This window comes from Larimichthys crocea, chromosome VIII (assembly GCF_000972845.2).
Source record: "Larimichthys crocea isolate SSNF chromosome VIII, L_crocea_2.0, whole genome shotgun sequence".
In the NCBI taxonomy this organism is placed as follows: Eukaryota; Metazoa; Chordata; class Actinopteri; family Sciaenidae; genus Larimichthys; species Larimichthys crocea.
This window is the reverse complement of record NC_040018.1, coordinates 19,895,132-20,017,027: the sequence shown is the minus strand read 5'-3', so window position 1 is coordinate 20,017,027 and position 121,896 is coordinate 19,895,132. Positions and strand designations below refer to the sequence as shown.

The window sequence follows — 121,896 nt, the reverse complement described above, 5'->3', positions numbered from 1 at the left end:
TGTGGTGTTATCTTTGAGGTTTAAAGTCTATCCACCAGGATGAGTTGGACAGAATGTGAGACCGACTCAGGCACTTCAGATGAACTTTGAGTGTCTCTCTAATTCTCCTTGATCAAGCGTCAATAAATAATACAGCAGAAGACATCAGAGGCTCCTGAACACTTTGTTCCTTCCTGACCTCACCACTGACCTTTGCAATAAACAGTTTATATTTCGACTTCTGCCTCCACTACATTTTCTGACAGCTACTTTAAAGATGAAGATATTTCATACAAAACATATGCTCAGCTATATGTGATGCACATATAGTGTATAGTTAATATTAGGTTTACTTTGACCAGCTACAATGTTAAAGTGCTTTTACAGTAATGCAGAGTCTGTCAACATAATTCTACTAACGGATCATAAATTAATAGCTATTTAAATCATAATAACAGCAGCTAACAGACTGACTTGTAGATTTGTATCCAAGAGTTTAGCAAACCTGATTTTAACACAAATAAATAACATGCATTTAAAGTGTTACAAATGAGGTGAGGTAGTTTAACACAACCTCTGCCATGTCAACACAATCACAACATAATAGTGCAGTTCACATTGTTTGACAGACAGAGGAACTCAAACTGCTTGTGATGTGGGCAACTGTGTTTCCTGTTGTCGTGTTTTACTCTACCAGTGAAACACAAACGGCAGACGAATGTCTTGTTATTATCACGATCTGTTTATTTTATGGATTATATGGAACAGAGATAACATGGACAGCAATCCTCTGCGACTGATTTAAAACCTAATCTAAAGGGCTTAAAGAGACAAAGTTTAGAGCCACAGTAGGTTATATGTGCTTTTCATTGTTTCATTCAATAAGCTGGTATCTGTCCATTTAAAAGCTACATCTGGTGAGAGTTTCTTTATTGTCAACAAACCCAATGACTCAATTGACACTATAAGTATTGTGCGTGTGTATCAAGCTAAAGCCAAACGTACACCAAAACAATGTTCTCCTGTCACAAATACAAGACATACACCATACAACAAATACACCATTTACTCCTGTTTGAGTTTTATTTGCTAAAAACTACAGTGTACAGCTGCTTCAGCCTTTTTAAATCCTGAAACTATACAGTATATCCAGTATCTGTAAGACTGGGAAATGTGAATTTTCAGATGGATTTCATGTCACATCCTCGTTATCTAATGCATTTCTGCATTAGCATTTTTAAGGTACCTCAGTGCCATTTTATATTACTCCTTCCACATTTCAGAGGGAAATCTTGTACTTTGAAATTGTTTTAAATGCATTAACCTAACCAACATTATTAGTATAGTTGAAACAGGAAGCTCTGTGCATGCATCCCAGTGTGGTTTCTCTGATATATTTCAATTTTATCTGGGGAGAACAGAGGGACAAGTGAGCAGGAACAGTTCAGGAAGTCTGGCTGATCTCTGTTGAGGTGGACGATCATATCAGGCTCTGTCAGGGCAGAGAAATTTGACTACAGTCTTTCCTACATAACCTTTTTTCCCCAGAACACCTCAGCACTGTTAAAGGACCAGTGTGTTTTAAGTTGATTTATTGGCAGAATATGTCAGAGATGAAATATAATATCCATAAGAATGTTTTCATTTGTGTATAAAAAACTGAAAATATGAAATATTTTTTGTTTTTGTTATGTTGGAGTGAGCCTTTCATATGTACCTTTATATGTCTCAGTGGAGATCACCATGTTGGACTACCTTGTTTCTACTGTAACCCAGAATGGACAAACCCTGGGCCCTTCGTGTTTAAGTGAGCACCTACCATGGTTTCTCCTACATGCTTGGAAGCTTTAGGTGAGAGGTATTCATTTGTTTGCTATTTACAACCACACCACTAAATGCTACTAAATCCTACACACTGGACCTTTAAAACAGTAATGTGAAAATAATCTGAAAAGAGCAGACCATTGATTATGTAGTGATATTTTATTGTAGGTTTATTGTTGGAATTGATTACAGCTTATGTTTCAACAGTATAACAATACAGCAAAATGTTATCTTTACGAAAGTGTTTTTTTTTTTAACGACTGAATAATGACAGAGACACAATAATGTCATACAGAACACTAGGTAATAGGTTCAGGTATATATTTGGAGACAATATGTCAGGTGTGAATTTAAAATAGACCTGATATGTTGTATAAATATTTATATATATATCAGAGTATACAGACATCCAGAGCTGAACAGGGTTGTTAGTCATATATCACACATACAGGGATTGCACATCTTAAAGCTGATGTAAGATTCACTTATTCTCTTTCTTTCTGAGAGTTAGATGAGAAGATCCCACCGTTAAATGGCCAGTCAGCTTAGCATAAAGACAGCATACAGGGAGGAAACAGCCTGATTCTGTCCAAAAGTAACAAACCTGCCTATGTTATATGTTTGTTTGATACAAAAACCAAAGCGTAAAAATGACAATTTGGCATCTTACAGGAAAGTTGTGTGCCGGGCTACTTCTTGGCCTAGACCAGTAGCAGAAACTCCAGGAAGTTACTGGTCCCAGCCAAGAAACAGTCTGGCACATAACCTCCTTTGAAATAGAATATTGACTTACTGACAGAACCGAGCCAGGCTAGCTGTTCCTCCCTGTATCCAGTCTTTATGGCTGAAGACAAGAAGAGTGGTGTCTATCTTCTCATGTGGGTCGCTCTTGACAAAAAAGTAAAAAAATAAATAAAAAAAAGAATTCTTAGAAATGTATGCCCAATCATTTTTTTATGTAAACCGAGAAAAGCTGAAATGTACAGTGGTGATGACGTGATGAGATCAGTTCCTCAGGCTCCAGTCGGCTGAAAAGCTTCTAGACTTGCATCGTGCACACACCTCATGATTTTTAATGTGTACATTCATGAACAGAAGCGCAGATCAGTGGCCGGCTCCTCAGATTTACTATCATCACCATCTTGTCCTTGTCTGTATTCACAGTGAAGACAATATATATTGGTCAATTTTTTTTGACATTTTAATGTTTGGATTCATTTTTATATATCTGTGAGGGGATGTAGCCACAGAAAACAGCTGTTATTTTACCCTCCTAATGTTGAGTGCATTTCTGTTTCCACGACTTTGAAGGTTTCGCCATTTTTTCCTCAGGGACTTCCTCCTTCACCATCTCCATCACCTGGTCACATGAAATTCAACATAATTTTGTAGTTCTGTGTGGGATGCTTTATATAATTATTTAATTTCATGACTTCTTTATTTCCTTATCCTGTGAATTAACCATATCTGTGACTAAAAAGACTCCTGGTATTTCCCCTTTTTAGTCTTTACAGGAAATTCAGTTGCAAAACAGTAACTATGTGATACCAAAACAGAAACTACGGGTGTCAAGTATGGGGGTGTGGGAGTTCAAGCCACAGCACTTGACTCACTGCTGTGAAAAACGCAGTCAGGTATAAGATGTCTTACGGTAAGTATTGGATGACTGCTTCACAGTTTTTGTTCCAAAGAGGTTTCTATATATAAAGAATTGTATTGTGAGATGTAAATGTTATGAGCTGTTTAACTTTTCAGCAATTATCACGTAAAGGGAAAATGTCATTAGCTGTTTTTTGTTATTAAAGAAAAAAATAAGATTTTTTTAATGCCATAATGAAAAAAATAGATATCTATCTACCTTTTCAGGAATAGGAAATGTTCCTGTCTCAAGCTTGGAGTAGATCAGCTGACCATTCATTGTCACCTCAAAGCTGTCTGTGGGGTGAAAAATGAGACAAATTACATCCAAATCAATTCCACATAAAGAAGTTCATGATGTGTTTTTTCCACAACTGATGAGTAATTCTTTAAATACAATTTAAAGGACACAATGAACTCCTGCAACGCCAAGGAAACAACAACACAAAGAGATATTTTTTTTTTAGTAATGATTTCATTTGTATTCTTTTAAAGGTGCTGTAATCTGGGTTAATTTATGACATTTTCAGAAGCTAACATTTGGTGTTTTACAACCACAAACTGAACTGAGAATCATACATTTTGTCACATTTTTACTCTTTAAAACACAGTTTAAGATCATAAACATACAAAGAATACTGCGTTTATAAACAAGAAAAAAGATTGCAGATTCCCGTGAACAGAATTACTTTTTACAAAACACGTGTAAAGTTAAAAATACACATGGCTTATGTTCATCTCATACAACTGCTGTATATTATGCAACTGCGTGTAGCATCTGTTGAAACTGATGCTGATACCATAGAAGCAGAAGACGTAAACTGACACTGTGTGATTCGAATATGAAAGACCATTTCTGCCAGGAAAACAAATGAAATGAAAAAAAGAAGGGATGAAACGTTAGAAGAGTTTAAAGAAAAGGTTTTACCACTTTCACTTTGATAAACTTTTATATTGTCGTGTAGTCCAGATTGAAAATTTAAAAGATAATGTACTGCACAGTATAAATTCATTCAGTCCTAATCAGCTCATACCTGTAGTTGTCAGCTGCAGGATATGTGTGTTGCATAATCTCTAATGTACGACACAGAATTTATGCAAGGCTGCTATAGCATGATTGAGTAAGGTAATGTTTTGTTTAATTTGCTGGCAGTAATGGGCCTCCATAGAAGACTGTATGAGTGGAGAGCCTTACTTGGTCTCCCTTTGACTCCCTTCACATCCACACCAGGAACCTGTCTGAGCAGAGCGGCTAGTTCCTGGTAGCGGTATGCATAACTTCATGTTTTACTGTGACAGAAAACAACACAAAAGAAAAACTTGTGAATGCTTATGGAGGCTGAACTCAAGTATGCTTATTGCTGAGAAATCCTGTGGGTGTGACAGTTTTTACACAAAGTACTTCTGCATTTGTAACCAACATGACTATGATGAAATAAAATTTGTAGGTCTACATACTGTAAGTGAGTCTACACAAGTTTATTTCTACTACTAGAAGAATCAGCAGAAGTTATTAACTTACCAGTATTCAACCATGATTGTCGTCATGGTTTCAGGCTGTAGTTGATGTAGAGCTGTATACCTTCACTCCAAAGATAAGGTGCATAATGCAGATTCATGTTGAGTGCGCTATTATAAAGGACCAAACCACACCCAGTGGGAGGATTAACCAGTCTGTCCAGTTGCCCAGCATCAGAAATTAATTACACAGTATTCAGTAGTTTAGATCTGCTTCCCTGTCAGTCACCTGCTGTAGCTAAGCAAACATGATCCATAAAGAGGGAATTTCACACCAAAATAACTAACTTTGGAAGAATATCAACTTGATTTAATGAACTCAGTCTGCTTCAGCTGAACATTATCAAACAGAAAGACATAAAAATGTGTAACAAAGTAAGAATTGTATAAAGATACAAACAGATAGAAAATGTGAACCTGTCCTTGAAGGTTAAAGAGGAAGTGACAAATGCAAATTCACACACTGATTCATCTTTCAGATAGCAACACAGGTGCACAGGTGAGCAGAGCACCTGAACAAGTTTTATTGTGTGTGGATTCAAACACGAGCAGCTGCCGGCCAACTGAAGAATCTGAGGCCTCAGTTCAAACAAGCAGACCATTGTTTCCTTCTGCAGGCAAACATTCAAGAATTTACCTTTCATCTGTTTGCGGGGCTGCACTTCTCTATGGATGATGGGCTCAGTGTGATGGCAACATTTTAGAATTATTCGCATGAACCAATGCAACTCATACTGAAGCTTACAATGTTTTGGTTTTTGTTGACACTGTCAGAGAGCTATTACTTTAACTACTGTGCTTAATATTGAGTTTGACAGCGGTGTTAAACTGGACTGCAAAATGTTGAGAGGTGTTTCTAATATTTTGACCATTTACATACACGAGAGGGCCTTAATATTAGAAACACCTTTAAATATAATGCAGTCCTGTACAACAACAGCACCTCTCTGACAGTGTCAATTAGAACATTATGAGCTTTGTAAAAGTAGAATTTATGTCAGGGTTGTTGTATTGGATCACATTACAAGTGTAATGAATGAAGTGGCTGGCCGGTGTATAAATTGCAAATTGATTCATTGGTGTCAACAAAAACAAAATTGTTTCCTATCATAAGAAAGAAAAAGTAGCAAGTTGCAATTTAAGAGGAGCTATTAGCAGAAATGGAATATAATAATCATAACTATATTTTCATTGGTGTACCTTAACCTGAAAATAGGACTCATTATGTTTTTGTTACCATAGAATGAACATTTAATATCTACAGAGGGAGCGGGTCCTCTTCCACAGAGTCCGCCACATTGAACCATCATGTTTTTACAAACCCAGAATGAAACATCGACTCTAGATAGGACCTTTTTTTTTTTTTTTTGCAGATTTTATGTAGTTTCTTTTTCATGTTTGGAACAGGAGGGTGAGGCAAGTGGTCTTCAGTTGTTTGACACCTGGAACTTCACCATTAGATGCCATTAAATCCTACAGACTACAGACTAGTTCTGGTGGGAAGAGGGGCATTTGAATTTGAAGTGTTTATTTATGTACATTTGTTTTGGGGTGTTTAATCGGGTTAGTAAATAATGTATGTAAATATGTGAGAAAACCTGTCAATTGGTATAACCTAATTAGTCATGTGACTAATAAGATGGGTATATAAGGAGGGCAGGAAGCATGTGTTAGCTGTTGAGAGTTGAAGATTTTTGGAGTCGGTTGTTGTTTAATAAACGGACCACAACACAATCTGGGAAAGTGTTTCTTCTGAATTTGCCTCCTGGCTGCTCAGGTGACTCACATACTTCATTTTTTGCCCATCAGTTAACAGCTCTATTTTTTTTTAACCATGCTAACTATCAAAACTTTTGAATAAAATCTTTCAGATATGAGTAACTAGAACTAACTAGAAGCTGCAGGGAGAATTGATTTTAATGTGAAGATGCATTGAAACACAGTCATTTTTGGGTGATGTTGCTAAAGCTTTTTAACATTTTATTTGTTTAAAATGATATCCAGTACAAAATGTATACAGTAATACCCTTACGTTTGTCAGTTCCCCTGAATAAAATATTTTAATCTGTTCAGCTCATGCCGGATAAGTATCTATAAGATACACTAGATTGTATTTTGCTCACACAATAGTTGATGACAAAGATATAGCAAATAGCAATAGTACCTTTATAACAATAAAAACTATCAGCAATGTTTTGGTGGACACACTTTCAATACAATAAAATGACATACATTGTTCTGTAAAAGTTGCATTGCAATTTGCCCATATTTTACAAGATTTTCAAATTCATGTATATCTTTTCATTAGCTAAGAGACAAAAAGTTGTGATACAAGTCTTTATACATGTATAAAAATGATCTGGTGGCAAACTGCAGTGTCACAGCGACTCAATCTCAGCAGGCCGTCCCCTCTGAAGCTGCTGTAACAGATGTACAATGCACTTAGATGTGTTCTTTTTTTTTTTGTTGTTAAAACAAGGCAACTTCTCAAACGTCAATAAATAATAAACCCTCTGCAATGATAATGTACCTGTACACAATTTTCTTTTTTATAGATATACAAGTTTATACACACACACACACACACACACACACTTATATATATATAAACTTGTATAAAATATGTTTAAAACTTTTCCCCCTGGTTTATGTACTAAAGAAATAAAAAGGTTAAGATGGTTGAATTGTGTCCGACACAGCGTTTTTGGCAGGACCAACACAAACATGACACAGCCTGCATGCACTGGTTTCCATGGAAACACAGGTGTGATTCTTCCAGTTGACTTGGTGCACCTCTCTTTTCCTTGGCTTTGACTGATCAGAGTAGTGTCGCCTTGTGATCGTTCACTCTCTCCCGTGCTCGCTCTCCCCCAGGTTTGAACCAATCACAGCATCAGCCTCATTGATTGGCGGGACTCTTTGACGCCACCCCCCGGGTTTGGAGGGTCTTCCTGTGGGAACGTCACCTTATCTGGCGTGTAGTCATTCCGCTTCAGATCTGATGAAGAAGAAACAACGGATTAGGTCTTAGATTTGTGATTGTAAACCTCGAGACTATCACTGGACAAACACGCTGAATTAAACTCCTCCAGGCAAAAATGTGTGCTATTGATCCTTTGCTTGACCTCTAGAAGGATGTATGTGTAGAGTTCAACACAGTAAGCGACTAGTGACAAATTTAGACCATCAGGGAAAAGGTGAGAAATACTGTACATCAAAATATTATATTGTAATTCATCCAACGCATGTTTCATGACTCTATGCCAAGAGCGTGATGTGTATGAACAAGATTTTTGTGACATCACAACTCCTTAAATCTTCCAGTGCACATTTACTATGGATGGACTTCAAGTAGGAGACATCTTGTGTGCCGTTTAAACTTTTCAAGTTATAGTTCAGTTATAAATTCTTCAAAAAGGAAGCAGTAGATGTTATTTAAAGACTATTATAGATTTCAAGCACAGCGATGTAATTTAGTAACTGAACAGCGGATGTGATGTGCAATAGTTCTCACCGGGAAGTTTGAGTTTCCGACAGCAGGAGTTGCAGTGGTGTTTTGCTCGGAAGTTTCTAATGGCATCATCCCCCAGGTTGGCAGGTCCAAATATCATATCGTAAGATCTGCAAGAGTCACACAGATGTTGTTTAATGCAAGACTACTGGAAAAGTAGCCGGTGAGGTGGTCAATGGTTAGTCAATGGTGTATTATTGCTCATCCTAAAGATTATGTTCATTGTTAATTAATCTGAAAATTATTTTGTCATGCAGTTGTTACAGTAGAAAACGTCAAGAGTGAAAAACATCATGTTTCTTAAAAGTCCAAGTTGACTTTGTCAGACCAAAACCCCTCGAAAAAAATCCAGCGCATGATTACTTCACGAAAACAAAACACAAAAAAAGAAATAGAAAAATTTGTTGCTGATTAATCAACTAATCTACGTAAGACGATAATGGCCGTGCTTGAAATTTCTTTTTCTAAAATAGTGTAAAATAGTGTCTTCAACACAACACCAGATAATGTCTCTCTTTCTGTGTGATTGTCATTGAACCATTCAGAAGGAGAGACATTTAGTGAATCGATTGTGGATGGCGACATTTGATTGTAAATCTGTTTTTTAATAACTTCTTTAATTTTAATACTACTGAATGTATAATTAATATAGATTGCATTGTTTTAAACACGTGGACAACATTAATCTTGAAATAAAAGCATTAAAAAAATACTGCAAGCACTGTCATGCTCCATTACTAATCAGTGAATTGTTTTTAGCTTTAAATTTTGAATTCAAGAAAGACTCACCCCTTCTCTCCACTTTTAATGACTGATGGATCTGTCAGAATCTCCCCGACGCCTACAGAGAGACAAACACATCAACTATAAAACTTTGTAAAGTGCAAAGAAAGTAAATGGAGGAAGGACATTAATTTAATTTGAAACAAACAGGAAAATGTTAATAGGTGTGGTGAGTTTTTACCCTGCAAGTCGAGCACCAGCAGCTCTCCGCGGGTGTACTCGTAGGTCCAGTGGCTGAAGGCCAGCATGGTTTCCTCCAGGAGATTAGTGGGGATGATCTCATCTCCGTTATTGTTGTTGAACTTCCTGAACTCCCCAGTAATGCACTCTTCTATAGCAAACCACTGTCCGGCAGAGTGACAGTAGAGCAGAAACACCTCCAGAAACCTGAACACACAGCGGCTGTTAGACAGACGTCACTGCATCTAAGGTAAATGTGATTAATAAGATTTGAAAACATAACGATCAAATTTGTTTATGAAATAATGTCACAGATTTACAAAAGTCTTCTTTAGAGTAACTTGTTGGCTCTGTCGAGGCTAAGGCTTCAAGCCAGCTGTCAGTTTGCAGGAAGCTTTCAGGGTTCACGGGGATATAGACTGTCTGTTGTACAGCCTGTGTGACACGACTTACAAATTCTGGTCTGGTTTTGCCAAACCACAATGTATGAAGCATATACCGGAAATTTCTTCACCATCTAGAAACATTCACAAAAACCAAACCAAAACGGTCCTTCTACGCCTGCATGTGTGTTACCTCGGTGAGTAAGGAATAGTCTTTGGCCTGATTTGGTTGAAGGCAAATGTCAGCTTCTGAGCAGCTCGCTGTTGTTGAATTTCCTGAATTTCACACACACACACACACACACACACACACACACACACACACAAAAACAAATATATATATATATAAAATAGACACAAGTTGAATATGCATTCACCTAGTTTGACAGTTTTTAACAAGACACTGGAATTATACCAGAATAAAGGCCACAGACAGAGACGCCTTAAGATTTTCGTGGTTCAAATGTTTTTGTCATTTGTTTTCTAGCTTTTATAGTAATCACTGTTTGACTTTATAGCAAGAAGCAAGGACATCTGTGCATTTTGAAATATGATAAGTTATCATCTTCAGTCAGATGCTAATTATTTGACATATGTTTTAGTGAGTCTGACAGCACAGTGAGGCGCACAGTAGGTGTGTCGTCTGTGCTCCTTACCCTGAGACAAAGGTGCAACACAGTGTCCTCCTTGTAGATGCTCTGCCAGGTTTGGACCACCTCAGGAAGGAAGGATTTGACTATATACAGATGTCCTGGTTTCAGGATGTCGTACTCTGACCAAGTGCAGAGCACCTTCAGGGCCCGTCTGAGTCCTCCGCCCATCTCCTCCTTGCTAAGAAACTCTATTTTGGCACATAGGCCCCGCTGGGCCCAGGAAGACATGCTGTTGTTGATGGTGTTCGGGGAGCTCTCCTCCAGACGGTAAACAGTCACCGGTTCTCCTGAAGGAGCACAGAGCAGCAGGTGAGGATTACACACGCACACAGAAACACACTTATTATGTTGCTTTACAGATGTCGTACACTGGGAGGCAGACAAAGAGACACAGCAGCAGAACATTGATAAACTACCGTTTATCAAGAGACATATTAGCAAATATTGGCCTGCTGACGGGTCCTGTAGACACACATCAACATGAAGACTGTAACGGCTCTAATGTTCACCTGTGTTGTAATATTTGCTTGTGTTTTAGTAGTTACTTGATCCATTAACTCTTTGGCGAGAGTCTATTTGGCCTACTAGCAACAGTTTACCACTCCAACCTCAAAGCATTTCAGACGCACAATGCCAAACGCAAACAAAAAAACATGTCTGACTGTGACAAACTGATGTTTCTTTGCAAAGTGTACAGACAGAGGTGAACTCTCAGCAGTGCAGCCTTGCATTAATACTTTATAAATTATATTTTACAGGACATTTATACTTCCATTCATGGGCCTAACAGGAATATGGTAGTCTACAAATACATCCTATCCTCTCTTCTATTGATTCAAATCTGCAAGAGAAGTGTGTGCACCCGAGTTTACAAGCAGGAACGCTGTCTCTGAGTTGGAAATCTTCGAGATGTGTAATGCAGCATTAGTCACTGAGTTTGATTTATCACAATTAATAAGGCAGCAGCTAAACCTAATCATGAGGAATTTAAAAAAAGTAGGCTAACACCGGATAAAGTAGTCTGGCTAAAAGGTAACTCGTGTAGCTCAGCAGAGTTGCCGTAACGGTCTCCTCCGCAGCCTCTGATTCTTTTCCGCTGATCTACTTTTAAATAACGTCTTTAAATGTACTTAATCTAAGGCGAACAGTTTAATGTAACATCTGTGAAAGTATATTAAGTCAACCTAAAAAGGCACAAAACTGAGATCTGTTACAGTTTGGTGTTGTCTTTAGTTACTCCTCTCTTTCTTTGTATATACATACATTTCCTTCATGAGCTGTCTCAAACTTTGTTCAGTAAAAAAAGCTGAATGCTGCAGAAAAGCTACAGACTGTAGCAGTCACTGGTACCATTACGTGAATCTTTTGATTTAAATGATAATAATTAAAATATTGCTTCATGGCATTTTAAGATAATACTGGTGCCATGTTGCTGCCAGTTTCTTACCATAACTACATGATGCACTGGTTGCAGGTTCACAGTATAATCACCTCCTAACACCACCATGATGAAATGACTAGAAAACTGCCTGGATCACATGACTCATGTGCATTTACACTTCAAGACATTCACAGTATCAACAGCATGACAGTCACACAAAACAGTAAACATACCAAGCATACCCACAGAGACATACAGCAGCTATACTTTGCCCATCAATAGTTTGACAGTGAGGCAAACAGCTGCAGGTGTGGGAGGGTAAAAAAATGCAGAGAGACCACATCTCTTATCTGGCACCACACTTCCTCATTCTCCAACAACCAGTTGCTGTTTCGCAGCACCTGACCCAGCTTGTCTGGGAATGCACCCTGATCCAGACTTACCTCTGGGGGGCACGGGGGTGAAGGGGATACTCTGAGACAGCCTCATCAAGTTGTTGCGCTCCACGGCTGCAGGAGAAGATATAAGTGTGTAAGCACAAACACATACACACACACACACACACACACAAATACACAAACATGACTGCAGAAGAGGAGTGAACAGAGATAAAACTGCTGCTCTTCATCTAAGTTTCACTTACAGGCAGCACTTTAAATTAGATTTGATATTTAAATAGAGGAAAAAAAAATCTACAATCACTGATTCTGGAAACTAAAATAATGGATGAAAATATGATGATACAACTTAAACTCCATGTCTCACCTGAGTACTGGTAGCTTTCCATGGGCTTGAAAGGTGAGCCAATAGCTGCAGAGAAAAAGAAGAATACTGTTAATCCGTTTGGAAAACTATGATATAATTAAGGAACATGCCAGCACACAAATAATTTGTTAATATTAATTCAACAAAAATACCCTGTGCTGTTCCTGCACCCACCAGTAGATGTCTCTGTACTACTTCACAACAACAGAAGCACAAAAACAAACATTTATTTCCTTTAAGTGATTTCTAAAAGTAAAAAAAACAAAAAAAAAAAAAAAAAAAAAAAAAAAAAAAAAAAAAAAAAAAAAAAAAAATGAAAAAAAAAAAAAAAAAAAACCTCTCTGTGGTTTTGTTTTTGTAAGCTGGATAAAGAATTTATAATTCCCAATACAAGTTAAAGTCTTTATATGATTTTATATCCAAAATATTCTTGGATATTCCTGTTTTCTTTTAAATAATAAAACCAACTTTATCTGAAACGCAAGTAAAATCGATCATTCATATCTCTGCAAGTATCATTTTAAATCAGTTTGTCTTTTTGGCAAGTAACTTGGGAGCAGGGCTGCAGTTAGAGAACATTTTCATTACCGATTAGTCTGCCGATTACGGTCTTGATTATTTGTTTAATTGCCTAGTTCACTAAATTGTGAAGAAATAGTGAAAAACTGCCCATCACAAGTCCAAGAGGACACATTCAAAGGGTCCAGCCAACAATCCCAAATCCAGAGATTGTCAATTTACAGCAATATAAAAACAGAAAAGGAGCAACATGCGAGAAGCTGGAACTGGCGAAGGTTTTTATGAGGCTGCTTGTAAGCATTACTTAAATGTTTAATCAATTATCAAAATAGTTGTAGATTCATTTTCTGATGATTATTCAGCCGTCATGGTATTTAAAATCCATGATATTTTCCTCTGAGTCAGTGGTGCTGTTTGCTCAGTCAGTCTGGGTTACTCACAGTCCTTTCTGGCTCCAAGGTGGGTGTGCCGTGGCGTGTACAGAGAAACTGCGGCTGTAACCACAGAAGAAGAAAAGCACAGTGAAGCTTTCATCCAGAAACAAGAGCAAAACATACATTAAGTATTGTACACAGAGTTCACATGTGATGTGAAGTCACTTTGTGTGACTTTACCAACGTTAACAATGTGAAATGACTTGTAAACATGACAAAAATACTGGAATAATGAGGTATTTATGTGAGAAAAATAGTGATGCCTGTTGTCTCGTACATCAGCATGCGGTACATGCAAATGAAGAGAAGAGGTCAAATGTCATTTTGATAGCAGCGTTTGTGTAAAAGCTGCTGGGCCAGCAGAGCGAGTCTGACCCAACAGATGAAGGCTCGACGGTGAAACTACATCTTACCATTTAGTGTGTCTTCCCCAGGCGTTCGTCTGACAGAGACAACAGATAAACATTAGTTTAACAAAACAGATCACATGCTTATCAGGAGCTCACGTAGTGACGCATTTATGCAAGGCGGGTTGAATAAGTTTGCATCAGTGTGTGCTGACAAACAATCATCAGAGATCAACTTTAATTAGACAAACTGGTCAGACACTTACAAGCTGCTGGCTTGGGCTGATTTGACCTGAACTCTTTCCTGGTGGTGAAACGGGAAGTTGTTAAACAATGACAGAAACTGGTGTTAAATAAGTTAACAAGAGTTTAACTATGCAGGATTGTGGTTTTTTTTTTACCCACATGGACACACTTTCTTACCAGTACTGCAGTCCTGGGGTCCTCGTGGATGAGGATGTCTTCAGCTGACACTCTGCTCCTGTCCTTCTTCGTAAGACCTGCAGAAACACAATAAACAATCACCGACCACATTGTGTTAGAGAGAGTTAGATATACTGAAGATTTAAGAATAACACCGTGAACGGACGTGGCTGCTGGCAGGTTTTTGGGCTGCAGCGAACTGAGCTGATCACAGAAAATTTAAGGATATCGTTCTCAGCAGATATTTCCTTGGTATCATTTGTGTTGTTTTCGTGAGCTTACTGGAATCAGGATGGAGAAGAGCCGGGTTTCTGTCGAACTCTGTGAAGCCAGCGTAGGAGTTGACCGCTCTGATGTGACCGTGACTTTCAGGCTGAGCCTGTGGCCACAAAAACAGACACAGACACAGAGAGGTGGGAGAGGGTAAATATTATTCTGAAACACACAACGTCACGGTTTAGGGGCGCCTCGCCTCTTCTGAAATAATAAATAGATCATTACATTCTTATAAAACATAAATGTCAGAGAAAACAAATAGTGGTGCCGCATCACATAACAAAGACTGCACATTCAATGAGTGGATACAATTATGAGATGAGATTCATCAGGATTTAGCTCAGGTGAGTTTTTACAAGGTGGGAAAAGTAAAGACAGCCCAGTCAGTTACAAACAGACTCACTGTGTCACTGCAGGTCAAACACCAGTCTGAAGTTTGATAATCATCAGTTTGATACATTTTAGAAAACAGAGTCTGGCAAATGATGGTGAACACTGAAAAGGCTTGGGGTGTCACTTTAACAAGGAGGCACAGGTTGTTATGTGAACATCAGAAAATGTCCATGTAGGACCTTTAAAACAAGAGTTTGCCTGATCATCAATAAGCTATTAAGTGTTCACATAAGGACAAATATTACAGCAATGCACACGCACACACACACACACACACACACACACACACACCTGGGATCTGATCTGTATGGCCGGGCTTTGCTGTCTGCTGGAGGTGTAGGTGTCTTTGGGCGTCGAGTGCTGGAGGTCCATACTGTCCTTATGTCCTGAAACAAAGAAGATACTGTCAGCCCACATCAGGGTAATTTAAAATGCCCTGTCAGTATTTCATGTAATCAAAATAAAATCACAGAGCTGAAGTATTTGACAGATTTGTTTGAAATTATTACGGATTAAACATCTGATCCTCCCCTCACCTCCACCTGCAAAACAAACCTTTTATCAACCATAGACAGGACTTAAAACCTTAACCAGTCAACAAATCGTTCATGCTGCAGTCACATCATACATGAAAACCTCAACACCACCCAGGAACAGAGAATAAACCAGTGAAACAAGCGGTCCAGACAGAGCAAAGAAAAGAAAGGAAAAGGCACCAGTTAAAGGTCTTCTGGGACCCTGATCTGGATTTGGACAGGCCCGAGCACCAAGCAAACACAGCCCTCGACTTAAGCTCAAACCTCTCGCTGTGTTCGTTTCTTTTGTCGTGTTCCTCTTGTCAGGCGGGACTTCTGACTCACTTTGACCCTCGGAGCAGGACGCTATAGGGCAAGAAATATTCCATTCCCTGCTCCTTCGTCTGCGGGGTCTCCTCTGTGCCGCAACAGAGGCATGGGCACAACCAGGGAGGTCGCCGTTTCTGTGGGTGTCACCCGGTGATGACTTAGTCTCAGCCAGGGGGGCTTCAGGTCTTGTACTCTGTCCACTAACAGAGCCAGATCTGCCCTCGTCGTCACAGAACGCCTCGTTCACGTACCCCAAACCCACCTCCCTCCCTCCCTCACCTCTTCCTAACCCCTCTGTGTTCTTAGGCTTTGCAGTGCAAGCAGGCAAGCAGACAGGCTGAGCAGAGCCAGAAGTCTTAGAGACTATGACAACAGTGGGATACACACACACACAGTTCTCAACCTCCTCTTTTATCTCCTCATCAACACAAGCTTCACGCTCAGTATCATACTTACCCACAAACGCCCCAAACTCTACAGTGGTGCTGTCTGGCTCATGAGGCTGCTGGTAAAGCCCAGCTAGGGCGAGTTCTGGGTGGCTGGAGCCACTGGGCTGGGAGGGGGTGCTGCTGATGTGGAACTGAGCCCCGGCAGAGGGCACATTGGGCAGGCTGGATGGGGAGTCGGAAAGGCCCGGCTCTTGTGGACGGGTCAGCTTACTCTGAGTGAGAGAGTGCCCTCGGAGTCGCAGCTCCGGAGGGGAAATGGCCAAAGCACTTTGGACAAAGGCACTGGGGCCGGCACTGCCTGAGGAGCCAGCCTCTGCAGAAAGGTGCCCGAGCCCGATCACTCCCCTCCTCTCTGGACTCAGTGCTGGATTCAGGCTGGGGTCCAGCCCCAGTCCCACTCCAGGGCTGGGCCCGATTCTTCGGCTACTTTCCGTCCCAGCCCCTACACCAATCCCAAAGAGAGAATCTGCAATGTTGGCTCCTGCCTGGGGAAAAGAGGAGCCAAAGTAGGCCCCCACACTGCGTTTGCCTATCACGGATGATTTGGAGTGGGGGCCAGTGTCTGTTGCCACAGGGGCGATGCTGGGGACCACGTTCTTAGAGAGGCTGAGCTCCCGGGTGATCTGATTGTGGACCTTGCTGGCCTCGGATGCCCTCTGAGCAGTAAGCGTCTTCAGAGTGTCCACAGTCAGAGCTGAGAGGTCCTGCAGGTGTCCGATCTGAGAGTCCAATGTGTGCAAAGAGCGTTTTATAAAGTTGACCTTGTTCCCAACTTCTCTCAGCTGCAAACACATCGTCTCAACCCTAAAATGACAAACAGTAGCTTCGGTTAGGTCAGCTTATAGAAATGTTAATATCATCTAACTTTACACCGTAACATTTATAGGTAACTTGTGTAGCTTTTGACCTCTAATACTGTTACCAAGCAGGCTTTTAGAAGTGGGTCATTGTTTTGTGCACAAGGACAAACATTTACGTGGGGGTGACATGACACAGTCCAGCCAGTGGTTTAATATTATTCCTACGACTTAAATACATTCACCACGTTCAGATTCAAGGATACACACACCGCATTTTAGTCAGTAACACACTGTAAAGATAACAGGGCACCTTTAAGAAGGCAAATAACAGGCTCACCTTTCTGAGGTTAGACGTATGCGCTCCTCGCTCCCAGAGTGAAACTGATCATCCTTTTCATGAAAGTATGTCTCCACACACTGCTCCTCAAAATCATGAAGCTTCTTTTGGTCTTCCTCTGTGAGAAACAGCTCTGAAAGAAAGAAAGAAAACAAGAGATTTGTTACTGTTGGAAACGCTCCTTAACTCTTTCAGTTAAGCAGAAACACTTTCTACACATAAAACATTTAAATGTCAGAAAATGACAGCAGTGTGGTTGTACTTGGTCCGTAGGTGTTCTCCTTCTTCCTCTTTCTACACATGCAGAAGAGGGAGTAGATATGGCAGAGGAGGATGAATGGGGGTGGGAGGACAGGCTTCTCATGGTAGGCCATAATGAAGTGGTAACGCTGGTACTTCCACACCAGATTAGAAATGGACTTCACTTGCAGATACACATTGCTGGAAAACAGAGAGCACAGAAATGACGCTGAGGACAATGCTGATGATGTTGTGGAGAATGAGTAACCGCAGTATTCTGGGAACGCGGTGAAGTACTTGGCACTTACTTGAAGAAGGCGATGAGGAGGTTGACCATTAGTATATACTGTACAAAGAGGTAGACTGCTTGTAGGAGAGGGGTCAGCCACACTCCTGCTCTACACAGGTTCTTTACTGGTTGCTCAGTGTTATTGGCACACACTGTGAAGAGAAGGAGCCTTTTAGGATATGCACGCACATACAACCTCCAAATATATTGAAGATATATTTGCTCAACCCATCTGGGTTGGTCAATTTGTAACTAACTGCCTGTCCTATGTGGGTCTAAACTTGGCTCAATGCTACCTTGAAATGAAATACTTCATAAAATAATAAATAAAATACTAATTATTTTAATATAAAACCCTTCATATTTTTATTCAATGTATTAACTGTGATGAAACAAATAGATAGATTGCACTCTTGGCTACATCTACTGGTAACATAGTCTCTGTACATTAATATATATTACATTATATATGATATATTTGCTGTAATTATCTAAATACAACAAAAAGATGATTTACTGGAAACAGGTGCAAGAAATTTGCTTGTTTTTGGTGCCGCGTTGGTACAAACTTATGAGATATGACCAAAATTGTTCAGAGGTATAATTTGAATAAATTTTTATTCTTAGATTACTAGTGTTACTTTAATACCTACTACTACTACTACTACTACTACTACTACTACTACTACTACTACTACATTACGTATTTGACATCTGACTGTTCACTTCCTCCATTTCCACAACAAGGTGATGACAACAGTGATAAAACACGTGATAAATTTCAAAAAAGGTGTGTGAAACCTTGCCAAGCCAACTCAGGTCACAGAGCACAGCCAAGTGTTTTGTTCCACCTAAGCTTCAAATGCACCCGACTCAAGTGACGATCATTTAATCGTCTTTTATCCAGGACCCTTTTTTTTTTAGCAGAGTCGAGGCAGTCAATGCTGCGGTGAAGCAAAATGTCCTGCCCTCCTCAAAGTGTGAAAAGAGGATGTGAGGGGGAGCAACGATTAGGCCGTCGTGGGTTTGATTTCCAGTGTTTTGATTGACAGTCGTTTTGTGGCAAGAAGCTTTAAACAAAACTGTCCTTACCCTCGTAATCTCCCCTACCATCCTCATCGTCCTTACCATCGATTTCATAAGCATACACTTCCCCGTACATCATCCAGTATGGCTGGAAGACGACATCTTTGGCCAGCGTCCAGCTGGGCTCCTCTTCAGGGTACAGAATGGCTTTCCTGGGGACGCCATAGCTCAGCAGGACTATGGCCATTATTACCACAATATAAAACATGTTGGCCACCTGAAAAGAGATGTCACACAGTCACACACACTGAATACTGAATATTGATGGTACTCTCAGTATTTGAAATAATATCTGACAACAAGTAATACTCTGGGGATCCAAAATCAACACTATTTGATTGACTGTTCACTTTTTATATAGAAGGTTTGTTAAAGAAAAATAAAAACAATGTTCTGTTTGATTTGGTCTGGTGTTGCCTGTTTCAAACCAATTATCGATTATAGCTGTAAATAAATCCTCATAATGTTTGTATTGAAATCCCCAGAGCAGACAGTGATCATTAAGGGACTACGCAACAGCTATGAAGGTGTAAATGATAGAAACCCGTAAATGTTCTAATTAAATCTACTTTCTCTTAAAGGGAGGAGTTCAATATTGTGGGAAATACACTTATTTGCTTTCTTGTATCGATCAAACGATGCTACTCTCATATCTGTACACTTCATATGAAGCCACGGCTAGCAGCTTAGACTAGCATCAAGACGCAGGGGAAAACAGCTAACGTGGCTGTGTCTAAGGGTCAAACGCCCACTTAAAGAAGGTGAAGGTGGAATATCTATTAAAGTTTATATTAATACTAAACAGACTGGTCTGTTCTAATCTGAAGGGGCTGCTCGGGAAATTACCGTAGGTCACAATACCTGGTAACATCATGCAGATGATTAATGCTGTTTAAATACGAATGTTCAAAATGATGAAATAAAAACATGAATATTAATATGAGCAATTTGTGAATGCACAAAAACAGAGCAACAACTCTCTCACAGTATGTTCAGACTAGAACTTAAAAAGCTACAAAACAAATGAAGCCAACCATTTAAAGGACGACTAATCACTGGGTCAAACAGACCGTCTCACATTACCCCTATACTTAGATCTCCTCACTGGCTCCCTGTTGCGTGTGGGATCGAGTTTAAAATCCTCACTCTTACTTACAGACCATTGCACGGTCAGGCTCCTGCATTTGTAGCTGAACTATTTCACCCACACTCACAGCTCGCTCTCTAAGATCAAAAACACTCATTTCGCCGCTTTAAGACCTGCGGTGATTGAGCTTCTGAGGCCGGAGCACCTAAACTAAGGAATGCTCTGCCCGCACCCTCATGATCTGCTAATTATGTGGATTCTTTAGAGCAGCTAAAGACTTACCATACAAGAGTTTGGGTAACCTGTATGCAGGTCTGTGTTTTATGTATTTAATGTGCTATCATGTGTTTTACAATAATATAACTTGTATGCTGTATATTAGCCTTGTAAAGCACTTTGTGACTGTGTCTGTTGATTTTACCTAAAGTTGTCATGGCCTTATGTATCACACTATGATCATTAATCATTCTGACTATAAAGCAGAATTTAAATTGATTTTATGTTCTGTATAATGTAAATCTGTGAGCACCTTCAGAAAAAAAAGCATATATTAAAAAATAATGCTTTTATTCACGGTGTACGGAAACATTCACGTCTGCTTGCTCTTCATCATGCAAGGACTTACCATTTTAGCGATCATCATGACGTACGGCCCAGCTTGCTGGTTGACAGCCAGGATATCCAGGAGTCGCACGTACCAGAAGATGATATTGAGACAATACACTGTCCTCCCAGGGATGAAGGCTTCGCCTCCACCCAACCTCAGGCCAAAGCCGATAAAGAAAGTCATAATGGCCAGAAAGTCGGACACATTGAAATAGTCACTGAACCACACCTTTATCTTCTGGCTTATTTTGCCCGCTTCAGACATAAACATCTGGAAGAAAAGAAGACAGAGAACACGCACAAGCCAAAACACGGGTATTAAAAGCTTGTCCGTGTGCTGCTGCTACATGAATAAATTGAGCATGACAACATACGTCAAACACTTCTGTTCCACATACCTCTCGAATTTTCTCAATGGCAGATGTGAATATGTAGAGGATGACCACCCACTCTTGAGGAGAAGGCCATTCGGGCATTTTCACCAGGACCACATACGAGTAGAACATCAAGAAGCAGAGGTAGAAGAGCTGACAAAGGGAGATACAAAACAATCTTTCAAATGTAAAGGATGCATTTCTTTAAGTACGTCTGTCACAAACGTGGGAAACAGTAGAAATACTGTGTATAAGGTTTGTTGGCCGGAGATGATAACTGGCCTCTGTTGACAAAGAGCCTCTAAATTCAGACAGGGGGATTCCTCGCTCTCAAATATTTTGAGACGAGGTCAGCTGAGGCCCTCTGAAGGGGATGAACATCATCATGGCACTTTGAGTCGTGAGCAAATAGCCGTGACTGCCATTTCGACGGAGGCCTCTGAGGCCTCAGAGCTCAGCTGGCGGTTAGCTGTGTGGATAAGGACCCTGTGAGAGAAAACTTCAGCTTCTCTGTCTCAAGTGAAATTCACAGTTCCCGACTAAGTCTGCTCTCAGACGGGTGGGTGAGGGGGGCGGTTACATAACAGTGATGGGAATTTTTAAACCAACTCCTCATTTAAAGCTGCACACTGAAATAATCTATTGTATGTCACTGGACTGATTACTGATCAACCCTATGCTAGTTAGTCCAACTCTACTATTATTTGATGATATCCTATATAGTGCTGTGTGTCAGAGTTGGAGTACGTTGGCCCCCTGCTGGCCACAAATTAATTATTGCACCTTTAAAACAGGCATCATACTAGTCAACATCAAAAACTACAACTACCAACTACCTTTGCGTCAACTGAGCATATTTTCTCTGCCTCTGTGTCCTGTTTTAACAAATAACTGCAATGAAATAAGTAACAAATGAAGCCACTTTATATTAGTTTATTGCCCTAGTGTTATTTACAAGGGTTTTTAATGCCTAATAAATGGATCTTTTCTGATCTTCTTAACACCTGTACAGAAACAAGTACAAGCCACATGATTGTCTCCCAGTGTGCAGAAGAGCTCAGAGAGTCAAACAAACTGCAGCTCGTGGGAAAGTTTGAAAACCTTTACGTAGGCAGGTAAGTCACATGTACACACACGCCCAGTTTGTTGGTACAATTTGGATTAGGTCTACGGTTTCAAAAATCGCTGACCCTTGAACATGCCAGGTGTGAACTGATGGAAAATCAGCCATTAACACTCCTAACAGATGGGTAAGTCATTGCTGAGCGCTGCGCTGATGTGTTAATATCAGGATGGAAGCAGGTACAGCAGATGTAGATAAGCTTGGGCACAGGCTAGCGGTTTCAGTGATGGTATCAGCTCCTCTCAGTCTTGAACAGCCTGTAAAACAGCCCTGTCCATGCAAATAAAACCCTCAATGAGGACTCCCAGGCTCCTGAGAACCAGCCTCAGGCTTGTGTTTATAAATAAACATCAGAGCAGGTCAGAAAAGATGAATGATAATCCTGTGCACGAGTGTGTATTCATGTATTCGCGTTTAAAGTAAGCTTTAACTGGAACGTCTGCCCTTTCTTGACAGGTTTCCTTAACTTAGTGTTTAAAAGTTAAGTGAAAGGGTATAACGCTGCTGGGGTACTATGAAGGAAATCATTGGCCTTGTTTGCCTCGCACTTGTGAAAACTTCCAATTAGGTTTTATGGAGCGCAGTGTAAGTGTTGGCTTTAATTCTGCAAAGAAACAAGGGACATAATAGTGTTCAACTAGCCAAGAATCACACATCTATGTCACTCTGGGAAAGCCTCTACTAAGGAGCTTAAAAGGAGCGTGCAACTGAGCCACAGTCCTGGGCAAATAACTGAGAAGGCTTTATTGAATGTGTGCTGTAGATTAGGAAATGTCAGCTTGTGTTCCCTGAACTTTCCTGTGGGTAGTGCTGTGGGAATATCTGTCCACCTATTCAGTGCTAAAATCAATAGGGTGAGCGAGTTTTCCATTGTTCGTGTCTTGCCGTCTTGCTTTTTTCCGTGTGGGGGTCTGATAAGACAAGGTTGCACCTTGTCCCCTCTCCTATTTGTGGTACGAGTCTGCAGGGTTTTTGTCAAACCATGTTGGTGGAGAGACCCTTTATCATTCTTGTTTATCTTTATTCTAAACATGACAAATGGCACGTGTTCAATAGTTTTTGACCAAACTATCCTGGGTACTGAGGACTCAAAAAAGGTACAAAGCGAGGTAGTGAAGTCCCTTTTGTTTGTACTCTACCACATCTGAACAACCATGAAGATTAACCAAACTATAGTTCATATACGACAGCAGTGTTTGAGATTCAGTTTTAACCGAAAGAAACTCAGTCAGCCTGTTATTTTTATTTATTATTATTTGAATAGCATATAATGAAAGATGCAAGTGTGACAACCAGAGGTGAAAACTCAGAGAATTAACTTTCACCAAAATGCCTTCTCATCACTCTTCTTCACTCCTTTTTAGCTCTGCTTTTAAACTGGATAGGACAACATACATTTATTTTTTAACTTTTTAAGACGAAGTGTGGATTTTGTTTTGTGAATGAAGCTAAAACACATATTAAAGCAGCAGCCTGGCCTGAATTTGAGCAACGTTCAGCACTAGAACTTTTTCTTTTTTTTTTTTACAAGAACTAAATTTAATCCCTTAAAAAGGTTTTTGGTCCTCTGGGAAAGTTCCTGTGATGGAAACGCCCTAGAAGTAATAAAGTCAAAAACACATCTTTATCTCTGCATCTCCGCTGGGTGTAACTCTTTTTTAAGAGCAAAAACAAAAACAATGTGTTAAAGTGACTGCCACTGGATAACAACATCCTCTCTTTGTAGATGCTGTTACCCAGAACCCCACCGAGATAAACCACCATATAATAGATGGTTGGATGGATGGATGGATGGATGGGCAGATGACAGCATGCGTGTGTGTTTGCACTCTTCTGTAATCTACATACCGTGTTGGACCAGAACTTGACAATTGGAGCGTGGTAGAAGGCATAAATCTTCCTGGTTAAGGGCAGCTTCCTGGAGCGAATGTGTGTGTCCATGTCATTCTTAACCTCCACGTGGTCGTGGGATCTGGCCTCCTTGAACACATCCTGCAGAGATGTTTAAAAAGGCCCAGATTAGACAGCAGCAGATCACAGTGTGGAGAAACAGCGGAGCAAAGAAGAGAATGTGAGAGAAAGAAAGTAAGCAAATAAATGAACAAAGTAAAAACAAACGCATAAAGGAATTTTAGGCTAAAAATGCCAAAAAAAAAAGTATTTAAAAAACGTTATTTCTTACTCAACAAATATACAACATGATAAGTGCTCATTAACCCATGAACACCATGTGAACTATGAATGATTTTGATATTTAGGGCTCTTGTGATAAATTTGGATATGACACGTTCAATCGTTTATTTCATCATAAGACTATCAAACTGCTTTGAAGCTAAGACAATACCATATTTTCAAAAGAATTAAAATATAAAAAAAATAGTCCTAGTAAATCTAACCATCTGGATGTCTTCAGCTATGTTCTGGAAGTTGTGTTCGCTGTCCTCCATGGTCATCTGGTGGTCATCCTGACTCTGAGGGATGTGAGCCATCTCAGCCTTGGATTTGTACTCCAACAGTAGGATGGCAGGAGGCACCAACATACTCAGAATCACCTGGAGACAAATACACACTCATGTGGGTGGATGCTTCTATTTTTGTTGAAAGGTTTGTTGAATTACAGGCGCTAATGAAATCCCAAGTGTTTTACTGCCTAACTGCACGTACACAGCACACAGCGCTGTCAAGAGTTTTGTGGCTTTTCATTAATTTAACAGTACTGGTGACAAAAAGTGTGTAAGACAGAGTAGGCTCTTCTGTAAAAGTTCCCACACTGATGCAAAAACTTCATATTATTACCCCAAATAACAAAATGACAACATGTTCATTTCATGCAAATAGAGAATAGTATTCCCAAGATGAACTGTGTCCATGAATCATCCAACTAAGTAGCATTTTAACACCTCTGACTCAGACTTAGGAACACTGCAGCAAACACAAATATTAAACCATTACTGCATTGTCTAATATTTGTATTTATCTGTACCATAAACTAAATCAAGCACTTCTATTCACCCAGCATTTCGTTACCAAAAATAAAATCTAAATGGAACATGAACCTTGTACCAGGAGTTCTTGCGCATGTTCAGGCGTCCCATCCACATGTCTGACAGCAGCATCTGGGTGCAGGTATGAGCCACAAAGGGCCGCAGGTGGGAAGAGACAGCCAACTTCAAACAGGTGGAGTTGCTCCAGTTCTTCAGCTCGTAGGTGAGCAGCTTCATGGCCATGGTCTCATCCTGCCTGAACGACTGCTCCAGCAGGTCCACGGCTAACGTTCCAAACTCACTGAAATAAATCAGCACAATTGATTTAGTTTGTACCTTCACTTTTATGTTTAGTAATTTTACAGCTATGTGATGTATCAAAGCCACAGAAATACTTACTTTGAGTACTCCTTGAGCTCCTCTGAGGTGTCGTCCACCACGTCGCTCTTCTTGGCCTCATAGCCCATCGATCTGCAAAGCTTGCAGGCCACCAGTGCCTTTGCCATGTTTTCCTCGCCGTGCTGCCAGAAGAACAGTGACATTTTCTGTCTCTTCATCAGCACAGCCCACACCAGCAGCTCATTGAAGGGGTAAGGAAAACGCCGTGTCTCTGGATCGTCTATATCCACAATCTCTTCTTTGCTTCTCTTTTTGTTCTGTTCCGTGGTGGTCTCAAGCTGGAAGGAGACATTTATTTTTCCATATTTAGCAGTGATTTTTAAATCAGTGGAGGTTTTCATTTTTAGGCATGTAGGATGCTTCAGTGTAGAAGAAGCCTTGCTGGTTTTATTGAATCACAGTGTTTACCTTAGGTTTGTATGGCTGCGCAGTTTTGATGAAGTGATTGTGCCTCGTTTTCTCCTTCTTGTCAGCCTGCATGCTGAAAGACTCGTGATTTTTCCTCAAATGAGAACCAGGACCTGCTGTGTGGCGCCCAGACCTCTGTGGAGCACGTGAAAACATTTTCAGACATACATTTAATCACAGTGTATGGCCTGACATTATTAACACAACACATAAAATGTAGGGTTTAAAAATGTGTTTTTATTCTACATCCACACGACATGCCAGGTTTCAACGCCATGAACGACATTTTGTACATCACTACAGACACTCGAGGAATTTCCACAGTTCAAACTCACCCTATTGTTGCCATGGAGATTGTTGTAAATGATTCGGAAGCGTTTCCTGGTGTAGTTGCACCTGTAAGTCCCGCCCATCAGGTACTCAATAACCAGGCCGACATCAATCAAAGTGATCTTATAGTTTGGAGGCAGATGACTCTGCAAGAAGGCGCAAAAACAAAATGGTGAATGTGATTGAATGGACTCACGTTAAGAGATAAAAATGACATGAAGTGAACAGACTCTACCTGTTTAACATCTCTAACCAGGTGGAGCAAAGTTGGGTTGCTGGTAGGTTGTTTCTAAAGCAGAAGAAGATATAAAAGGCTTCATGACACTCAAACATTTATATATATTTCTTTACTAACAGACCATCTCTTATATTCATTGAATGGTGCATGTTTTATATCGTTACCGTGTTGTAGAGCTCCTCCAACCGGTTGATTGTCAGGAAACGGTGCATGCTCACACCGTTTTCTATGAGCAACTTGACAAAATCTACCCTGTCCATCACGAGTGCATCCAGCATTGCTTGCTCCAGAGAGCTCACCTATACACACAAACAGAGACGCTGTCATTAGACATTTTATAGCAAATCATTATTTATAAAACAAACACAATGAGGGAGAAGGAAAAACACAAGAAACATAAATAAATATTATCCATCCTCTCATTCACTCAAACAGGCAGGATTCCCCGAGTTTTAAAACAAACATGAGCACTGAGGGTAGCTTATGAAGACAACTGTAAGTGGGGTCATGTTACAGTCAAGATAAGCACTTCATGGCAGCCTGCCCGAGTTCAGTCCCTGACTCTTCAGACTGCAGATTGTGGTCAGCAGAGATTCTGGGTCATTCTGGGCAAGTCCAAAGGTTTGAAGCTAATGCTGAGCTAAGCAAACATCCCTGGAAGCTGTGACGCGCACACACACACACAGACACACACACACACACACACACAAAACAGACAAACAAACATTCAGACGTACCAGGAGCTGCTGTCCATACACAAACACATGATTCTTGGCAATGTCTACACGGTCCCAGGCCAGAGTCAGGACCAGCTGATCGAAGGCAGACGCGTTTGTGCCTGAAATACACAGGTAAAGCCGTGAGTATGCACGCACACACGTACATAAACAGATATGAATTTCCAGCCACGTAAAGCCTTATTAACTGTGTATTTCCTGTTAGCCAGCTAGCAGGATTAGAAGGGGTTAGTAGAGCAGAGCTAGGGCAGTAATACAGTCAATTACACACTAATACAGCAACAGAGCAGATTAGACTACAAAGTAAATCCCTCTTCAGTCTACAGCTCTCTTCCACAGTAATCTGCCGTATTGTCCTCTAGGAGCCATCCGAACGAAACGATCACAATCACTGTGCACAGAATCGATTGTCTGGATGTCAAATAAATAAATCAAATCGGACTTTTAGGGGATTAAAAATCACTAAATTGATTTCCAAATAACCTGAGCTTGCAGGTGGTTTGTCTGCTTAAAAAATCCACACACAGTCTGCCGTATATTTTCAGCTTTAAATCACAGTTATGGCATTTCCAGTGACTCATTCAAACTTCCCATTTAATATCCTGCTAAATGAATTGAAGCATAATGGAAGAGAGAACGAGCAGCACTCAATATTCTTCAAGAGGCTTGAGAGCTTTTGTAGCCCAGGGTCCTATTCCGGATGAGTTACTGTTTCACTAAGATGACAGAGTCTTACGCCGACAAATATTTGCCTATGTTGGCGGATTGTCTTTTGAGCATCTGAGCTTGTTTCTCCGGACTATTGATCAGCTCAAGATTCTTTGCTTTTGTCTAAATAAACTGGAATAAGGGTGAACCAGCACTGATGTGCTGCACCCTCCTACGCGTCAGTACAACACCCCCCTCCCTCTTTCAGGTAAAGTGTTTGTTTCATAGTTGAAATGAATGAATGCGTGTTCACACAAGTTAAAACAAGCATCAAGCGTGTATTTATCTTCTTTTTCTTTCCTCTGCAGCATAATGACAACAAAGTAAGAAATGCTCAGGTGAATGCTGAACTTTTCTAACAGACTGTAGAGGTGAAGAAGAATAAGACTGAGCAATGCAGCTCAGGGACTGACTGTGTTGGAATAAAGAGGCCCTGTGAATGTGAGCAACATGATCTCCTAAAGGAACACAAAGAAGAAGGGGACACAGGGGGGGAGCTCTGTTCTCAAAGCATATCTATATCAGAATGAAAACATTACCAAGTCTTGAAATTTTAATCTTACAATGCCAACAAGAACTGAATAGACCGAATCAACTTTATGTGACTTTTACTCTCTTATAGAAGTCGAGAGGAGGTGGGGGGGGCACAGTTCAGAGAGAAGTCATCCACTAACCTTGGAGTAAAGCCCTCAGAATGGCAACGTCAATGTCCTGGTGCTCCTCGGAGCTGATGTGAAACACAGTAATCTGTTTTCCAGGAAACAAGATAGCACTTATTAACATGTTCCCACAGACATTCTCCAGATGTTTCGAGAGCTTGTGATATGTGATATATCAATTTGTAAAAACAAACAGCGGGACCATCAGCTGATGTCACTGATGTGTCAGTAAAAGAGCAGAGAAATTCACAGTCGTCTTTGTGGTAAAACTGCAGCTCAAAAATACTGTTGTCTCTTCTGCTCAAGCTTTTGTGTTTGTTTTTTAAGGCACTTCATGAAAGGACCTTTGTAAGATCATTTTGCTTCTGCAATCACTACCATTGAAATGGAAATTTAAAAAAACGGTACATAAATGATAAGAAGTGCATGAAAGATACAACAATATGTGATGCGCAGGAATGTACCAGTTCTTTGCTCTTCATGCACTCCATCAGAGTCTGAAACAGGTGGATGGCATCGCTCTGGCTGAAGTTGAAGGTTTTCTTGATGGTCGCGATGATGTCAGTCTCCACTCCGTCAGGAAGACGACTGGAGAAGAATTACAGCACAACATGGTCACAGTCACGCTGCTCAAACCCACACGGCTATAAAACGCTTAAAGTATAGGTTTGATCGCTGCTCGTATCCTGTCTAAAGATACATCAACAACACAGTAAACTCCTGGCTGATCAGGCTTAATTTTGTCTTGATAAGAACATAGAAAGACTTTAAAATGTCAATATTCTGTCCACAACACAAAACAGCATGTTTTGTGTTGTGGTCCCTGTATACGTAAGACATTATCATCAATAAATTCTTTGTAAGTTTTGCCAAGACAAAAAGTAGTAAACACAAAGGAAAAAAGCAGCACAGACATCCAAGATTTACACTGCATAGATGAAGTGCTTCGACAAGGATGCTGATATCTGGCTTTACAGTTTGATCTCAAACTATTTGAGGAGTTTAAATTTAAAGTTTAATTAAGATTATATTTGCAAATATATTCTAGAGGTCTGACCTCAGCCTCCAGGAAGATCAGTAACACACTGAGTGACATTTAGGATAAACCACAGCTTTTTGTGTACTGACAGTAACTCATTTAGTATTTCACCATTGACATTTAGGCTGCACAGCTGACTCAGCAGCTGATCATCTTAAGGTCATCAGGTCCTAATGTAGAGTATAAAACTAAGCAGAAGAAAATGACATTATTCCTCCTATGATGATTCCTTTCGAAGTCCTTTTATTAATTTATTTTATTACCACGTCCTGACGGAGCAAATCTTCTCCTGCTACTCCAGCAAGTCACTGTATTTAAGTGTATTTAAATGTAATTCAGTGTATCTAAAAATGAAACCTTAATTTTAGCTTAGCACAACTGCTCTGGATCCGTGCATGTCTCCTGCTGTAACAAATAATATGAGCAGCACAGAAATAGGTAGAGAAACTGGATCACAGTCAAAGAAAAATACAGGAAAATTACTGGCTAAGGTGGCATTTAAAATATGATAAAGCCTCATTTCAGGTTTATGTATATATATATTTACGTTGAGTGACTGTCTCACATCATTCTGCAGCAGAACGAGCAAATTTCTTTGCCTGATTAAAACCTGTCAGCAGATTACTTTCAACCGCATGTTCACCACCAACGACAATCCCATCAAAGAAATCGGGGGCAGAAAAGAGGACCATCACTGTCACTGATTCATTCATGATTCAAACTGAAGATTATTTTTAAGCCACACCTTATATTTAATAAAACCTTACTGAACTTTCTTTATTTCTCTGTAGGATACCTCGTGTTTAATTCATTTCCTCCTTTCTGATTGTTTATCCATCGTTTTATTTGTGATTACACTAAAATTGGTATTTGTTTAGTATACCAACCACAGCATTCTATTTCCCCAGCCCACCCCTCTCAACCTCTGCATTTTTGTGTGTGTGTGTCTCATACCCTCCCTCCTCGGTCTGCTTGTGGACGTAGGCCAGTATGTCGGCAGCACGGCCCGTCCCCTCACACACCACCACTGGGACAGGGGGGCTCTCCTGAAGGTACTCGAGGACAGTCAGGATCACATTGGGACCCCCCTCAAAGATCAGGGCCACAACAGGAACACCCTGACCAATTCCTACAAGAAAGAAGAGAAACAGCGTGCTTAAAGTTTTCAGGCTCCATCATGCTACGATGTGATTCACATTATAGAGCGCCACCCAAGTTTGGTCGAGATGATAATGGCTAGCTCACCATTATCAGCTAGCTTTCACCAGGCAAAGACAAACTGACATCATAACGGCCACACCTTAGAGTTTCCTCTGAAGGGTATGTCATGACGACCCATTGTCTAACTCAGGAATTAATGATGTGAGCTGCTCGATAACTGCTTTTGTTTGTTTTATTGGTTGCACTTCCTGAGCTCCAACTTCCTAAAGTAAACAACCATAACCTAAATGATTATACAAGTGAAAGAACTATAGAAATCATTATTTAGATTTCTTTTAATCAATGTGAAAATATTTACAAAATGTGAGACATTTTAGGTTGTTTTATTACCTCATTAATCTGCTGTATTTAGTTACAAATTATAATAAACACAAAGATTATGTCATACAGTATCTTGTAAGAGCTGCTAATTAATTATTTTCCAAGCAACCTCATGTCTAAGATGTCTGAAATGTCTTAGACGGAGTTTAAGTTTTTTCCTGTCAGAAGGCGGCACTCTGTTCGCTTTGATTTGAGGCACTGTCACAAATTTTAAATCACATCAGTCAACACAGTGTGGAGTTAAATCTTTCAGATGTCCAACTTCAAATCCCCCAACAACAGAACAACAATTAAAGAATAATCCTGTGGATAAAAATAAACTCAGCTGGCCAATGGTTTTTTTTTTTAATGAGGTTATGGATTTCAGTAATTTTATGGGCCAAACGTGGTATTTTGACTAAGATGAGCTAAGTACATGAGCAGGGCGATTGGCTTTGTTTTTGACTTTCAAAAAGACACAAAAACAATGTCACTGCATTACCTCAGATGAACAACCCCAGACTGCTTTTGCAGATCTAAAGTGATCCCGTCTAATCTATTGTTTCTCAGAAATCTAAGCAAAGTAAGCTGAAGTTTAAGTTTCTGGTTTTACTCACGTGCATGTATTCTTTGGAGGTTGATGTGCTTCTCCAGGTCCCGCCGCAGCTGGACCTCAGCGCCGTATTTGCCCACCGTCCCATCGTCCACCAGGAGGAAATGGGAATGCAGATTGTTGAGAACGTTTAGTTTGCTGAGAGGGTTCAGAAGCGTCTGATACGGAGCGATAATCTGGAGTAAAAACAGGAAGAGGAGGAAGAAAAATTACTTCTGTACCTTCATAAAACAATCGAAACTGACACACAAGCACATCAATTATGGATGCGATGTTAAGAGTTGTGTCTTACGTCTCTACCGATGAGATCGTTCCTGTTTTCAATGACTCCCCAGGGTGCGATCCCGATAGTGCAAATTTTCTTTGATGATCTTGAACAGTGCTCTTTGAGAGCATCTCCCACATGCTTTGCCACACCTTTGGTAAAGATGCATTAAACAATCAATAAACTTTCATCATTTCTTGGACAGGAGTATAAAGTTTTATTGTTACTTGACTTTCGCCTTAGCTCACTTCAGTGTCTAACTACAATTAAATAATAAAACTGACCCCATTACAAAGTGTGACCAGGAAAAGGTGAACCCATTCATTATGCATGTGAAAAGAAAGAGCAAAGACAACTGAAGCTTCTGTGACCAAAATGCCACACAGTGGGGCAAGTCCGCATCAAGTACATTATTTCTGGGGTTGTTTGTGAACCACAATCCTCAGCTAATGGATCTCATGGATTCAGCAGTAATTTGTGAGCCAGGAGACCATCCCAACTGGCCAGGGTGCCAGAGAGGTATTAAAAGTAATCACTGGTCTGGGTAATTGACCCTGTGAGTAATGATTTAAACACTATGATCAGACCACACCATCTTAACGCCGTGCTGTGGCTGCAGACACACCTCGGCCACGACACACAGCCAAATGACACGCTTAGAGCCCGGTATTACAACTTCTGCTACATCAGCGCATCATACTGATGGTGGCTGTGTGTTTGTGTACAATGTAAGTGTGAGTGAGCGCTCATTTAGTGAATCTGTAAGAGACCAGGGGTGGAAGGTTATTGGTTATTTAGCCGCCAGATATTCAAGAACAAGAATACCAATTCTTGACTCAGAAAGCAGTTTAACAACGACAGGTTTGCTCTAATTTTCCCATGAAATAACATTTACTCATTAGTTTGTTTTTTTATTTGGCATCTTATTGTAAAAAAAACAAACAAACTGTAAAATCACCTGACTTTAAATAATAAATCTTATGACTCTACCTGTCGGGAATACACTGCAACCTCTATCAATTACACATCCTGCAGGGAGGCCCTTGAACATCCACAGGATGACTAAACTGACCACTCGCTGACTTCATACCTGTGTTGACCCCACCGGTGAGAATCCAGGCCCCGGTGGTGACGGCAGCTTTGATGAGGCCCTTGCCCACCACCTGCTTGATGCGTGGGTGCAGCTCAAAGTTCTGAACTCCACCATGGACAGAGATGAGGATTTTAGGAAGCTCCATTTGCCACTCCTTCAGCATCAGCCGCAGGATGCTCTCCGGCCGCGAGTCGTAGGACAAACGCACATACTGTCCAAGTAGAGAAATGCAGTATAACCTCACGTTTTAGAAGCAGAAACCATTTATATTTGGTGCTGGTTGTCAATTTACTTAATAATTGACTGAGTCATCAATTCAGCACTAGGAAACCACCTAAAAGTACCTTCTTTTTCTTGGCAATCCACATCACAGTGATCAAAAGTCACATGCTGTCAGTTTACACGAAAAACATGCCCTCCAACGGTGAAGAATTTGCCCTCCTACCTTGGCTCTGTACGAGTGAGACCCTCCCTGGAAGTTGATGACTCCATAGGCGTCGGAGGGGCTCGCCTCTGTGTGTTTTTCCACCGACCACTCCTCCACCGCGGGCAGCGGGTTTTCACCCAGCTTCACATCCGAGTACTTTGTGGCCAAGCTGGCTGTGAAGCCAACATGCTGCCGGACCAGCCGCCCACAGCAGCACCTTGACAGTGAACAGAATAACTCTTAATTGATGGCACAATAACAAACGTATTCAACCTATCTTGGCAGTAATGTTGCAGAGTTGCGTAACACAGCAGAATATAAAACAGAATATTAACACTCGTAAGTTTAAATGTCTTGTCTAATTCAAGACATTTTTAGAAATGCTGTAAGAAACATGTATTCAAAATACAGGGTAATAATTAAACAAGGCACAAGAACTGAGAATCCATGCCACTCCTTGTGAACATTAGCATCTTATATTCTTCAGGAAACACTTTAAAAATACATTTTCCATGTGGACTCATTAAAGTTGCCAACAACTGCAATCGTCCAATCACAGCTTAGCAACTGTAACGAGTCGCAGCAGGCCTGTTGAGCTTTTCTCCACATGCCGTAACAATGTTCACTAAGCTGTGGTAGCTACTGTATACTCAGGGCTCAGTTTGGAGGGCACTATCTCATTTCAGTATATTTTCTTTCCCAAAAAAAGCCAACACTGATCAAACATTGTGTTTATTTGCTCTCTGACATAAGATGCTAAATGTTAGCTACCTAACCAAAAAAAAAAATAGTTTACTAGCCAAGTCTAGTTTGTGGTTTTATGGGTTAGACATTAAAAAACAAATACATAAAAATACATTTTACAATGTTCATAATAGCAAAACCACTGGGTTGTATTTGCCCACGGTGTGGAAGAGTTTAGGCTTACGATAGCACACGTGTGTGTCTTGTTTGTCCAAGTATGTGAGCAAAGCAGGCAAACAGGGTCGTGTAAGAAACAACAGTCATATGTTACATTTCACCTTGTCATATTTAATAATATTTGTGCTAACTAGCCATACTATGTAATACAAGAAGAATGTCGTTTCTTAATTACATCAGCTGGTATCCATGCCAACCGTTTGCCGGGGACATGCGGCTCTCCTTTAGTCTGTTATCCCGTTAACATATCAAGTACATATTTAAGACCATTTCACAGGGTTTTCATTTTAAAATAACTCAACTGGTACACTGAGAAAAACTGGAGACGCCACTTTGAACCAACTGATGGAGCTAATGCTGACTTCACTACAGTAGCTAGCAACAGTTGTTTAGTTCAGCTGATCTCATCGACGATCACTGGCTTGAAATATGAAGCCTACTTTTGTTTCTGTCTGAAATAAAAGACAGAAATTTAAAAAAGGCACATTTTTTACACAAAAAACATTAATCGCAAAAAATTCTGTAATTAATCGCGATTAATCTATCAATAAACGTATCAATAAATGAAATGCATTTTTCTGAGACTGAAGCTTATAATGAATATTTATTTATGTAAAATGATCAAATTAATGTAGAATAAACACAGAGAAAGTATATTTAAATTCATTCATTTTATTGGCTTAAGGTGCACATATGCACAGTGCAAACGGAGAAAAGCCAGAATGAGGAAATATACTGACGAGTGCCACACTCTTGTAGTGTAGACTGGGTGTTTTGTTTTGAGGTGATATGTTAAAGTCGTGTTACTTCTGTGGAATTTAAATTCGGCTTTGCAAACTGTGCAAATTGCCTTGTTTTTGTCCAACGAGCCGTCAGGCAACTTTTTAAAATGAAATGTTCCCCCTAAAAGTCCGTCCTTATCCATCTTTCCGCCATAGACTCTCCTTTAGTTAGGATAGATCATAGACATATATACATAGACTCTCCTTTAGTTAGGATAGATCATAGACATATACATAGATGCCTCATTGAGCAGGTTGGTCCGTTGCTGCGATACGTTACGTCCGCCATATTGGATGTGGCAGATCTGCCCGTAAACTAATACAAGCAGGGCCGGTTTTAGCTGTGGGCAATGTGGGCGACCGCCCAGGGCGCAGTCTCCGTGAGGGCTTTAAGTTAATGCCTCTTATACACTCAACTGCTTATGTACGCAAGAATGTAAAAAACAAAAAAAAACAAACAAAAAGTAAATAAAACTTTCCCAATAACCAACCACAACGACAAGGTTTGACAAGGCGTGTGATATTGAGATTTACTTTTAACCTCATCAAATATTATTATTACAATTAGCGACCAACATAAGCTTCTTTCTTTCTTCACCTCCTTTAACCACCTTAAGGGATCGCATGCATCCTGACACACAAAGCCTGGAAGTTAATTGTTTCCTGAGAATTGTTGTTGTTCAGTGGGTTTGCATTGTAAAAGAATTTGCCTGCAGGCCTTCTCTGGTGTGAAGTGACCGGTTAGAGTGATTTCTCTGAGGCTAATCCTGTCAGGTAACCGAGAACTAGTGAAGCAAAGACTAAACAAAAACTTACCGGACTAGCTGTTGGCAAATCTGGCATCCTGGAAGGCATCTGGAAGGAGTTTCACAGCAACATAATTAATCATTGATTTATATTTAAATAAATCAGACATTTGCAAAGACACAAAGGCATTTTAATGTTCTGATTTCTCCCTGTGTGAAGGAAGTTCTCGGTAGACTTTGAGGACATTTAGGAAGGTTATCTGTCAGCTGGGCAGGCAGCCCGGTTAGATTGGCCTTTAACCAAGAGAGTGTTATGAAACCTGTTAAGGGGGACTCTCACTTTGATCACAGTCACATGCAGGCCTTCGGTCCCATTGTTAAATGGGCCCGTGTTCACCAACACCAACAACTGCGGCGCATACTGTAGTTAGTGAAGAAAAGCCAGTGGCAAATAATTGATGCAAAAGAAAACACAGGGAAAAGAGTAACCGGGTACCATCGTGAGTTTATGAGAAGAAAGGAAAGATTTCTTAAAAGTGTAACTAAAAACAACAAGTAAGGAGGTGGTTAGAGAGTAAATACATAACCAAGAACTTTACAGACAAAACGTAAGGATAACATAGCTTTTATACCAGCTGCTGTACCGTTAACTGAGTTATTTTGTGTGCACACATGACACATGGTGAATGAGCCAATAAGAAGCCTTGCATACAGTTTTAACACTGCTTTGTAAGATTCCAGTAAGTCTGCAGAAAAAAAAACAACTCTTCTACATTTGACATCTGCAGTTCTCCAGGTACACAGATACTGATTTTTTTTTCAATTAAAATAACAGTATCGGAGGAAATAAAAGATTTGGAGATGGGATTTGGATTTCACTCAGTCTAATAAGTCATGATGAAATCCAAACTCCTTAAGTGGCAGATTGATCATAAATAAGTACAAAATCCCATCCCTAAGACTCCAAGAAGATATGATACACAGGTTCTTCGCTGGTCTTCCCTCTCACTTAACACTGTAATCATAGTGACAGACATAAACATTAAAATTATGTAGAAACAGACTCATTTAGTCTTTGGAGAGTAGTGGTTAGGGTTTAGGCCTACTTTAACACACACCATGCAATTACACCGTTTCCATGGCAGTCTGTCTAAGCACATACCTGTGGGGGTCCTTTGACACTGGAAGTATGTACACACATTCCCTCTTGGTGAAAGTGCTTTCTATCCAGGGTTTCTGGGACTGTGAACAAAGAGAAACATATCGTGAGCAGTGAACAGCAGCGATAATCCTCCTGTTTGTGTTTAAGGCTTTATTATGTTTACATTTAATAATTTCAAGCTGCCGAGCAAATTGTTTCCTGAGGATGTTAAAAAAAAAAAACAAGGCTCCTCCGTGCAGTAAATGTAGTCTGTCTGTATGTCTGTGTATCTACTGCAGTTTCACAAAGAAACAAAGCAACTAGACACAGGGACAAGTCAAAAGAAAAGTTGTTTCACTTCTGTCAGAACGATTTTCTCTGAAAATAATAAACTCCAAACATCCTAAAAGGGAGCTTGTGGGCTAACTCTTAATCCAGGATTAAGTCTATGAAAATAAAAGGGATTAGAAGGTTTAATGAATAAAAAAATAAAAAAAGTTACTTATAAAATCAGGACCAAAACAGTTCACAAGGCACATTAGCTACAGTCTGCCAATGTTATGAACTGCAATAAAACAATCTCATCCCATGTCGTCGTTCTTTTAAAAACAAGGATTTATGCCAGAGGAATTTTCAATTAATGCCTTGTGCATTATTGTTCCTCCAGTACAGCTCAGAGGGACCCATGAGCGATTAGCACCATTAATCCCTCCCAGCACAAAGAGGGAAACCTGCAAACACCGTCACCTGCTATACACCAAAGCGTTTTAACTATTCCTGAAACTCAAACAATAGTATTACAACCAACTTGGATGGAAAATGTTGTGAACCAGGCAGTTACAAGCAAGTCATCGTCTGCCGGAGCAAGCAACAAATTATCCTCACTAGTCATTGTTTTTATGTAGTTAAATACAGACAGCACAGAAACAGAAGTGACTTAGCATCCGCAGTGCACGTGGTTCTACGCCGCACACAACAAATGGCGGTTTTATGGAAACATCTAAACAAACTTGACCGGTGACACCGAGCCACGGAGTGTGTACCTGGATGTCCTCCTCTTCATCTCTGTGTTTAAGGGCTTTGTACAGGAACATACCAAGGCTCCTTCATGCATCTCCTGAACAAACCACAGTCACCACAGCCTCCCCTGAGCACCGGATCATCAGCAGCAAATCACTTCTTGCACGCTCCGTCTCTCAGAAGATCTGAACCAAATTTCCACACAGGTCTCAAAGTCTACAACGATGCTGTTACCATACAGATCCGGCCTGAGTTAAAAGCTGAGTGATCAGTGAGAGGCTGCAGACTCTAAACTCCATCCACTGTTAATCTGTAAGAAGCCACTCAGGGGGCAGATGAATGTGTCTGAGACCAACTAGATATTATACTTAGGCTCGGGAGAAAGAGACGAGGGAGGCGGGGGTGTGGGAGAGGATTAGTGGATGGGCAGAGGCCTCAATGATATATACCTAGTTGTCTACTGAAGACACACCACTAACTGTGATTCATGCAATGCACACAAAACAACTCTCCCAACAACCCAGGCGTCCCCACACTTCAGGATCGGAAAAATCACAATTAGATACATTGTCAAGTAGGTGTTCACATACATAGAGTCTGCCTTGGTGTTTAGGTGCATAACAAACATAAAGCAGAAAGATTTAAAATCAAGAACTAATGAAAAGATAAAAACGTCACTTCCTTTCCTCTGACAATAATTTGAACAGTATTAAAAAAACTCAAGTCACAACATGGGTTCATGTATTTCCATAAGGCAGTGTGGCATTGACATCACATTAGATCTATTAGACACCTGACATGAGCGCTCCTGATAGATTCAGCCTTTTCTTTACACAATTGTGCAGAACACTTTTAAGTTGGCCTCAAATTGGGGATGAACAACACATTTAAATATTATGGAAATCACAGTTTAAATCAAGCACAACATCCAAATCGTAGAAGCTGCAATGTTTTGATAAAAGATAAATAAATCCCATTCTCCAGATGTGAGAAAACGTGTCACATCAACATGATTCAAATAGTTTTCTAAATTAAAAAAAATTAATATTGTGATGTAAATATGATCATTTACTACTCATGAGTCACATCACAATCGTAGTATCACAGTATTTTGCAGCCCTATCTAAAAGTTTTTAGCTATAATAAGCAGCTGAAATGCCTGAAAGTTTAAATTTATTGTGACCTGGCTGATAAACTGATAAGTATAGTGGGTTTTTTTTTTTTTAAATAGGTGTGAATTATTATCTTGGCTGAGGGAATTATTATTCCTTTCAATATGGATTTATGTTTGGGCTGAAAGATGAAAATGAGCTGAACATTTGGCTAACTGCAGTGTAGAGACAAACCTTCAGTTTAGTTATATCCACGACCTTAGCATAGAGAGTTTGTAACAAACTCTGACCTACCAGCACCTAGTAAAGCTCTGAAACCTTTCAACCCAGTGAGGCTAACGGATCTGTTTCCAGTCTTTATGCTTAGGTAAGCCATCGTTCTCTGGCTCCAGATTCAGATTTAACATCACATCAGGTGTATGATCATTTCCCATTACACATTACATTCATTTCTTGTAAACTACCGTTACAGTCAACAATAAAATATGAAGATTTGCACATAGTGTAAACTGTACAGTACTGGTACACAGTGTGTAATTACAAAGCAGCTGGTGCCACAGCAGGATAAACAAATATAGCTTCATCTAATAACAATTTGTGGGTTTGAGTCTGACGTGCCAATTAGCGAGTGCAGACTGCGTACTGTTGTCAATGATTTCTTCTTTCCTCAATCCAACTCAGAGCTGTGTTTATGTGTGTCGAACATTTGCAGAGTTATATCGTTGATGTAATGTTATTACCGTGTGCTTCCTTTTAATTGTATACTGCAGAGGTCATTGACTCCTCATTGACCCCTTGTTCACTGAATTACTGTCCTAATCAGTGTCTGAAATCTAATATACCGTACGGTGATTCGCAACCTGTTGAACTATTGACAGACGTGAGACACACCCTGCGACTTCAGGGAGGTTTCAGTGACGTGCTGTGGAAGAATGAACGCGTTCAGCAAAAAACGCCGACGTCGTCTCCATCCAACGTGGCGATCTAACAAAGTGTTAATGAGGCAGATAAAGCCGGGCTGTAACCCGGCTAACCTGTAACCATGGCACCTGAGAATGTCAGGCAACAAAAGACTTGAACACTTGAGAGCTCCTGCCAAAAACACACACACACGCTCTCCTACTTCCTCACTCCCTCCCTCTTCCTCTCTGGCTTCTTCGCTGTGCTACAGGTTTTATGATTACTCTGTTCCTGTAGGAAACATAACCCACCACCTTTCCATCTCTCTGGTTTCAACTATGAAGGATGCTGTCAGTTTTGTTTATGGGGCAAGCGTGCACTTGTGTGTGTGTGTGTGTGTGTGTCACGTTCATCTGCACCAACACACGTTTGTACAGAGGGACACAAATCTGATCACTTTATCTTCCTGCTGTCTACACACACACACACACAGTGAACCCAGAAACCTTGCCAACTGAGCTCTTCCTTCCCCCTCCTTTTTTCCCAACAATGTAACAAGGCTGGCTGGTTAACCCATCATTCCTCTGGCCATGCCTGACGTAATACGGGGAGAGATAACATCTGGCTTGGCAAAAGCTATTACCCATTAGAAAGAGTGGAGGATATGGGGTCAGCACTTTAGTGTGAGCAGCAGCCAAAGAGAAGAGCGGTTCTCAGAGAACCAACTCATTTTTGTGGTTTTATCCCCCCCCTCCTTTGGGGAAATCACTATCAGAGGCTGCTTTATGTCTTTAAAGGGTTTCCCCTTTCCTCTTAAAGGGGGACAGAAATTAGGTTTGGAGGTCAAAGAGATTTACCAGAAAAATCAAATGAAAAAGGAGCTGCATATTTGTCCAACCGCCTCACCTTTCTCATACAGACTATTTGATTATGATTATAGATTTTTATAACAAGAATTACAGTGGAGCCACTGGTATATATGACTGTAGTTATAAGCATGGATGTAGAAGTGGGGCATCCTCCATGGTACAGTGAGCTAAGGCTCCTGTCATGAGTTTTTTATTTATTTATTTTTATGACATAACCTTAATTCCTCAATGCTGTTTCTCTTTGCATGAAGCATGAAGTCACATCACAATAGAAAATACAGTTAAATAAAAATCTGGATATATACGTGGATATCATACATTTTGGAAAGATTAGTACATTTATTGAATCCTTTTTCAAGTAAATTTGTCTAAAAGTCTCCATCATGAATGATGCTTTCTTGTTTTATATGTAAGAAACATTAGAATTAAACTGAATTTTTCACCTTGGATTTTAGGAAATGTGTACCTCCCTTAGCAGGAATCCTTGTTAGGAAAGGTTTTCAAATGACAAAATATCCTTTATTTAAGAAATCAATGCTGTTCTGAAACATGAGTCAATCTGTGTTGTTGTCTGAGAGAATCTCAGATGTGAGAGAGTCCCTTTAAGAGCACAAGCTTGACCTGTTTGTCATTTTTTTCTGACATTTTACAGTCCAAAGGATGAATCGAGACCGTGATCTGATGATAACTGAAGGATAGTTGCAGCACTACAATCAATTACACGGAAACACAAAGAGTAGCAGCAAACATGCTGGTATCAGAGCTGTTTTCAAGTCTTTTGGAGGAGGATCAAGTTAAATCTAAAAGTAATCGAGACAGGTTCAGTCAAGATTTTTGTCTGCCAGAGCACGCCTGAAGTTTTCCTGGAAGTCACAACTTTATCGCGTCTCTGATCGATGACCATAACGACCACATTAACATGGCAGCTCTAGAAGATTTGAAATTTTTTTTCCTTTCACGGTTTAATAGTTCTTTGAATGGCTGAGGCCGTGTTTTAACAGACCTCTTATTTGATAAAAAAAGGCTGTGCTACTAACTCGTGCTCCAAAAAGGAATGAACGAGTGTTCCTAATTTCTCACACTTGTTCTTTGAACACAGGAAGGTCACAGGAGCTCAGCGCAAGATATTTCAAGATGATCCCATATGCCTAATCCTGTCTAAATCTGACTTTGACTTGCCTGCTGTGAGATGAGATGTCTTGGAAAGATTTTAAAGTCCAGACTTTAGTAACAGTGTGTGGCTGAAAGGGATGGGAATTGATAAGATTTTTACGATTCCGATTCCATTATCGATTCTACTTAATGATTCGATTCTTTATCGATTCTCATTTGGGGAAAAAAGGAGAACAAACAGTTTGATCAGCATCATCTAGAAGAGGTAGTGAACTGGAACGAGTACTAGTACAGCTGCCAGCCTCTGAGCCAGCCAGACTTCTCTCTCTCGTCATGGTCATCTTCTAAATGTAATGCAGAAGGCATTTGTTTAATGTAACTGTTAAAGCATTTCTTTTACAAAGAAGCACATCGTGCTAACATGGTAGATGTGTTACGTACCGGAGTTACCTTCCGTAGTAACCGCAGAGGTGCTCATAGCCTGGCTGCTGCCGCTGCTGCTAGGTTGAGTTTCATCTCCAGTCCGAAGCGTGTCAAAAACACGACATTCATTTAAAAATATTGCATGTTGTGTGCGCAAATGTTTCTGCATGTTCATCGCGTTCCCTCCCGACGCGGTTATCTCCACTTTGCAATGATTGCAAGTCGCCCTGTTGCCGTCTTTTTTGGTAAAATGCAGCCAAACTTTGGAGCGTTTGAACCGAGTGGGTGACATTGTTTACTACTGATTGCACTGCACATGAGAAACTTGCGTGAGTTATGTGCCGCAATTTGTCGTGCTTTCTGGAATCGATAAGACAATCGTTAGATAAACTGCCAAACGATTCCATGGAATTGAAACACACGGAACCGGTTCTCAACAAGAACCGGTTCTCGATTCACATCCCTAGTGGATCACATCCAGGTTTCGAGTTTACAGGTAAAGTGTTAACTTTCTGATGCTCAAATATTCCTATTCCTTTGAGGTTTAAAGCAGGGTAAAAATATGTCTTTATCTTGGCTTAATTAAAAGAGGTTAGCCCATATCACACTCTAAGAGACATTTAAACACAGACATGCCTTATCATTTGGCAATCCTTGCCACATCTTACATTAGTTTGTTCCCGGCTCCAGGCCTATAAAAAAGTTCACTTCAGCCTTCAGATAAGATTCCTGGAAGGCTGCTCACAGAAGAAAAGTCAGTTTATACAGTCATGAGACCAAAGCGTGACGGCTCTCCAACCCTCACACTTGTACCCCCTGGGCAGAGCTCTGAAAGACTACACAGCAGAGGCTGACACCATGCTGGCATGCCATCCCGAGTCCTACCTCCAAGCAGCTGTATAACCTAGTAATGTAAGACATGTGATGGCTTTTCTTCTTTGCATCTGGTGGTCTGAGTCATGTGAGCTGATGAAAGCGCAGGTTAAACCAGTTTTTGGGTTATCAGTAGAGACGCTGCTTAAATAACAAAGAGGAACACATTAATGACAGCATTAACATGCAGTTCTCCCTTTGCATATTTATACAACCAGTCCCTACAGTGATCTGTGTGGTTAACACACAGCGCACGCAACTCGGTTCGCCTGTGTTTGACCAGGAGCTGCAGCTCTGCACAGCGAGATGGAAGCAGTGGGGGGTGGAGGGGTCAGCTGGATAACAAATACAGGGTAGCCCTCCATTCATAAAATCAACAAACTGACACTGTGACCATTTTTTTTTGTGAAAACAAAGTCCAGGGCCAGTGGAAAAAAAACCTAATCTGTCATCTTCAAATGGTCTTGTGTATGTGGTGCAAATGGATTAAGGGCACGAGATAACGGAGCTCAGAGAGGCACGCCACAGTCACTCCACGGGGTGAAACATGCGAGTGCTAGAGTTCATTCTGGAGCACAACAAAGTGATGCAAGGCCATTTTCTACCAGCTCGCAGAGCTCTAAAGCCCGAGCTGATGAGCAGCTCTGCCAGCCAGCGTTACACAAGAGACTGTGACTTGCAATAATACAGCTATATTAATGACCGGTGATATCAAACCATGCTGACCGCTCATCACACAACTCAGAGGAGGAGCACAGGAGAGTGCCTCAGCCAGGGGGGTAAGCTGGAGCATGTGACCGGCTTTGGGTTGGCATCGGGAAGCAAGACACTAACGTTGCACTGAGGCAAAAGACAGGCAGCGGCTGCCCTCAGCAAGACACCGAGGAGGAGATGCACGTTACATTTACAGGCTGGCGCTTTTATCCAGAGCGACTCACGAAAAAGGAAGACAATCAAGTACAGTGCGACTAGGACATGTTGGTGTAGCAATAAGTGCTGTGACAGTACTGGAGCATGATAGATTTAGCAAACAATAAAGCGGATCTCATCTTATCTTATCACTGTGTGTCTGTCTGTTGACAGTGGCAACTTCAGTGCCCATAATCACAACTAATATGATGATATAAATGTGTCTTCATCCATCTAATATATCTCAAAGCATATGAGTGCACTGTTTGCACGACAGTACTAATATGATTTTTGCATCGATGCGACGTGCAGCATTTATTTAACAGATCTTTAATTCATACTCAACATAATGATATAAAACCACATATGTTGTGCTTGCTCACATTGTTAATATCAGAGCACTGGGTGTATTATGATGTTGTTAATCTGACCCAGCTCTCTCTCTCACACACACACACACACAGAGTACCAAAAACACTGTGTGGTCAGCTCTGACTCACAGTTTTGGCTACAAGTCATCCTCTCTTTCCACCCTGAGCTCATCAGCAGTCTCTCCTACAGCAGAAAAAAAAATAGAAGAAAAAAGGAGCAGACAGGAAATTCTTGGGGGGAGAGAAAAAAAAGAAGAGGAGGCCGAGCTTGACACGAAGAGGAAGAGGAAAAATTACAAACATGTTGAAACTTCAGCAATGTCTGCACTGACCTCCCATCAAAAAGCAAACAGACATGAGTGGGTTATCTGTGATAATACAAACATCTCTTAACTTTTTTCCCCCGGCGCTGAAGGGGAATAAAAAGCCCTCAGTGTAAACTGGACTTGGCAGCCATTCAAGGTGGCATTGACTTGTTACTGGCAATGACAGTGTGTCTTGTCCGACATCTGAGACAGCTGGCAGAAATGTGTCCTTATATAAAAAAAATAAAAAAAACAAGTGCCAGCTGCTCTGGAGCAGCACCGGTGTGCATGTTGAGGAGGGAGCCGTGTCTCCGCCGCGCTGTGCCCGCTAACATCACACACACAGCCGCTTTAGCCTGTTAGCACGCAGGTAGCTTAGCGCTAGCGAGCTAGCTGTGTAGCTTCAGCTAACGATACGCCCGTGCGTGATTTTAGGGTTTTTTTTTTTATCTCGCGTGTCACCGTGTACACTTAAAAAAAAAAACGTGTTTTAACAGCACAGTTAGCGAACATGAACAAATGCCAACAGAGGATCTGGACTAGGTGACAGGCAGCATGCATCTGGAGGTGGAGGTGGTGGAGGGGGGGACCTGCCACTCAAAGCCCCGATCAGTCACGACGCTTCTCAGCGCCAATTTGACCAGACTACGAAACCCGGAGGAAAGCAGCCGCCTCATCACCTACCATTCTCTTCACCGTTGAGACTCAGGAAGAGCTGCGTCGTGGCTTTTATCCATCTATCGGCGGTGCTCTCGGTTAGCCCTGGAAGGAAAGCCCGGTTGACGTTGGAGAGATCCGTTTCGGCTGCAGCTCCAACGGAAGGTTGCTTTTTCATAATTGTGCGACTCCGAACTGACGCTGCGTGACCAGCCGGCTGACTCAGCCTGCTGTGTCACATGGCCGAGGCGGAGCCAGCGGCCACATGTGCGCTTTGTTTTAGTCCCCGATACACACAAACCGCCCGCAAAAAGCTCAATTATTGTTATTAGTATTAACTTCACCTCCACATGACTCGTTTATTTAGACTGGCTGGCTGCTATAAAGCTGACAGACCCCGCCATGAGCTTAGGAGTTGTTCTAAAATGACACAGCGTGGGTCCACGTACTCACAAGGAGGAGTAGCTGATGTCTTTATTAAAGGTTAAATTATATATCCATCGTTTATAAACTATAGCATTTTGTCAGTCAGTTTGGATTCCTCTGCTAAATGCCCCTCAGTGTCTACACCTTCATTTAATTGTATATAGTTGTTTTTTTATATATCTTATTTGTATAGTAACTTTTTATAGTTTTCAATTTGCTTAGCACTTATCTATCTATCTATCTATCTATCTATCTATCTATCTATCTATCCGTCCGTCCGTCTGTCCAACAGTAGCACACCAGACTTGACTCATTTAATCAACTGATCTCAGTCTTCAGAGAGTTGGTTGGTCAAACTGTGTGCTCTTGGTTGGTTGGAACAAAAACCTGCAGCCACACGGGCCCTTTGTGGAACAGTTTGGACACCCCTATTCCCCTCCAATAGACCCTATCCCTCCAGTGATAGCAACCAAATCCCATTTACTATATAACAACTTTTATGAACAGACTGAATTAATGTAAACACCCAATTAATGATCAATTAACCAGAATCAGGTTTATTGCCAAGTAGGTTTTTCACACATAAGGAATTTGTCCTGGTGTTTCTGTTGCATAACAAACAAGTAAAAAGTAAAAAAAAAAATATATAAAGATGATAAGAAATCAAGTACTAAAAAATATAAATACATGTTTATGTTTTCAAATAAAAAGAGCTGTGCAGTTTGTGCAGGAATATACAAAGTATTTGCCAGGTAATGTGCAAAACTGCAGAATATTTTAAATGTGCAAGATATTTATCAAAACGTAGTCGTCTAAAAGACTTTAAATGAAAGATGTGCGTTAATGTAACATGTAACTACATATTTGCTAACGTTTATTGCTTACCAACATTTCTTTTAACACTTTTTATTTCAAAGAGTGTACAATAACCAGCACTAATGGGTAAACATCTAAACATAGCAGTACACTGAGCATCCCCCCAAAAATAACAAACAAAGGAGGACATACACACTTTCTTGCATCCATAAATATATCGGTATACAAGTGGTACAAAAATTACTACATGTAACAAGATTTTTTTAACCTGCCAACCAAGGTGTTATTTATAGCTTCTAACCGGTCAATAGAGCATTAGTAAATTATTCGTTTACCATCCATAAAGCCACATACCTTATTAAAAAGTTGTAATTGGGGTTGTTTTATTTGGGGGTTTTATAGGCACAAAGTCAACTGATGTTAGCAGTCATAAATGAGTCACACCAAAGAGATGCAAAAAATATATACAGTATATTTCATAGCTGCCAGTTTAGTCTTTCTTTCTCCATGTTTATCCTGGAGTACAATAAGTAAAATGATATTCAGAATGATGTATGCAGTTGTAACAACACAACAGCAAGTTGAGAAAATGATGAGATTGTGGATGTTTTTTACCAGTACCAGCTGGACTGTTTTCATATTTGGCTCCTCCTCAAATCATTAAAAGCTTTTTAATCATTTGACATTCAACATGACATTTCTATATATATATAAAAAAAAAAGTAGATCATAAGATCTTACCTCAAAACTTCAAGTGGAAAGACGATGATCTGATGCCCTTCATTTTTAGTGCACTTAGATTCATCCTTTTCTTTTAGAGATGGCACTGTACCATCTTCTTTTGTTGCAAGATTAATTTTAAGAGCTTATTGATTCATGCTTGGTGCTGTCTGGCCCCTGGCTACCTCAGAGAACATAAAATCAGCCCTTAAAGTCCTTTAAGAAATGTATTTGTTCTCAGATGATACACTCAATAAGAAGTCTTCTATAGAGATACATGGTTTATCTTCAAGAGGATTATGTTCACTGAAGTATCTGTGTGAGTTTCAGCTGGGCAAGAAATACAAGTGCAAGAACATTAAATAGAAGTTGTTCATTTTATTATAAGGCAATGAAAGAAATCACATCAAAAACAGGTTACACAGAAACCCCAAAACACTTATCAAAAATGTATCAATATTGTGGCTACAAGTAATTAAACCCCTGACCCCTGATGAAACAACCGTCAAGCTAAATATTATAAAGTGCGTTCTCATTTTGCTGAATGCAATCATCGCCAAAGCAAAGTCTTCTCAGTTTTCTGAACATGTATCCAACAGACCTCTCAGGCACTAAACAAGTCTTTCAGTCACTTCATGTCACTGTTTACCTACACAAAATCTATTAGCCTTCTAAATGTCATCTAACCACCATTCACAGCAGTTACATGAACCCCTGGTATTTTAAGGATCTGTTGATCAATAGCGTGTTCCCTTGTTTTGCAAATGTTATATTAAAATGTGAAATAAAAATAAAATAAAATAAAAAAAGCATCCAGCAGGTGGGTCCATTTTCAACACTTGTAAGTCAGCATTTTTCTCCTTCTACGCAGTTGTCAGTTCTTCCCTCTAAACAAAAAAAGGAAACAAAAAGTTAGTAGTTCCTTTTTTTAATGTTTTGGTTCACCAAATACCACCGACAGAAAGAGAAAGACTTGTAATGGATTCTACAAACACAAAAGATAACACATGCCACAGCTCTCACAGGTCAGCTGCAAGCAACGGCGTGCAGAGGGCAACACAAACATGTTGAAGTATGGAGTGATAGGAGTATTCCCCTTTGGTTGGAAAAGGCGGGTGAATGGAGAAAGAGAATGATAAACAAAACTGCAGAAATAAAGAGATGATGTTAATGCTATTCCAGGGCCATAGCTTAAACACAAGAGCACTTTGGAGTGTGGCAGAGACGCTCTTCTAACATATATAAAGGATTATTTTCAATCAACTAGAGACACCTAGTGGTCAGTTAATGCATCGTACTGCTCAGACCAGGGACCTCAAAGATCTTTGTATTTTAAAAAAAGGTTAACATCAGTTGTGTTAAATATCACACTGACCCTGGAAATCAGGAGTTAAAATGTCAAAAGAAAAAGGGGAGCAAAAAGAGGATAAGGCACTGCAGTAAGCAACACTGTCAAATGAAATGAGAGATGCAGTGCAGAGGTCTAAGTTGTAGGGAATCACACCTGGCAGCAAAGGTTCCCTGGATGAGTCCAAGACCTGGTAAGGATGAAGCCAGGTCAGAATTAAAGCTTTCATGCTCTTTTTTTTTTTGTCTCTCCCATGCACACTCACAGCATATTCACACATCAATACACATCCAACTTTATCTAGAACCTCTAGGTGACGTATTGTGACATATTTTTGCACTTTTTTCAACTACAAACTTCTTTTTTTTACATTAATACAGACCATTTTCAAATCATACTACAGATATGAAGTTAATTTCAGAACTTCCAGGCTGCCTTTCATCCAGTTCATGTCAGCTGGGCAGGTAAACACAGACTTTCATACCGTACAAGCAATACTTGTTATCTATGACTGTCAGGAAGATACATACGTTTGTAGTAAACAAGCTTAAAAACTGCTACTGTGGTTCTTTTAAGACTGCTAACTTACTGTTCAAGTTAAATCTGATCTACTTAGTTACTTCTGGTGAATTCATGGTCCTTGCTGTACCTCTACTCTGATGCTCCAACAAGAATGTAATTCAAAAGCAGACTCCAAACCTTTCCTGTTCTCCATGTATTTATGAAATGTCTTCTCATTGTTGTATGTTCAGTTATATAAAGAAAGCACAACATACTGGATTGGAGTCCATACACTACAAGTGGACTCAGCAGATTTCTGATGTTTGAGCATGAATTAAGAGCACTGATGTGTTGTGATGCTGTGGTGTTTACTTAGTACTGCAGAGCACTGACTGATGTGAAGTGACGGTTAGATTCAAAAGGGGTTTGAAACATAACTTAAGGCTTAGTAATTAAAGCCAGAAAATACACTTCACATCAAAGATTGGGAGCGACTGTATTCCACATTTGCTTAAGATCACTTGACACTTTAAAAATACCTGACTTGTGCTGCATGCAGTACATAAAAGCAAGAAAGCTTCAACAGATTCACTCAGTCACAACCGAGTTCACATCATTTTCACACATCAGGAACCAGGGCAATCATCTCTTGAGGATGAATTTACATCACAGATACAAAAGGTGCGTAGTGTCAAACACTAAATTATCTGGTCCTCTCACCTTGTTGAAATTTACAAGACTCCCCCCTGCCAAGAAGACCACACCTTCTGTCACCGCTACCTAAGGTTTTATAAGTCCGCCCCCAAACCTCATGCCCTCTCTCTCTTTTTCCCTCCACTGCAGAACAAAGGACACACTGGCTGCACCTTGCATCTCTCTTATTGTGGATGTATTAAGTTATATAAAACCATCCACCTCCTTATGTTCATCTTCTTTTGTTTACTGAAAATAAATTACATTGAACGGCTCACTGGATCCTGGGTGTTTGAATGTGCACTCCACATTGCATGTTCCTGAACCAACATCAGAGCATTTATAGATAGTTTTTTCACACCTCATAGGTGGTTCCTGCCCAGAATTGCCTCATCTCTCTCCTGCAACCAGCCACCACAGTGGACGTTATCAGGGTGAAAGGTACCAGGTAGAGGAGGGCAGGCTGGCCCATCCCTGACAGCAGCATCACAGCAAATGTCAGTATCATTCCCAGCAGATAGGCTGCAGGGAGAGAGAGAGAGAGAGAGAAAGATAAATACAAACACAGAGAGAGAGACTAGTTAAACCTGACACACAAACTACTTAAAGGTCTTGTGATGCACATGTGTAACTAAATATCTCCACACTGATGTATGCTATGTAAGGTATGGAGTTTAAAGTGTGTGCAGCAAATAGCAGCAAAGATAATATGGACACAGGGAATCTATCATATTTTAAAACATGAAAAAGAATGGCGACATACTTATTCTTACAGGATTAATACAATAAAACAAAAAAGGAACATTCCTTTTTATATTACAACACATGAATGAAGAAAACGTAGTGAGGTACCTATGCAGCAGCTGACGAAGTAGACCTTCTTTCTGCTGTTGACCAAAACATCAAACCTGCTGCAGTAGGCCACCAAGAGACCTGATTAAGTGAGGATGAAGAGGGTGAGAGAGAGAGAGATACATTACAAAAGCTTACCATTTCTGCTTTTTTTTTTTTTTTTTTTTTTTTTTTTTTTTTAAACACGGTCATCTGTAATCTAAATATTTTACCAAAGACAGTTCAGGTAAACACACTTCAACAACCTCACCTGGAACAATGATATCTCCATAACCCAGAATAGAGAACTGCATTGCACACAAGTTCTGAGCCCAGGCTGAGAACCGTGGGACACGCATGACCACTGGCAGCTGAGAAAATAAAACATTTTATAATGTCAAAGCCAAATAAAACTTTGTTACACTGATTCAATCTGATTTGTTGCTTCATATTAATTTCTCAAAGCTGCAGCAGACATGTAAGCGTATATTGCTTTAGAATCTGTAAAAGCTGTATTTTCTTATTGCCGTCTCAGCTCCTACTCCTCAACTTTCTGTCTGGTCCGTGTAGACAGTCAGGAGGTTGATGCACAGATTCAGTTCGTGACGCGACAAATCAGCAGACAGGAAACAATTCAGTCAAGAGAGACAACTCTCAGTTCTTTCTGTACACATCATGCATTTAGTTTTTCCTCTTTTTCATTTATGGGCTGATTTGTGGTGACAAACTGACAGGTGACCTCCGGTATATAATGCAGAAAACAATGCACAATGCACAGCAGCAAAGAGAGAGGTGTAGCAGCTCTCAGTAATGTAAAATATGTAGAATTGGTCTACAATGTTGAATTATTTAACATATTAAAGAATATTTAATATAGCCTCCCAATGTTTTTTTCACTGAGGGTGTCAGTCGACAATGAAGAAATACTGTTCTCAGAATTTTCAGTCTTGTGCTTACTGGCATTTCTTTGCCACAGAGGTTAAAAATAACTTTTACTTTCTTTCTGAATGTTATTTGATGCTGTAACAACATACAGCAAACTGCTGTTTCCACAAAATACTATGCAAACCTTCACACAGTAAGACACTTAAAGTAGTTAGCAGAATTTCCCAGAGAAAACTGAAAATCCAGGAAGATAAGCTCTGCTGCAGGAGGGATCATGGGAGAAACACTCCTTCAGTATCCTGCAGTGGCTTAACATTCCTGAATCATCTGGGCTCTCCGCTAACACCAGAGAAAAAAAAAACTTTTGGTATTTATGTTTGATTGAAATGCAACATAAATGCTAAGACCTTTCTTTAAACAAAACAAATCTGAAACTCCATGAAGGCCAAATCAATTAACAGCATGAAAACACTGTTCATAAACTGACTCTGCGTGAGTAGAACAAACACAAAGTGACTCATCAGCACGTACCACCCAACAATCATGTGAGTCTACATGTGCTTTCTTTCTAGGATATTACATTTAAGGAAAACAAAAGTACCTTGTCTTCATAAGGACACTTATAACCACAGAAAGACTATATCATATATCATTTTAGTTCAACAAATGCATTTTACTCAACACCAGACTAAGACATTTTTATGATTAACATTCGTATTATGAATTCTTTGTCACGTTTTATGTTTTTTATTTTTATTTTGAATGCATCTGTGCGTCTATGTGTGTATATAAAACAAAGAAAAGTCGAATATGAAACTTTTGTCTTTATATTTTTTATCACATTCATCTGAGAGATGCATAAAAGTTGTGATTCTGCTTATGAAAGTCTATCTGAGACCAAACATCTACAACCTCAATCCCTTCCCACACACCTCAAAATGTAGCATTGAAAAGGGCAGTGGATGGGTAACAAGTCAAGCCTTACTTTCTCAGAGGGAGGCTGGGGTTCAGCGGGGACCTCCACCATGTTACCTTGCGTCTACGACAAGAGCCCACCCAACCCCAGGGCACAGTTAGTCAATCTATCATTCCCTTCAGGACATCAACAACAAGCAGTGCAGATCAGCAAGGGTGTTAGAAAAGCCAGGACAAACTTGACTTGAGAATTCCACCAAGTTTGGATTTTAACTTTGTGTTCAACATTTCAGGATTGCTTAAACTTAAATTTAATGCACAAATGTGTTAATCACAGAATGAGTCTCCAGTCTCCTTAGAAACTAAATAATTTTCTTAAAATGCCTTGAGCTTCATGCATAGAGAGAAAAAGAGAGACTGTCCCATTCCCAATCTTAAAATTCAGAAAAACAATGAAAAGAATGAATCTGGAATTTGATATTTTAACAAATAAAACAAACAATTTGGTGGAATTCCCCTTCAAGGTAAGACGCAATGCAGAGGGACTTACCTTCTCTCCGGTTGCATCTGGGCCCAGCGCCACCTGCACCATGATGCTGACTCCATTCTGTTGACATACAGAGAGATGTAAAGCATTCATATCATGTTACTCCATTACCATTTGTAAAACCTCCATGCAGCACACTGCAACACGAGAGCTGCAAAAACATCTCCTATTACATGATATTACGTAGCTGTACGTAGCTGTGTTCCCTTTGAAAATCATTGCCAAAACACTTGAACATAAAAGCAGGAACTATTGAGGAACGGCAGAAAAATATTGCAATTCAGTATGTAGAAAAACCCTACTCATACCTTTGTGAAGAAAGGTGTGATGAAAACAAAGAAGACGTCGTACACAAGCAGGAGGCTCAGTAGAATTACACAGATCTACGAGATTACAGAGAAAAAAAATGAAAATACTCAAAATTAAGGAAAAATACTCATACTCAAAAAAAAAAATCAGTTTATCAGAATTGTATTAATTGCCAATGATAAAGAGGTCTGTCTTGACACATGATCTTGGACAAAGCAACAGTGTGTGACATACTAATAAAAACTATTATTATTAACAGTACAGTACTCATTATGTCCGAACTGGAGTAAGAAAGATATCCTGAGTGTGTGTGATTCTCAGAGGAGAGGGGCTGTTGAGAGGTACCTTGAAGTTAGACAATGAGATGGTCTTCATGAAGTTTAGGCAGAAAGCAATGCCAAGCAGGTCCTGCAAGATCCAGATCCATCTACAAGGATACAAAACACTTTTAGCATGTGTTTTTAACTTTAATTAGAGCTCTGCTTAAGAAAATAGCTCAAGTTAAAAATCAGAACAAAAAGCCTAAAGCAACACGAATGAATGCAGAGACATGTATTCAGTTACTTTACAGAAGTTTACAGATTAGTTTGCAATAATCAAGAACACGTTTTTTACTTCCACATTCAGAAACTCAGACAGAAAAAATGTCTGAAAATGTTTATAACAATAACACAAAGAAGTTTTAATGAGGATAAGTTTCAAGTGAAGTAAGAGCAACCTCTAACTGAGACACCTGAGCTGCAATACCCTTGGCAACATCACACTGAACATCACAAACTATGTGAGTGAGGGTATTAGAGAAGCTTATTAATATATCATTTAGATAATGCGTCAACTGAAACTAAAGTCGTATGTCTCACAAATTAAATTCATGTCACCATGCCACCATAAACAAATAATGTCTTTCATACCTGGTACCATGGTAACTGGAATAAAAATACTTAAAATCAACTTTCTGGAGTTCAGCTCACAGTTTACTAACGCAGAGAGCTGATGAGACTGATCTGGTTGTTGTTAAAAGCACCACTGCTGCTGTGTGGTTATTTAGCAGATCATTTCTCATTTCTCTGTGACAGTGATGAAGACATGCCATGAGTGTGAGAGTGAACCACACGGTGCATGGGTGCCCTCACAGTACCTGTCTTCATTCCTGTAGACTCCCCAGACCACAGCAATGCTAATGCACACAGCAGCCAGCACAAGAGACCGCACTGAGAAGTTCCAGTTCCGGATGGAGAAGCTAGAAAAAGACACAAACATGCAAATACAAAGACTTTCAGTGGTTGAGGCTGGTCTGCCAGACTGGGTGATTCAGAGACAGACAAGCTAAAAGAGGGAAACAACACACACAGCTCTGATTCACATGACCACAATGTCTGAAAAGAAGTAAAACATTCACCTATGCCAAGCTGTTCACCAGGTAATATAAATACACATCTGTCACGTTTATATTTTCCCAGTATAGTGAAATATATACATGTATGTGTGTATAATCTTTTTTGATGCTCATACCTGATTGTGCCACAACCAATTTTTTCCATCACTGCATCCAGACAGCTGAACAGTGCGGAGGCGGATGCGAGGCAGAATATAACAATAATGACATAGACTGGGTGGGAAAAGAAAAACACAGATCACATCAACAAGACACCAGATATTATTAGTAGTACCCAAGAGCTTTTTTTGAGTTGAGAGTTTATACTCCACTCACCGAGGACGTTGTAGAAGTAGTACATGAGTACGAGCATCCCACACATTAGAGCGACAAAGACGACCACTTTGAGAGGAGAGTACAGGAATAGCTCTCCGCTGTCTGCTTTGTTGTCTCCTGCTCCTCCCATGGCCACATTATTCAACCGGTCCCTGCCACAAAAACAGATGAGGCACGATTAGCTATACACAATACAATTTATTGCAATCTGATATTCATTCAAACTTAATTTACATCTAAAAAAAAAGTAAGTAATTGAGGGAACGCCTTTATTTTCGATGATATCAAGAGTATAACAGAATAAACACAAAAAAAATGTATAAAAAGACAATAATGAGCGGAGTAATCATGGTTTTAAATTGACCTATAGGTACAAGTGCCCTAAGTTTTAATGTGTGTTGTAAAATGTTACAAGTTTGTGCCCTAGAAGTTTTTTCAGCAGCAGTGCTGCTGTGTCCGCGTCCATGAAGATGACCCTCATGTCGACCCGTATTCATGCGAGTGACAATAGTTTCAAATTAAATGACCTTGGAATCCTTATAGACAGGATTATAAATGTTTGTATTTCTCAATTTACAGCTTTTGACATTTATCTGTAGAAAATATTTTTAAAAACAGCCTACATCCAGCCTATGAGCATTTGATTTTTCTGGGCTTGTTGTAGAAAAGCTCCAGAGCTCTTCTGTAGTGGAGCTCAGCAGCGACAACTGATGCTCTGCCTGTAACCTGTTCTCAGGTCAGTCTTATAGAAATACAAACAGTACCTGTGGAAATAATGAGGGTCAATTAATCAATTTTATTAAAATTACCATATTCAGTGTGGAAAATTATCTAGATCTTTTCCTGCTCCTTTCCTCTCACCTCACATTGCATCTCTCCCTGCCTCTCTCTTCACGTTTCCTTTCCTCGCTCCTCTTCCTGTCTCGACACACACAGGTAGTCATGACAAGCAGCTAAATAATGTGGCTAACGCTACTTAGCAGCTAAAAAACGTACTGTTAACGTTAGCTCGAGAAGCTGTAGCATTTATTAACTGACAAACTACATTTCCTGCAAACTTCCTGCTAATCTTTCATCCAGTACTATTGCTGCTCCGTTCGCCTTTACCACTTCACTGTCACTTTCTCTGCCCGCTCACTTGTTGCACACTGCCATAAGGAGCTACACTACTCTAACGCATTGTATAAACTTGAACATTAACTTTTACGTATCATTTGCGGCACTAGTTAATGACTAAAAACAAGTCCAAAATAACGTTGTGTGTTGTTGTGCATACACAGTGAGCAATAATATATTTACTATATAATATAATATTTGCACATTGATATAATTTGGTTAATCAGTTTCATTCCACTGCATGCTAATAAAACTATATATGCTCCTGATATCTGCTCTACCTTGTGTGTACAGCTTCAAAACCTCACCTCTCACACGCCCCGCTCCAGTAACCGCCCAAGGCGACTGTGACGACGGCAATCAGCAGCATAACTGCAATGCTTGGATCGATTTTTGAGTGAGGTGGGGCATAAAGCTTCACTTGCATATCTTCGCCCAACACCTGAGGACACACACAGGTCATCATTTAATGAGCAACTTTGTATCCAATTTGACTTTCTTCAACAAATCGACTATGATAAAGCGGGTGGTAGCAAGACAAAATTCAGTCTGACCTGCTGTGCTTCCAGGAAGTCCCTGTACCTCATGAGAGCAAGAGGAATGTGTACCTTTGCATACTCAGACTCATTGGCTGATGGAGTGACCTGAAGAGCCGAGTAGAACAAGAGAGATGTTTATAAATGCAGTTGATTAGCCTTTATTATTAGATAGACTTGGAAACATTTTTTATTTAACCTTTGGCAAATTCGATGCATGGTGTATTGTCAAATATGTAAAAAAAAAAAAAAATTTAAATGATGATGGGGGGGGGGGGGGGGGGACACACCGAAAATATAGACAAATTTCAATGGAAATACTCAACTTCCTACCACTAACATGTCACTTCCTTATTTCTCCCACAGACGAAGATAACAGTTCGTCTGTGGAAGTTAAATTAAAATTAAAAACAAGCTAAAGTCCTGGGGAAAATGTCAATTCACACCCCTCTGTGCTTAATCAACTAAAAAAAAAAAAAAAAAAAACTGATATAAATATCTCACCATTGTTTTGTTGCTGGCAATGAGCAAAGCCGTAGCTCCAAGGCTCTGAGCAACCAGAGCTTTCTGGCTGAAACTACAGTCCCCCCTCATCACCACCACTGCTTTGCCCGTTAACGCATCCGGACTGATCCCTGCTTTACTACACAGCAGTGTGGAGGTCAAATTCACCAGTGGATACTGCGTCTGGAAAAGAGAAGACAACAAATGATTTAACAAGTAGTGTAGAAAGAAACTTTTCCCGTCATAACTAAACAAAGCAGTCACACAGTATTAAAGTTCACCATCACTAACTGTAAATACAAATCCAAAAGTCACAACAGAGGATTTCCCTCAAAACATTAACACTTACAGCATTATCAAGTCTTTGTGGCAGTGGAGTCCAGGAGTGATTGTGGACAATGCAGTAATCCTTCTCTGTATTTCCATTTGAAATGTGCAATATCGCCTCTTGGCAGTTTATCTGTTGAGAAAAGAAATAATAGTCTTCATTCTTTTTTCAAATGACATCTTTAACATGCTATACTGGCCAAAGGTGTGAGCAAAAAGCAGCAGATTAGTAGCTCAGTCCATAGAGACTTGGCTTGGGAACCAGAGAGTGGCCGGTTCAAGTCCAGCATGGACCCAAAAAATATGGAAGGTGGATGGAGGCGATTAATAAAGTATATCATCATCTTCTTTTCCTAGTTGGCCTGACATACAGCTAATATATGCTGTATGTCAACATCTACATGGGTGTGTGTTTCATGCTTCGTTTATCAAAAAAAACAAAACAAACAAGGATATTGTGTGTGTCACAAACACGATGCAGCGGTTAACTGATTTCACTATTAAATCACGGTTGAAATTGTATTGCCTTTAAGCAGGGTTGGACATAAATGTTATGAGTATTATAGACATATTTTTGAGAAACAATAAAATAAAACAAACCTCTAACAAAGTACTAGTGCACAAGGCATATACAGTAAAAAATATGGACAGACAGTAAACTGCTGCAAACTACAGCTGATGTTAGTTAGCAGACTAATCATGGCTGTCGTCATGTCATAAACATGAAAATAGAAATGTGACTTCATACACCCATAAATAAATAAATATAGTGTTTTTTTTCCTGACACTGTGAGTCTAGAGTCTAGAACCGTCGCATCTCTAGTAACAAACAGATATTGCTTAATTTTAAAAAGGTGTCTGAAGCCAAACAGAAAGATTGTGGACGCACTAATAAGAGCAGCCTGAGGCTATCTCTCCCCACGATGTACGTCTAATCAAACTATGTCAGCCCAATGAGGTTATCAATATGAAAGTGTACCGTGACCATAAAATGCTCCAGTGACCCATAAATCTCTCTTCGTGCTTTAAATAAACGTGTGAATACTTCCTCGTTGGTGACGCGTTTAAGGGAAAGTCGGGGGATTCACCCTCGGCTAAAGCTGACACTTTTCTACAGGTTAGCTGACTAAATTAGATTTTAAACATCCCACAGGTTGGCTGTCAGTTTCATAAAGCGTTATCTAAATTCACGTCGAGCCCGTTTTGTGACAGAAAGGAAACACAAAACTCAATTTTCCCACAGTCCGCCGAGGCTAACGCGATGAGCTATGAGGCTAGCCTGCCCGACAGCAGTCGTTTGTCTCGCGATGAGCTATGAGGCTAGCCTGCCCGACAGCAGTCGTTTGTCTCGGCGTGTAGCGGACACACACACACACACACACACACACACACACACACACACACACACACACACACACAGTGTACTGACAACACGCTCACAACATGACTTAGACCGTGTGAAGTAACATTACGGTAACATTTTATCGACGGTACGCTCAGCTATCGGGCTCAACTGGTCGGTTTCAGTTGGTTTGTCCGTTAACTTACCTCCGATGCCAAGAAAATGACCGACAAAACGACGAGTCTGACAGCCGTGTCCATGCTGGTAACATCCGCTTTGTCACACAGTCTGGTGGCATCAACATTAATTAACTTCTATGCGGCGCGGAGACACTTTTATCCTCCGTTGAGTCGCTCGTATCTTCGCCGCTCTTGTTTAGCTTGTCGGCAGCTGACAGGTACTTCCTGTGTGTAACGTATTTGGCTCGTGATCGTTGATGCGCGTGACACATGACGCGCTGAGTCCACCGCTTTCTGTTTCACGCGCGCGCGCGCGCGCGGCGTCTCAACAACACAAGCGTGGCCCACGCGTGCACTGACAAATAATGATGAAGAGCAAAAACGATACATTTTAAACAGCAATGCACATTTTTAATTAAATATTATTAACAGGCTTTTCTTCACAGCAGACATAATAAATAACCTACAGGTGTTACAAACATTAAAGGTCCAGTGTATTTGGCATATTCATTCCTATGTTTCAGTCTATGATCACCTGAAAATAAGAATCAAAGTTTGTGACCAGTCTATGATCACCTGAAAATAAGAATCAAAGTTTGTGACCATCATGAGCATTTTGGAGTTCTATTGTTTCACCCTGATTTCCTTATTTAATCAAAACCATTACTTTTTATATAAAATAACATGTGCAGGTTTATAAATCCAATATACTCTATAAAGAAAATCAAGATGTGGTCAAGATGAAAGAGTTTTTGGTCAACTTATGTAGGTGCAAAAGTTTGTGAACCCTGAGCTGCATTGGTTACAGTGGCAGAAAGTGTGAAACACCCTGTGTTAGTTTAGTCTGTATGTTTGGGGCTACTATAGAAACAAGGTTGGTTCAACCAAGAGGCAGCCTCCGCGGCTGGGAAAATTAAGTGCTAAAAACTCCTCCAGGCTGCAGAAGTTCGTCAACATCCTTAAGCAGTCGTCCTAAAATACTCAACTTAACAGCAGAAATAAACATGTTTACAGCCTGGTTCACACATTCAAAATATATTAATGTTATCAAAATTAGGATTATACTGGGGTTCAGATGTTTTAACTCATGTAGATAGTGTGTGTGTATCCTGTCTTTTGCATGTCTTGTGCACTTCTTTTATTTGGCCTCTGATTTACCGAGGCTGGCAGGGAGAGATAATTATAAATCAACAGTACAAGGTTAGGAGAGACAGGCTAGGGGAGTACCATTTGGTTATAAAACATAATGCTCATTACTGAGCAGAAAACCAAAAAAGAATGTTATGATGTTATCTGTATCAGTGGGGAAGTGTCCGAGACAGCCCTTTTTTAAAAAATGTATAAGAACCAAATGTTAGAGCTCCACGAGGAGCCTTTTCTCTGTAACCATTTTGTGTGTTGCACTGTTAAAAGCTCCTTCTTGTACAAGAATAATAAATCCAACTTAAACGTTGATACTTTGAATCCAGTCTTCCTTATTCAAGGGTTTTTCTTTAAAAATTCCACACCGATTCTTATATACTTCTAAGGAGTATTCCTCATTATTATGATTTACTTATCTAACTATAGCAGATGGCTGCAATGGAATGTGCTCATCACTATCAAACCTCACTAACTAGCTCTGCTGGACCGTGAGAACCAAGGTCAAGTTTATACGTCAAACAACTACTGCTACAAAAACTGCTACAAACAATCTGCGTAAATGAGAGAAAGATTTCTAAGTAGGTACTGAGGTAGGTACAAGGGACTGAGTAAAACCAAACAAGACTATAAGGCACACAGTTTTATACTTAAATTTTGAATATTACTGAGATCAAACATGGCTATATATGCTTATAAAAGAACACACAATCATGTAATATAAATTTTCCATTACAATACATTAAAATTATTGGCTGATCATAATACAGTATGTTAGACTTTGGGACAAACCTGCTAACTGTTTAGCCTGTGTGATTACCTAACTTCTAATAGTTACCTACACTATTAGAAGTACAGCAGAGTCAGTAAAAACAGCCTGTAGGACTACATTTCTTCTTCATACAATTACAAAATCACCACTAAAAACACTTTATGCCTCTCATTAGTTATTCCTTTTGGTAACCAACCATATTTGAAATGTTCATCAGTGTTGCTATGGAGACTGTATGATCAGTGAACTGTGTAACTGTGGTATGATTTAGACTACAATACCAACATCAATCTCACCATTAATTATTTTGGCTTCAAATATGCAGGTGATGCGTAAATGACGAAATATTCACGTTGATATTCAGTTAGTTAGTTTTGGTTTTATGGCCACAGTAGGGACCTATTTTCAACAAAGCTCTGAACCCCCCCAGTACTAAATGTCTATAGGAGGCCAGCTAGTGCTCCAGTAACAAAGGACCAAATGTGGAACTCCATCGTGATTTACAGTAAAAAAAAACACAGCCTGGATTTACTCTACAGGAAATCTTTATCAGCTATCCAAAGAGAGCCGGACACACATATGACCAACCTCCAAAGGATGCTGCACCTCCAGCACAGACACAGTAGGCCTACATATAACATGTGTACTCCATATAATGTTAAATAGAATCACTGAAAGATAAACAAGATTGGTCAGGTGTGATATGTGTATATTATAGAATATAATTTCTAACACATCTAATTTTTTTTTCATGCCCATCTTTCAAATTGCCACCAGTCATCATGCATCATATATCCAAACTGTTCCACAAAGGGCGGTGTGGCTGCAGGTTTTTCCTTCCAACCAAACAGCAGCACACCAGACTTGACTCATTTATACGACTGATCTCAGTCTTCAGAGAGTTGATTGGTCAAACTGTGTGCTCTTGGTTGGTTGGAACAAAAACCTGCAGCCACACCGGCCCTTTGTGGAGCAGTTTGGAGACCCCTGAACGATCAGTGTTGACCTGTTAACAGTCTGTATCTGCCACCAGTCTACTTTGCTCATGAAACATCTGGTTAATATAGCTATCTGGTGATAATTCACAAAAATGGATACATTTGGACACGGACACACCAAGCTATAACATAACAACAAACCAATGAATACTTTTGACCCAAAGTCACAAGGTGCATTTGCCTCGAAGGGCTTTACAATCTGTGCAGGGAGTGACACCGTCTGTCCTTAGACCCTCAGTTCGAGTGAGGAAAAACTTGCCCACAAAAACCTTTTAACAGGGAAAAAATGTGGAAGAAACCTCAGGAAGAGCCACAGAGGAGGGATCCCTCTCCCAGGACGGACAGACGGGCAATAGATGTCACGTGTACAAAATAAATCAACACAAACATACTGTACAATTACAATGAATGATAAAATGATTACAGTAGCAGTGGAACCTGTGATAGAGGTAGAGAGATACAGATGCACAGCGGCAGCAAATCATTAACTAACTATAAACTGTAGTGGAGATATGGACGAGAGAGCACAGAAACTCTTTTTAAGTTTAGTTAGTAACATGCAGTAACATGCATTAATGAGACATGTATGTTTTACTTTTAAGATATAAAGGAATGTATAGGACAGGATTATCACAGCTGATTCAGACAGACTGAACTGAACCAGGTTAGCTAAGCTAACTGATATCCTAAGCTAAATAATGTTACAGCACTGACAGCAGCTGACTGACCCAGCAATCAAACTAAATGTTAAACTAAAGTAATGTGGTCTAATTCACCAGCACAAGCATCGACCTACATGCTAGATCCTGCGTTCACCTGTCCATGCTCCAGTCACTCATTTCTTCTCACTCTTACCCATTGATTCAAAGCAGAGTCGCCATATCGTTTCACATCCAAAGAATCTCAATTTTTATATTGATTTCTTGTCTCTGTCCTTACAGTGCTTGCTGCTGCTATTGATGATGGCCTTTAAAGCCAGATCCTATGCTTGGTCCTGAATACAAATGTTTAATATACATCTCACTGGAAATCATTGACATCATTTCTAATGTTCATTTCACAAAAATATTTCAGCATTTCAGTCTCTGAGTTATTTTTGTTGTTGCATGTTGTTATCAGGCCTATATGAATCACTTCATGACATGTGCATGAACATTATTATTTTTATATCTATATGCTGTGTTTTTCTGTATTCACACATCTTTCACTGTTCCTTTAGCCTTCCTTGAGTAGCGACTCACACATTTAGTGTAACGTGACCGAGGGTGAAGATGTGGTCATGTTTTTATACGCCTAGTGATCTACCCCTACACTCCTCACTGCCAATTAGTTAATAGCCAGCCTGCTCACTCGTCCAAGATGTAATCAGATGCTTGTTGAACCTGATATTTTAAATTCAGACTTACATGACTGACCTTTTCCAATGATAGCTTAAAATAAAAACATTTAGGAAAAAAAAACAACAATTAGCCCAAGTGCAGATCACTTGGACAATTATTGGCAGTGTTGCAAGGTTTTGTAAGAAGAGATGATCTGGCTCAGGATATTTACCATGGTGGGGTTTAATATGAAGTAGTGGACTAAATGTTACCACAGTGACCATGCCAGCGAGAATGTATGTGGATGCATGTGGATTAAGCAGTACAGATTGATTTGAATATTGTCTGTATCTTTTTCAATTTTCCCACATCTTTATATGAATGAGTGAGGATCTGTATTGAGTAACGTGAGCTTGACAACCATCGCTGCAATGCAGAGAAAGGCTGAGAAGCTAAAACTAACCATATGGTGCTGGATTTTCAAGCGTACGTAGAGACTTCCTGGCTCACCCTACAGCACAAAACTTGAGATAAACACAGAAGTGACCTCACCTTTTATGACCCAGACCTGAGTACCCTGCTGCTGCAACTATATAGCTTGGAGTTTTTGCTTTAATTGTGCCACTTTCAGATCTGCAGTTTACTAAAGCTGTCAAAGCACACACTAACTGCACGGTAACTGCACCTTCACTTTAGATAATGACTGTCATGTTGATTGCAATGCATTTTGAGTGTACACTATTTCAGATTTAAGTAGTCACAACACGAAAGTGCCCTGATCTATGCATAGATACTTGCCTGGGATATTATGGAGAAAGTCTGATGTAAATCTGCTGTGTATTTTATGTCTATTTAGATGCAAATCTATGTTCTACAATGATGGTGCTCACTGTCAGAACACACACACACACACACACACACACACACACACACACACACACACACACACACACACACACACACACATGCAGACTAATGCACATACACATATCTCCAGCTGAAATCTTTGGGAGCCATGTGGTGTAAATTGATTTATGCTATTCCCTCAGGGTGCAGCTTTAGTGTGTCTAAAAATAATCACTACAGAAGAAAAATATTATTTATGTTGTAATGATGAACACACCATGCCTCTGTCTAATTGCCTTATTATTCACTGAATAATTATATTAATGGGGAAAACAACAGGTAGTATAAAAAGCTTAATTTTATACTGACCACTTGGTAGAGGTAGAGGAATACTACTTGAATCCCTTAAAACAGCCCATATTATTTTAGTAATATACATAATTCATAGCAACCACAGCCTGCAGGGATTACAGAACACCGGTTAAAATGAAAGCAACTACACAACACAACACAAACAAATGAAAAACAAAATCAAATTTAAGGTCCAGTGTCTGAGATTTACAGAATATGACAAAAATGTAACATAATATAAGTATGTTTTTACTAGCTTAGAATGAGCTAAAGATGCCATGTTGCGCTGGCATGTTTCTACAGTAGCCTGGAACGAACAAACTTAACACTGACTCTGACTTTTTTGAATGTTTCATGTCCAGCGTAGTTTCTCCCTCATGCTTGGAACAAAAGGGCAAGTGGATGGGGTTGTAACTATACCTCTAGTTGCAACTAAATCCTACACACCGATCATTTACAACAAAGTTCATCTGTGAAAACACAATATAAAACATAAAATAGAAAATTTACTTGTGCATCAAAGGAATAAAGTGATATTTTAGGAAATGTTTTTATTTGATTTCTTGCTGAGAGTGAACTGGTTGAGATGATTGCTTATGTCTATCAATAAATCCAAATATGAAGCTAGAGCTGCTTAGCTTACATTAGAATACATAGAGACTGGAAACAGGGAGGGAGACCACTAGCTTTGTCTAAAGATAACAAAATCCCCAACCAGCACCTGTGAAGTTCACTAGTTAACACATTATATCTTATTTGTTTAACCTGTTTGAAAAACTAAAGTGTTTAAAAATACATTTTTAATGGTGGGTATGGTTATCATGACTCTTTTTTGGACATAGTACCATGAAACATTTATTTATGAGAATAAAATCTCCTGGAAGATTTAATAATAGTTTTATTTAAGCTGTTTCTGGGAAATTCATCCTGTTCCTTCACTGTGGTGTGATGGAGAGCCAGCAGAGAACATGGAAGAGTGGAAATTACTGGTAGTATAAGCAGTGTAGAGAGTGATGTAGCCCATGTAGCGAACATTTTGCCTCTGCTGGTCAAGGATCGATGCTTGCCAGAGCTTTCTCCCATGTCAAATCTCCGCTGTGAGAAAATAGAACGAATGTTCCTTTTAATCTAATGGTCAGACATTATTCAGCTGCTTTCTATGTAATGAGAAAGAACAGGAATTTCAAGCTGAGAAGACTTTGATGAAGTCTTTAACTCCAGTTCAGGAAATTACACGCTACTCCAGTCAAGATGGTTAAGTATCAGCTTGACTTGCCCATGTGCAGCAGGGAGTTACTCACTGCACTTTCATGCGTGTCCACTGATTGCCTTTTCATTGATTGTAAAATCAGTCCAATCAAGTTGTTTACATGCAACAGTGAAGCCCCTTTTTCCATCCACATTTTGCATAACTGAATGTATTACCATGCTCATAAAATTATACTTTTGTTGTTTGCAACAATGACCTATGATACCTCAAGTGTAAAATAGAATAAAATATTGTTGTTTGACTTCTTTTAATTGTTAAACGATCAAAGTGAACATATTTGGCTTTGTTTTTTCAAGTTTTACATTACTGTTTGTGTGGTAAAACATGTAATGAAACATGAAATATCTAAGAGTGGTATCTGTAATGTAAAACTTGTGTGATGTACTTGATATACATGTGGTACATAATGTGAAAACCAGCCTAGGAGGTTTTAAAAACATTTTTGGTCTAAAGAAAGTAAGAAAGTACCAGGAAGCAGGAAATCTTAAAAGGATCAAATAGATTTCATCATCTCATCTCTTTAACAGGGTTAAAAACAAGGTGAGGCTTACAAAGAGTGAACAGAGCTTCCTGTGAGTCAACTCAAATAATGTCGACCCCATTATTCACTCTGGGAATGCAGACCTCAGAGGAGGCAACCCCTGAAATGGTACTCAGCTTTCATAAGGTTTTCTTCGAGCTACCCCCAGGTGAAAATAATAACTTTGTCTACCTATTATGAATTAAGAGGCAGATTACATTGAAATACCCTAATTGCCCGGAAGACATAAAGCCCAAGCATGATGTTTGTTCATCTAACACTTTAGCACTGTGTTCAGCATCATGTTATTGAAGGACACAATGTAGGAGTTTTTCTGCACTTGAGTTATTGCAACATTGAGTTATATCCTGTTGTTTGCAGCAAGAAGATGGAATCTGACACACAAAGTTCAATTTGTTGAATAAAGTTAAGAAAGTTGCGAAGACACATCCATGAGTTTGAATGCTGCTCGGTTTAGGATCTTACATCTCTGGAAGGTCCACCTTAAACCATCTCAATGATTGTGAGGTTAAAACTGAAGTAATCTACTAGCTGTAGTCAGATAATGTTGCATTGCCTTGCAGCACCTTTGCTGATGACACCTGCGTTTATTTTGAAGTAATACATGAATAAGCAGGATTTATGTGGACTTGATCAGATAAATTGATGGCAGCATGATATAGAAAACCATTTGCAACTGGCGATCCATGGGGCAAGGAAGAAATGCTAAGACAAATCAATGGCTTTGATTCAGGAAACGGAACATAAATTCTGTTCCTGTTTATTGTTATTATTATGTGATAATAACATGTATCAAAATACCATTGAGATGCATCATACAAAGCAAACTTTCAGCAGAATCATAACTCTTTTAAAATGTGTTCCCATCAGCAGACGTGAAGTGAGAAACAGACAAACCTCGCATTACATTACAGCTATTACCTCTTGAGACTGCCACAGGGGGAGTGGGGAGGTAACAGGAAAAGGACCCAAATATAGGGAATTAAACAAGTGCCAACTTTAATGACAGACCAAATGGTGAGAGATAAAACACACCAGGAGCAGGATACAAAACAAGCAAAGGGCACAAAAAACAGACTAAAGAAAAAGCATCTGGATGTCCAGGCAAAAACACTAACAGAAGGCAAATAATCCTCAGGCATAAGAAACAGAGAGAACACAGAGAAACCAAAAACACATAAGGAGACAGACAAACAAAACAAAAACAAAGAAACAAAAGAAACACAGGAACTAAATAGACAGGACTAATCAGAGACAGGTGAAACAAATCAGGGGCAGATGCAAAATTAAAAAAAGGCGAGAATAAAGACAGGAAGTGAGACAGACAGGGTGGAACTACAAAATAAAACAGGAAACACAGAAACAAACTCAAAACTATTACAGAGACTGAATTTTATAACCTTTAAGGGCAGACAAAATTGACTACAGGAATGTAACAACTAACTGAAATGCTTAAAATGGTGTATGTCCTGACATATGGAAATGAAAATGGTTATATCTCCTCACGTGAATTGAAAGTAATGTTTTTATCATATTGTCCCTCTCTATGTCCAATTAAACTTTAAATGCCCATAAACATCTCTGTCATTCACAAGTTTGCATTTAAAGTTCTTTTAAATACATCTTGATCAGTTCATCAGTTGGTGAATTTAGGGTTACGATATAAGAGGACAACTGTGAGAGATTTAGCATCAATATCATAATAAAAAGTTGCAAAGAGGCCATGGTAATTAAGTTTAGCCTGTGTGGAAATGAAGAGCATTATACATAAACCACCATTAAAATTTAAAAGTGTGTTTTGGTTGTGTATAAAACTGTGGCTGGCCAGTAGACTGTTAGTTAGTAGAATAGAGACCGGGAATATAGTTGATCTATTCTAAAAATACACACCTTTGGAGGTTGAAAACACAACTCAGTGTGAATCGAGTATTGAGTTTGTATTATGACACGACATCCTTTTAAGAGCTCATCATGAGTGAAGCCGGAAGACTGGGGTGACAAATAACAACATGTTTTGGGTCAGCATGATCCCTTCCTTCCTGGCCATGAGTTGAACACCACATACCTATCTTTTCTAAACCAGGGAAATTAATCCATCTTAATAAATCAAAACAGATGCTGCAACATGTATACAAGGACAACACAAAGACAGAGGACCATATCCTGCTTTGTCAGTCCCTTTTAGGTAGATTTTTAGCTTGCAAATGTCAGAGTTTCTTGATCTTAAAATAAAACAGTTCTTTTCTATAAATCTATAAATTTTGCGTACACATATTTAGCTAGCTTATTAATGACCAGTCGGAAAGGCTCAAATGAATGCCAGCTGGAAATACAGGCAGCAAGTGGTATATATGTATATACCACATCCTGATTGTAAGTGCATAATGAACCTGTTAACATTTCTTGATTAACTAATTATTTTGTCCTCTATGATTGAACAGCTATTTTCATCACCCGGTGACGTCTGGTTGGTATGAAAAACTTTCAGTTTCATAAGATGTAGAAGCTTGTAGACATCTCTCTTTGAGATTTGTTCAGTTATCATCTATAGACTGTAAATAGAGACATCAATATACACCGCTACACTGAACAAGTGTACACAGCTCAACCACCTCAGTACTTACAATCCAGCCACAGTTATTTTCCACCAGAGAATGTTGAGAGTTTATAGAGACATCTCCAGGAAAACTCCAGTCCATATTACACTGTGCATGTAATTCCGGGGATGTTGGTTCTCCGTTGAGAAAATATCACCAGATAAATCCATGAGATTTTGTGGTTTAGATTCTGATCATATAACAAATGTATACAAGAAAAAGGGACAGACATTACCAAGTAAAAGAATAAGCTACTAGTCTGCCTTTATGTAGCACATTTCACGGAAGAGTTCATTCAAATAGAAGAAGTAAGTGTTTACATGTCATTAAATAAATATAATAGTGTACAAGTGACAATAATTACACATGTAGGAAAATATATAATGCCTAACAAAAGACAAAATAGGAGAACAGAATAAGCCTCTTGTGTGCACTGCAGGTATCGTGTACAAGTTTCTATAGCTTGTAAGAAAGATGTTAATGACATGCTGGCTCACACTGACAGCCTAGATGTAATGACATGTAGTGACATTTCAAACCACAACCTGAGTGGCAAATATAAAAACTGAGGCAAAGTTTAGAGTTGAGAAAATGTGAATGGATTGAGCAAACAGTAGTCATACTGTACACTGTAATGCACACACGTTATTAGCCATGTTGTACAACAGTGGATACAAACCTGGGGGACACAAGATAAATTATGAGGGGTCATGAAATGATGAATGGAGTAGGAAAGCATAAAGAAATATACAGTTTTTATGCAACATAAAGGTAGATTCACTTCTTTCCACACTACTGCAAACACTACATTTAATTTGGGGGGGGTGTTTTATTTACATGTGTGGTTAATAGTTTTACTTCCAGCTGAAATCAATGTTACATTTGCTTGAAAGGGAAAAATATTCCACCTGTAATTTATCAAACAATAATACAGACAGAAGAGAAAGCCACAGTTTATCACCCTTGCTCACTTCGTTTCAATTTCTCATGCAGCACTGCCACATAATGGACCTTATTATGTAATTGTGGCTCAGTGGTGGCCCTCACTCTTTCCCTTTTGTGTCTTACACATTTTTAAACTGGAATGTAAAGAAGGAGGAGGAATGTGGTGTGGGAAGTTCAGAGAGTACTTTAATTAATCCCTGTTACCTCTCCTCTTTGCCATGACATGGTTTTAGCCTTCAGTGGGACATTACCTTGGAAACAGAGCCAGTATTTACTGTAGATTTACTTTCTTTGTTATAATTTTATTAGATAAATTAGATGTCTGTCAGAAGGCATTCTGGCATGACACTAGCTGCTGAAGACTTCCTCTTCCTTGTGGTCCAAAATGCCAGCGGTACAAATACTAACACTTGCCCTAGTGCTCTGAGCTCATAGTCTGGGCAACATTAGCTAACAGCAGCTATAGTTTACCAGAAGTTTACTTTACTGTCCATCACGAAACTCTGTAAATAATTAAGAGTTAGTGTGAATCAGCCGGATCAGAAGCAAAACAGAAAACATTTTGTCCATAAAATATGATCCAGTTTCACCAAAATCAGTGACATAGTTGGTAGCCTTTGACTTACTGCCCTAAAACATCACATACTTGTCGTGGGTGATTGTACCTGAATGTCAAAGTGCAAGAACAGGTGTATGAAGTCATTAAGTCAGTACAGCAGCACAATGATTTAAATCTGTTATCTTATGGTTACACAATGTTTCTTTAACTATTGAAACATAGCAGTGATGTTAGGCAGATTGTGTTATCTTTGGACAGAGCCAGGCTAATGTTAGATTATGTGAAATGTTAAATTATTCCTTTAAATGTTGTTTTTCATGGTCAAAGATAATTTTATTTTTCCAGCAATCCAGAGTCTGAGCTCATGAATCATATGTTATGTAAAGTTCTTACTGGAGGATCTCATAACACAGGCGCATCCCAAACTATAATGATTTTTTTTTACAAAAACCAAATATGATTGGTGTTCTTTTGGGCTCTTGATCGTAAATCAGATTACTCATAATCACGTGTTTCTATCTTTTTTCTAACATGAATCCGGAGTTGAGGTCAGACCAAACCCCGGAGGTTTATTCTGCGCGGCTGTGATTGGTAATTCATATGGATAAAGGTGGAGCGGCTGGAGGCGCACACAGGACGCACTGGTTGGTAGAGGAGCTGGATGTCTGTAGAAGGTGTCAGTGAATCTGCAGGCTTGCAAAACTTCCAGCAGCCTTCAGCTGGAAAACAAACGGGCACCTATATTCAACACGAAGCTTTCGTGCTCCTCACAACAAGTGCGCAAAAGGCAAGACCCACAGACCGCTCCTCTGCAGATGAACGTAAGTTTATTATTTTTTTTTTTTTTCATTTGAATTTTTGATTCGTATTTCTCGCAGATGTGGAGTGTTTCATTGACTTAATCAGGGTGGATTTCAAATTAAATCAAAGTCATCAAAATCATCTGCGGTGCAGGCGAACAGTTTCTGACTGCAGGACACGAAAATGATTCATGAAATGTTCCGACCGTCTGTAGTTATCCGCATATTCTTGATATTTCAGTGTCTGTAATTTTTTCTGTTAAAAGTCTTTTGGACTCGATTTTAACAGAAAAAATATTTAATCTAATTAATAATACATTTTTAACTCGTATAAAAGAAAAAGGACACAGACTGGATGACTAATGAGCGTGTGTACATGCCTTTATGTTTAACTGTTCTTAAATGACCTACCTAGTTTATGCATATGTCTATATATATTCTACCACAATGTGATTCATCGTTTATGATGACAGCTGCTCTTTTATTAAATTTAACATATAGTAAACAGTAAACATTCAAGGCAACCTCATCATAACTGAGTGACTCATCACTCACTCACTAATTTCGATGCTGATTTCTCTCCTAGAATATATGAATCATATCAAAAAGGCCTGATGTTTTCGAAACCCTTATAGCCAGGATAGTGCAGGATTATTCTGCTGTCAGGGATGCCGCTGTGCAGATGTTTGCTCTCTTCAGTACTACCTGGTGATACTACAGCATGTGTTTTCTGTTTAAAATCACAAGCAAATATATATATATATATATATATATATATATATATATAATATATATATATTATATATTATTTATATTATATATAGGATTTGCTATTTAACATAATTAAAACTAATTTTGTTCCAATAAGTGAGTGAGTGGATTTTTATTTCTAAAATTTCTAAAAATTAAGTGTTATTATAACATCATTATGATTATTAAACAGCAAATGAAATTTGTTAACAGTAATACAGTACATGCACTCTAGGAAAACATGTTTACAGCACATAATATTAGCTAAATGTACTGTATCCATAAGTTCCATGTTCATTAGCTCCATCTTTCCACCTCATTTAACTGCAAGGCGGATGACTCTTCCATATATCCATACATTTTTATATATATTACTTCCTCTTGAAGAGCCATCGTATTATTCATTCATGGGATATTTGTATTTCTCTTGTTACACAAATGTGTTTGGATGACCTGCATCCTCTTCAGGCCCGTGACTCATCCATCTTGTACCTTGTTAATGCCTCCCTCTTTCTTCAGTCTCATTAACCAGTGCTGATCTTCATGGTGGATGAGCAGAATGGTTCTTCTTCTGCGAAGATCAGAAAATGAACACCACTCTGTGTGACTCTGAAGCGACCATGTATCACCTGATGACAGACCACCAACTGAATGCCAGCTGCAACTACTCCTCGCCCACTTCCAACTGGACAGCGGGTGGCGGCGCCCTGCAGCTGCCCACATTCACCACAGCAGCCAAAGTCAGGGTGATCATCACCTGCATTCTCTGCGGCATATCAGCCTTTTGCAACCTGGCTGTGCTGTGGGCGGCGCACATCGATGGGAAGCGCAAATCTCATGTCAGGGTGCTCATAATCAACCTGACGGTGGCTGATCTGCTGGTGACCTTCATCGTGATGCCTGTGGATGCCGTGTGGAACATCACAGTCCAGTGGCTTGCTGGGGACTTTGCCTGTAGGCTACTGATGTTTCTTAAGCTGCAGGCGATGTACTCCTGCGCCTTTGTCACCGTGGTGATCAGTCTGGATAGGCAATATGCCATCCTCGACCCTCTGGCCATCAATAAGGCAAGAAAGAGGAACAGAGTCATGCTGACTGTGGCGTGGGGCATGAGCGTTGCGCTGTCAGTCCCTCAGGTAAGGCCAGCTGACCATGTGAGCCAGTGGTCAACACTTATTTTCAATGGATTAAGTAAGAAACAGGTTTTCATACATAACATATCCGGTCCAATGAGGACATGGACACTTTCTATACTATAACAAAGATCTTACTTTGGTTTAAGTTGTGAAATAAATATTTTATGTTTTATTTATAATTTATGTCCTTAAATAATCATTTCTACAAAAACTGTCCTGTTTGAAAGAAATGTTGATCCCATTTGCCAGGACAGTCTTGCCAACATGTTTAGTTAACATGAAAATGTACTTGCTATGAGGGAGGCTGTGCAGATGAGGATCATTGTGAATAATATTCAAAATTTTAATTGGACTGTGTTACCTCTAACACCTCAGCAGACAAATCAATGACCATCACATCTGTTAGTTGAAGTGCTCATCTAAAACAGTGAGAGGATGACTGTAGATATAGCTTTGTGGGTCATAAGACATGAGAGTTACATTAGGATATCCACTTCAACAAATACAAATCATGTAAGCTGGGTGTTTTCTTCTCCAGGTGATGAAGTGTGAACTACTTAAAAGGATTATTTTGTGAAGTAATGAAGTAAGCTTGATCAAGTTTGATTGCTTAACGGATAATCACAAAAAAACATGAATTTTCTCATCAAGTGGTATCCTGACATGCAGATAACCACAGAAATACTCCAGACAGGAGGTCTGTAGAGTACATTATTTACTATTATTTAATGGGTAACTACATTTCATGTCCTGAGACAGTCTATCCCTGGGAGTTCGACCAGAGCATCAGAAGATATCACTGGATGATAATATGGCCACCAAAACACATGATGTTCTATCAGATAACTGAAAATGTACTTCTAATTGTGGCTCCTTTCCCTCCTCAGATATTCCTTTTCCACAATGTGACCATCATCCACCCCGAAGACTTCACTCAGTGCACCACACGTGGAAGTTTCATCACTCACTGGCATGAAACAGCCTACAACATGTTCACTTTTTCCTGCCTGTTCCTGCTGCCGCTGATCATCATGATCACCTGCTACACCAGGATCTTTTGTGAGATCTCCAAACGACTGAATAAGGACAACTGTGAGTTCAAACGAGTGTGAAGTTCTCTGTTTACATCAGTGATTTATGTAATGTAATTACTGCTCCACAGTTTGAACCTTTTATTAGTAGACAAACATTGATAAAAGCCTGTGTTTGGTCTTTGGTTATTTAATGCTTTTTGTTCTTCAGCCCACATAGAGCCGTAGAGCTGAGGTGAAAACCATTAAAACATCGGAACACAAGTTCAAACAGCAGTGGTTTAATTAGTGCATTAGTGATTAAATGTTTGGTTCACTCATATTAAACACAGAACATATTATTGACGTATTGATGTGAGCAGCACTGGAAAATACATTTTAAAGATTCACTAATACCCTTTCCCACTCCTGGTCAATCCATACACCAGGTAACAAGATATTTGGCAATGCCAGTCTGTTCTAGACTGAAATATGTCAACAACTATCTGATAGATTCCTGTAAAATTTATGTTCCCCAGAGGATGAATCCTACTGATGTTGGTGGCTTTTCCTCCAGCACCACTACGACATTTTTAGATTTTAGTGATATGTCTTGACAACTATCGGATGAATTTCCATTAAATTTGGTACACACGGTGGTCAGAGGCTAAACTTTAACAACACTGACAATCCCATATCTTAAAATATACTTGATTTTTGACTAAATACTTACACAACTAATTTGTTTCAGCCTCAGCTGCATGTTTACTGTGAATTAAATGATAAATGGACTGTACTTATAGAGCACTTTTTTTTTACTCTTCTGATCAGTCTCAAGTCGTTTTTACATATCTCATTCACACATTGATGCACTGACGGCATTGGCTACCAAGGTACCAACTGCTCATCAGTGTTTTTGGGAGTTAATTATTCATACACATTCACACACTGAGTAGTAGTATCTTACCCTTGAACACTTGGACATGCAGACCGGAGGAGCCTGGGAACAAATCACTGGCCATCTGATTAGTGAATGAACCACACTAGCTCCTGAGCACACTGCAAAATTAGCAAATGTAACAGTGGACAAGGTAAATGTTTTATCGTCTAAACATCAGTGTGTTAGCATTGTTATTGTGAGCATGTCAGCGGCTGATGTTAACATTTAGCTCAAAGCAGTACTGCTGTGGCTGGAGACTGTTTGTTAGCTGTTTAAATGTATTTTTTCATTGTGTAGTAGAAATATAAGGCAGAAACCTTAAAACCTGGCCCAATAAAACTATCTGCTCACAAGTTCACATATTAAATAATAGATTTTATTGTTTGTTTGCATTCAAGCTTCTTATAATGTATACAGCGTTTTGTTTCTGTCATCTGTTCTGCTCCCAGTGCCCTCCAATGAAGTACATTTGCGTCGTTCGAAGAATAACATCCCTAGAGCTCGGATGAGAACTCTAAAAATGAGTATTGTGATTGTCTCGTCTTTCATTATCTGCTGGACTCCATACTACCTACTGGGCCTGTGGTACTGGTTCTTCCCTGATGACCTGGAGGGGAAGGTTTCCCACTCCCTGACGCACATCCTCTTCATCTTTGGGCTTGTTAACGCCTGCCTGGACCCAGTCATCTATGGACTGTTCACCATTCACTTCCGAAAGGGGCTCCGGAGGTATTACTGCAATGCCACCACGGTGTCCGACCTGGATAATAACACGGTTATAACTGGATCTTTCTCTTGCACTGCCAACTCTTTGCCACTGAAAAGACATGTGAGCCCCGCTAGCCAGGAGATGTTCATACTGTGCAGTGATAACTGCAGAAAAACAGAGTCAACGTCACCAAGAAGCAGCTTTTTAATAGCAGACATTGGCACAGAGACAGATCCAAATCAGTCCAGCCCCAAGAGCATCATATGACGATGGGTGGAGGTTCCTTGACAGTTTTTACTACTTTGCATAATGTTGTAATAGTACTGTTGTATTTATTCAGTGTCTGATGTGTGGGGTTCTGTATTGTATCTTCACAAAGTATATAATGTGCTTCTGTGTAAATGGTGGCTGGTCAGAAAATATAGAAGATATCCTTGAAGAGGATAAAATAAATACACTGATTACACTACGCCAACACAATGGGCTCTTGTTACAAAGGAATGTTGCTTTGTAAATTGTAACTTGTGTTGTTTATCTTTAATTAAATGTATTTACTGTAAATTGCAGTGTCTATTGTGAATCAGTTGCTCTTGAAAGCATTGTCGATTTTCAGGTGAAATTACAGAGCCCTGTGGGAAAAGAAGAAAAAAATCACACCTATGAGCATGTAATTTTGTTGCACAGCAATGCCGGGCAATTTCTGTGTAGATCTCTTATGCAAACACGCTTCTGTGTTGATGTGCAGCAGAAGGACCCCTGAGGGGACTACTGCCTATAATCTGTTATGACTCAGAGTCCAAATGGAAAGGCCATTTATAACCCCTCAATTGTGACAAATTGATATGTGACAAAGAACTTCAAAATTATCCTCCGCTCTATGGAAAGAATAAATTTGTTTCTTCTTTTGTATGGAACAATGAATTATTGTGTGTTCAGGTGAAGCGGCTGCGACATTTCATCCAGTCCTTCATAATTAGAGGGACCTCAAAATGCAGACAGGTGGGTTGGCATAACATGTCATTTTAAAAGACAGTGTCTCAATATAAATCTTAGCAACTTCCGCTTCTTCTATGTCTAAATAGAAAAACAGTGTGTGAAATATAGCTGCTGTATTTCATGTTGAAGATTATGTGGGTCACTTTTTACTGCAGCTACAAGCCATAAAATTTTAAAACCAAGAGTCATTATATTAATTTCCAGAATCGCTCATCTTTCACTTAACCTTTTTCTGCATGCATTTACGTTTCCTGAATGTGATCAGGGTAAAAACCAACAGGACTGTAAAAATGGTCCTGATTTTAAATGTGACTTTGGACGAAACATTTTCAATGACTCATAATCTTCATTGTTTCTTCATTTGTCAGGATATAATGATCAACTATTTGACCAATTAATTGCATGTTCGTTTCCAGACCCCAAGGTCACGTCTTAAGATTGTTTGTTGATCAACCATACAAAGTTATTCAGTTTACAATCAAAGATAAACTGAAACTAAGGTAGTGATATAATAATAAATATTCAGCTTCGAGAGGCTGCTTAGAAAAGTCTTCGTGAAATCCATCAGTATTCTTACTGAATACTGATTAATACATTCACTGGAAGAATTCAACTTTTTTTTTTCAAAGTGCTTATTTGTTTTCTTGCCAAAAGTTAGATGAGATGAGATGATCGATACTACTCTCTTATCTGTCTGTTAAATATAAAGATACTGCACATGACTGATTAACTAAGCTTAGATGTAACAAAATCCACCAACCAGCTCAGAAGCTTATTATACAATGTGGTCTATTTTCTTTAATTAGTACAAAAAACAAAGGGTAAAGACAACACATTGTGGTTTTATGGAGGCTTAATGTTATGATTATTTATGCTAAACTAAGTTATCTGGCTGATAGCTGATGCTTTACTCTCTTTTAACTGTTCAACACCACTGACAGTATAAAGAATGGACACCGTATGCGTCACGTCACCCATAGGTTTTTGAAGAACCGCTTTGAAGCGGGTAGCCGCCATGTTAGCAGTCCTGACTCTAATCTAAAAGTCGGCAAAGATGTGGATCATCACCTGAGGCGGGCTGAATGAGTGCTCAAACGAGCCATCTGTAACAGCAGCCACCTGTCAATCAAAGCGGCCATGCTGCTATTATGCATAAGTTTAAACCTTAATATACTGTACCTTAGCTTTTGTCAACAAGTAATTAAATATGTAAAAAAGGCTAATATTATGGTTAATTGTATGTCTCTGGGAAAGGGAACACACACCTAAAATGATTTAGGAATGACAATGCAGTTTTTATTTTTGCATGTATATATGTAAAATATTGAGAAAGCAAAAATGTCACAAGCAACTTACTAAAGAACACTAACATAAGGAAAATAAACAGTATAAAATATCTGGTATGGACAGTAACACATGCCAAGCTTTCTGAATAGACTCAATGATGTTTGGCCCTTTGCTACTACACTTGATGGATGAAACAATATAGATAAATGTTTCTGCAGCTAGGCAACTGATCAAAAAAAAAAACTCTCAGTGAAATAGATACCACAGTAACACAAGAATTTACATTATTGTTCTGCCAACCAATCTAACCTCAAACATACCAATCCGGTTTAATTATCCAGCTACACAGATGAACAAGGTCTTTGATAGATTACGATCTTCTGACTCTGTAAATCCATCTCACCTATTTCCATCTAATTTGCTGTTGCCCTGGTACTCAATAAATATGGACATTTAGTAGCTGATTATGCTCCATGAATCTGAATTTGTCAGTTTGCCACACATAAAACTAGAGCACTCAGCTACTGAAGTTGCCCACTAATCTCCATTGTTCTAATTTTCTTTGTACATTTTGCTGCATTGACTTGAAGCATAAGGGTCAAATAATAATAATAAAAACTATTATAGGCTGTTAAAGTGCACAAGAAACTCTTCTTTTGTTACTGCTTCAACCAAAACCGGACCTAAACTTCACATGCTAGAGATTCAAAGGCCTTAAACTAACTAAAAAAAAGTAAATCTTCAGCGCCCTGTTTGTTTGTGTCTTCTGACATTTAAAACATGGCACATGAAACATTGAACCCAAAGGCAACATAATGCCAAGGTGCCCAGTCATAATCAGTCTGAATACCTCATCCTTTTAAAAGACATGTTAGAGATCACCTACCAGCAGCACAGATATAAGAAATGTTGCCTAACTCAACACAAACAACGTCATAAATCTTTTGTACAAAAGACAAATTCAGAATTTCTTGGACTTAAAATAATTAAACGTTTGCTGTTGGTGTCAGTGTATTTATTAAATAAATGGTACATAACTATACTATTTTGATATTATTTGATAGGTAGCAATGGGATGTACAGTATATAATACACTTTTTAAACAGTGTTGTGTATTTGCCCGTACACCAGGCAATATAACAGAAATCAATAAAGCAAACTTGCAACAGTAAACACCAGTTACTGGATCGTATGCTACCCCAAACATCTGTGGTTTAGAGGAAAAGTATGCCTGTACATTTGTTTAAAAAAATGGAACACTAATTGCAGTAATTTCACATGAGACATACTACACCTGTGTGCAAATGAGCACTGTAGGTCATGGAGAACAGTGCAGTGAAGTCAGTAAAAATTAGAAGAAGCTTAAAAATGACATAAAGTGAAAAATGTACACAAGCACTATATATCTGATAAACATAAACACTACATATGCAACAGTACAACAATAATTTATTGCAGTTGTTCAGTTGACTGCAGCTCTTTTGTATCGCTCTGCTCTCTGCTGTACCATCACTGCAGTTTCCTGTAGCTGCTTCCAGGTCTCTGCTCTAGCTTTGTTCCTTTCATCCACAGACAGCGCTCTTCACATACAAACATAAGAAACACATGGCAAGACACTGCTTTAACTTTCATTCAATGCTTTGTACACGAATAGGACATAACACATTCAGATTACAGTGGCATTAATACACCAAGAAAATAACCTTTGCTGAAGGGAGACATCGCAGGTTTCCTCTAGAGTAGCACAGCTTAATGTCTGTAATTGTTGTGGAGTGTCTGGAAGTGAAATGTACTGTTTGAAAATGTCAGATTCTCCAAAACTGAACATGAAAAGCTGACTCTGGCTTCCTTCTTCAGAAGACACAGTGCAGCTGGTGTCCAGGTCACCTGCTGAGACATGAAAGCCTTTAATTGCAGCAGTTTATGTAACTTTGCTTCTGCAGCTTTGCTTCTTACATACCCATGTTAATATATGAATTTAGTGAATATCATACTCTTTGTTTATATCTTTCTTCTGAAACAAAACAGATATTTGGCTTTGGGTTTACCTTTTATAAAGAGAGTTTGCTGTTTGGTGTTCAGAGCATAAACAGGGTTGCAAGGAGTAGCAATCATATGAGTTGTAGGAGGAATCAAGAAGCACACAGTGGTTTGTTTGATGACATCCTGGAGAAGCATATTTCCATTTCTTTGGACCACAAGCGACTAGTTGAGAAAGGAAAAATAAGACAGCAGGACCCCAATAGTCAAAACTTCTAATACTGTAAGTTCTGTAGAAATTCCTTTTATGTAAAAAGATTTAAATTGTTTACTTAAAAGTTTTTTTACCAGGCTCTGCAGAAACGGCACTGATGTAATGACAGTTGGGAGAGCCCTGCTGTGTTTTGGCCTATCGGAAATGTAAGAAATAATGTATTGTATAATGTATAATGTCTGATATATGCATGCTTTTCATCTGGAAAAAAAGATGCATACATTAAAAACATATAAAACTCAGGTAACCTTTCAGCGACCTGCTTTGTGCAGGACTGTGTTCCTCGTCCTGTGGTAACTGTATGAATTGCTCCACTTTTACACACCACCAATAGACGGACTTTTGCTGTGGTAAAAGTCTGGAAATCATTAGCAGACACAGGACTGAAATCCACAAACTGCATCCTGGAGAAGGCACTGTCTGCTGCTGACACTAAGACAACAGACAACGGAGACCCTAAGGGACAGAGAAGAAAATGAGAACATGCATTGCAAACTTCTGAAATGGCTGTTAGCTTGACACAACTTTCCACAAACTGATTCATCCTCATTATCACTAATCAGTGAAGTTCCTTTTAGGGAAATCCTAAATATATCTCCAAACTAACTGAGGCAATAAGCTCCAATTCACTGAATCATGCTTTAATATGCGTAGTTGTGTGTCTGTGTGTGTGTTTTGTTTTCTTTCACTCATTCTTTATTTCATCGTGTTCTTACCATGTGGTTAATGATGACATCCTGTAAATTCTCCTAATATTCTCTGTATAGGCAAGACTATTATGTTTGTGGCTTTCTCTACACCATAACACCTCACCATAAGATTTGCTCACCAGATTGCCTGTCCCAGACACACACCACACCATCAACAAGCCCAAGCGCTATGTAACGGGTGCATCTGCTAACAGCAGAGCAGAGGATTTCCTTTGCATGTGGCCACAACATATCTGGCATGGGTTCCACGTCTGCTTCAAAGAAAAGAAGGGTCATAAGAAAACAAAACATATCATGCCTGATGTCCTCTCTAGTGCAAAGAGAAAAGAAGGCAGCACATTTTAAAGATGTGGTTGTGAACATCCGGCAGATTAATATCCCACCTGTTTTTTTCTTTGGTGCTCTTTGCAGCAAATACTGAAGAAGATTATGGCTGCCACTCCACCACACACAGACGACAACAGGCAATCCTGCAGAGAAAAGGTCAGAGATTAAAGATGACATTATTAGGAGCAAAACCTGTCATATGAGGGATAAAAGCCATAGGAATTAGTTATTCATTAAAGCACAAAGACCCTGCTTATGACGCATTATTTTAGAAACTGACAAATGGTTTTTAGTGGAATGGCCTTTGAAACTGTATTAGTGAACCGATTTAGATTCTTCTTTACCATAGAAAATTCACATATTCATTACTCAGATTTCAAATACTTCTTGTTTACAAACCTGGCTGAGACTTTGATTTGCTGTCACTAGGAAACTGACCACAAGGTGGAAGAAAATGGTGGGTACAACATCTGGAAAAAAAAAAATTGACATATAACTTATATGAGACAGAAAGAGGGCTGAGCATTTGCGTTCATGTGATTGATACATGCAATGTCACCAAGGCCACAATTTTTGGATAAGATGTGGGGATGGAGTCAGTGGGTCAACAACAGAGCTATCATAGCAGATCAGCTGTGAACTATTGATAGTATTTGTGTTAACTTTAACCTCTGGCTTTCATTTGTTTCCTTTGTTTTTCCTGCATCTGTGTCCAAAGATTGTTCCTCCTGTTGATGGGTGCTGCTCATGTTTTCATCCAGAGCCAAACAGTGTGTTAAAAAGTCTGTCATCTGCAACACCTCAAGTGGACCATCCAATGCCGTCCCTGCAAAACAGGGTGAGTTACTGACTCGGCTGTATTCTGCATGCTCATGCTTATCCTTTTACTTCTATTTGCAATAACAGCAAACAAACTACACCATCACACACACAGATCAGGGGTCTACAATGTTTTTCAGGCCAAGAACCCTTTAGCTGATAGAGAGTTGGAGCAGGGATCTCATACTAAATATAGTATTTATTTTCATTGATGATATTTTTTTAAATTGTATTTTCATACATATATTTTGTTTTAATAAAAAGTTTCAAATTATAACCAAACAATAGATTGGTGACCCCCCTTCAGTAAGTCTGAGGACCCGCTATAGGTCAATGACCCCTCGCCCTTTAAAGAAGCTCTAGAAGAAATTAAAATTATACCTGCTGGAATTTTGGGTGGTTTGATTTTAATCAGCAGAGCAACCGGAGACCATTTCACACCCACGTCTTCAGATGAGTTTGAGTCCTGATGAAGAGAGAAAGTTTTTTTTAATCAAAATAAGTAAAAAGTTAGAACCTGTAATTCAATGATATGAGGAGTTTACTTGCAAAAACAGCATTCCTAAAATAAACAAACCAAGACCAGTTTGATTGATTTGATTTCTCCTGAGCACACAATAAAAAAATATGATCAGTGAAAATAAATGAGATATCTTGTCAAAACAAACCAACTCCTGTTTGATTGATATTCTTTGGACTGCTCCAAAAGAAAAAGAAAAAAAAAACGATTTATGAAAATAAATTAAAAAAATCTATGTTTTTGTAAATGAACCCTTCAAAAATCTGGCAGCATTTAAAATGGTTTATGCTCTAGTTCCCATAAACCAGTGGACCAAAATGCTTCTCAGCCAGGTCAGTAATAACAAAGAAGACATGGGAAATGTATTATTCTAAATATGTGCATGATGATAGGCACTTAAAAAGAGCAGAAAATGACTAGCAGCTGGACTTTTAACCACATTTCAAGCTCAGTGCTCTTTCTCAGGCAGCATCAGGTCCAAGCCTTATTTTGTAATTTATGCCATTATGTGTATTTATACAGATTAAGCACCTTTTCAAGTGTCAACAACTCATCCTATTTGTCTCTAGTTTAAAAACCCCAAATAAGCTCAGATTCAAATGGTAGTCAGATCAAATGTCACTGTTCAGTAAAACACCTAATCTAAGCCTAATTCATGATAATCTTCAAACGATTGTACAATACCTGTTTTTGTGATAATGCCAAGTCTAACTCTTTCAGCCATGCTTCTGTGGGGAGGTGATAGATCTCAAGACAAAGAGCACCATTACCTGACAGGAGGTGTGAAATATCCATAATTAAGTTGAGTTAAAAATACGAAGCTCAAACACGAAGTGAAGTTTTTACTTACATCTGATGGATGCAGCTCCATAATCTCCCCCTGCAGATAATTCAAATGTCAAGCAAATGCTCCTTTTGTTGATATTTTCCTGATAATTCAAAAGACATTATATTATATGTTTCCTTTTCCTAGAAGGAATTAGACACCTATGAAAATATATCCTATTAATATAAAGTTCCTTTATCATTAACACACATAAACACACTTTTGTCCTGTGGTGATTAAGAAATTACACAGACAATACGCACCATGACGTTTATAACACTGAGGAGGTGAATGCCTTCACAGTGATATGCAAAGATTCTGGCAACGCCTGCAGTGAAAGATGATAACAGCTTATATCAATTTAACACTTTTTGTAATTCTTCTATTTAACTTTTATTTCCTCTGATTCTTAGACATCATTGTCTCAGCTCAGTGCAGTAACAGTCCATGACTTTGGGATCAGAGACATACTACCCACCCATATCATCAACAGTGGCAAGCAGATAACCCGTCTCAGCCATCCTGGTCATCTGAATAAATGTAATTTCTAATCTGTCCTCGAGCCACTCTGCAGCACAGATCAGAGAAGATGCATCCCACACAGCCAAGCCCTGAGAGTGACCCAAACTGAGGTACCGGCCATCATCTGAGCACGTTAGACAGCTGGTACTCTCTGGAAGCTGACAGATAAGTCACAACAGTTAAAAATGAACGCCCACATTTTCTTTTTGAAAGCACTGACCTTATATTTAATAACCTATTTGTTCTCTTTTGAAAAATAGAAAGCTATTAACAAAAATATATATATATAAATAGAAAGTTGTGTGGCCGTAGAGTCTTTTGGACACATTTGATGTTAGGTTAAAAAAATAATCTTGACTTGATTTGACTTTAAATAATACATAGTTATTTAGCAGTGTTTTGCCTGGTAGTTTGTCAAGTATTTGATGTTTAACATCTCTTTCATGAACTAATTTCCGTACCTGCGTCGCAGCGGACGGTTCCAACGTAGGTATTGTCTTTCTGGATGTCTCTGTATTGTAAGCTGTTTCCATTTCTAAGTCTGGGGTGCTTTTTCTGCTGTACGTGGACATCCTGTGACCAAAAACAATGCTCAGTTTATAGAAACTATCATTAATAAGTCTAACCATGCAGACATACTGCATGTGCAGTAGTGTGAGGACCGAGATCTTCATAACAATACACCAACATCAAGTAAAGGTCGACCATTCATAATCGTACTATTATAAATAGACAGAAGTAGCTATTACCATCAAAATGCACTGTATGTACTCATCATACAGAACTGAGTAGGGAGCTCATTCAAACTTATGTAACGTATTTATTGTTCATTCATTGGTTGTTTGTGTTATTTATGTTTGTTTGTGTTGTCACTGCTGCTGCACCACAAAGTGATAACACAGATTACCTTGAACGTGTTACATGTCAATGGCTGCTATAAAAAAAAAATAAAGGTCCATTTAATCTTTCACAATACATTATATCTGATCAGCTTAAGTGAAGCTGCAAAACTGTACAGAGCCGTGAAAAGTACAGTACTTACAGTACTAGTTGTACACTGCACATCTGAGACTAAAGCATGCATGTTACATGGTTAAGTACAAGGGATGAACATGGTGTGTTAGTGTCCGGGTCTGAGACAAAAGCAAAACAAAGCTAACAACAACAACAAGGTAGCTGAAGGCAGCTAGACGACAGTGGCTACAACATCCACAGTGAACAAGGAGAACGTAAAGGTGACTTCATAGTTAGCCGTGATATAAATATATAAATATATATAATCATAGTATCTATTTCCATGGCCAGCAGCTGTCTTACCTTAGCGTGGACTAAGTGTTTCACGGTTGTCATGGCAACAGCGCCTCCATGGAGACGCAGTCTATCTGCGGAGCACACACACATACACACACACACACACACACACACACACACACACGGACACACACATACACACATAGATACATACATACATACCAGGTTAAAGTACTGTAAAGGTTTAAAGCTGGATACATACATACCAGGTTAAAGTACTGTAAAGGTTTAAAGCTGGACCAGTCAACAACTCCGTGCCAATAATAATCTATCCTTCATTTGACGGTCACTCCTGAGAGGCAGCACGCTGTTCATTATTCCGCCACGCCGTTTAAGTCGCTGCGGTCAGGCTGCTGTCACGGATAATGAACGGCTTTCGATATCTGCTTGAGGCTTTGTTTCTCAGCTTACGACCCTCAGAAAACTCAGTGAAATCAATAGCGAGAGATGGCACTATCTGTTTCTCGGCCTTTACGAAAAGCCCTGAAAAGCTCTAAATCTCATTCATTTTTAGTGGATTATCTTCAAAACAGCATTAAAAGACAGGATTTGTCTCTTTATGGAAGGTTTATAAATTGTAACTAATGTATTTTATTAGAGTTAATGGGTTCATTTGCTGTATAGAACCATTAAAAGCCATTAATAAGAAAAACTTGTGGGATGTCAGACTGATAAAATCCCTCTGGCAGTTTCCCTTTATCCTTTTCATAAATAACTTATAACCATTGAGTTTGTAGTTTGCAGCAGTGTTAAACTGGACTGCATTATATTGAAAGATAAGTGTACCTAATGAAGTGGCTGACTGGTGTATAAGGCATTCATAAATTACTTCATCAAGTCATCATTTACAATATTCTTACTTACCTTACTCATCTATCTATCTATCTATCTATCTATCTATCTATCTATCTATCTGTCTGTCTGTCTGTCTGTCTGTCTGTCTGTCTGTCTGTCTGTCTGTTTTTGTTTACAGTGTTTAATAATTTATGTTATTTTGTGTCTATATCTGTATCTTTGAGCTCTAATAACCCCTCGAGCTAGACACTTTCATCCGCCTGCAAAAATAATCAATAGCTAATGCATACAAACATCACAGTCCAGTAGATTTGTTGATGACTGCACAGCTTGACAGTGTGATCAAAGACAAAATGAATGACGATTAGTGAGCGATGCAGATTACCTGCACAGGAGATTCATAGAGAAAGGCTCGTAGCACAATCAAATCTCAAGGCAAAAATCACTTTGATGTTTTTATTCTTTTGAACTTTGCACAACTTGAAAAAGAGAAAGTATACATTTGTAAAATGTAGTTCATGGTGCATACTCTCTGACTCCTCTGGGACTAAGACGAGGCTTTTCTTCCCTCCAGCAGGTATGTAGTACACAAAAACGCCTACTGCGTTGTATACACTGGTGCCAAATAATCAACACCAGTCCAAAAACAAAACACCTCATGAACTTTTTTATTGTAGCTTGTGATTAAGACTCGCACAGATAAATAAATTCATTTAATGATTTTGTAAGAAATAGTCTGTCTTCAAGATCAGTGATTCTTTCATCAAACCCAATAACCCGCAGATAATTATGGTTTCCATCAAACTCAATAACCCACATATAATTATGGTCTTTAATCAAGCACTCGACACCATTTAATTTCCCTCCTGAAACCTTCTCACAATTGCCACCCACTACCTGAAAATGATTGACTACTGTTATTAACAATGGATCTCTTTTGTGCTTGAAATATCACAAAAATCACTGAAGACAATCATCCAATCAAACTGCTCCGTCTGCTCAGAGCAGAATCAGATGGGATGTCAATCGGAAAATCAGCTGCAGTATAAACCAAAGCGATATCCCTAATGATAAATACCTGACCGTATATATCTCTCAATAAAGATTATGAGAAAGAAAGTACCAGAAGGATTAAAAAAGCAAGTGATGAGTAAGCTATGCCATCATAGCCAATCAAAACTGTGCACTAAACATTTATTTTTTTAAATTACATTATGAAACATTTCCTCCAGAAGGTAATATTCAAAAAGGTGTGAGAAAGCCACAGTTGGCGTTCATTTGAACAGTAAAATGTCTAAGACAGGTTTAAATGTAACAGCTAGCAGTAATATAAGGCAGAAAACAGATGTGTGTGGATGATGATTCCTTGTCGATATTGGCAGTTTGAAGGTTTTGTCCTATAAAAGTGTAATCTTAAGGCTTCTACGTCATTGACTGCGTGATAACATTCAGTACAAAAACTGCAACCACGGTGAACAAGTACAATCTTGAGTGGAAATTTTACTCCTTCATCCCCTTGCGCCTTTTTGTTTAAACTGGGTTTGTGCAAAACTAAATGGGCACTGATTATTAACTGGAAACTGAAGGATATAAAACCCTGCAGGCTACTTTTTAAAATACCCACGTACCACAATTGGTTATGAAACGTACACTTTTTACCGATATGGCTCCATATTTCCCTGAAGACCAAATATCTAAGACTAATTCTGAATTCATTAAGTGTCCACTACAAAGTCTAGTGTTGTCTCCCATTTTGTAAATTCTCAATTGACTCAATTTAACCAACAATGTGAATAGAAAATGTAATGTACCAACTAATGCTTTGTGTGCATTAATTTCCGAGGGCCTTTTTGTTCCCATGTCAGTGTTAATATTTAGAGGACTTTGGGGCAGGTTTAACACAGTCACTTTCCACAACTCTGTCAGACAAAATATACAACACTAACCTTTGATCTACTCACAACCTCTCCCACCTTGCTCCCCCAGCTGCTTGGATACAAACACTTTGATATAACAAGACCTGACGCTTCAAGCTGGGGAGACCAACAACACAGAGAGTGGAGGAAGGCGGCATAAAATAAATACATCAGTAGTTCTAAAAAAGAAAAAGAAAAAAAGAAAGAAAGAAAGACACTTTTTTTTCCAGTGGGTTAAAATACTTGAAACTAGACGTGGTGCCTTATTAACAATGTCAGTAACAGCTTTAGGGAGGAGAATGTTTTTTCTCCTCACCAAATTATTGCAACAGCCATAAAAGCCAAAGCATTTTGGTCCCTTTACTAGTCATTCAAAAGAAAGGGGTGTGCCAAATAAATACTTTAAAGACAAGTGCATTTCTGAGACATATGAGCATGAGCTCATGAGCATATACCTCAATGTATTGTTACGTGTCATTCTTTGTCCTGTGAGTTTTGATATTTCCCATTTGTTTCTCATTAGATTCAGCTGCTTTCAAAATGTTTTGTTCGAAAATTTAATTTCTATGTTTCCATCTTCCCATCAATGCGGCAACTGCTTCAAACTAGTCTTGCTTGAAGATAAATGCCTGAAACATTAAGGGAAACTTAACTGGGAATAAGAGGAATTATCTCACCCCATTTGCATAATAAGACATGAAGGCTAAATCTGAGATCAAATGACTTGAAATATTTGCTTCTTTTTTTTTGCAAAGGGCTGCTTCAATCAATTATCATAAATAAGATAACTTTGATGTGGAATTGAAAAGTACACTTTTTTTCACGCTGCATATTGAACTTCATAAAAGGGGAAAAGGGAAACTTGCCCGGAGCACGGTTTGACTTAACAAGTGTCAAAAACAAAGTGAATAAGTTAAAGTCACATTTGCTACCTTTTACAAAATGGCATACACTGACACTGGTCTTCACAAGGCTGGCAAAAACTATGAGGGAAACTGTTTTTGCCTTTGCCTTGCACTTTTTACCAAGACATCTCTTTAAAAAATGATAACTTTAAAACAAATTTACAAATACCAGAGATAAATCTGATTTTGATTTATATCACAGGTGGTCACAGCATCTTCCGTGGTCCCAGCAGAAGCAGTCCTTGTTCATCCAAAACCACTTCAAATCACTCTTAATAAAAAACGCTTAACGCTTTGACACCTATGTTATTGATCCAAAGACAGGGGTCCCATATAATAAAAACTCTGATAAGAAGAGCCAATGCTATGAGGAGGTCTGAGAGACGTCATAGTCTATGATGAGCTGTTTGATGTAGGATAGTTTCTCGTGAAGATATTCACAGCGTTTCTTCTCTTCCCGGTAGCCTGGAAACTTCTGTGGAGGGAGGAGAAAGCCTTTGAGGATTTCCACACTTCTTCTTACAAAAGGTTAGTCTCTTTTTCACAACCAAAAGATAAACAGTTTGCCCTCAGCCAAGAGATGGATAATACATGCAGACGAGAAATATGTGTACTGATGATGCAGAGGTGGAAATAAATGGAGCAAAGTGCAGAATCTTTGCAAATGTTAATGTTTAATGACAATGTCTACATATCCTTAGGCACTAGTGTACTATCTGTCTATTACTATCACCACAAAATTAAATAATCAAAAAGCCATACAGTCATAGGTTATTGAGTTATATATTAGTTATTAGTTTAATTAATTGCCCTCTATTTATCTCTCGTTACTTTAATTTTCTTTAAACTCTTGTCCTTCTAGTGCAACTTGAGTTATATTAAAGTCCAGTTATATTTATGCTGTGTACTGTCAGATCAAAAGAAACATTAGCAGCACACTGATGCTGAGAGCAGAGCTGTGTCAGGGTCCAGTTATACCATGCACACAACATTTTTAACCTGCAAAGTTTCTGCTAAAATAAAATACAGGTCTCTTAATATGTTAGATGTGACATGGACAACAACAAAATAATTTAACCTACAAAACATTTGACTTACCTTTCGATACTTGCTGTATTTTTCTAGTATTTGGTCTTCCATTATCTACAGGATATAAAACACAAACGATTAAACTCTAAATATCAACTAAACTGCATAAAATAACACTTTACCATGCATTGTAATTTAGCAATGTGTGCAATGTATCAGATCAGACATCAGATTTATATATACATATATGTGTGTGTACCTTATATTCTCGTGTGCCAGGGGACAAGCTTTTGATCTTGGATCCTAGCTGAACAAACATGTGGGTTATGGTGGCGATGCGAGAGTGGAGGTTTTTATATTCATCATACTCTGCACAGAAATCTGCCTGGTACCTCTGACGTTGCTCCAAATTCATGATGGTGCCATACGTGCTACAAAGAGAAGCACAGAGAAACACTTGGTGTGTTAATGATGTTCTACGGGCTAACATCACAGGCAGTATAATCTAATTTTATCCTTAGGGCTTCTTCTCATGTACTAACTCTTTTCGACACAAGATGGCAGCATAAGGCAGCATTGTCCTGCTGATGCGATACTGTGGTAAAAAATTGTTTCCCGTGGGGGATTCATCACCATGGGATACAATTTTTTACTATTTCAGTAGAACAAAATATGTTTTTTTAAACAATGAAAATGCACAAAAAAAGTAATGTCTGTCTACTATCAAACAAAAACAACCACTGTAAGCTCTATTAGCTAACAAGGATCGTGTCATATCAATCTGTAAGCATATTTTGATAGTCAATATGTGTTCAACAGAAACCATAGCAAGTGATACCACATGAAACAACCACAATATGATTTAAAGACAGACTCACAGCACATAATCCGGCTTCTCCTCAGAGACCACAGCATTTGTGATGTCAGGATCTGGAGTAAAAACAGCAGATAAAAGGAAATGACATTAGAGCCAGTTCAGTCAGTACATTAATCTACACGGCACTTTGTCATCGTCTGAATGTTTTTTCCAATGTGTTTTTGTTTTGTATATGTGCTTGCCCGCCTGAGTGGAGACTAGCTAAGAGCTTGTGGGTATCAGGAGACATGTCAGCTTAGAGACCTAAAGCACGGCTCGATGTTGTTGAGTCAATCAGCCACATAACACAGTGAGGACTCAAGAGAGTGAGCTTAAGGGAGCAAACACAGACATGCTTATGAGATAATACTGTATAAATGCATCAGTGGGCTGTTGGACAATCGGTTGCTCAGAAAGACCTCACATATAATTACCAGTGGTCATCAGCTCAAAGCCTGGGTGGTCAACTTGTTATTTTGTATGCGACTTATGAGGAGAGATAACAGTGTTTTGGAGATAGGCCCTCTGCCATATAGCGGATGTAATACTAAAATAGTCAGAGAGTGATATCTTCAAACTTTCCCAAAGTCACAAGACTGCCATATAGAAGTCGACAAGAAACACTGTGCTAATTTCAGTAGAAGAAACACGATATATCTACATTAAAAAGGGCCTTACTGTCAAGTTTGTCTGTTTTCTGCTTGAGATCAGGACTTGTCTCCAACCATTCGCTGCCCTTGTTGTCTTTTAACCTCTCCCGCTCCTTGTCTTTGTGCTTTTTAGATTTCTTCTTCCTGTGCTGGCTGTTGGCGAGCTGCTGGTGAGCGCAGTCAGAGTCACCCTGCGAGGGTTGGTGGCTGCTTACTTTGGGTTCTTGCTCTCTGCTCTCTGAAACGGGTGTGTCAGAGGTACTAGACAGTTTGTGCATTAAAGGAAAGCTACTGTGCCCCCCTGGTAAGCCATTTCGGTTACCGGTATGGTTACTTGTCTGTTGAAACTCAGTCTTTGTGTGGAAACTAGGGTTGAAGGTAGGAGTTGCAACTTCATGTCCTTTATTGTTCAAGAGTCCGTTTGCTGTGGGTTGCTGTTGCAACCTCTGGTCCACAAGTCTTTGCCTCTTAACAGCTAGCCTTTCTGGTGAGTCAAAAGGCACAGAGCGTTTCTGTGAAAGGAAGAAGAAAAATAGAAAAATCATTTCTTATAACTTTGATCCTACATTTATATTTTATTAGAGAACCACAGAAACAATCAGCAAACTGTCAAACTACAGACAAAATCCTAATATACTAATTTACATACTATAAACCGTACACACAGCTTAATAAAGTAGCTCCAGGTTCAAAACAGATGTTCAAAGTTAAATTAAAAAACAATGTGGCTATTTACCACTGCAGGATTCTTCACTGTGCTGTGATGTGGAGTTGCATCCTCTGAAGTCTTCGGCATCGACACATTTGCTTGAAGATTCCTCGATTGGTGGCTGACATGCGGCTGCAACTTCCTGTTAAACACACGGAAAGATCAAGGCAATTTGCAGATGAGACAAAAATACATAACCACTGAAAGTACTTCTTACTGGCGTCACTGTAAATTTATGTGGATTTAGAGGAGGACTAATACAGACTTGGTGTAGTGTGATAAAGCAGACACAGTGTGTTGATTAGCACCTGTATAAAGATGTGTGTGACTGAGAGAAGAAGATGTGGAGGAGAGAGAAAAAGACGACCTGGAGGCTTGAGTTGGTAAAATAAAGTTTTCAACAACAAGCAACACCAAAAATCATGTTGGACATATTAAAAAGCGAGGAGCCATTTGTGTGAACAGCCCAGGTCACAAAGTAATAGACTGTATCATGAGATTTAATTATCAGTTTGTTGTAACAGCAGAGATGGCTCTTAGTGTGGCTTATGCCTCTGACCCACCTAGCCAGCAGCCTGCTGATCAGCTGCTTCTCCTCCTCGCTGTAGCCTGGCCAGTCCCTCTGCACGTGCTTGTAGAAGTCATCTCTCAGCAGGTAGCTGTTGTCTTTGGGATTCACTTTTGCCACCTAAAATATAATATACCACATGATGTTGCCTCAAACGTCTGATTTAATTCACATTTGAGCACACAGCTTAACTTGTATTTGAATGAAAGTTGACAGCTTCTTTTTTCCCCCCATTGTGGTTGTGGCACAATGATAGATTATTACTTGCCAACTATGCATGGGCCAGTATACATTTTGAAGGTCCAGGTATTTCAACAAAAAATATTCAAAATGCTATCAAACCAAACATTTTTTTTTCACTATAATAAATCATTTTCTTGATTTCATGGATGATAAAATCTTTTAAAAATATAGAGCTTTTATTTTGCCAAGCATCACATTTACTCAAGTTCCAAACTGATAAACTGACCACCATAATTATAGAAACTATCGTTATGAAGTAATAACCAAGACAAGCAGTAACACGGTCAGTCACTGGAGTCCTGGTTTGTGCAGAAAGTGGCACTTTCATATTCTTGAAAATTAAAATCTCTCTTTGTGCAGAGTCTCAGGCTTTAACCTCCTCTCTAATCTCGCCAGACTGCCTTTCTTGGAGGACATCTATCTTTCTGGGGGCCTCCTGACAGAGTGACCCGCCCTACTGCAAACACAATCTCTGCAGAGACAATTACAGCATCGACCTAATTACACACATGCACGCACGGACACAAAAACCTCATGCATGCACACACATCAACAACCACAGGCACACAAGCACACACCCACCCACACACACACACACACACACACACACACACACACACACACAGACCAATGATGACAGTACAAACATCATTTAGGAATTACTCAAAAATGTATACAGGAAAGTCACATAAAGTAAACGTTTCTAAATTAGATAACTAGTTCAATTAAAGCACAGCTGGCCCCTGGTTTCTTTCAGTACATGATTATAGGTTTGCTAGCTGGAACATTAATCTCGACTTTTCAGCTCCTGGGACACATATGCTTTAAAATCACCTTACTCAACCCTGCCAAAATGCAGCTTTTTCTTAGTTTGATGTTTTAAATGCAGACAGTGGTGTGAAGTATGACTAGTTGCTTCTATATTAAGCATAAATGTAGTTCTATGCGTTGTCCTCGAGAACTTTTAAAGCAATGATTTGTTTTTATTGGTGTTAAATGCATTTTACAATGTGTTAATTGCTAACTGCACTATTGTATAGTTTGTATATGTCACTGTTGGGTTTTAACACCCACCAGACAGAAAAGTGTGTATATATATGTGTGTGTGTGTGTGTGTGTATGTGTTTGTGTGCTCGGACATAAACGGACACACTCAAGCAACACAACCGCAGTGTTTACTTTAGATCTGTACAAGAGTGTTTAGGATTGTTAAGTTAGATAAATGTATAAGAGCTATATGTGTAAACCATTTGTGCATGATTATGTGTTGAGTGTGCATACACACACACACACACACACACACACACACACACACACACAGAGACATGATTTCTGCGTACCTCCTCCAATATGGCACCCAGCTCGGCCTTGTCCTTGGGGCCAGCTCTTTCTCTTTCCAGCCACAGCAGCAGCTCTGGTTTCCTGTAGGGTTTGAGGGCTAGCAGGTGGATGATGCGCTCCCTGAAGGGCTTCTGGGTCGGCGTGGCCATGCCACCGTTCCTCCGGTTGTTGACTGCTGTAGACTGCTTATGGAAACCGCTGTCTGATGTAGACAGAGGAGCTGGCCTCTTGTGAAACTTGACACATTTACCTAAAGACACAAAAAGATTTAAGTGATCTCTTGTCATACAGTGTATTGTTGTATGTGTATTTGTTTCCTTACAAATCTGGTAAAAAAAGATACTTTGTGAACATACAAATTGTATAAAATATTTGTTGCTATGCATTTTACCTTCTAAACATGCCTTTAAATATGTTTCAGCGAGTTTAAGGAAATCTAATTAGGAATTTACTGACATTTGGAGAGACTTAATCTCAAGGCATGAAAAATCTGCAACAGGAACTCAGTAAAATGTGTCATGCAAGCGAGTTAAAAGGAGCCAGATTTCACAACTCTCAGCACTGCTTTTACCTCAGCACTGCTTTTACCTCAACATGTGTTCATACTCTCTGCACTGCAATTATTGGAAACATTTATCATTAAAATATCTTCTGCCGACCTTTACCTCTAGATCACATGTACACACAGGCCTGGCCTGCAGCTATTTGTCTTTCGAGGTAAACACCCCATTGATCATTGCTTACATCTCTGCTGCAGACAGATGGGGCATGTTAGAGCAGAGAAAGCCATCTCTCTGCGCTAATCCCATTACAGGTTAATCTGTGCTTTGAAGGTCAGAGTGGGGCAGGAGGTACAGGAAAAGAAGGCTTTCCTTTCAACCACAAAAGTAATGTCCTGGCAAGTGATAATAAGTCTATGAGTTATCATTACTCTACTAGGAGCCATTAATAAAGATAAAAATAATGAAGAGGATTATGTAACAATTATGGTGTGGGACATATGGAGTGTCAGATCCGTGCTGAATAGGTTTTGGCATGCTTTATAATATGCACTGTGTTCATGAGCACCTCCCGAGGCTGAACGGAGAACGTAGAGTGCAATTATTAGATATTTCCCTACGGGTGTATATGTTGCTAAGTCATCTTCACCTGAAGACCTGATGTTACACAATCCACACAGTCTAAATTTGGTCTGAACCACCCGGAGTTTCAACTCCCCTGGAGCTACAGCACTGACACAGGGGTCTAAAATCATGCCAGGAAACAATATTGCATAACCATGGCAAAGGTTGGCGAAGAGAAAAAAGAAGAAAGAAGAAAAGGAGGTAGCTCAGCAGTTCATGTCTCTCATATGATTAATATTTTGTAAGGTATGCTGGATGATTAAGATCTGAGAGTACACACACTCAACCTTGGCCAGCGTCGTTGTTGGAATTTGTTGGAAAAAAAAACCCTGTCAAAATACAAATGTTGTTGCAGCAACAACTTCATCTGTGATTGTATGGTTTCCTGTTCTTCTGCAAAACTCAAGGTTTTGTTTTGCTTTTTTAAATCAAAGTATTATGATACATTTATGAGACGTTTCCATACAAGCTTGTGTAGGAATTTTTATTTTTTTTTCCTGAAACAAACAAAAACATTAGTTACAGCTCCATGAAGCTAATATGTTATCTTTGTAAGCCAAGTTAAAAGAGATAAAAGACAATTAAGCTCTCAGTGAACAGAAAGAACCTGGCTTTGAATCTTTGAATTGGCCTTAAAGACAGATGCAACTGACGTTAACCAACATCAAACTTTCATTTGGCCAAAACTCTTTTCAAAGCCAGATGTGACAGGAGACAGAGTAACCAAGCAGCATCCAAAAGCCAAAAATTTGGTACAAAATAATAAATATAAGAGACGAGGTCTAGCATTTAATCTTATTTGTATAACTAAAAATTCAGCCTGCACATCTGGTTTCATTACACATCAAAATAGGAAAATATCTGGCCTTCAGCTTAAAGCTGTGAACACAGCCATGTTTTCTCATGTGAAGCAAATATTCCTATTACTTTTATAGGTGCTATTATATTTCTATTTTTGTTTTTATATGCCATCGTTGTATCCAATTTACTGATCCCTCTCCAAGCTTAAAGCTGTTCGGCCTCTCCCTTTGAAAATCTGTTGTATCATCCTCTGATCCTCTGGTTATGCTTCACAGACACCTCGAGTCTATTCTTACTTGGATGTGTGGCTCCAGGTTTGATCTCAATGGCGGAACGGCTCCAGCTGTCCTTCTCCACCTGAGACATCCTTTCACGGGTCATCTGGTAGGAGTCATCGGTGGCACACACTGTGATCTTGTCCTGGATGATCCCTTGACCTTCCAGCTGCTCACGGCCGTCACTGCAAAACAAAAACACAGAACCACTGGACCTTGGGGCTTTCTGCAGGCCATACAGTCAACACTGTAAAGACACAGGCCTTTAAGGTAACTTAGAGCAGCATACCAACATTGACTCCATGCAGCATAAAGTGGCTTTGTGGTGGGAGCTGGCTAAGACAGGTCTATGGTTACTGTATGGTATGTCACAGGCTAGATATAGCTCTGCAGCCCGCTACATGTGAGAAAGCCAGATATCCTGGTTCAAAGCAGGATAGAGCCTGTGGAAAACCACCAGGATTAGCTTGGCTCCGGCCAGCACACATCCTTGAAAAACAAGGATCTTTTGGACAAAAGTTTTAAAAAAAATTTAATACATGAACCTGGGCTGCATTAATGCTGAACATAAATCAAGGATTTACTGTGATGCCAAATTCAGCTTTTTCATATTTAAAAAAAAGGCAAAGAAAAAAAGGAGCCTTTTCCCTCGATCCCATTTTTATTTTCACAACACAATTACATACGTGGCCAGAGATCATTTCGCCTCTTTATCCTCCAAATATCAAAACAAATGCGGGGGCAGAGAGCAGGATTTTGCCCTCACACTGTTACACTGTTTCTCTTGGCTCCTGCAGCTAACTGGAACCAGAATGAGTTTCAGTTCAGACCACAGTTAGCCATCTGGCAGCAGGAGGCAGCAACAGAGCATAACCTTGAGTTTCCAAGCATATCCGCTCCATAAACAAGGAATCACAGGTCTCAGTAATGAGAGGGTCAGCCCAGAAATATACAGGAAATTACAATTGCCCCATCCTGTGTACAGCAAGCAGTGAGCTGTCTCTGATGATGCCCAAAGAGACGTGGACAAACTGAGAGGTGAAAGACTGATGAACTACAAAGATGACAAAAGTGACTCGAATCGTGTGAGGTCGCATGTGTCACAACCAGCAGATAGATTTGAAAAATTGGATCTACAATTGTTATGATTGATTAAGCAGATTAAACTTCACTTAATTAATTTTTTGCAATAAATATTGGCCAAAATCATTTGCCAATTCATGTGAAAGAAAAAAAGATTTCATGATTTTTTTTCTTTTCCTTGGATTTGAGACAAAATCTTGAGTCAGGAAAAGAGTTTGGTGTAAATTTGTTAAAAGAAATAAATCAAATATTACTTGGATTGCAAATTGCAAGGGCATATCGTATGTCAAAAGTTTTATACCATACCTTGAAACATATTGATGAATGCAGTCGAAGCTGGCTTGAGGTTGGTCTTTGCTATCGCTGGATAAGTAGAAGGAGAAGACGCGAAGAGCAGAAGGTGACTCTGGTGTGGGAGCTGGGATCTTGATGTACTGTGCAGAAAAACAGAAGAAAAAGTTACATTTTTTAATTAAAAACGTGCATACAAACATAAGCCTTATGCCTATGATGACTGGTAAATTGCATAAGCAAACTAACAACATGCCAAAGTTAAATGCACCAACATATCTAAGTGCAGTTACTCGTATGTCAGGTTTTCATATCTGTTCTTAAATCACTTTTGCCTGTATAAATAGGTTATGAGTACAAGAGAATGGTTGATTGTTTCACAGCCCTTGTATCAGCCAGTTGTTCTGACTTGTCAATGTTATCTTTAGACCTCTTGAGTTCATGCATCTTTTGTTATCTTTTAGACTGTCACCTTATTGTAGGGAAAAGCAATTATCGACTCAGCAAAATTTCAGAGACACACTCTGAGGCCAAATGCATTGTAGCCAAGAACACAGGGCCATCCAACGTCAAGGTCTTTGCAGTCAACATAAATCAATAAAGTTTTTTTTTCATAACTGAGCAGCACATCTGAAAGACAAGACCAAAAGAATAGTTCATCCTATCATAACACTAAAAGTCTTCAAGTGTAATAGTAGTTCCTGGAGGCTGCGTGGAACAAATGCACATTGACAACTTTTTTACAACAACACTTCTACATATAGCTTGGAATTTGTTTTGCTGGTTTATCCTCTTGGGAGCATGATTGACTTAAGAAATTTAATAAAGACCGTTGAGATACCTTGAGTTAACATTTGTGCCATCTGGTGATGAAGTTTACAAAAACTAAAAAGGATCCTCTGGGGAGCATGAATGTGTGATGTGAATTGCAAGGCAATCTGAGAATAAGATTTAGGGGTTTCTAGGGCGGAACGTTTGGAGAAAGTTTGGTCAGATAGTAGCACAAGAGAACAGCAACATTTATTAAGATTGACACCTTGCTGAGGGCCACACAGACTGACCTACCAGCATTTACTATTCTTTACTGTTCTACTCACTGCTATTTGTACCACTTGGAAATACCACTAGAAAGCTACAGGACCACCATATCTCTCACGCTAACATGCCCACAAGGCTTTCTCATGTTAATCCCTGGACATTCAGGCTAGAGTCTGCATTGATGTAAATGGTGAATACAAGTCATCTAAAAGTTTTAACATAAAAAAATATATATAAAAACCTTCTCTTGTTTGTTCATTGAAGACAAGTACTATCTGATTAGAGTGGGAAAATCTTCATCAGAGCACAGAAAGAAAAGTACACGCATGACCTGATCATTGTCACTGGGGAAGATAATGATTGATGTTCTGTAGCTGTAGGATTACAAAGAACTTTGTTTAAGATGAATGAGCAGTGGAGAGATATTCCATTGAAATCAAATTTTAATGCCAGATACGCCTTTAAAAAAGGATTAGGAAACGCTAACGGCAATCCAGAATTTGCACATCTCGTTTTCAGAGCATCTCGGTGCAGTGCACTTGCATGTGTAAATACTATGACTAACACACACACACACGCACACACACACACACACACACACACACAGAAAGGATCTAGAGTGAGACTGTGTGCCGCTCTGTAACTTTAAATAAATCTCCTTGGGTAAACAGTGTTTTTAAGAGTCCGCTCCACTGAGGCGTCCATGAGATCTCATGGCAGACTCAGTGGAGCGCACCAGAGCCAAGGCTGCAACCTCCAGGGCAGACAAATGCACACACGAGACATATAATAACAGATCAGAAGAAATGAGGATCAGAAAAACGTCAGAATCTTCGCTGATTTGACCACTGAAAAACATGTAATTGCATGTTTCTGAAATAATTCTGAAATACTTCATTTCTTCACTCGCATCTTCATTTAGCTTTATGGGAAATTTGCATTACAGCAGCACTGAGTTAAGGAGACATGGAAGAGAGGAAAATGGATACAGGACCTCTCTGCTTACTCCTCGTAAAATATATTGGGTTACACTTATTTACAAAATTCTTCTTGGATACTCACCCCCTCTACTTAAGTCAGTTATTAAAGCCAATATTGGTGGCCAAGTACAATATGCGGTCTTCTCATATCAGAGTTAAGGCCCCTAAATCCAATATATCCTTTGGTCTGTAGTCGTTCCAGTCAGCTGCGGCTAATTGTTGGAATTTTTTAACAGAAGATAAAACTGAATACATTCATCTCAATCCCTTCTAACTTTTAAGGGTGCACTTATGAAGTTTAAATGATACTTGTAAATGTTTTACTTCTGCTTAAAGTGTCTTCTGGCACATCACTGTAAAGACAAAAATCGTTCTTAATGTCTTGAATGGTAAAATAAAAGTTAAATAAAATAAGGAAATAAAGAGAGACTGGCTAGTCAGGAGCTACAAACACAGTCATCACAAGTCTTCTTTGCAGCCTCTTAATTACGGCAGGGAGGGCACCATTTTCACAGCCACCCCATTCTTCACGCTGCAGGCATCTTTTTTTGGGCCAAGAAAGCAGCTTTAAGCGATAAGTTATCGCTGGGGGATTTCCTCTGCTTTCTCCTGTTGTGTCCTTCTGCTCCCACATGGCTCTGGTTTTCTTTTTCAAAGCCACTCAGTCAACCATGTCCAGTTCCTGCTCAGATGTTCCTACCTGTATGTGTACATGCACTGACAGTGTCATCCACAGAAGCTACAGTGGCTGGGCAGTTTTCACTCAAATTTACTGTATACAGTTCAGAGTGTTCGAATATTTTACACATTTAAACTGCACTGGCACCTGGCTGTTGGATATTATGTTCATATGGACAAGAAGCATGTCTTTGTCTTGTTATCTATGAAACTGATGCTTCACGATAAAAACTTTTGAGAGAGACGTGTGAAGTGTCAGAAAGTGACAGGGGAAAAGGTGAGCAGTGAAGTGAAGTCAATCTGGCAGTATATATGTATATACTGTATGTAGTGCAGGTTACAGTTTGTCGGTGAATAGAGGCCGTAACTTCTCAAGACTGAATTACAGTTATCCAGTTCCAGCATTGCTCTGACAATCAGCTCCACATATGTTGGCACCTCTTTTGCTTATGGATGGCCGGCATACTCTTTGAAACCATAAACTGGAGTGGTATTATGTCACTGTTGTGTGTTTCAGTTTAAAAAGGCAAAGGTGGTGTAATGTTTGGCATTTTTTACAGCTCTATAATATTTCACATGCTTCAATGTTGTCTAAAGCTTTTTTTGTTATGCGTGTCCCACTCTTGCACAGTGTGCACAATGATTTCATGGCCAACCAAATTCACAGTTGATTAAAAAGAAAGAAAACAACAACTGTAATGCTCACAGACTAATCTGTGTCCCAATCCCTGAATGTTTACCTTTGCATTGTGAAAAATCAGTAAAAATGGTTTGCCACTTTTTAAAATTCAATTTCTGCTTATTAAGGTAACAAACATTTTAATGAATGCCCACATTCAGCAAGCTGTCCCATTGCTTCTGTGCTGTCTTTTAAAGTCACTTCAGGTGTACCGACGTAAGCATGCAACAAAGCAACACAGACGTTGGATCTATTCTCTTATCAGCCCGCTGCACATGTCTATACACGCAGCCTTTCACCAGAAGAATTCATACAAACTATATACAGCTGAGCTCCAATAGCACTGAGAGATAAAGGCCAGCTTGCATGTAGCATGTTTGACAGAACTTGTGCTCGTCTAGTCTGGGATTATATAATGTTTGCCTGTGTGTAGCCTTACAACGATACACGTTTAAAGCCTCTACAGTAAATTTATACTGGATGTTGTTTGTAAGAGACAGAGGTCAGAAAACATGTTGTGAGAGCTCAGCAAACAGATTATTTCTCACCATGAGACAGTTTTGTTAACATTTCTCAAGATGACATGTACTTAATGACCACTTAGCTATATCCATTAACTAAATAATAATAAAGTTTAAACCCTTGTTATTTCAACAACCGGTGTGGTGATACAAATAAAGATGGTGATATGTACACAAATGTCACAGTGTAACTCCTTTCACATCCTCGTCAGTCTGAGCCATCTTAAACCTACAAACCTGTTCAAGCAATCTCCCTCCTCCTCCGATTGTGAAACTTTGAATTCATTGTGAAACCAGAGAAACAGCTGGTAGCCAGAGCATCATAAACCTACACCTTCAAACTTCAGCTGTAGACTGAGGTTTGATTTATACATAAACGCACATTTTTGATCCATTGAATGTAATTATTATGCTCTATGAGCATCTTTTTTCTCCATTCTGTCCTGTGAAATAAAAACAATATCAACAAACATCGGTTGATAAAATTGGCCTACTGAAAGCTGATAATTGGCCCTGCTCTACTGATGATCAATTAATCCTTTCAAATAACTACATATAATGTGAAAAGTGGCGCTCGTAGTGAAATATCACCACAATGTTATTATGCAAACATCTAAAGTAAGTAACATACCTATTAAACATCAGCATGTTAGCACTGTGAACTTGTGTACCCTTACAGAGCTGCTGGTGTGGCTTTAGACTGTTTCGGTGGTTCAGTGTCACTGATCTAATCAATGTTTTGTTTTCAACCAAAAAGGTCTAGACAGCCACAGTACACTAACCAGCACACAGACACACAAACAAAACTGTGGAGCATTTACTAACTAAAGAGAGATGGTGGACACTACGACAGCTAAACTTGAATGAAAATCTAACTTGTATTTGTTGGGTGAACTCGAGCACGACCCCAAATGAAAGCTAATGTTGCTTGATGGATACAGGTCACTAAAAGGTTTGTTAATGTTGTGTTTAATTCAGGTTTTAGTCATTTATAAAGCATAATGTCAAACATTCACTCATTTCAGCTACTCAAATTTGAGAATTCCTCTTTTTTAGTTTTGTTATTTTAAACTGAATATCTCTGGATTTTGGACTGTTGGTCAGACAAAACAACCTGATACGAAGGGGTCAAATTTCAAATTTCACATCATCAATAATAATAATGATAATAATGATAATAATAACATTAGTTTGAGTGATCATTGGTTGCATCTCTAATTCCCATAACAAAACAACACAGCATATCATGAAAGGGAACGAGGCTAAGGTCCGTTTGGCTGTTGTAGCCTACGGAGAAAGTTGAATTTAATGGTTCACTGTACACTTGGCAGATGCTGCTCACAGGGATTACTGCAAACAGTGCAGAACGATGGTGTTTTGAAAAACACTTACAGTGAAATCCGACTTTCACGTTAAGCAAGATAAACATTTCCTGGGAAGTATTAGGACAGAAGAAAGGTCCAGATTTGGAGTATCAAATCAAATCAAATCGGATTTTATTTGTATTGCCCAAAGTCACAAAGTACATTTGTCTCGGAGGGCTTTACAATCTGTACAGGGAGTGACACCCTCTGTCCTTAGACCCTCGGTTCGAGTGAGGAAAAACTTGCCCACAAAAACCCTTTAACAGGGAAAAAAGGTGGAAGACACCTCAGGAAGAGCCACAGAGGAGGGATCCCTCTCCCAGGATGGACAGACGTGCAATGGATGTCACGTGTACAAAATAAATCAACACAAACATACTGTACAATTACCAACACAAACATACTGTACAATTACAATGAATGATAAAATGACAATGACTTACAATGAATGATAAAATGAAGAACAGTAGCAGTGACAGAGGTAGAGAGACACAGATGCACAGCAGCAGCAAATCATTAACTAACTATAAACTGTAATGGAGATATGGTAGCAATAATGACAGTAGTAATATGTGCCATTCCCTCTCTCTCTCACACAATTTTCCTGTCCATCTTCAGCAGCTACTATCTAATAAAGGCTTTAAAAGCCCGGAAAGTAAGTTTTTGAAAAAACAAAAAAACAATAACCTTGAAATCCTCTCTTAAGTTTTATCTGAAAGTTGTTTTTTTTTTTGGCAGCATTAGTTTTTATCAGTGCTGGAAGAAAAAACTTTTTGGAAAATGCCTGAAAAGCTGCAGAAGAAAAACACTTCTAGGTCAAGATTAAATGATTTTTGAAACAAAGCCTGTGCCAAGCAGTCGGTGACTAGATCATCAGGCCACGTTTCCTCCAATCTTCCTGCACAGTAACAACAATTAATAATTTATGGACTCTGTGTTCATTGGGTTGAGCTGGGTGCTGTCACAAGATTCCACCTATTGCAAATGCCCAGTCATGCAGTGCACCCAGGAGCCCACACTGGCATTTATCCTGTGATGGCTGCTCGTATGACCTCCATGGGCAGACTTCTAGACCCCCGCTGTGCAAACTACAACAAGCACTCTCGTTCCCAGCCGCTGGAGCTCACACCAAAGCCTGATGCATTCTCCCGAGAGGCACACATGGCAATTCAAAGCCAAAGAGGCACTCTTACAAAAGGACATGGCACTTAAAGAATTCAACTGACCATGAATAATTAAATATTTATTGTCTTCCTTTTCAAGTAAAATATTCAGGGAATCTGTGGGTTGCTTCTCATCTTGAATGAAGCAAAACTTGAGCAACAAAAAAAAAGCATAAATAGGTTACCAAGGTTGTTGAATAGGTTTGCTAGCAAGGGTCCATGCTTGAAAAATTAATGTGATAAAAATGGCCCTACACTTGGGAGTGACTTATGACCTCATTAATGCTCAGTGACCCCCAGAGGCCAAAAGGCAAAGAGGTGATCCTGAAAGGAGCTTGAATCCAACAAGTGTTTCAACATATAATTTGTTCTATTAAAACAAACGATGGCTCCTGATGCCTGCTAACTTCACATATTCACCCCTGGACAAGCCAGTTTTATCCCTGAACTTGCCTATGACTCTCCACCTTCTTATTCTGATTAATGCAGCTTGGACAGTTCGGGTTGTTCTGTCTTTTTAATAATTCCCTTTATATCAAGACTTCCTTATTATTTTTTTTACTCTGCTATAATGTCAGCCAGCTTGTCTTTTTCCTTTGTCTCCTTGAATCTCTCTCGAAGGCTTTAACTCTTGGCATACGCCTGTGTGTCCATCTGTTTTCTCCATCCGCAAGCTTCACTTCACAACACTTTTTAGCTTCAATAAAGTTGTTCCCGTTCATCTGACAGACTTCTTTCAAGTTTGAGAATTTCTCTCAACATCGGCTCCTTAAAGAAAAGGAAATTTATCTTAAGCCTTATTTTATATGCAGATGTTGGTGGCGCGCACACTCACGCACACACACACAAATCAAGCAAATCACATCGCAGTAATCAAGGTGTCATTTGTCCCAAACAAACAGGAGTAACCAAGCTTACAGGGGAGAGATGTCCATCAATCAAACACAGTCAGTCCTGTGAAGAGACCTAATTAAGTGAGAACACCTGTGAATGTTCACCACTTTATACAGCATCCACAGAGGCAAACACAAACAGAATCATACTGCCATCAAGAAAAACCTTCTGTACAGTTGAACGTCATTTTCGGAACCTCTGTTTCTCTTTATACTGACTGTGAACTAGACCCTCCCTCCAATTCACACACCATTGAATTAGCACAAACATCCAAACCCTTACGCCTCAAACATTTTTGGTCATGATCTCTCGCTATATTCATTGTGTTTGAAAAACAAACAAACCAAAAAAAAAAAAAAAACAGGAACAAATGTGAAGAAATTTAAACTTTTCACCCACCTGCTTACGTAAGATAAGACAGCAGCGGTAGCAGTTTAAAGTTTAGTGACCCATTACTCTCATTTGTTCTTGGGGGTTTTCAGCTGAATGGCACCGAAACCAGAAATACAAGTATGTACAATGATATCTGTGATTGCATGTGTTTACACTTAATTCTGCACCCGCATGTTTGCACAACCATCCGAACGTAATGCAAATCAGTTGGTGTTTGTTATTAATGAAGGTGGAGCCTCACTCTGAACTCGTATACATTTATATATCTTCTGACCAATTTTTAATTAATTGTTTTTCTTTTTTTATTATTCTATTATTTGGTTATCACTCTTTTATGGACACACAAGCTTGTTGCGTCAACCTTTGACCTTAGGAAATAACTTTCATTGGTTTGTTTTCACATGACTACTCCACTGACCTGCATCAGATTTGAAACTTTCACCCTAATTCTTGCCAAGTAACACCAGAAAACAAACACAAAAAAAAAATCAGCAGCTGAAGTTCTGACACAATAAAAGTCACGACTGTCAGTATATGTGGCGACACACACATCTTGATGGGTCAACTCTGAACTGTCATAAATGTCTCGACGCGCCAAAGTCGCAGGACGGGGAGAGGCTCATTTCCCTCGCTTTATCAAACTATAAAGTTGATTGAACAAAAACTGTGAGAGACTGCTGTTGGTGCACAGGGCTTATGTTTCCTGCTAGCTTTTGGTTGAATGTGGGGTCTGGGTGTAGATCTCATGCAGGCTATTGTTTCCACATCCTCTGCAGCCTGAGTAATGGCCTTCTGAAAACAGGCTGTCTTTTGTTCTGGCCTCCTCGGCTCCAGAGTGGGATGCCATGGCACTGCTTCCCCTTTCTGGTTGATAGGAGGAGAGGGAGGAGGTGCAGGAGGAGGAGGAGGAGGAGGAGGAGGGGGTGAAACCTGTCGCCACCACCGCTGACTGTTATCAGCAGGAGGCAAGTCACTCTGGGCAGAGTGCTAATGCAAACACTGTATGTGTGTGTGTGTGTGTCTGTGTTAATCCAGTGTGAGCAGAGAGAGGCTCAGCTCCAACTCCTCTCACTTACTGCCACTCATAAGGCTGAAGAGGTAAGGCTAAAGTCTAACTATCAGCCAAACATCTCCGCCACAGACTTAAAGACACACACATGCACTCAAGTCAGCCAGCCAGCCACCACCCTCGTCCTCACCACACTTCAGTAAACACTACTTCTCATCATCTCATCGCAAACAAAAGAGCCGAATCGTTCCCAGGGCCACACGTTGACACATGCCATTTAAGATGAGTCCCCTCCACAATGGAGGACAGCGATGCAAAACACAATGTGTGTCTGTGTATCTGGCTGAGTGGAAGAACAAGAGACCGTGGGGAGAGGTACATACAAAGACAGAGAGTAGACATTTTGCGTGTTCTTGCATGTGGTTATGATCCCTCAGTCAGTCAGTCAATGACTGGAGCTGTGAGACGTCTTCTCTAGTGAAGCTCCACATGCTGGCAGTGGGTGATTAATGTGGTTGCCTTGAGTGGGAGACAGTGCATGTAATCAGGCCCCAGCCTGTAATCACCTTCTTCTCCTTTTCATTTGCAATATCACAGAGGGACAGTGCTGCTGCCAGAGCTGTGAGCTCCAGTATTGGTGGAGAGGAGGTTGGGTATTAAGGAGGAGGGAGTATAGGAAAGGTGCTGTGCCACAAGCATCCCCCGAGGATTTCCCCTCCAATGCCAAGAACGATACGTCTCTGGCAGGTGCCTGAGGGCCAAACTGTCAACTTCAACAAATTGTGGGTCGGTGTCTCTGACAAAAGCCCCTCCTTCTACCCCTCCAAGCTAGGTGGGATCTCCCACAGAACATTATGTTTCCACACATGCAGGGCCATACCATGACACGTGTGTGTGTGTGTGTTTGCGTGCGTGTGTGTGTGTGTGTGTTGGGGGCTGGGGGGGGGCAAGCAGCCTTTTATGCCTCATTACCTTATGGTGTGGATTTTCACATGAGGGAATTAGACAGGCCACGTTCCTCAGCAAGCCAAGATGTGTTTCATATCTCCAAGCTGCTTAATCGGACAGAGAGCACATTTTCCCGCTGCTGCTGCTGGATCTCAGAGGGCTGCTTGTCTTCATCGCGCACACACACGCATTCGCTAAATAAATATGTAATCCGGTCGGTGCACAAGATTTTCATTCTTGGCTTTTTAGGGGGGGGGGGGGGGGTAAAGCTATAACCGCCAGTGTTTAAAACATAATCCCTGAACAATCTCCCCTTTGTAGGCACGGAAAACAACACACATGTGTTGACAGACAGGTGACAGAACATACCGAAGATATACTGAAATGCACTTTTGCAAGGTGAAAGTATGGTCACGTACTTAATTGCCCTACATTTTCCCCCGTGTGCAGTTAAGTACCTTTTAATTTTACGTTTCAAGATGATTTATGCACAAATTAAGAGTGCATTTTCAGAGTGGAGTCATTTAGATAATCGGCCAGTTTACAGTCTACTGCCATGGAAGTAACACAGTAAAATCTACAAGTCTAGACTTGGTTGCACATGGTTATATAACTAAATGCTTATGATAGAAGATGTTTACAGTGTTCTCCATTTGAGTCCCCACTCCATTAGAGCCACAGCAGGGAGGTTTCCATCAGGTTGGGCAAAAACAAACCCTCAGGGCAGGCCACAACACATCTGGACCGACTGTACGCAATTCATTTTGGGTGATCCAAAGAGAGTGACAACACACAGGCTGCATTCCCCCACTCATTGTTATTCAAATCAGAGGAGACAACACACAATCAGAGGGGGACTCTGGGGATCTTAGTAGAGTATAGTCAGCCAAAACACACACACTCACAGACAAAAAAGCCTGCAACCAAACACACAGATATACATAGAAAAGCAAGTAATAGAAAAGCAAAGGCGGACCAACCAAACAAACACACACACCACACACACACACACACACGCGGACCAACCAAACAAACACACACACCACACACACACACACACACAGTCCTCAGGGGATCCACTCTGGTCCTGCCAGGATAAAGACTGCTGCACAATGGGCAGAGGGGGCAGGACAGGAAAAAAGGGAGGTGGGACATGAATAAATCATGCCTTTAGGCCACACAGGACACAGCATAAACACACACACACATAAAAAAAAAAAAAACAACCACCCACACCCACCCAAAGAGCAAACAAATGCAAATATTTAACACATGAAAACACATGCATATTCGCACAGTAAGCAATATATCACACACCACTTCAGCATACAAGGTGTGTTCTCGCGCTTTCATTAAACACGTAGAGAGAAAAAGTAGAACTCCAACCTGGGAACGGGAACAAGGAAATTAGCAGGCCAGAGTTCGTGTCATCTGCCTGAAGCTATTACTGCAGCAAAAGTGTGCCAGCATTACACACACACACACACACTCACACATATGAAAACACACATTCATGAACGTGTGAGTCAGGCAGACATGGAAAGCTAATGCAAACTGAAGTCATGATGCTTCACGCTGTAATCAAGAGCATTACAGCTCCTGTAATTACCTCTAAACATTAATTTGGCTAATAACTTTAGCTCTCAGTGGCACATACAGGGAGGGGTGTGAAAGTCTCTGCAATCCCTCGGCCAGCACAATAACAGCAGAGGTCCAAAGATGGACTGCGATGGTGTAGTTTCTCAGATAAAATGTGCCTGAATCCAATCATACGTTTTATGGCTAACTACTTCACGGCACAAACTCAGTCACACAGCTTAGTGTGTGAGCTGTGAAGCTGTGGATTGGATTTGCAGCTTTTCTTCTAATTTAATACCACACATATTCCTGTTAATGCCTTGGAGCCACTGTTGGGAGTTGCAGTTGAGACAAAAACAGTGCCAGATAAAAAAAACCCAAGCAGCTGACCACCTGACCCCTAACCTCCAACACTTGACCCCAGGCAGGAGAAAACAGCTTCTTGTGCCGACTCTGGAGTATCGAGACAGGAAAACAGTTTGGAAACTTTACAGAAACTGCTAGTAAAGACAGGCAGGAAGTAAAAACAAATGAATATGACAGCCTTCAATCCCTCAAAGGAAGGAAAAAAAGATGGAGGCTTTTTTCTGCTTCAAATGCAACACTACTTCTTTAAAAATGTACCTCAGCTTAAGTAGAAGCAACACACACTCCAACGCCATTGCACACTTACAGGTTCCATCCAGTCTGTTAACCACACAAGCCCCCTTACAAAACTCACCACCACTCAGCTCATCCTGTCACGGCAGGAAGGGGGTTTTAACTCTTTCCAAGCAGCCCGTGCAATTAGACTGAAAAGTAAAGTATTCCCCAAGGACACAACTGCTCCAGACTTTAGTCAAAACACACATGGTTCATGCTGCATTTCTCAGATTGTGGTTCAGTTACAAAAGCGCAAGAGTTTTACTGACGTCTTAGTGTCTAAGTGTATTACATACAGCGAGTACACACCCACACATATCTCGCATTAAGTGTATTTATGGTGTACGAGGCTAATCTCTGTCACTGAAGGCTCCTCATTTGACTTATGATAACTCCTCTCCCCCCACTGCTGACTCCGGCCAGCTCTGAGAGTGTGTGTGTGTGTGCGCACACTTCTCCCTCCCAGCCTCCATCCCTCCCCTCTAGTCCTTTTCCCAGCGCCGCTCACTGACCTAACAAAGCCTCTCCACAGTCACCAGCCTGACCCAGTAACCTGCATGCCTCCTATCTGCTGGAGACGACCAGCTAAGCTCCCATCTGAGCCGCAGTACGGCTGGGACGTGAGTCAACAGCAATGTGTGATGAACAAAAGCTTCTCTGTAGTTGGAGAAGAAGTTACTTGGCGTACGTTCTTGCTTTAAAAAAGAAAAGAAGAAAAATCACTGTGATATCTTTCCTGCTTAATAAAACCACTGTTTTGTCACCGCATAGGTTGGTCCAACCTTTTAAGCAACTGAGCATTGTGCTTTTTTAAACACACAAGGGCTTTACATTTGCAACTTTATCTGCTTCTTTTTTTATTATTTGATTAGACTCACAGCAAGATTACACTTAACTGTAACTTACCCCTTGGTTTCCTTTGAAACAAATCGATGGTTCGCTTGGTAAAGATCCCTGAGGTGAGAGAAAGACAGAAAGAATAACATTTAGTACATATTTACACATACAACAGGGAGCTCTTTAATATAAATGGGTCCAGCAAACATGCTGCAATGTGTTTAAATGTTAGTTAAAGACAATAATCAATAATGCCTGTGTGCTGCTAATTATGAGACAAACTAGTCTACTTTTCAATCAGATAACTAGGCAGACTGCCACTCAGCTTTACTTTAAAGCACAAGGAAGGTTTCCCAGCAAACAGCTGACGGGCTCGTCTTTCCCGACAATCACAGGGTTCAGCCCTGGTATGCTATGCAGCCATGGAGCCAGGAGATGCAGGAGTAACGCACTTTAGAAGTAACTGTAGACTAGTTTGATCGACTCTCATTTATTTAAATGAGTTATCTATAATACACAAACACGCACTATATGTTATTTTAAAAATATAATATGAGCCACAAAAAACTATTTTAAATAGCAGGATAGTCATTTAACAAAGCGCACCGGTATTTAAAAAATAAAAAGCTCAGGCGACAACTTTGACAATTCATCTCCAGACACACACAAACACACACACACACACACACACACACGTACGAGGAGTGGGTACCTTGAGGTTTTGGTAAGCCTCCAGCGCTCTGATAGCCGTGTCCGTGAGCTTGACATGGTACAGCGTCCTGTTGGAGCTGTTTTTGTTATTTTTTCCACAGGAGAGCCCATAGTGGTGCTCCTGGCTGAGCGAAGCCATCGCTGGCTTTTCTCTCTGCCCCGCAATTAAAGCAGCTTTCCTCTCTCAGCTCAACACTCTCCCTGATACGTCACGGCGCAGGCGGAGCCACGCTGACAACAACACTGTGAGAGCACACACTGTGTCTCTGCATGACATTTACTCTGATTACTGTCAGAGCCTGTAATTCTCTCATACTTTTGTCTTCATCTTCTTGACATTTGTTTCTTGGTTTGTTCAAAGAAATGTATTTTATAGGATATACAGCCGGGCAACTTTCTTAGACACACTTGCACATAAATTCAGGAAGCTTATAGTGTTTCACTTTTTGTTGACACTGTCAACAATTATATATATATATATATATATATATATATATATATATATTATATATATATATATAATTATATATATATTATATATATATATAATATATATAAATATGTTGAATCAGTCAAATCATTCTGACTCTGTTTTACTTTCAACCTATCTCAGTGTGTCCAGGTCAGATCTGCTGTTTGTCTTTGATACTACTAGTATGAGTATTCAGAGACTGAAATTTTCAAATGTGTTCTGCCACCTTGAATGTGTTGAATGAATTTTATCTATCTATCTATCTATCTATCTATCTATCTATCTATCTATCTATCTATCTATCTATCTATCTATCTATCTATCTATCTATCTATCTATCTGCACCCACTAAGGTCTCAATAATGAACACAAGTATAATCATTACCTCTCTGACAGTGTCAACAAAAACGGAAACTATATAATGTAGAATTTAAGGCAGAGTTGTTGCATTGGTTCACATTAGATTGTACACGTGTACTCTATGAAGAGGTACACCAGTTTTTATTTATAAAACAATATGGTCATGTGTCATGTGAGAAGGCTCACTCATGATGACTGATGATTGACTGTCACCCTCTGTGGCGTGTTTTAGCATCTTTCAGCTCATTGTTTTGGTTTTACAGTCATAACTGGTTACTTTACATGCCCGACACCACAACAACACCACACACAAAACTAGTAACAAGCTGGTGAATATAGTGGAGCTTAGTGGGGAGCATGGCAGTAGTAACAGCAATGGTGTCAATTGGTTTACATGATGTAAAACAGTGATACATCCAAACAAAAATGTGGAAAGTCAAAAAGAGCCACGTGATTAAAGTTTTATCCTTATTCAAGTGAGTGAAAGGAAGTTAGTGGCTCAGCCAAAGCATATGCGGAAGATCCAAGTAATTAAATGCTGGGAAATCGAATTTTTTTGGCTTCATGCACCACTGAGGAGCTTCAAAAAGAATGAATTGAGCACCGCCTTCATTTTCCGAAAGTCATTCTCAGTGAGTCCATCCAGGGCAACACATGACACACATTTCAGATTAAACTGTTTCTGTCACTGCATTGCTTATTTCTTGCCTCAAATATTTTATATATATAATAATATAATATTTTATTGTACCATTTAACTGTATACGAGAAAGTCTGAGACAATGCAGACAGCCACATTTTCCTCTGTGAAAATTAAGTCAAAACCAGTTCACAGTACATCAATCACCAGCTTCACACTTTTGTCCAAATATTTCTGATTCCAAAAAACAAACAAAAAAACAAGACGGCAACGACAGCTTTATTTTGTGTGGTTTCCCATTATGTTGGTTATTAATGACCTAGAAATGAGATTTAACAATTAGCTATCTTTCTCCATTATGACCACACCTTTATGTGACAATGCACAAGTCCTACTGACCCATTTTGGGTGAACTAAATATGCAAAATGAGTCATACGCATTGTTGTCATTGCTGATAACACAAGATGTTTTTTTCTTTGATGGGCTGCTTTAGAAAAAAAGAATTGAGGCATAAAATGAAGAGTATATCTCAAAGTACCACTGTCACTGGTCAAATGAATCTCCTTGTGCAAAATCTGAAAAATATCCAGATTACAATGCATGTATATGCAAGCATGGTGAGAAATGTGTCATCTCATTGTACAAACAGTCAACCATGTCAGGAAAAACCTAACCTAACAAGCTGATTAACATTTTTTGGTTTAGCAATGGATGTTACATGTGCCAACGATAATACATTTAATAAACACATTTAGTGTTCATGCATTATTAACTTAAAGAGCATTGACATTATTTATCACAATGTATTGTAAAAAAAAAAAAATATTGGAAGTTTCTTGGTAATTTTAAGGGTGTTCAGTTCATCAAATTCTTTTACGCTGATAGGCCACACTTTTTGTAAAAACATCACAAAATGCTGGTTTTTAGGGAAAACAAAGACCCCATTAACACCCAGTATTAACAGTGCTAAAAGTTATAACAGAGTTTTCTAATTGCCCTGTAGTGATCTCCAAATGTCAAAGGTCAACGTTTACATTTATTATGTCATTACCAGCCAAGAAGTGCGTTCTGAATGTATACTCGTATAAACTGCTTCACTATATCACAAGACACTCAACAAGCAATGAATGCATTGTCTGTCTAATTGCACATATTTTAGGCTTATGAGAGCAGTATGATCGTAATTATCTAAATAATTAAATTCAATCAGATTGAAATTATGTGACTATTTGAATAACTAAAAAAATTCTTTGATACCAATTTTAGCTTTTTTTAATCAAATTTCTACTTTCTGGTGAATGTCATGAGTTCACTCAAAAATAAATTAAAACAGGAAACAAGTGATGATCACAATGTGGGTCAGTTTGTAAGTAATCCTTGACAAGTAAGACGCTAATCATCTGTTAATGGGCTTAGTTATCGACATTTTTGACAGCCTGTCCAACTTTCCTTTTTCTTGCTGTTTGATCCAGTGATCCAACAGCTGAAGCAGATACTGAAGTCACTGCTGTGTAAATCTGTCTTGTCTGACGTGTTAAATTTATGTGTCTCTCAGCCACGAAAATATGACTAAGCTGAATGACAGCAGATCTAAGCAACTTAAGTGTTTGCATAAGTGAGAGAAAGCACACAGGTGATGATGAAGGCTGGCAAAGCAGATGAGTCTGACAAGTAAGCCTATTTAGTTAAATTGCTAAGCTACTCCCTGAATGAAAGTACATACAGGGTGGGGGGAGGGGACACCCGAGGTCAACAGAGAACAGGTGGTGCTGAATCTTCATGTCCTGCACTTCCATGAATCTGAGATTTAGAAAAACCCTGCATCTCTCTGATCACCACATAACTCAAAAATCAAACAAACCTTGTATTCTAAATGAATATATATATAATTTAGCTCTGGTGATGACTACATACTGTGTAAAAGTACTTAAAAACAAGTAGTGCGGTCCCCCACCCACTGAAGCATGTAGGTTTGAAGCTGCTCTTTCAACAACCAAGCAGTGGGAGATTAACCCATTTCAGCCCCTCCCTCGTCTTTACCTGGCTCGTCTGTCTCATCCACTCATTGTCTGTGGTTTGCCATCTGCTGCATGGGAAACTACTAATGCACACCGACCCCCTGGGAGTGACGTTTAACACCTGAGGTCAATGACTCTGAGGACACCTGCGACTGGTAAAAAGCAGTTTGTTCACACTGTGCTATTGTCCTTCATGTCTCTTATATCTTTAATGCTGAGCGGTGGTGTGTTTAGAAACAACTTAAAGTTAAATAATGCAGATTAAAACACAGCCTTTATGAAGATAATATGATGGAAAATGTCCATACATGAGTACTGAAAGATATCAGATGTTCAATAAAATGTGGAGAACTACCAACACATATTGCCTGCATTAGGTTATGTATGTGAATGATGAAACACCTTGAAGAACATATAAAGTTTCACAACATACAGAGCCATCTTTAATGTAGTCGGTGTAAAGCCACCTATTGTTACTCAGTATGTTGAGGCTACATATTTTTTACTTTTATCCCTAAATCTTCTCCCAAAGAGAGTAATGAGGTATTGCTCTGAAGGAGTTCCTAGTGAGGTTTAGTTTACTTTAGGGGTGTAGTAAGCTGTACGATTGTGCTATATGTTGAATCAGTCAAATCATTCTGACTCTAGTCAAAGAGCTGCACTCCATGTTTTACTTTCAACCTATTTCAGTGTGTCCAGGTTATATCTGCTGTTTGTCTTTGATATTACTAGTATGAGTATTCAGAGACTGAAATTTTCAAATGTGTTCTGCCACCTTGAATGTCCAGAATATAAGCATATATTATATATAGCACTATTTTAAATGAGTACTGTACTTCTACAACACAACACTACTTCTGCTTCTACTATTACAACATTGTCAGACTCACAATTGACAGTTTTTTTAGTTGTTGTTGTTTTTTTAAAGGATAAACCCTGATGCTGCAGAACCAGAGGAACTGTCTACATCACCCACAATGCAACTTGACGGCCAACAGTTTGATTGGAGATTCAGATGTGTTATACTCGTATCGGCCTTGAGTACTAGTGTCAAGCAAAGATGAAGAGCGGGCTGCAAAGTTCACTTCTTCTCTGTTATTTTCATTCTCAGACTTGTAGTCTTCAATCCAGACCAAGGCTGACTCATGGGACATCACTTGAGGCGATTAATCAGACTTCCCTCCAGAGACACAAAAGCCTTTAACAGCCTTTAACGTATATAGTAGAAGTTCACTCCCTGAGACCTGTAAACATGAGTTCCCTTTTAAAGTTCCACTGTGTAAGGTTTATGGAGCTGTATTTACAGAATATGGCAGACATGGAAGAGATATGCAGTGTTTTCATTAAAGTTAAAGTCTTAACTTACTACTGTAACATATCTGCAAGTCTTCCACTATGATCGATGTACATTTACTTTCTGTTGCATGTTCAAACTGCAACACAGGTGGCAGACAGTTTGTCAAGTCTTTAAAGTTGTTTGGCACACAGTAAATGTAACGTGCGTGTGAATATATTATGTAACAAAGGGATAAAATTAGAAGGCCTGCAAAACCTGATCAGCACTTCCTATTAACAGACACTGAAGAGAATCTCCACCTAAAATAAATGTGCAGTTCCCATCACTGTCCACCAAATTAATGAAAATGAATCCATAGTGTGTTCATTAAAACATCAAAGAGTGTACATTTGTATTAGAGTCACTGATGCATCACTGCACTATGATGCACAATAAAAACATGGATAAACTGTCACAAAGACAGTGCAAGGCTGAGGCTTAGAGAGGGTGTGCAATGTGCACGATTGCCCTTACACACACATACACACATGCACACACACCCACACATACACACACATGCACACACACCCACACATACACACACTGTTATTTCAGCTGGCACGGATGGTGTAACTGGCAGAGTGAGAAAACACTGAATTTGGGAAAGGTATCAGGTTAGACACACTAACGCCGTTTTATGTGCGGCTAACACTTCTCCTGGTGTCAAACTCAACAGCACGTTTGTGGTGTTCTTTCACAGGCTGAACATTTTATTTTTATATTTTTTTGGAAACAATTTGAATAAGTACACCAAAAAAAAAAAAGATGCTTGATTGTTCAATTTACAAATATTTGTTGTAGGACCTGCAGCTTACTACATAATTTATTCGTGTTTCTTTTTCAAACACATTTCAGTGTGACAGAATTAATTTAATCTTGAGGGATGTAAAGTCTACAGGTCTCAAACATGTTGATATTAATGAATGAAAGAATTCATGTTTTGTTCAAAATGGAAAGCTGCCTCCTGAGAAGAGGCTCAACAACAGTCATGGACCATTTCACACACCGCAACATTTTCTCTCTCATGTCAGGATTTGTCGTGGACCTCCAGAGCTTTCTACATAATGAAGGCAAAAGAGGAAAGATGCGTTTCTCATTTCATGTGACAGTAGAGGAGAGCAGCAGTTAAAATTATCCACCTTTTTCAATGTTAACATTAATTTTTAAAAAAATACATATCCATTGTCCCCCCTTTGATGCTCCAAAGTCTTCATGGTAGTCACACTTAGTTTGAGATGTGTGTGTTTCCTTTCATTCACATTGAGCGGTACTCTAGTGAAGTTGGAGCTTATATGATATTTGCCTTCAAAAATGTATAGTTGTAAATATTGTACATTTAAATTATGGAATTGTGATGAAGAATTAAACATAATCATAATGAAAAAACAAATACAGAACACCTCTAAACATGTCAATGTATAAGACAAAATTTTTGAGGCACAGACTGAAATGACCACATCAAACAAAAAGCACACTGTTGGTAGGCATTTGACAGTAAGTAAGTAAAACACTTTGTCTGTAACCTTTACAGGTTTACTACTTCATCTGACATAAAAAAATCATAAATTCTTTTGCATTCTGCAAACATTTTAAACTGATATCTGACATTGTAATATCATAAACAATAGAACAAAAAGTGTATTTCATTTTCAACTCCTCCCTCCCAGATCAAACAGGTGACACTTTCAATTTTCCACTGGAATTGAGTGGGAATGTCTGATTTCCACTGCAAGAGACCAGAAATGTGCACAGACAGACCTCTGTGCTCGGGTCAGGTTAAGGGTCACATAGTGCTCTGAATATGTTCTCAATTTTGGTTTGCACCACACTTCTATTAACCATTTCTGTTTACAATTTCCAAATAGCGTTTGTTTGTTTTGACTCATGTTACAAGATAACTCATTTTTATATCTATATTACAGATCTGCCTTGACAAACGTTTTTGCAAGCTCCTTTGATCAAGGATCATTATGTTAAATAAAACTATAAATCTACATTTTGAATTTTCACAGAACAGTTAAGAAGAAAACAAGAACATGACTGGACACACATTTGTAAAACTTATGTATATAAGTAAGGTCTGAGAGTCAAAATCAGGCAGGAACGTAACATCACTGCATCAAGTCAAGGCTTCTGTGTTTCAGAGGTGAAGGAATTTCAAGGCTGCGTGTTACTTGCAAAGCATGTTGGCATTAGACCATCCCCAAGATTTCTCTATCTCTCACTAAAAGCTGTTGCTCGTAGTCAGCAGGTCTTTCTGTGCAATCTGTATATCCCACACAACAAAGACAAGAAATAAGATAATTGTTGTCTTTAAAGAGTAGTTCAACATTTTGAAAAGTATTTATACATTTCTTTACAAGAGTTAAATGTCCAAAGGCATTTAACATGCAGAAAGTGGCATCAATCATCTAAACCTGGGCATGTCAAACTAACTCCCTCTTTAAGGAATGTGATGAGTCCTTCATCTTTTGCTCTGTTAAGCATAACAAAATTAGTATCATGTTTTCTTCAAGTTGGCTTCAAGGACAAAGACTGCAGCCATGCAGAAGAGAAGTAAGCTGAGTAAACCTGACTCAAACTGAAAACCTCCTGCAGCACCATGCAAGATAACGTTTAATCAAAACAGTCTTCCTGATGATTGCACAGGCTGTAAAGTAGAGTGAGCTCAAACCTCAATCCACCCAAAAAAAATTGAAATAATAAAATCAAATCTGGACATAGTCTACTGTAACCACAGAGAAGCAGGCCTACTCAGCGAAGTCTGTGGATTATGTTCACATGTGAGATTTGTTTTCACTCTCTTCAAAGTGAAGGTGGGAGCAAACTTTCCCACAAAGAAACACAATCGGAGTTTGGATTCAGCTTTTCATTCCCTTCTGAATGTGTGTGCGTGTGTGCTCCTCTGTGTCTGTGCCATCACTCACACACATGTATGCACTCGTTGCTAAGCAGACCCAGGTGTTTGGTGTTTTATTGAGATCACAGGCCCTTTACAGCCACCAGTTTAACAGTGACTGTACAGGTGTGACTGATCATTGCACGCATGAATGGAGATAGCAGTCAAACAAGGGCCGCTCTGTGTCGTCCCAAGCAGGAAAACATCTATGTAACATCAGCGCTCTGTGGAGCTTTTTGTGCATCCACTTAGTCATCGCTTTTAAGTATTCAAAGTTGTTGCCATCTAACAAGATGCTATTAATTGTTTGGGTTTGAACACTGATCATGAAACAGATGTTAAATGTGCTTTTTTCAACCTCTCATCCATCCATCTTTTCTATTTTAGTTTGCTTCCATGCCTTAAAACTGTTTTGTGCAAGGCTCCAGGAGTGAACATCAACCATGCTTTACTTACAACAAAATCTAAGTAGTGGCAGGATGGTTAATGTCTGTGTTTTTACAGCATAATTGGACATTTTCTGATTAAAATATGGAATGGGTCTGGCATATCCAGCTTTCACAATAGACAACAATGGATGGCGCCTGCCAGTGGGACAGGACTGGGTAATTGGGAGCAGGAGCTGATTTCCCATAACCACAGGGGCACAGTGACAGAACGATCCAATAAAAGTCAGACACCAGACTACTGAAGCATTTATATCAAGGGACCAGGATGGAGCTGTATTTTTGTCAAAACCAGGTTTTCTGCAGAGCAGGGTAATGTAGTGATGAGTCTTTTACACTCTGATGAATCTAAAGCCTTTAAATTCCAAACAGGATATGACTTAACTTCAAAATGCATCTGCAATATCCTTTTGGGGATTTTATTGTTTCAAATAAACTTGTTCAGTTTGAGATCAGGCGAGATCTGAGTCATAATTAAGTCTCATTTAAACACATGGCTTCTGGCTGAGAGAACAATCTAATTTTGAATAGCAGACCAACAAAATGAAGCATTTATAACCATGCTAGCAGCTTGTGAGGCTGTACCATGCGGCAACCTCTGTGGCTATAAAGTGAAGCCTATGTGGAAGTGCCAAAAACTGCAGTTCCTCAAACGTCCACTTGTGGCTGGCTACAGAACTAGTCAGTCTCCATAAGGCCCCATGTTAAATTGTCCAACTTCACAGCAGAAATAAACATGTTTACGCCTGGGGAAAAAAGAGTTTTGGCCTCTATAGCTAATGTTGTTGTTCATAAGAACTGTACTGACTCCGAATTCAATTTTAACTGTTATGTTAAGACTTAAAGTTATGCAGAATTAAGAGCTTAGCCGCTTTGATTGTCAGATAGGTGCCATTACAGATGGCCTATTTGAGTACTCAGATGTCATTCCGTCCACCTCAAGTCCGCCGATGATCCCCGTCTTTGCTGTTTTTTTGATTAGCCAAAAGGCAGAAGAGGCAGGACAGCCAGCATGGCCATGGCCAGCACCACAGATTTTGAGCTTCAAAATGGCTCTTCAGAAACCTATGGGTGATGTCATGGATATGCGGTCCATTCTTTATACTGTCACTGGCCTTTACTTACACACACTGGTGTTTTTAGTTAAATGCAAATGTCAGGATGCTAACAAGCTCACATGACAATGCTTGCATGCAAACATTTCATTGTCACCATCTCAGTTTTGTGCTAATTACTAAATGTGATCATGGTAACATTTGGTAGTTAGCTCAAAACACAATTGAGGATTGGGGTGGTGTTTAGCTCGGTAGCTTAAGCAGCCGTCCCAGGACTCCCTTCAGGACTCCCGACCTGAGTGGCCCCTTCCCGCATGTCACTCCCCATCTCCCTCTCCCCACGCTTCCTGTCAATCTCCAGCTGTACTATCAATAAAGACAAAAAAAACAACTGAGGATGTTGGGAATATCATTAGTTTTGCAGGTATTAAACTAAAATGGACCACAGACAAATACAATCTTTTGAACTGATGATGGCGCAAGATGACGAAGATATTTCAGTCTGGACCAAAGTGGTGGACCGACCAACAGATAGGCGTGGAAGCACTGAAAACTGATCTTTTGCAACAATGAAAACCAATGCTACATCCATGTTGTGAGAAATTGTCACTCTGTGTTGATCATTGCTAATGCAGAGATGAGTATATTTAGTAATTAGTGTACACCACTTGTTCAACAACTCATATTTTATCACTCCATAGCCGGGATCTCAACATGTAGAACTTCTAAGCGAGGCCTCCTGGGTGACACAAAACATATTGGTGCATTCTTTTTTGTGTTTGTGTGTGTTGCCGCCACATGATGCCGTTCTCTTTGAAGCTTGATTAAAGTCGTCGCCTTGTCAAGAGCTGTAATATGTATCACACCTGAAAGTAGAAACA

At 39.4% G+C, this 121,896-nt stretch overlaps 5 protein-coding genes and 1 long non-coding RNA gene across 18 annotated transcripts; 1 reads left to right on the top strand and 5 right to left on the bottom strand.

Moving 5' to 3' along the window:
* Nucleotides 1–1,943: 1,943 nt before the first annotated feature.
* On the bottom strand, nucleotides 1,944–5,100 carry LOC104929156 (uncharacterized). Its single transcript, XR_002043128.2, has 5 exons — nucleotides 4,964–5,100; nucleotides 4,637–4,731; nucleotides 3,662–3,738; nucleotides 3,073–3,163; nucleotides 1,944–2,955 (listed from the first exon to the last, which is right to left on the bottom strand). It is a non-coding gene; the product is annotated as an uncharacterized LOC104929156 (long non-coding RNA).
* A 1,813-nt stretch (nucleotides 5,101–6,913) lies between these two features.
* On the bottom strand, nucleotides 6,914–46,179 carry trpm7 (transient receptor potential cation channel, subfamily M, member 7). Of its 4 annotated transcripts, none has more exons than XM_019278892.2 (41): nucleotides 45,834–46,148; nucleotides 37,276–37,355; nucleotides 36,184–36,222; nucleotides 33,683–33,881; nucleotides 33,235–33,448; nucleotides 32,172–32,296; nucleotides 31,884–32,055; nucleotides 30,700–30,874; nucleotides 29,171–29,294; nucleotides 28,722–28,794; nucleotides 27,340–27,440; nucleotides 26,767–26,901; nucleotides 26,600–26,653; nucleotides 26,370–26,510; nucleotides 26,035–26,169; nucleotides 25,627–25,904; nucleotides 25,300–25,528; nucleotides 24,640–24,795; nucleotides 24,092–24,235; nucleotides 21,145–21,273; nucleotides 20,766–21,017; nucleotides 19,096–19,270; nucleotides 17,987–18,119; nucleotides 17,701–17,879; nucleotides 17,439–17,571; nucleotides 16,309–17,105; nucleotides 15,299–15,393; nucleotides 14,621–14,717; nucleotides 14,339–14,415; nucleotides 14,182–14,219; nucleotides 13,982–14,010; nucleotides 13,575–13,628; nucleotides 12,768–12,809; nucleotides 12,616–12,660; nucleotides 12,294–12,359; nucleotides 10,473–10,756; nucleotides 10,010–10,092; nucleotides 9,435–9,640; nucleotides 9,260–9,311; nucleotides 8,474–8,580; nucleotides 6,914–7,957 (listed from the first exon to the last, which is right to left on the bottom strand). In XM_019278892.2, the coding sequence occupies exons 1-41, from the start codon at nucleotides 45,834–45,836 to the stop codon at nucleotides 7,845–7,847; spliced, it is 5,763 nt and encodes a 1,920-aa protein (XP_019134437.1). In that variant the 5' UTR covers nucleotides 45,837–46,148; the 3' UTR covers nucleotides 6,914–7,844. The 4 variants fall into 4 exon arrangements, with proteins under 4 accessions (XP_019134437.1, XP_010743052.2, XP_010743811.2 ...); XM_010744750.3 differs by having other exon boundaries at nucleotides 12,768–12,806; XM_010745509.3 differs by lacking the exon at nucleotides 12,768–12,809 and having other exon boundaries at nucleotides 45,834–46,145.
* Nucleotides 46,180–48,126: 1,947 nt separating this feature from the next.
* On the bottom strand, nucleotides 48,127–59,779 carry sppl2a (signal peptide peptidase like 2A). Of its 4 annotated transcripts, XM_019278900.2 has the most exons (18): nucleotides 59,540–59,779; nucleotides 58,014–58,124; nucleotides 57,665–57,847; nucleotides 57,179–57,268; nucleotides 56,933–57,066; nucleotides 56,370–56,426; nucleotides 55,509–55,660; nucleotides 55,310–55,406; nucleotides 54,936–55,037; nucleotides 54,143–54,224; nucleotides 53,797–53,871; nucleotides 53,492–53,548; nucleotides 53,012–53,065; nucleotides 51,413–51,512; nucleotides 51,163–51,243; nucleotides 50,672–50,832; nucleotides 49,273–49,306; nucleotides 48,127–48,655 (listed from the first exon to the last, which is right to left on the bottom strand). In XM_019278900.2, exons 1-18 carry the CDS (start codon nucleotides 59,591–59,593, stop codon nucleotides 48,615–48,617), a joined length of 1,665 nt encoding a protein of 554 aa, XP_019134445.1. In that variant the 5' UTR covers nucleotides 59,594–59,779; the 3' UTR covers nucleotides 48,127–48,614. The 4 variants fall into 4 exon arrangements, with proteins under 4 accessions (XP_019134445.1, XP_019134447.1, XP_019134446.1 ...); XM_019278902.2 differs by lacking the exon at nucleotides 53,012–53,065; XM_019278901.2 differs by lacking the exon at nucleotides 49,273–49,306 and having other exon boundaries at nucleotides 59,540–59,778.
* An 11,703-nt stretch (nucleotides 59,780–71,482) lies between these two features.
* Nucleotides 71,483–76,737, top strand: LOC104933440 (putative gonadotropin-releasing hormone II receptor). Its single transcript, XM_010749255.3, has 4 exons — nucleotides 71,483–71,671; nucleotides 72,920–73,536; nucleotides 74,424–74,628; nucleotides 75,936–76,737. The coding sequence occupies exons 2-4, from the start codon at nucleotides 72,988–72,990 to the stop codon at nucleotides 76,460–76,462; spliced, it is 1,281 nt and encodes a 426-aa protein (XP_010747557.2). The 5' UTR covers nucleotides 71,483–71,671; nucleotides 72,920–72,987; the 3' UTR covers nucleotides 76,463–76,737.
* Nucleotides 76,738–78,721: 1,984 nt separating this feature from the next.
* wdr93 (WD repeat domain 93) lies at nucleotides 78,722–85,882 on the bottom strand. 7 transcript variants are annotated; one of them, XM_019278871.2, is made up of 16 exons: nucleotides 85,774–85,882; nucleotides 84,918–85,029; nucleotides 84,413–84,614; nucleotides 84,198–84,262; nucleotides 83,959–84,037; nucleotides 83,793–83,878; nucleotides 82,970–83,054; nucleotides 82,439–82,595; nucleotides 82,169–82,239; nucleotides 81,826–81,912; nucleotides 81,562–81,693; nucleotides 80,981–81,188; nucleotides 80,807–80,867; nucleotides 80,527–80,683; nucleotides 80,182–80,368; nucleotides 78,722–80,058 (listed from the first exon to the last, which is right to left on the bottom strand). In XM_019278871.2, exons 2-16 carry the CDS (start codon nucleotides 85,026–85,028, stop codon nucleotides 79,941–79,943), a joined length of 1,806 nt encoding a protein of 601 aa, XP_019134416.2. In that variant the 5' UTR covers nucleotide 85,029; nucleotides 85,774–85,882; the 3' UTR covers nucleotides 78,722–79,940. The 7 variants fall into 7 exon arrangements, 5 of the variants coding, with proteins under 5 accessions (XP_019134416.2, XP_010730264.3, XP_027136842.1 ...); XM_010731962.3 differs by having other exon boundaries at nucleotides 78,724–80,058; nucleotides 80,182–80,365; XR_003462696.1 differs by lacking the exon at nucleotides 78,722–80,058 and having other exon boundaries at nucleotides 80,250–80,365; nucleotides 80,791–80,867; nucleotides 80,992–81,188.
* Nucleotides 85,883–89,283: 3,401 nt separating this feature from the next.
* LOC104919916 (RNA polymerase II elongation factor ELL) lies at nucleotides 89,284–112,008 on the bottom strand. Its single transcript, XM_010732080.3, has 12 exons — nucleotides 111,790–112,008; nucleotides 111,147–111,194; nucleotides 98,369–98,496; nucleotides 97,001–97,164; nucleotides 94,779–95,029; nucleotides 93,191–93,315; nucleotides 92,655–92,769; nucleotides 91,947–92,430; nucleotides 91,291–91,342; nucleotides 90,672–90,843; nucleotides 90,482–90,526; nucleotides 89,284–89,858 (listed from the first exon to the last, which is right to left on the bottom strand). The coding sequence occupies exons 1-12, from the start codon at nucleotides 111,925–111,927 to the stop codon at nucleotides 89,748–89,750; spliced, it is 1,833 nt and encodes a 610-aa protein (XP_010730382.3). The 5' UTR covers nucleotides 111,928–112,008; the 3' UTR covers nucleotides 89,284–89,747.
* Nucleotides 112,009–121,896: the final 9,888 nt, after the last annotated feature.

What these genes read in the sequence shown, in the direction of transcription:
- LOC104933440 (XM_010749255.3), top strand. Translation starts at nt 72,988, where the DNA reads ATGAACACCACTCTGTGTGACTCTGAAGCGACCATGTATCACCTGATG. An exon ending in TTGCGCTGTCAGTCCCTCAG is followed by an intron (nt 73,537 to 74,423) that starts GTAAGGCCAGCT and finishes TTCCCTCCTCAG; the next exon opens with ATATTCCTTTTCCACAATGT. An exon ending in ACGACTGAATAAGGACAACT is followed by an intron (nt 74,629 to 75,935) that starts GTGAGTTCAAAC and finishes TTCTGCTCCCAG; the next exon opens with TGCCCTCCAATGAAGTACAT.
- sppl2a (XM_019278900.2), bottom strand. Translation starts at nt 59,593, where the DNA reads ATGGACACGGCTGTCAGACTCGTCGTTTTGTCGGTCATTTTCTTGGCA. An exon ending in TCTCATTGTCTAACTTCAAG is followed by an intron (nt 53,872 to 54,142) that starts GTACCTCTCAAC and finishes GTAATCTCGTAG; the next exon opens with ATCTGTGTAATTCTACTGAG. An exon ending in GGGCAGGAACCACCTATGAG is followed by an intron (nt 49,307 to 50,671) that starts GTGTGAAAAAAC and finishes CATCCTTACCAG; the next exon opens with GTCTTGGACTCATCCAGGGA.
- trpm7 (XM_019278892.2), bottom strand. An exon ending in ACGATCTCATCGGTAGAGAC is followed by an intron (nt 32,056 to 32,171) that starts GTAAGACACAAC and finishes TTTTTACTCCAG; the next exon opens with ATTATCGCTCCGTATCAGAC. An exon ending in ACCCCAGGACTGCAGTACTG is followed by an intron (nt 14,220 to 14,338) that starts GTAAGAAAGTGT and finishes TTTCACCACCAG; the next exon opens with GAAAGAGTTCAGGTCAAATC.
- wdr93 (XM_019278871.2), bottom strand. Translation starts at nt 85,028, where the DNA reads ATGTCCACGTACAGCAGAAAAAGCACCCCAGACTTAGAAATGGAAACA. An exon ending in ACCACCCAAAATTCCAGCAG is followed by an intron (nt 82,596 to 82,969) that starts GTATAATTTTAA and finishes CCTGTTTTGCAG; the next exon opens with GGACGGCATTGGATGGTCCA. An exon ending in GAAACAAATGAAAGCCAGAG is followed by an intron (nt 82,240 to 82,438) that starts GTTAAAGTTAAC and finishes TTTTTTTTCCAG; the next exon opens with ATGTTGTACCCACCATTTTC.
- LOC104919916 (XM_010732080.3), bottom strand. Translation starts at nt 111,927, where the DNA reads ATGGCTTCGCTCAGCCAGGAGCACCACTATGGGCTCTCCTGTGGAAAA. An exon ending in ACCTGGAGCCACACATCCAA is followed by an intron (nt 95,030 to 97,000) that starts GTAAGAATAGAC and finishes TTGTGTCTTTAG; the next exon opens with GTAAATGTGTCAAGTTTCAC. An exon ending in ATCAGCAGGCTGCTGGCTAG is followed by an intron (nt 92,770 to 93,190) that starts GTGGGTCAGAGG and finishes TGTGTTTAACAG; the next exon opens with GAAGTTGCAGCCGCATGTCA.